Here is a 144,179-nt window from a genome sequence, read left to right as displayed (position 1 = left end):
CTTGATATATCTCGAGAACTACGCATCTGATCAAAAAATATCATAGAACATAGAAAGTAGGAAACTTAATTCTCTACAAAAAAGGTCTCTTAACATTTTCCCATAGCTGGCATCGTTTCCGAGATATTTGCAGATTTAGCTCAAGGGAAGGGGCCTGACGGACATATTCCGAGATATTTCTTCTCCTTGTTGTTCCTCTTCTGCACAGCTAAGCTGGAAGTGGCATTTGCAGGTCGCAATAGTGCAGAGTTATCTCAAAGAAAGGGGCCACGGTGTTTCTGTATCTCTATTATGTTGGTGCGGCTTCGGAACTTTTAAATATCTCGATATATCTCGAAAACTACGCTTCTGATCGAAAAATATCATAGAACATAAAAAGTAGGAAACTTAATTCTCTACAAAAAAGGTCTCTTAACATTTTGCCATAGCTCGCTTGGTTTCCGAGATATTTACAGATTTATCTCAAGGGAAGGGGCCTGACGGACATATTTCGAGATATTTCTTCTTCTTGTTGTTCTTCTTCTGCACAGCTAAGCTGGAAGTGGCATTTGCAGCTCGCAATAGTGCAGAGTTATCGCAAAGAAAGGGGCCACGTTGTTTCTGTATCTCTATTATGTTGGTGCGGCTTCGGAACTTTTAAATATCTTGATATATCTCGAGAACTACGCATCTGATCAAAAAATATCATAGAACATAAAAAGTAGGAAACTTAATTCTCTACAAAAAAGGTCTCTTAACATTTTGCCATAGCTCGCTTCGTTTCCGAGATATTTGCAGATTTATCTCAAGGGAAGGGGCCTGACGGACATATTTCGAGATATTTCTTCTTCTTGTTGTTCTTCTTCTGCACAGCTAAGCTGGATGTGGCATTTGCAGCGCGCAATAGTGCAGAGTTATCTCAAAGAAAGGGGCCACGGTGTTTCTGTATCTCTATTATGTTGGTGCGGCTTCGGAACTTTTAAATATCTTGATATATCTCGAAAACTACGCTTCTGATCAAAAAATATCAGAGAACGTAAATTGTAGGAAACATAATTCTCTACAAAAAAGGTCTCTTAACATTTTGCCATAGCTCGCTTCGTTTCCGAGATATTTGCAGATTTATCTCAAGGGAAGGGGCCTGACGGACATATTTCGAGATATTTCTTCTTCTTGTTGTTCTTCTTCTGCACAGCTAAGCTGGAAGTGGCATTTGCAGCTCGCAATAGTGCAGAGTTATCTCAAAGAAAGGGGCCACGGTGTTTCTGTATCTCTATTATGTTGGTGCGGCTTCGGAACTTTTAAATATCTTGATATATCTCGAGAACTACGCATCTGATCAAAAAATATCGTAGAACATAAAAAGTAGGAAACTTAATTCTCTACAAATAAGGTCTCTTAACATTTTGCCATAGCTCGCTTGGTTTCCGAGATATTTGCAGATTTATCTCAAGGGAAGGGGCCTGAGGGACATATTTCGAGATATTTCTTCTTCTTGTTGTTCTTCTTCTGCACAGCTAAGCTGGAAGTGGCATTTGCAGCTCGCAATAGTGCAGAGTTACCTCGAAGAAAGGGGCCACGGTGTTTCTGTATCTCTATTATGTTGGTGCCGCTTCGGAACTTTTAAATATCTGGATATATCTCGAGAACTACGCATCTGATCAAAAAATATCATAGAACATAAAAAGTAGGAAACTTAATTCTCTACAAAAAAGGTCTCTTAACATTTTGCCATAGCTCGCTTCGTTTCCGAGATATTTGCAGATTTATCTCAAGGGAAGGGGCCTGACGGACATATTTCGAGATATTTCTTCTTCTTGTTGTTCTTCTTCTGCACAGCTAAGCTGGAAGTGGCATTTGCAGCTCGCAGTAGTGCAGAGTTATCTCAAAGAAAGGGGCCACGGTGTTTCTGTATCTCTATTATGTTGGTGCGGCTTCGGAACTTTTAAATATCTTGATATATCACGAGAACTACGCATCTGATCAAAAAATATCGTAGAACATAAAAAGTAGGAAACTTAATTCTCTACAAATAAGGTCTCTTAACATTTTGCCATAGCTCGCTTGGTTTCCGAGATAGTTGCAGATTTATCTCAAGGGAAGGGGCCTGACGGACATATTTCCAGATATTTCTTCTTCTTGTTGTTCTTCTTCTGCACAGCTAAGCTGGAAGTGGCATTTGCAGCTCGCAATAGTGCAGAGTTATCTCAAAGAAAGGGGCCACGGTGTTTCTGTATCTCTATTATGTTGGTGCGGCTTCGGAACTTTTAAGTATCTTGATATATCTCGAGAACTACGCATCTGATCAAAAAATATCATAGAACATAAAAAGTAGGAAACCTAATTTTCTACAAAAAAGATCGCTTAACATTTTGCCGTAGCTCGCTTCGTTTCCGAGATATTTGCAGATTTATCTCAAGGGAAGGGGCCTGACGGACATATTTCGAGATATTTCTTCTTCTTGTTGTTCTTCTTCTGCACAGCTAAGCTGGAAGTGGCATTTGCAGCTCGCAATAGTGCAGAGTTATCTCAAAGAAAGGGGCCACGGTGTTTCTGTATCTCTATTATGTTGGTGCGGCTTCGGAACTTTTAAATATCTTGATATATCTCGAGAACTACGCATCTGATCAAAAAACATCATAGAACATGAAAAGTAGGAAACTTAATTCTCTACAAAAAACGTCTCTTAACATTTTGCCATAGCTCGCTTCGTTTCCGAGATATTTGCAGATTTATCTCAAGGGAAGGGGCCTAACGGACATATTTCGAGATATTTCTTCTTCTTGTTGTTCTTCTTCTGCACAGCTAAACTGGAAGTGGCATTTCCAGCTCGCAATAGTGCAGACTCATCTCAAAGAAAGGGGCCACGGTGTTTCTGTATCTCTATTATGTTGGTGCGGCTTCGGAACTTTTAAATATCTCGATATATCTCGAAAACTACGCTTCTGATCAAAAAATATCATAGAACATAAATTGTAGGAAACATAATTCTCTACAAAAAAGGTCTCTTAACATTTTGCCATAGCTCGCTTCGTTTCCGCGATATTTGCAGATATATCTCAAGGGAAGGGGCCTGACGGACATATTTCGAGATATTTCTTCTTGTTGTTGTTCTTCTTCTGCACAGCTAAGCTGGAAGTGGCATTTGCAGCTCGCAATAGTGCAGAGTTATCCCAAAGAAAGGGGCCACGGTGTTTCTGTATCTCTATTATGTTGGTGCGGCTTCGGAACTTTTACATATCTCGATATATCTCGAAAACTACGCTTCTGATCAAAAAATATCATAGAACATAAATTGTAGGAAACATAATTCTCTACAAAAAAGGTCTCTCAACATTTTGCCATAGCTCGCTTCGTTTCCGAGATATTTGCAGATTTATCTCAAGGGAAGGGGCCTCACGGACATATTTCGAGATATTTCTTCTTCTTGTTGTTCTTCTTCTGCACAGCTAAGCTGGAAGTGGCATTTGCAGCTCGCAATAGTGCAGAGATATCTCAAAGAAAGGGGCCACGGTGTTTCTGTATCTCTATTATGTTGGTGCGGCTTCGGAACTTTTAAATATCTTGATATATCTCGAGAACTACGCGTCTGATCAAAAAATATCATAGAACATAAAAAGTAGGAAACTTAATTCTCTACAAAAAAGGTCTCTTAACATTTTGCCATAGGTCGCTTCGTTTCCGAGATATTTGCAGATTTATCTCAAGGGAAGGGGCCTAACGGACATATTTCCAGATATTTCTTCTTCTTGTTGTTCTTCTTCTGCACAGCTAAGCTGGAAGTGGCATTTGCAGCTCGCAATAGTGCAGAGTTATCTCAAAGAAAGGGGCCACGGTGTTTCTGTATCTCTATTATGTTGGTGCGGCTTCGGAACTTTTAAGTATCTTGATATATCTCGAGAACTACGCATCTGATCAAAAAATATCATAGAACATAAAAAGTAGGAAACCTAATTTTCTACAAAAAAGATCGCTTAACATTTTGCCGTAGCTCGCTTCGTTTCCGAGATATTTGCAGATTTATCTCAAGGGAAGGGGCCTGACGGACATATTTCGAGATATTTCTTCTTCTTGTTGTTCTTCTTCTGCACAGCTAAGCTGGAAGTGGCATTTGCAGCTCGCAATAGTGCAGAGTTATCTCAAAGAAAGGGGCCACGGTGTTTCTATATCTCTATTATGTTGGTGCGGCTTCGGAACTTTTAAATATCTTGATATATCTCGAGAACTACGCATCTGATCAAAAAACATCATAGAACATGAAAAGTAGGAAACTTAATTCTCTACAAAAAACGTCTCTTAACATTTTGCCATAGCTCGCTTCGTTTCCGAGATATTTGCAGATTTATCTCAAGGGAAGGGGCCTAACGGACATATTTCGAGATATTTCTTCTTCTTGTTGTTCTTCTTCTGCACAGCTAAACTGGAAGTGGCATTTCCAGCTCGCAATAGTGCAGACTCATCTCAAAGAAAGGGGCCACGGTGTTTCTGTATCTCTATTATGTTGGTGCGGCTTCGGAACTTTTAAATATCTCGATATATCTCGAAAACTACGCTTCTGATCAAAAAATATCATAGAACATAAATTGTAGGAAACATAATTCTCTACAAAAAAGGTCTCTTAACATTTTGCCATAGCTCGCTTCGTTTCCGCGATATTTGCAGATATATCTCAAGGGAAGGGGCCTGACGGACATATTTCGAGATATTTCTTCTTGTTGTTGTTCTTCTTCTGCACAGCTAAGCTGGAAGTGGCATTTGCAGCTCGCAATAGTGCAGAGTTATCCCAAAGAAAGGGGCCACGGTGTTTCTGTATCTCTATTATGTTGGTGCGGCTTCGGAACTTTTACATATCTCGATATATCTCGAAAACTACGCTTCTGATCAAAAAATATCATAGAACATAAATTGTAGGAAACATAATTCTCTACAAAAAAGGTCTCTCAACATTTTGCCATAGCTCGCTTCGTTTCCGAGATATTTGCAGATTTATCTCAAGGGAAGGGGCCTCACGGACATATTTCGAGATATTTCTTCTTCTTGTTGTTCTTCTTCTGCACAGCTAAGCTGGAAGTGGCATTTGCAGCTCGCAATAGTGCAGAGATATCTCAAAGAAAGGGGCCACGGTGTTTCTGTATCTCTATTATGTTGGTGCGGCTTCGGAACTTTTAAATATCTTGATATATCTCGAGAACTACGCGTCTGATCAAAAAATATCATAGAACATAAAAAGTGGGAAACATAATTCTGTACAAAAAAGGTCTCCTAACATTTTGCCATAGCTCGCTTCGTTTCCGAGATATTTGCAGATTTATCTCAAGGGAAGGGGCCTGACGGACATATTTCGAGATATTTCTTCTTCTTGTTGTTCTTCTTCTGCACAGCTAAGCTGGAAGTGGCATTTGCGGCTCGCACTAGTGCACAGTTATCTCAAAGAAAGGGGCCACGGTGTTTCTGTATCTCTATTATGTTGGTGCGGCTTCGGAACTTTTAAGTATCTCGATATATCTCGAAAACTACGCTTCTGATCAAAAAATATCATAGAACATAAATTGTAGGAAACATAATTCTCTACAAAAAAGGTCTCCCAACATTTTGCCATAGCTCGCTTCGTTTCCGAGATATTTGCAGATATATCTCAAGGGCAGGGGCCTGACGGACATATTTCGAGATATTTCTTCTTCTTGTTGTTCTTCTTCTGCACAGCTAAACTGGAAGTGGCATTTCCAGCTCGCAATAGTGCAGAGTTATCTCAAAGAAAGGAGCCACGGTGTTTCTGTATCTCTATTATGTTGGTGCGGCTTCGGAACTTTTAAATATCTTGATATATCTCGAGAACTACGCATCTGATCAAAAAATATCATAGAACATAAAATGTAGGAAACTTAATTCTCTACAAAAAAGGTCTCTTAACATTTTGCCATAGCTCGCTTCGTTTCCGAGATATTTGCAGATTTATCTCAAGGGAAGGGGCCTGACGGACATATTTCGAGATATTTCTTCTTCTCGTTGTTCTTCTTCTGCACAGCTAAGCTGTAAGTGGCATTTGCGGATCGCACTAGTGCAGAGTTATCTCAAAGAAAGGGGCCACGGTGTTTCTGTATCTCTATTATGTTGGTGCGGCTTCGGAACCTTTAAATATCTCGATATATCTCGAGAACTACGCATCTGATCAAAAAATATCATAGAACATAAAAAGTAGGAAACTTAATTCTCTACAAAAAAGGTCTCTTAACATTTTCCCATAGCTGGCATCGTTTCCGAGATATTTGCAGATTTAGCTCAAGGGAAGGGGCCTGACGGACATATTCCGAGATATTTCTTCTCCTTGTTGTTCCTCTTCTGCACAGCTAAGCTGGAAGTGGCATTTGCAGCTCGCAATAGTGCAGAGTTATCGCAAAGAAAGGGGCCACGGTGTTTCTGTATCTCTATTATGTTGGTGCGGCTTCGGAACTTTTAAATATCTTGATATATCTCGAGAACTACGCATCTGATCAAAAAATATCGTAGAACATAAAAAGTAGGAAACTTAATTCTCTACAAATAAGGTCTCTTAACATTTTGCCATAGCTCGCTTGGTTTCCGAGATAGTTGCAGATTTATCTCAAGGGAAGGGGCCTGACGGACATATTTCCAGATATTTCTTCTTCTTGTTGTTCTTCTTCTGCACAGCTAAGCTGGAAGTGGCATTTGCAGCTCGCAATAGTGCAGAGTTATCTCAAAGAAAGGGGCCACGGTGTTTCTGTATCTCTATTATGTTGGTGCGGCTTCGGAACTTTTAAATATCTTGATATATCTCGAGAACTACGCATCTGATCAAAAAATATCATAGAACATAAAAAGTAGGAAACCTAATTTTCTACAAAAAAGGTCGCTCAACATTTTGCCGTAGCTCGCTTCGTTTCCGAGATATTTGCAGATTTATCTCAAGGGAAGGGGCCTGACGGACATATTTCGAGATATTTCTTCTTCTTGTTGTTCTTCTTCTGCACAGCTAAGCTGGAAGTGGCATTTGCAGCTCGCAATAGTGCAGAGTTATCTCAAAGAAAGGGGCCACGGTGTTTCTGTATCTCTATTATGTTGGTGCGGCTTCGGAACTTTTAAATATCTTGATATATCTCGAGAACTACGCATCTGATCAAAAAACATCATAGAACATGAAAAGTAGGAAACTTAATTCTCTACAAAAAACGTCTCTTAACATTTTGCCATAGCTCGCTTCGTTTCCGAGATATTTGCAGATTTATCTCAAGGGAAGGGGCCTAACGGACATATTTCGAGATATTTCTTCTTCTTGTTGTTCTTCTTCTGCACAGCTAAACTGGAAGTGGCATTTCCAGCTCGCAATAGTGCAGACTCATCTCAAAGAAAGGGGCCACGGTGTTTCTGTATCTCTATTATGTTGGTGCGGCTTCGGAACTTTTAAATATCTCGATATATCTCGAAAACTACGCTTCTGATCAAAAAATATCATAGAACATAAATTGTAGGAAACATAATTCTCTACAAAAAAGGTCTCTTAACATTTTGCCATAGCTCGCTTCGTTTCCGCGATATTTGCAGATATATCTCAAGGGAAGGGGCCTGACGGACATATTTCGAGATATTTCTTCTTGTTGTTGTTCTTCTTCTGCACAGCTAAGCTGGAAGTGGCATTTGCAGCTCGCAATAGTGCAGAGTTATCCCAAAGAAAGGGGCCACGGTGTTTCTGTATCTCTATTATGTTGGTGCGGCTTCGGAACTTTTACATATCTCGATATATCTCGAAAACTACGCTTCTGATCAAAAAATATCATAGAACATAAATTGTAGGAAACATAATTCTCTACAAAAAAGGTCTCTCAACATTTTGCCATAGCTCGCTTCGTTTCCGAGATATTTGCAGATTTATCTCAAGGGAAGGGGCCTCACGGACATATTTCGAGATATTTCTTCTTCTTGTTGTTCTTCTTCTGCACAGCTAAGCTGGAAGTGGCATTTGCAGCTCGCAATAGTGCAGAGATATCTCAAAGAAAGGGGCCACGGTGTTTCTGTATCTCTATTATGTTGGTGCGGCTTCGGAACTTTTAAATATCTTGATATATCTCGAGAACTACGCGTCTGATCAAAAAATATCATAGAACATAAAAAGTGGGAAACATAATTCTGTACAAAAAAGGTCTCCTAACATTTTGCCATAGCTCGCTTCGTTTCCGAGATATTTGCAGATTTATCTCAAGGGAAGGGGCCTGACGGACATATTTCGAGATATTTCTTCTTCTTGTTGTTCTTCTTCTGCACAGCTAAGCTGGAAGTGGCATTTGCGGCTCGCACTAGTGCACAGTTATCTCAAAGAAAGGGGCCACGGTGTTTCTGTATCTCTATTATGTTGGTGCGGCTTCGGAACTTTTAAGTATCTCGATATATCTCGAAAACTACGCTTCTGATCAAAAAATATCATAGAACATAAATTGTAGGAAACATAATTCTCTACAAAAAAGGTCTCTCAACATTTTGCCATAGCTCGCTTCGTTTCCGAGATATTTGCAGATATATCTCAAGGGCAGGGGCCTGACGGACATATTTCGAGATATTTCTTCTTCTTGTTGTTCTTCTTCTGCACAGCTAAACTGGAAGTGGCATTTCCAGCTCGCAATAGTGCAGAGTTATCTCAAAGAAAGGAGCCACGGTGTTTCTGTATCTCTATTATGTTGGTGCGGCTTCGGAACTTTTAAATATCTTGATATATCTCGAGAACTACGCATCTGATCAAAAAATATCATAGAACATAAAATGTAGGAAACTTAATTCTCTACAAAAAAGGTCTCTTAACATTTTGCCATAGCTCGCTTCGTTTCCGAGATATTTGAAGATTTATCTCAAGGGAAGGGGCCTGACGGACATATTTCGAGATATTTCTTCTTCTCGTTGTTCTTCTTCTGCACAGCTAAGCTGTAAGTGGCATTTGCGGATCGCACTAGTGCAGAGTTATCTCAAAGAAAGGGGCCACGGTGTTTCTGTATCTCTATTATGTTGGTGCGGCTTCGGAACCTTTAAATATCTCGATATATCTCGAGAACTACGCATCTGATCAAAAAATATCATAGAACATAAAAAGTAGGAAACTTAATTCTCTACAAAAAAGGTCTCTTAACATTTTCCCATAGCTGGCATCGTTTCCGAGATATTTGCAGATTTAGCTCAAGGGAAGGGGCCTGACGGACATATTCCGAGATATTTCTTCTCCTTGTTGTTCCTCTTCTGCACAGCTAAGCTGGAAGTGGCATTTGCAGCTCGCAATAGTGCAGAGTTATCGCAAAGAAAGGGGCCACGGTGTTTCTGTATCTCTATTATGTTGGTGCGGCTTCGGAACTTTTAAATATCTTGATATATCTCGAGAACTACGCATCTGATCAAAAAATATCGTAGAACATAAAAAGTAGGAAACTTAATTCTCTACAAATAAGGTCTCTTAACATTTTGCCATAGCTCGCTTGGTTTCCGAGATAGTTGCAGATTTATCTCAAGGGAAGGGGCCTGACGGACATATTTCCAGATATTTCTTCTTCTTGTTGTTCTTCTTCTGCACAGCTAAGCTGGAAGTGGCATTTGCAGCTCGCAATAGTGCAGAGTTATCTCAAAGAAAGGGGCCACGGTGTTTCTGTATCTCTATTATGTTGGTGCGGCTTCGGAACTTTTAAATATCTTGATATATCTCGAGAACTACGCATCTGATCAAAAAATATCATAGAACATAAAAAGTAGGAAACCTAATTTTCTACAAAAAAGGTCGCTCAACATTTTGCCGTAGCTCGCTTCGTTTCCGAGATATTTGCAGATTTATCTCAAGGGAAGGGGCCTGACGGACATATTTCGAAATATTTCTTATTCTTGTTGTTCTTCTTCTGCACAGCTAAGCTGGAAGTGGCATTTGCAGCTCGCAATAGTGCAGAGTTATCTCAAAGAAAGGGGCCACGGTGTTTCTGTACCTCTATTATGTTGGTGCAGCTTCGGAGCTTTTAAATATCTTGATATATCTCGAGAACTACGCATCTGATCAAAAAATATCATAGAACATAAAAAGTAGGAAACTTAATTCTCTACAAAAAAGGTCTCTTAACATTTTGCCATAGCTCGCTTCGTTTCCGAGATATTTGCAGATTTATCTCAACGGAAGGGGCCTGACGGACATATTTCGAGATATTTCTTCTTCTTGTTGTTCTTCTTCTGCACAGCTAAACTGGAAGTGGCATTTCCAGCTCGCAATCGTGCAGAGTTATCTCAAAGAGAGGGGCCACGGTGTTTCTGTATCTCTATTATGTTGGTGCGGCTCCGGAACTTTTAAATATCTTGATATATCTCGAGAACTACGCCTCTGATCGAAAAATATCATAGAACAGAGAAAGTAGGAAACTTAATTCTCTACAAAAAAGGTCTCTTAACATTTTGCCATAGCTCGCTTCGTTTCCGAGATATTTACAGATTTATCTCAAGGGAAGGGGCCTGACGGACATATTTCGAGATATTTCTTCTTCTTGTTGTTCTTCTTCTGCACAGCTAAGCTGGAAGTGGCATTTGCAGCGCGCAATAGTGCAGAGTTATCTCAAAGAAAGGGGCCACGGTGTTTCTGTATCTCTATTATGTTGGTGCGGCTTCGGAACTTTTAAATATCTTGATATATCTCGAGAACTACGCATCTGATCAAAAAATATCATAGAACATAAAAAGTAGGAAACTTAATTCTCTACAAAAAAGGTCTCTTAACATTTTCCCATAGCTGGTATCGTTTCCGAGATATTTGCAGATTTAGCTCAAGGGAAGAGGCCTGACGGACATATTCCGAGATATTTCTTCTTCTTGTTGTTCCTCTTCTGCACAGCTAAGCTGGAAGTGGCATTTGCAGGTCGCAATAGTGCAGAGTTATCTCAAAGAAAGGGGCCACGGTGTTTCTGTATCTCTATTATGTTGGTGCGGCTTCGGAACTTTTAAATATCTCGATATATCTCGAAAACTACGCTTCTGATCAAAAAATATCAGAGAACGTAAATTGTAGGAAACATAATTCTCTACAAAAAAGGTCTCTTAACATTTTGCCATAGCTCGCTTCGTTTCCGAGATATTTGCAGATTTATCTCAAGGGAAGGGGCCTGACGGACATATTTCGAGATATTTCTTCTTCTTGTTGTTCTTCTTCTTCACAGCTAAGCTGGAAGTGGCATTTGCAGCTCGCAATAGTGCAGAGTTATCTCAAAGAAAGGGGCCACGGTGTTTCTGTATCTCTATTATGTTGGTGCGGCTTCGGAACTTTTAAATATCTTGATATATCTCGAGAACTACGCATCTGATCAAAAAATACCATAGAACATAAAAAGTAGGAAACTTAATTCTCTACAAAAAAGGTCTCTGAACATTTTGCCATAGCTCGCTTCGTTTCCGAGATATTTGCAGATTTATCTCAAGGGAAGCTGCCTGACGGACATATTTCGAGATATTTCTTCTTCTTGTTGTTCTTCTTCTGCACAGCTAAGCTGGAAGTGGCATTTGCAGCTCGCAATAGTGCAGAGTTATCTCAAAGAAAGGGGCCACGGTGTTTCTGTATCTCTATTATGTTGGTGCGGCTTCGGAACTTTTAAATATCTCGATATATCTCGAAAACTACGCTTCTGATCAAAAAATATCAGAGAACGTAAATTGTAGGAAACATAATTCTCTACAAAAAAGGTCTCTTAACATTTTGCCATAGCTCGCTTCGTTTCCGAGATATTTGCAGATTTATCTCAAGGGAAGGGGCCTGACGGACATATTTCGAGATATTTCTTCTTCTTGTTGTTCTTCTTCTTCACAGCTAAGCTGGAAGTGGCATTTGCAGCTCGCAATAGTGCAGAGTTATCTCAAAGAAAGGAGCCACGGTGTTTCTGTATCTCTATTATGTTGGTGCGGCTTCGGAACTTTTAAATATCTTGATATATCTCGAGAACTACGCATCTGATCAAAAAATACCATAGAACATAAAAAGTAGGAAACTTAATTCTCTACAAAAAAGGTCTCTTAACATTTTGCCATAGCTCGCTTCGTTTCCGAGATATTTGCAGATTTATCTCAAGGGAAGGGGCCTAACGGACATATTTCGAGATATTTCTTCTTCTTGTTGTTCTTCTTCTGCACAGCTAAACTGGAAGTGGCATTTCCAGCTCGCAATAGTGCAGACTCATCTCAAAGAAAGGGGCCACGGTGTTTCTGTATCTCTATTATGTTGGTGCGGCTTCGGAACTTTTAAATATCTCGATATATCTCGAAAACTACGCTTCTGATCAAAAAATATCATAGAACATAAATTGTAGGAAACATAATTCTCTACAAAAAAGGTCTCTTAACATTTTGCCATAGCTCGCTTCGTTTCCGCGATATTTGCAGATATATCTCAAGGGAAGGGGCCTGACGGACATATTTCGAGATATTTCTTCTTGTTGTTGTTCTTCTTCTGCACAGCTAAGCTGGAAGTGGCATTTGCAGCTCGCAATAGTGCAGAGTTATCCCAAAGAAAGGGGCCACGGTGTTTCTGTATCTCTATTATGTTGGTGCGGCTTCGGAACTTTTACATATCTCGATATATCTCGAAAACTACGCTTCTGATCAAAAAATATCATAGAACATAAATTGTAGGAAACATAATTCTCTACAAAAAAGGTCTCTCAACATTTTGCCATAGCTCGCTTCGTTTCCGAGATATTTGCAGATTTATCTCAAGGGAAGGGGCCTCACGGACATATTTCGAGATATTTCTTCTTCTTGTTGTTCTTCTTCTGCACAGCTAAGCTGGAAGTGGCATTTGCAGCTCGCAATAGTGCAGAGATATCTCAAAGAAAGGGGCCACGGTGTTTCTGTATCTCTATTATGTTGGTGCGGCTTCGGAACTTTTAAATATCTTGATATATCTCGAGAACTACGCGTCTGATCAAAAAATATCATAGAACATAAAAAGTGGGAAACATAATTCTGTACAAAAAAGGTCTCCTAACATTTTGCCATAGCTCGCTTCGTTTCCGAGATATTTGCAGATTTATCTCAAGGGAAGGGGCCTGACGGACATATTTCGAGATATTTCTTCTTCTTGTTGTTCTTCTTCTGCACAGCTAAGCTGGAAGTGGCATTTGCGGCTCGCACTAGTGCACAGTTATCTCAAAGAAAGGGGCCACGGTGTTTCTGTATCTCTATTATGTTGGTGCGGCTTCGGAACTTTTAAGTATCTCGATATATCTCGAAAACTACGCTTCTGATCAAAAAATATCATAGAACATAAATTGTAGGAAACATAATTCTCTACAAAAAAGGTCTCTCAACATTTTGCCATAGCTCGCTTCGTTTCCGAGATATTTGCAGATATATCTCAAGGGCAGGGGCCTGACGGACATATTTCGAGATATTTCTTCTTCTTGTTGTTCTTCTTCTGCACAGCTAAACTGGAAGTGGCATTTCCAGCTCGCAATAGTGCAGAGTTATCTCAAAGAAAGGAGCCACGGTGTTTCTGTATCTCTATTATGTTGGTGCGGCTTCGGAACTTTTAAATATCTTGATATATCTCGAGAACTACGCATCTGATCAAAAAATATCATAGAACATAAAATGTAGGAAACTTAATTCTCTACAAAAAAGGTCTCTTATCATTTTGCCATAGCTCGCTTCGTTTCCGAGATATTTGAAGATTTATCTCAAGGGAAGGGGCCTGACGGACATATTTCGAGATATTTCTTCTTCTCGTTGTTCTTCTTCTGCACAGCTAAGCTGTAAGTGGCATTTGCGGATCGCACTAGTGCAGAGTTATCTCAAAGAAAGGGGCCACGGTGTTTCTGTATCTCTATTATGTTGGTGCGGCTTCGGAACCTTTAAATATCTCGATATATCTCGAGAACTACGCATCTGATCAAAAAATATCATAGAACATAAAAAGTAGGAAACTTAATTCTCTACAAAAAAGGTCTCTTAACATTTTCCCATAGCTGGCATCGTTTCCGAGATATTTGCAGATTTAGCTCAAGGGAAGGGGCCTGACGGACATATTCCGAGATATTTCTTCTCCTTGTTGTTCCTCTTCTGCACAGCTAAGCTGGAAGTGGCATTTGCAGCTCGCAATAGTGCAGAGTTATCGCAAAGAAAGGGGCCACGGTGTTTCTGTATCTCTATTATGTTGGTGCGGCTTCGGAACTTTTAAATATCTTGATATATCTCGAGAACTACGCATCTGATCAAAAAATATCGTAGAACATAAAAAGTAGGAAACTTAATTCTCTACAAATAAGGTCTCTTAACATTTTGCCATAGCTCGCTTGGTTTCCGAGATAGTTGCAGATTTATCTCAAGGGAAGGGGCCTGACGGACATATTTCCAGATATTTCTTCTTCTTGTTGTTCTTCTTCTGCACAGCTAAGCTGGAAGTGGCATTTGCAGCTCGCAATAGTGCAGAGTTATCTCAAAGAAAGGGGCCACGGTGTTTCTGTATCTCTATTATGTTGGTGCGGCTTCGGAACTTTTAAATATCTTGATATATCTCGAGAACTACGCATCTGATCAAAAAATATCATAGAACATAAAAAGTAGGAAACCTAATTTTCTACAAAAAAGGTCGCTCAACATTTTGCCGTAGCTCGCTTCGTTTCCGAGATATTTGCAGATTTATCTCAAGGGAAGGGGCCTGACGGACATATTTCGAAATATTTCTTATTCTTGTTGTTCTTCTTCTGCACAGCTAAGCTGGAAGTGGCATTTGCAGCTCGCAATAGTGCAGAGTTATCTCAAAGAAAGGGGCCACGGTGTTTCTGTACCTCTATTATGTTGGTGCAGCTTCGGAGCTTTTAAATATCTTGATATATCTCGAGAACTACGCATCTGATCAAAAAATATCATAGAACATAAAAAGTAGGAAACTTAATTCTCTACAAAAAAGGTCTCTTAACATTTTGCCATAGCTCGCTTCGTTTCCGAGATATTTGCAGATTTATCTCAACGGAAGGGGCCTGACGGACATATTTCGAGATATTTCTTCTTCTTGTTGTTCTTCTTCTGCACAGCTAAACTGGAAGTGGCATTTCCAGCTCGCAATCGTGCAGAGTTATCTCAAAGAGAGGGGCCACGGTGTTTCTGTATCTCTATTATGTTGGTGCGGCTCCGGAACTTTTAAATATCTTGATATATCTCGAGAACTACGCCTCTGATCGAAAAATATCATAGAACAGAGAAAGTAGGAAACTTAATTCTCTACAAAAAAGGTCTCTTAACATTTTGCCATAGCTCGCTTCGTTTCCGAGATATTTACAGATTTATCTCAAGGGAAGGGGCCTGACGGACATATTTCGAGATATTTCTTCTTCTTGTTGTTCTTCTTCTGCACAGCTAAGCTGGAAGTGGCATTTGCAGCGCGCAATAGTGCAGAGTTATCTCAAAGAAAGGGGCCACGGTGTTTCTGTATCTCTATTATGTTGGTGCGGCTTCGGAACTTTTAAATATCTTGATATATCTCGAGAACTACGCATCTGATCAAAAAATATCATAGAACATAAAAAGTAGGAAACTTAATTCTCTACAAAAAAGGTCTCTTAACATTTTCCCATAGCTGGTATCGTTTCCGAGATATTTGCAGATTTAGCTCAAGGGAAGAGGCCTGACGGACATATTCCGAGATATTTCTTCTTCTTGTTGTTCCTCTTCTGCACAGCTAAGCTGGAAGTGGCATTTGCAGGTCGCAATAGTGCAGAGTTATCTCAAAGAAAGGGGCCACGGTGTTTCTGTATCTCTATTATGTTGGTGCGGCTTCGGAACTTTTAAATATCTCGATATATCTCGAAAACTACGCTTCTGATCAAAAAATATCAGAGAACGTAAATTGTAGGAAACATAATTCTCTACAAAAAAGGTCTCTTAACATTTTGCCATAGCTCGCTTCGTTTCCGAGATATTTGCAGATTTATCTCAAGGGAAGGGGCCTGACGGACATATTTCGAGATATTTCTTCTTCTTGTTGTTCTTCTTCTTCACAGCTAAGCTGGAAGTGGCATTTGCAGCTCGCAATAGTGCAGAGTTATCTCAAAGAAAGGGGCCACGGTGTTTCTGTATCTCTATTATGTTGGTGCGGCTTCGGAACTTTTAAATATCTTGATATATCTCGAGAACTACGCATCTGATCAAAAAATACCATAGAACATAAAAAGTAGGAAACTTAATTCTCTACAAAAAAGGTCTCTGAACATTTTGCCATAGCTCGCTTCGTTTCCGAGATATTTGCAGATTTATCTCAAGGGAAGCTGCCTGACGGACATATTTCGAGATATTTCTTCTTCTTGTTGTTCTTCTTCTGCACAGCTAAGCTGGAAGTGGCATTTGCAGCTCGCAATAGTGCAGAGTTATCTCAAAGAAAGGGGCCACGGTGTTTCTGTATCTCTATTATGTTGGTGCGGCTTCGGAACTTTTAAATATCTCGATATATCTCGAAAACTACGCTTCTGATCAAAAAATATCAGAGAACGTAAATTGTAGGAAACATAATTCTCTACAAAAAAGGTCTCTTAACATTTTGCCATAGCTCGCTTCGTTTCCGAGATATTTGCAGATTTATCTCAAGGGAAGGGGCCTGACGGACATATTTCGAGATATTTCTTCTTCTTGTTGTTCTTCTTCTTCACAGCTAAGCTGGAAGTGGCATTTGCAGCTCGCAATAGTGCAGAGTTATCTCAAAGAAAGGAGCCACGGTGTTTCTGTATCTCTATTATGTTGGTGCGGCTTCGGAACTTTTAAATATCTTGATATATCTCGAGAACTACGCATCTGATCAAAAAATACCATAGAACATAAAAAGTAGGAAACTTAATTCTCTACAAAAAAGGTCTCTTAACATTTTGCCATAGCTCGCTTCGTTTCCGAGATATTTGCAGATTTATCTCAAGGGAAGCGGCCTGACGGACATATTTCGAGATATTTCTTCTTCTTGTTGTTGTTCTTCTGCACAGCTAAGCTGGAAGTGGCATTTGCAGCTCGCAATAGTGCAGAGTTATCCCAAAGAAAGGGGCCACGGTGTTTCTGTATCTCTATTATGTTGGTGCGGCTTCGGAACTTTTACATATCTCGATATATCTCGAAAACTACGCTTCTGATCAAAAAATATCATAGAACATAAATTGTAGGAAACATAATTCTCTACAAAAAAGGTCTCTCAACATTTTGCCATAGCTCGCTTCGTTTCCGAGATATTTGCAGATTTATCTCAAGGGAAGGGGCCTCACGGACATATTTCGAGATATTTCTTCTTCTTGTTGTTCTTCTTCTGCACAGCTAAGCTGGAAGTGGCATTTGCAGCTCGCAATAGTGCAGAGATATCTCAAAGAAAGGGGCCACGGTGTTTCTGTATCTCTATTATGTTGGTGCGGCTTCGGAACTTTTAAATATCTTGATATATCTCGAGAACTACGCGTCTGATCAAAAAATATCATAGAACATAAAAAGTGGGAAACATAATTCTGTACAAAAAAGGTCTCCTAACATTTTGCCATAGCTCGCTTCGTTTCCGAGATATTTGCAGATTTATCTCAAGGGAAGGGGCCTGACGGACATATTTCGAGATATTTCTTCTTCTTGTTGTTCTTCTTCTGCACAGCAAAGCTGGAAGTGGCATTTGCAGCGCGCAATAGTGCAGAGTTATCTCAAAGAAAGGGGCCACGGTGTTTCTGTATCTCTATTATGTTGGTGCGGCTTCGGAACTTTTAAATATCTTGATATATCTCGAGAACTACGCATCTGATCAAAAAATATCATAGAACATAAAAAGTAGGAAACTTAATTCTCTACAAAAAAGGTCTCTTAACATTTTCCCATAGCTGGTATCGTTTCCGAGATATTTGCAGATTTAGCTCAAGGGAAGGGGCCTGACGGACATATTCCGAGATATTTCTTCTTCTTGTTGTTCCTCTTCTGCACAGCTAAGCTGGAAGTGGCATTTGTAGGTCGCAATAGTGCAGAGTTATCTCAAAGAAAGGGGCCACGGTGTTTCTGTATCTCTATTATGTTGGTGCGGCTTCGGAACTTTTAAATATCTCGATATATCACGAAAACTACGCTTCTGATCAAAAAATATCAGAGAAGGTAAATTGTAGGAAACATAATTCTCTACAAAAAAGGTCTCTTAACATTTTGCCATAGCTCGCTTCGTTTCCGAGATATTTGCAGATTTATCTCAAGGGAAGGGGCCTGACGGACATATTTCGAGATATTTCTTCTTCTTGTTGTTCTTCTTCTGCACAGCTAAGCTGGAAGTGGCATTTGCAGCTCGCAATAGTGCAGAGTTATCTCAAAGAAAGGGGCAACGGTGTTTCTGTATCTCTATTATGTTGGTGCGGCTTCGGAACTTTTAAATATCTTGATATATCTCGAGAACGACGCATCTGATCAAAAAATATCATAGAACATAAAAAGTAGGAAACTTAATTCTCTACAAAAAAGGTCTCTTAACATTTTGCCATAGCTCGCTTCGTTTCCGAGATATTTGCAGATTTATCTCAAGGGAAGGGGCCTGACGGACATATTTCGAGATATTTCTTCTTCTTGTTGTTCTTCTTCTGCACAGCTGAGCTGGAAGTGGCATTTGCAGGTCGCAATAGTGCAGAGATATCTCAAAGAAAGGGGCCACGGTGTTTCTGTATCTCTATTATGTTGGTGCGGCTTCGGAACTTTTAAATATCTTGATATATCTCGAGAACTACGCGTCTGATCAAAAAATATCATAGAACATAAAAAGTGGGAAACATAATTCTGTACAAAAAAGGTCTCCTAACATTTTGCCATAGCTCGCTTCGTTTCCGAGATATTTGCAGATTTATCTCAAGGGAAGGGGCCTGACGGACATATTTCGAGATATTTCTTCTTCTTGTTGTTCTTCTTCTGCACAGCTAAGCTGGAAGTGGCATTTGCGGCTCGCACTAGTGCACAGTTATCTCAAAGAAAGGGGCCACGGTGTTTCTGTATCTCTATTATGTTGGTGCGGCTTCGGAACTTTTAAGTATCTCGATATATCTCGAAAACTACGCTTCTGATCAAAAAATATCATAGAACATAAATTGTAGGAAACATAATTCTCTACAAAAAAGGTCTGTCAACATTTTGCCATAGCTCGCTTCGTTTCCGAGATATTTGCAGATATATCTCAAGGGCAGGGGCCTGACGGACATATTTCGAGATATTTCTTCTTCTTGTTGTTCTTCTTCTGCACAGCTAAACTGGAAGTGGCATTTCCAGCTCGCAATAGTGCAGAGTTATCTCAAAGAAAGGAGCCACGGTGTTTCTGTATCTCTATTATGTTGGTGCGGCTTCGGAACTTTTAAATATCTTGATATATCTCGAGAACTACGCATCTGATCAAAAAATATCATAGAACATAAAATGTAGGAAACTTAATTCTCTACAAAAAAGATCTCTTAACATTTTGCCATAGCTCGCTTCGTTTCCGAGATATTTGCAGATTTATCTCAAGGGAAGGGGCCTGACGGACATATTTCGAGATATTTCTTCTTCTCGTTGTTCTTCTTCTGCACAGCTAAGCTGTAAGTGGCATTTGCGGCTCGCACTAGTGCAGAGTTATCTCAAAGAAAGGGGCCACGGTGTTTCTGTATCTCTATTATGTTGGTGCGGCTTCGGAACCTTTAAATATCTCGATATATCTCGAAAACTACGCTTCTGATCAAAAAATATCATAGAACATAAATTGTAGGAAACATAATTCTCTACAAAAAAGGTCTCTCAACATTTTGCCATAGCTCGCTTCGTTTCCGAGATATTTGCAGATATATCTCAAGGGCAGGGGCCTGACGGACTTATTTCGAGATATTTCTTCTTCTTGTTGTTCTTCTTCTGCACAGCTAAGCTGGAAGTGGCATTTACAGCTCGCAATAGTGCAGAGTTATCTCAAAGAAAGGGGCCACGGTGTTTCTGTATCTCTATTATGTTGGTGCGGCTTCGGAACTTTTAAATATCTTGATATATCTCGAGAACTACGCATCTGATCAAAAAATATCATAGAACATAAAAAGTAGGAAACTTAATTCTCTACAAAAAGGGTCTCTTAACATTTTGCCACAGCTCTCTTCGTTTCCGAGATATTTGCAGATTTATCTCAAGGGAAGGGGCCTGACGGACATATTTCGAGATACTTCTTCTTCTTGTTGTTCTTCTTCTGCACAGCTAAGCTGGAAGTGGCATTTGCAGCTCGCAATAGTGCAGAGTTATCTCAAAGAAAGGGGCCACGGTGTTTCTGTATCTCTATTATGTTGGTGCGGCTTCGGAACTTTTAAATATCTTAATATATCTCGAGAACTACGCATCTGATCAAAAAATATCATAGAACATAAAAAGTAGGAAACTTAATTCTCTACAAAAAAGGTCTCTTAACATTTTGCCATAGCTCGCTTCGTTTCCGAGATATTTGCAGATTTATCTCAAGGGAAGGGGCCTAACGGACATATTTCGAGATATTTCTTCTTCTTGTTGTTCTTCTTCTGCACAGCTAAGCTGGAAGCGGCATTTGCGGCTCGCACTAGTGCAGAGTTATCTCAAAGACAGGGGCCACTTTGTTTCTGTATCCCTATTATGTTGGTGCGGCTTCGGAACTTTTAAATATCTCGATATATCTCGAAAACTACGCTTCTGATCAAAAAATATCATAGAACATAAATTGTAGGAAACAATTCTCTACAAAAAACGTCTCTTAACATTTTGCCATAGCTCGCTTCGTTTCCGAGATATTTGCAGATTCAGCTCAAAGGAACTGGCCTGACGGACATATTTCGAGATATTTCTTCTTCTTGTTGTTCTTCTTCTGCACAGCTAAACTGGAAGTGGCATTTCCAGCTCGCAATCGTGCAGAGTTATCCCAAAGAAAGGGGCCACGGTGTTTCTGTATCTCTATTATGTTGGTGCGGCTTCGGAACTTTTAAATATCTTGATATATCTCGAGAACTACGCATCTGATCAAAAAATATCATAGAACATAAAATGTAGGAAACTTAATTCTCTACAAAAAAGGTCTCGTAACATTTTGCCATAGCTGGCTTCGTTTCCGAGATATTTGCAGATTTATCTCAAGGGAAGGGGCCTGACGGACATATTTCGAGATATTTCTTCTTCTCGTTGTTCTTCTTCTGCACAGCTAAGCTGTAAGTGGCATTTGCGGCTCGCACTAGTGCAGAGTTATCTCAAAGAAAGGGGCCACGGTGTTTCTGTATCTCTATTATGTTGGTGCGGCTTCGGAACCTTTAAATATCTCGATATATCTCGAAAACTACGCTTCTGATCAAAAAATATCATAGAACATAAATTGTAGGAAACATAATTCTCTACAAAAAAGGTCTCTTAACATTTTGCCATAGCTCGCTTCGTTTCCGAGATATTTGCAGATATATCTCAAGGGCAGGGGCCTGACGGACTTATTTCGAGATATTTCTTCTTCTTGTTGTTCTTCTTCTGCACAGCTAAGCTGGAAGTGGCATTTACAGCTCGCAATAGTGCAGAGTTATCTCAAAGAAAGGGGCCACGGTGTTTCTGTATCTCTATTATGTTGGTGCGGCTTCGGAACTTTTAAATATCTTGATATATCTCGAGAACTACGCATCTGATCAAAAAATATCATAGAACATAAAAAGTAGGAAACTTAATTCTCTACAAAAAGGGTCTCTTAACATTTTGCCACAGCTCTCTTCGATTCCGAGATATTTGCAGATTTATCTCAAGGGAAGGGGCCTGACGGACATATTTCGAGATACTTCTTCTTCTTGTTGTTCTTCTTCTGCACAGCTAAGCTGGAAGTGGCATTTGCAGCTCGCAATAGTGCAGAGTTATCTCAAAGAAAGGGGCCACGGTGTTTCTGTATCTCTATTATGTTGGTGCGGCTTCGGAACTTTTAAATATCTTAATATATCTCGAGAACTACGCATCTGATCAAAAAATCCCATAGAACATAAAAAGTAGGAAACTTAATTCTCTACAAAAAAGGTCTCTTAACATTTTGCCATAGCTCGCTTCGTTTCCGAGATATTTGCAGATTTATCTCAAGGGAAGGGGCCTAACGGACATATTTCGAGATATTTCTTCTTCTTGTTGTTCTTCTTCTGCACAGCTAAGCTGGAAGCGGCATTTGCGGCTCGCACTACTGCAGAGTTATCTCAAAGAAAGGGGCCACGGTGTTTCTGTATCCCTATTATGTTGGTGCGGCTTCGGAACTTCTAAATATCTCGATATATCTCGAAAACTACGCTTCTGATCAAAAAATATCATAGAACATAAATTGTAGGAAACAATTCTCTACAAAAAACGTCTCTTAACATTTTGCCATAGCTCGCTTCGTTTCCGAGATATTTGCAGATTCAGCTCAAAGGAACTGGCCTGACGGACATATTTCGAGATATTTCTTCTTCTTGTTGTTCTTCTTCTGCACAGCTAAACTGGAAGTGGCATTTCCAGCTCGCAATCGTGCAGAGTTATCCCAAAGAAAGGGGCCACGGTGTTTCTGTATCTCTATTATGTTGGTGCGGCTTCGGAACTTTTAAATATCTTGATATATCTCGAAAACTACGCTTCTGATCAAAAAATACCATAGAACATAAATTGGAGGAAACATAATTCTCTACAAAAAAGGTCTCTTAACATTTTGCCATAGCTCGCTTCGTTTCCGAGATATTTGCAGATTTATCTCAAGGGAAGGGTCCTGATGGACATATTTCGAGATATTTCTTCTTCTTGTTGTTCTTCTTCTGCACAGCTAAACTGGAAGTGGCATTTCCAGCTCGCAATCGTGCAGAGTTATCTCAAAGAAAGGGGCCACGGTGTTTCTGTATCTCTATTATGTTGGTGCGGCTTCGGAACTTTTAAATATCTCGATATATCTCGAAAACTACGCTTCTGATCAAAAAATATCATAGAACATAAATTGTAGGAAACATAATTCTCTACAAAAAAGGTCTCTTAACATTTTGCCATAGCTCGCTTCGTTTCCGAGATATTTGCAGATATATCTCAAGGGAAGGGGCCTGACGGACATATTTCGAGATATTTCTTCTTCTTGTTGTTCTTCTTCTGCACAGCTAAGCTGGAAGTGGCATTTACAGCTCGCAATAGTGCAGAGTTATCTCAAAGAAAGGGGCCACGGTGTTTCTGTATCTCTATTATGTTGGTGCGGCTTCGGAACTTTTAAATATCTTGATATATCTCGAGAACTACGCATCTGATCAAAAAATATCATAGAACATAAAAAGTAGGAAACCTAATTTTCTACAAAAAAGGTCTCTTAACATTTTGCCATAGCTCGCTTCGTTTCCGAGATATTTGCAGATTTATCTCAAGGGTAGGCGCCTGACGGACATATTTCGAGATATTTCTTCTTCTTGTTGTTCTTCTTCTGCACAGCTAAGCTGGAAGTGGCATTTGCGGCTCGCACTAGTGCAGAGTTATCTCAAAGAAAGGGGCCACGGTGTTTCTGTATCCCTATTATGTTGGTGCGGCTTCGGAACTTTTAAATATCTCGATATATCTCGAAAACTACGCTTCTGATCAAAAAATATCATAGAACATAAATTGTAGGAAACATAATTCTCTACAAAAAACGTCTCTTAACATTTTGCCATAGCTCGCTTCGTTTCCGAGATATTTGCAGATTCAGCTCAAAGGAACTGGCCTGACGGACATATTTCGAGATATTTCTTCTTCTTGTTGTTCTTCTTCTGCACAGCTCAACTGGAAGTGGCATTTCCAGCTCGCAATCGTGCAGAGTTATCTCAAAGAAAGGGGCCACGGTGTTTCTGTATCTCTATTATGTTGGTGCGGCTTCGGAACTTTTAAATATCTTGATATATCTCGAGAACTACGCATCTGATCAAAAAATATCATAGAACATAAAAAGTAGGAAACTTAATTCTCTACAAAAAAGGTCTCTTAACATTTTGCCATAGCTCGCTTCGTTCCCGAGATATTTGCAGATTTATCTCAAGGGAAGGGGCCTGACGGACATATTTCGAGATATTTCTTCTTCTTGTTGTTCTTCTTCTGCACAGCTAACCTGGAAGTGGCATTTGCGGCTCGCACTAGTGCAGAGTTATCTCAAAGAAAGGGGCCACGGTGTTTCTATATCTCTATTATGTTGGTGCGGCTTCGGAACTTTTAAATATCTCGATATATCTCGAAAACTACGCTTCTGATCAAAAAATATCATAGAACCTACATTGTAGGAAACATAATTCTCTACAAAAAAGGTCTCTTAACATTTTGCCATAGCTCGCTTCGTTTCCGAGATATTTGCAGATATATCTCAAGGGAAGGGGCCTGACGGACATATTTCGAGATATTTCTTCTTCTTGTTGTTCTTCTTCTGCACAGCTAAGCTGGAAGTGGCATTTGCATCTCGCAATAGTGCAGAGTTATCTCAAAGAAAGGGGCCACGGTGTTTCTGTATCTCTATTATGGTGGTGCGGCTTCGGAACTTTTAAATATCTTGATATATCTAGAGAACTACGCATCTGATCAAAAAATATCATAGAACATAAAAAGTAGGAAACTTAATTCTCTACAAAAACGATCTCTTAACATTTTGCCATAGCTCGCTTCGTTTCCGAGATATTTGCAGATTTATCTCAAGGGAAGGGGCCTGACGGACATATTTCGAGATATTTCTTCTTCTTGTTGTTCTTCTTCTGCACAGCTGAGCTGGAAGTGGCATTTGCAGGTCGCAATAGTGCAGAGTTATCTCAAAGAAAGGGGCCACGGTGTTTCTGTATCTCTATTATGTTGGTGCGGCTTCGGAACTTTTAAATATCTTGATATATCTCGAAAACTACGCTTCTGATAAAAAAATATCAGAGAACGTAAATTGTAGGAAACATTATTCTCTACAAAAAAGGTCTCTTAACATTTTGCCATAGCTCGCTTCGTTTCCGAGATATTTGCAGATTTATCTCAAAGGAAGGGTCCTGATGGACATATTTCGAGATATTTCTTCTTCTTGTTGTTCTTCTTCTGCACAGCTAAACGGGAAGTGGCATTTCCAGCCCGCAATCGTGCAGAGTTATCTCAAAGAAAGGGGCCACGGTGTTTCTGTATCTCTATTATGTTGGTGCGGCTTCGGAACTTTTAAATATCTTGATATATCTCGAGAACTACGCCTCTGATCGAAAAATATCATAGAACATAAAAAGTAGGAAACTTAATTTTCTACAAAAAAGGTCTCTTAACATTTTGCCATAGCTCGCTTCGTTTCCGAGATATTTGCAGATTTATCTCAAGGGAAGGGGCCTGACGGACATATTTCGAGATATTTCTTCTTCTTGTTGTTCTTCTTCTGCACAGCTAAGCTGGAAGTGGCATTTGCAGCGCGCAATAGTGCAGAGTTATCTCAAAGAAAGGGGCCACGGTGTTTCTGTATCTCTATTATGTTGGTGCGGCTTCGGAACTTTTAAATATCTCGATATATCTCGAAAACTACGCTTCTGATCAAAAAATATCATAGAACATAAATTGTAGGAAACATAATTCTCTACAAAAAACGTCTCTTAACATTTTGCCATAGCTCGCTTCGTTTCCGAGATATTTGCAGATTCAGCTCAAAGGAACTGGCCTGACGGACATATTTCGAGATACTTCTTCTTCTTGTTGTTCCTCCTCTGCACAGCTAAGCTGGAAGTGGCATTTGCAGCTCGCAATCGTGCAGAGTTATCTCAAAGAACGGGGCCACGGTGTTTCTGTATCTCTATTATGTTGGTGCGGCTTCGGAACTTTTAAATATCTTGATATATCTCGAGAACTACGCCTCTGATCAAAAAATATCATAGAACGTAAATTGTAGGAAACATTATTCTCTACAAAAAAGGTCTCTTAACATTTTGCCATAGCTCGCTTCGTTTCCGAGATATTTGCAGATTTATCTCAAGGGAAGGGTCCTGATGGACATATTTCGAGATATTTCTTCTTCTTGTTGTTCTTCTTCTGCACAGCTAAACTGGAAGTGGCATTTCCAGCTCGCAATCGTGCAGAGTTATCTCAAAGAACGGGACCACGGTGTTTCTGTATCTCTATTATGTTGGTGCGGCTTCGGAACTTTTAAATATCTTGATATATCTCGAGAACTACGCCTCTGATCGAAAAATATCATAGAACGTAAAAAGTAGGAAACTTAATTCTCTACAAAAAAGGTCTCTTAACATTTTGCCATAGCTCGCTTCGTTTCCGAGATATTTGCAGATTTATCTCAAGGGAAGGGGCCTGACGGACATATTTCGAGATATTTCTTCTTCTTGTTGTTCTTCTTCTGCACAGCTAAGCTGGAAGTGGCATTTGCAGCGCGCAAGAGTGCAGAGTTATCTCAAAGAAAGGGGCCACGGTGTTTCTGTATCTCTATTATGTTGGTGCGGCTTCGGAACTTTTAAATATCTTGATACATCTCGAGAACTACGCATCTGATCAAAAAATATGATAGAAGATAAAAAGTAGGAAACTTAATTCTCTACAAAAAAGGTCTCTTAACATTTCGCCATAGCTCGCTTCGTTTCCGAGATATTTGCAGGTTTATCTCAAGGGAAGGGGCCTGTCGGACATATTTCGAGATATTTCTTCTTCTTGTTGTTCTTCTTCTGCACAGCTAAGCTGGAAGTGGCATTTGCGGCTCGCACTAGTGCAGAGTTATCTCAAAGAAAGGGGCCACGGTGTTTCTGTATCTCTATTATGTTGGTGCGGCTTCGGAACTTTTAAATATCTCGATATATCTCGAAAACTACGCTTCTGATCAAAAAATATCATAGAACATAAATTGTAGGAAACATAATTCACTACAAAAAACGTCTCTTAACATTTTGCCATAGCTCGCTTCGTTTCCGAGATATTTGCAGATTTATCTCAAGGGAAGGGTCCTGATGGACATATTTCGAGATATTTCTTCTTCTTGTTGTTCTTCTTCTGCACAGCTAAACTGGAAGTGGCATTTCCAGCTCGCAATCGTGCAGAGTTATCTCAAAGAAAGGGGCCACGGTGTTTCTGTATCTCTATTATGTTGGTGCGGCTTCGGAACTTTTAAATATCTTGATACATCTCGAGAACTACGCATCTGATCAAAAAATATGATAGAAGATAAAAAGTAGGAAACTTAATTCTCTACAAAAAAGGTCTCTTAACATTTTGCCATAGCTCGCTTCGTTTCCGAGATATTTGCAGATTTATCTCAAGGGAAGGGGCCTGACGGACATATTTCGAGATATTTCATCTTCTTGTTGTTCTTCTTCTGCACAGCTGAGCTGGAAGTGGCATTTGCAGGTCGCAATAGTGCAGAGTTATCTCCAAGAAAGGGGCCACGGTGTTTCTGTATCTCTATTATGTTGGTGCGGCTTCGGAACTTTTAAATATCTCGATATATCTCGAAAACTACGCTTCTGATCAAAAAATATCATAGAACATAAATTGTAGGAAACATAATTCTCTACAAAAAAGTTCTCTTAACATTTTGCCATAGCTCGCTTCGTTTCCGAGATATTTGCAGATTTATCTCAAGGGAAGGGGCCTGACGGACATATTTCGAGATATTTCTTCTTCTTGTTGTTCTTCTTCTGCACAGCTAAGCTGGAAGTGGCATTTGCGGCTCGCACTAGTGCAGAGTTATCTCAAAGAAAGGAGCCACGGTGTTTCTGTATCTCTATTATGTTGGTGCGGCTTCGGAACTTTTAAATATCTCGATATATCTCGAAAACTACGCTTCTGATCAAAAAATATCATAGAACATAAATTGTAGGAAACATAATTCACTACAAAAAACGTCTCTTAACATTTTGCCATAGCTCGCTTCGTTTCCGAGATATTTGCAGATTTATCTCAAGGGAAGGGGCCTGACGGACATATTTCGAGATATTTCTTCTTCTTGTTGTTCTTCTTCTGCACAGCTGAGCTGGAAGTGGCATTTGCAGGTCGCAATAGTGCAGAATTATCTCAAAGAAAGGGGCCACGGTGTTTCTGTATCTCTATTATGTTGGTGCGGCTTCGGAACTTTTAAATATCTCGATATATCTCGAAAACTACGCTTCTGATCAAAAAATATCATAGAACGTAAATTGTAGGAAACATTATTCTCTACAAAAAAGGTCTCTTAACATTTTGCCATAGCTCGCTTCGTTTCCGAGATATTTGCAGATTTATCTCAAGGGAAGGGTCCTGATGGACATATTTCGAGATATTTCTTCTTCTTGTTGTTCTTCTTCTGCACAGCTAAACTGGAAGTGGCATTTCCAGCTCGCAATCGTGCAGAGTTATCTCAAAGAAAGGGGCCACGGTGTTTCTGTATCTCTATTATGTTGGTGCGGCTTCGGAACTTTTAAATATCTTGATATATCTCGAGAACTACGCCTCTGATCGAAAAATATCATAGAACATAAAAAGTAGGAAACTTAATTCTCTACAAAAAAGGTCTCTTAACATCTTGCCATAGCTCGCTTCGTTTCCGAGATATTTGCAGATTTATCTCAAGGGAAGGGGCCTGACGGACATATTTCGAGATATTTCTTCTTCTTGTTGTTCTTCTTCTGCACAGCTAAGCTGGAAGTGGCATTTGCAGCGCGCAATAGTGCAGAGTTATCTCAAAGAAAGGGGCCACGGTGTTTCTGTATCTCTATTATGTTGGTGCGGCTTCGGAACTTTTAAATATCTTGATATATCTCGAGAACTACGCATCTGATCAAAAAATATCATAGAACATAAAAAGTAGGAAACCTAATTTTCTACAAAAAAGGTCTCTTAACATTTTGCCATAGCTCGCTTCGTTTCCGAGATATTTGCAGATTTATCTCAAGGGAAGGCGCCTGACGGACATATTTCGAGATATTTCTTCTTCTTGTTGTTCTTCTTCTGCACAGCTAAGCTGGAAGTGGCATTTGCGGCTCGCACTAGTGCAGAGTTATCTCAAAGAAAGGGGCCACGGTGTTTCTGTATCCCTATTATGTTGGTGCGGCTTCGGAACTTTTAAATATCTCGATATATCTCGAAAACTACGCTTCTGATCAAAAAATATCATAGAACATAAATTGTAGGAAACATAATTCTCTACAAAAAACGTCTCTTAACATTTTGCCATAGCTCGCTTCGTTTCCGAGATATTTGCAGATTCAGCTCAAAGGAACTGGCCTGACGGACATATTTCGAGATATTTGTTCTTCTTGTTGTTCTTCTTCTGCACAGCTCAACTGGAAGTGGCATTTCCAGCTCGCAATCGTGCAGAGTTATCTCAAAGAAAGGGGCCACGGTGTTTCTGTATCTCTATTATGTTGGTGCGGCTTCGGAACTTTTAAATATCTTGATATATCTCGAGAACTACGCATCTGATCAAAAAATATCATAGAACATAAAAAGTAGGAAACTTAATTCTCTACAAAAAAGGTCTCTTAACATTTTGCCATAGCTCGCTTCGTTCCCGAGATATTTGCAGATTTATCTCAAGGGAAGGGGCCTGACGGACATATTTCGAGATATTTCTTCTTCTTGTTGTTCTTCTTCTGCACAGCTAAGCTGGAAGTGGCATTTGCGGCTCGCACTAGTGCAGAGTTATCTCAAAGAAAGGGGCCACGGTGTTTCTGTATCTCTATTATGTTGGTGCGGCTTCGGAACTTTTAAATATCTCGATATATCTCGAAAACTACGCTTCTGATCAAAAAATATCATAGAACCTACATTGTAGGAAACATAATTCTCTACAAAAAAGGTCTCTTAACATTTTGCCATAGCTCGCTTCGTTTCCGAGATATTTGCAGATATATCTCAAGGGAAGGGGCCTGACGGACATATTTCGAGATATTTCTTCTTCTTGTTGTTCTTCTTCTGCACAGCTAAGCTGGAAGTGGCATTTGCATCTCGCAATAGTGCAGAGTTATCTCAAAGAACGGGGCCACGGTGTTTCTGTATCTCTATTATGTTGGTGCGGCTTCGGAACTTTTAAATATCTTGATATATCTCGAGAACTACGCCTCTGATCAAAAAATATCATAGAACGTAAATTGTAGGAAACATTATTCTCTACAAAAAAGGTCTCTTAACATTTTGCCATAGCTCGCTTCGTTTCCGAGATATTTGCAGATTTATCTCAAGGGAAGGGTCCTGATGGACATATTTCGAGATATTTCTTCTTCTTGTTGTTCTTCTTCTGCACAGCTAAACTGGAAGTGGCATTTCCAGCTCGCAATCGTGCAGAGTTATCTCAAAGAACGGGACCACGGTGTTTCTGTATCTCTATTATGTTGGTGCGGTTTCGGAACTTTTAAATATCTTGATACATCTCGAGAACTACGCATCTGATCAAACAATATGATAGAAGATAAAAAGTAGGAAACTTAATTCTCTACAAAAAAGGTCTCTTAACATTTCGCCATAGCTCGCTTCGTGTCCGAGATATTTGCAGGTTTATCTCAAGGGAAGGGGCCTGTCGGACATATTTCGAGATATTTCTTCTTCTTGTTGTTCTTCTTCTGCACAGCTAAGCTGGAAGTGGCATTTGCGGCTCGCACTAGTGCAGAGTTATCTCAAAGAAAGGGGCCACGGTGTTTCTGTATCTCTATTATGTTGGTGCGGCTTCGGAACTTTTAAATATCTCGATATATCTCGAAAACTACGCTTCTGATCAAAAAATATCATAGAACATAAATTGTAGGAAACATAATTCTCTACAAAAAAGTTCTCTTAACATTTTGCCATAGCTCGCTTCGTTTCCGAGATATTTGCAGATTTATCTCAAGGGAAGGGGCCTGACGGACATATTTCGAGATATTTCTTCTTCTTGTTGTTCTTCTTCTGCACAGCTAAGCTGGAAGTGGCATTTGCGGCTCGCACTAGTGCAGAGTTATCTCAAAGAAAGGAGCCACGGTGTTTCTGTATCTCTATTATGTTGGTGCGGCTTCGGAACTTTCAAATATCTCGATATATCTCGAAAACTACGCTTCTGATCAAAAAATATCATAGAACATAAATTGTAGGAAACATAATTCACTACAAAAAACGTCTCTTAACATTTTGCCATAGCTCGCTTCGTTTCCGAGATATTTGCAGATTTATCTCAAGGGAAGGGGCCTGACGGACATATTTCGAGATATTTCTTCTTCTTGTTGTTCTTCTTCTGCACAGCTGAGCTGGAAGTGGCATTTGCAGGTCGCAATAGTGCAGAGTTATCTCAAAGAAAGGGGCCACGGTGTTTCTGTATCTCTATTATGTTGGTGCGGCTTCGGAACTTTTAAATATCTCGATATATCTCGAAAACTACGCTTCTGATCAAAAAATATCATAGAACGTAAATTGTAGGAAACATTATTCTCTACAAAAAAGGTCTCTTAACATTTTGCCATAGCTCGCTTCGTTTCCGAGATATTTGCAGATTTATCTCAAGGGAAGGGTCCTGATGGACATATTTCGAGATATTTCTTCTTCTTGTTGTTCTTCTTCTGCACAGCTAAACTGGAAGTGGCATTTCCAGCTCGCAATCGTGCAGAGTTATCTCAAAGAAAGGGGCCACGGTGTTTCTGTATCTCTATTATGTTGGTGCGGCTTCGGAACTTTTAAATATCTTGATATATCTCGAGAACTACGCCTCTGATCGAGAAATATCATAGAACATAAAAAGTAGGAAACTTGATTCTCTACAAAAAAGGTCTCTTAACATCTTGCCATAGCTCGCTTCGTTTCCGAGATATTTGCAGATTTATCTCAAGGGAAGGGGCCTGACGGACATATTTCGAGATATTTCTTCTTCTTGTTGTTCTTCTTCTGCACAGCTAAGCTGGAAGTGGCATTTGCAGCGCGCAATAGTGCAGAGTTATCTCAAAGAAAGGGGCCACGGTGTTTCTGTATCTCTATTATGTTGGTGCGGCTTCGGAACTTTTAAATATCTTGATATATCTCGAGAACTACGCATCTGATCAAAAAATATCATAGAACATAAAAAGTAGGAAACCTAATTTTCTACAAAAAAGGTCTCTTAACATTTTGCCATAGCTCGCTTCGTTTCCGAGATATTTGCAGATTTATCTCAAGGGAAGGCGCCTGACGGACATATTTCGAGATATTTCTTCTTCTTGTTGTTCTTCTTCTGCACAGCTAAGCTGGAAGTGGCATTTGCGGCTCGCACTAGTGCAGAGTTATCTCAAAGAAAGGGGCCACGGTGTTTCTGTATCCCTATTATGTTGGTGCGGCTTCGGAACTTTTAAATATCTCGATATATCTCGAAAACTACGCTTCTGATCAAAAAATATCATAGAACATAAATTGTAGGAAACATAATTCTCTACAAAAAACGTCTCTTAACATTTTGCCATAGCTCGCTTCGTTTCCGAGATATTTGCAGATTCAGCTCAAAGGAACTGGCCTGACGGACATATTTCGAGATATTTCTTCTTCTTGTTGTTCTTCTTCTGCACAGCTCAACTGGAAGTGGCATTTCCAGCTCGCAATCGTGCAGAGTTATCTCAAAGAAAGGGGCCACGGTGTTTCTGTATCTCTATTATGTTGGTGCGGCTTCGGAACTTTTAAATATCTTGATATATCTCGAGAACTACGCATCTGATCAAAAAATATCATAGAACATAAAAAGTAGGAAACTTAATTCTCTACAAAAAAGGTCTCTTAACATTTTGCCATAGCTCGCTTCGTTCCCGAGATATTTGCAGATTTATCTCAAGGGAAGGGGCCTGACGGACATATTTCGAGATATTTCTTCTTCTTGTTGTTCTTCTTCTGCACAGCTAAGCTGGAAGTGGCATTTGCGGCTCGCACTAGTGCAGAGTTATCTCAAAGAAAGGGGCCACGGTGTTTCTGTATCTCTATTATGTTGGTGCGGCTTCGGAACTTTTAAATATCTCGATATATCTCGAAAACTACGCTTCTGATCAAAAAATATCATAGAACAGAAATTGTAGGAAACATAATTCTCTACAAAAAATGTCTCTTAACATTTTGCCATAGCTCGCTTCGTTTCCGAGATATTTGCAGATATATCTCAAGGGAAGGGGCCTGACGGACATATTTCGAGATATTTCTTCTTCTTGTTGTTCTTCTTCTGCACAGCTAAGCTGGAAGTGGCATTTGCAGCTCGCAATAGTGCAGAGTTATCTCTAAGAAAGCGGCCACGGTGTATCTGTATCTCTATTATGTTGGTGCGGCTTCGGAACTTTTAAATATCTTGATATATCTCGAGAACCACGCATCTGATCAAAAAATATCATAGAACATAAAAAGTAGGAAACTTAATTCTCTACAAAAACGGTCTCTTAACATTTTGCCATAGCTCGCTTCGTTTCCGAGATATTTGCAGATTTATCTCAAGGGAAGGGGCCTGACGGACATATTTCGAGATATTTCTTCTTCTTGTTGTTCTTCTTCTGCACAGCTGAGCTGGAAGTCGCATTTGCAGCTCGCAATAGTGCAGAGTTATCTCAAAGAAAGAAGCCACGGTGTTTCTGTATCTCTATTATGTTGGTGCGGCTTCGGAACTTTTAAATATCTTGATATATCTCGAGAACTACGCCTCTGATCAAAAAATATCATAGAACGTAAATTGTAGGAAACATTATTCTCTACAAAAAAGGTCTCTTAACATTTTGCCATAGCTCGCTTCGTTTCCGAGATATTTGCAGATTTATCTCAAGGGAAGGGGCCTGACGGACATATTTCGAGATATTTCTTCTTCTTGTTGTTCTTCTTCTGCACAGCTAAACTGGAAGTGGCATTTCCAGCTCGCAATCGTGCAGAGTTATCTCAAAGAAAGGGGCCACGGTGTTTCTGTATCTCTATTATGTTGGTGCGGCTTCGGAACTTTTAAATATCTTGATATATCTCGAGAACTACGCCTCTGATCGAAAAATATCATAGAACATAAAAAGTAGGAAACTTAATTCTCTACAAAAAAGGTCTCTTAACATTTTGCCATGGCTCGCTTCGTTTCCGAGATATTTGCAGATTTATCTCAAGGGAAGGGGCCTGACGGACATATTTCGAGATATTTCTTCTTCTTGTTGTTCTTCTTCTGCACAGCTAAGCTGGAAGTGGCATTTGCAGCGCGCAATAGTGCAGAGTTATCTCAAAGAAAGGGGCCACGGTGTTTCTGTATCTCTATTATGTTGGTGCGGCTTCGGAACTTTTAAATATCTTGATATATCTCGAGAACTACGCATCTGATCAAAAAATATCATAGAACATAAAAAGTAGGAAACCTAATTTTCTACAAAAAAGGTCTCTTAACATTTTGCCATAGCTCGCTTCGTTTCCGAGATATTTGCAGATTTATCTCAAGGGAAGGCGCCTGACGGACATATTTCGAGATATTTCTTCTTCTTGTTGTTCTTCTTCTGCACAGCTAAGCTGGAAGTGGCATTTGCGGCTCGCACTAGTGCAGAGTTATCTCAAAGAAAGGGGCCACGGTGTTTCTGTATCCCTATTATGTTGGTGCGGCTTCGGAACTTTTAAATATCTCGATATATCTCGAAAACTACGCTTCTGATCAAAAAATATCATAGAACATAAATTGTAGGAAACATAATTCTCTACAAAAAACGTCTCTTAACATTTTGCCATAGCTCGCTTCGTTTCCGAGATATTTGCAGATTCAGCTCAAAGGAACTGGCCTGACGGACATATTTCGAGATATTTCTTCTTCTTGTTGTTCTTCTTCTGCACAGCTCAACTGGAAGTGGCATTTCCAGCTCGCAATCGTGCAGAGTTATCTCAAAGAAAGGGGCCACGGTGTTTCTGTATCTCTATTATGTTGGTGCGGCTTCGGAACTTTTAAATATCTTGATATATCTCGAGAACTACGCATCTGATCAAAAAATATCATAGAACATAAAAAGTAGGAAACTTAATTCTCTACAAAAAAGGTCTCTTAACATTTTGCCATAGCTCGCTTCGTTCCCGAGATATTTGCAGATTTATCTCTAGGGAAGGGGCCTGACGGACATATTTCGAGATATTTCTTCTTCTTGTTGTTCTTCTTCTGCACAGCTAAGCTGGAAGTGGCATTTGCGGCTCGCACTAGTGCAGAGTTATCTCAAAGAAAGGGGCCACGGTGTTTCTGTATCTCTATTATGTTGGTGCGGCTTCGGAACTTTTAAATATCTCGATATATCTCGAAAACTACGCTTCTGATCAAAAAATATCATAGAACCTACATTGTAGGAAACATAATTCTCTACAAAAAAGGTCTCTTAACATTTTGCCATAGCTCGCTTCGTTTCCGAGATATTTGCAGATTCAGCTCAAAGGAACGGGCCTGACGGACATATTTCGAGATACTTCTTCTTCTTGTTGTTCTTCCTCTGCACAGCTAAGCTGGAAGTGGCATTTGCAGCTCGCAATAGTGCAGAGTTATCTCAAAGAAAGGGGCAACGGTGTTTCTGTATCTCTATTATGTTGGTGCGGCTTCGGAACTTTTAAATATCTTGATATATCTCGAGAACGACGCATCTGATCAAAAAATATCATAGAACATAAAAAGTAGGAAACTTAATTCTCTACAAAAAAGGTCTCTTAACATTTTGCCATAGCTCGCTTCGTTTCCGAGATATTTGCAGATTTATCTCAAGGGAAGGGGCCTGACGGACATATTTCGAGATATTTCTTCTTCTTGTTGTTCCTCTTCTGCACAGCTGAGCTGGAAGTGGCATTTGCAGGTCGCAATAGTGCAGAGTTATCTCAAAGAAAGGGGCCACGGTGTTTCTGTATCTCTATTATGTTGGTGCGGCTTCGGAACTTTTAAATATCTCGATATATCTCGAAAACTACGCTTCTGATCAAAAAGTATCATAGAACATAAATTGTAGGAAACATAATTCTCTACAAAAAAGATCTCTTAACATTTTGCCATAGCTCGCTTCGTTTCCGAGATATTTGCAGATTTATCTCAAGGGAAGGGGCCTGACGGACATATTTCGAGATATTTCTTCTTCTTGTTGTTCTTCTTCTGCACAGCTAAGCTGGAAGTGGCATTTGCGGCTCGCACTAGTGCAGAGTTATCTCAAAGAAAGGAGCCACGGTGTTTCTGTATCTCTATTATGTTGGTGCGGCTTCGGAACTTTTAAATATCTCGATATATCTCGAAAACTACGCTTCTGATCAAAAAATATCATAGAACATAAATTGTAGGAAACATAATTCACTACAAAAAACGTCTCTTAACATTTTGCCATAGCTCGCTTCGTTTCCGAGATATTTGCAGATTTATCTCAAGGGAAGGGTCCTGATGGACATATTTCGAGATATTTCTTCTTCTTGTTGTTCTTCTTCTGCACAGCTAAACTGGAAGTGGCATTTCCAGCTCGCAATCGTGCAGAGTTATCTCAAAGAAAGGGGCCACGGTGTTTCTGTATCTCTATTATGTTGGTGCGGCTTCGGAACTTTTAAATATCTTGATACATCTCGAGAACTACGCATCTGATCAAAAAATATGATAGAAGATAAAAAGTAGGAAACTTAATTCTCTACAAAAAAGGTCTCTTAACATTTTGCCATAGCTCGCTTCGTTTCCGAGATATTTGCAGATTTATCTCAAGGGAAGGGGCCTGACGGACATATTTCGAGATATTTCTTCTTCTTGTTGTTCTTCTTCTGCACAGCTGAGCTGGAAGTGGCATTTGCAGGTCGCAATAGTGCAGAGTTATCTCAAAGAAAGGGGCCACGGTGTTTCTGTATCTCTATTATGTTGGTGCGGCTTCGGAACTTTTAAATATCTCGATATATCTCGAAAACTACGCTTCTGATCAAAAAATATCATAGAACATAAATTGTAGGAAACATAATTCTCTACAAAAAACGTCTCTTAACATTTTGCCATAGCTCGCTTTGTTTCCGAGATATTTGCAGATTCAGCTCAAAGGAACTGGCCTGACGGACATATTTCGAGATATTTCTTCTTCTTGTTGTTCTTCCTCTGCACAGCTAAGCTGGAAGTGGCATTTGCAGCTCGCAATAGTGCAGAGTTATCTCAAAGAAAGGGGCCACGGTGTTTCTGTATCTCTATTATGTTGGTGCGGCTTCGGAACTTTTAAATATCTTGATATATCTCGAGAACTACGCATCTGATCAAAAAATATCATACAACATAAAAAGTAGGAAACTTAATTCTCTACAAAAAAGGTCTCTTAACATTTTGCCCATAGCTCGCTTCGTTTCCGAGATATTTGCAGATTTATCTCAAGGGAAGGGGCCTGACGGACATATTTCGAGATATTTCTTCTTCTTGTTGTTCTTCTTCTGCACAGCTAAGCTGGAACTGGCATTTGCGGCTCGCACTAGTGCAGAGTTATCTCAAAGAAAGGGGCCACGGTGTTTCTGTATCTCTATTATGTTGGTGCGGCTTCGGAACTTTTAAATATCTCGATGTATCTCGAAAACTACGCTTCTGATCAAAAAATATCATGGAACATAAATTGTAGGAAACTTAATTCTCTACAAAAAAGGTCTCTTAACATTTAGCCATAACTCGCTTCGTTTCCGAGATATTTGCAGATTCAGCTCAAAGGAACTGGCCTGACGGACATATTTCGAGATATTTCTTCTTCTTGTTGTTCTTCCTCTGCACAGCTAAGCTGGAAGTGGCATTTGCAGCTCGCAATAGTGCAGAGTTATCTCAAAGAAAGGGGCCACGGTGTTTCTGTATCTCTATTATGTTGGTGCGGCTTCGGAACTTTTAAATATCTTGATATATCTCGAGAACTACGCATCTGATCAAAAAATATCATACAACATAAAAAGTAGGAAACTTAATTCTCTACAGAAAAGGTCTCTTAACATTTTGCCATAGCTCGCTTCGTTTCCGAGATATTTGCAGATTTATCTCAAGGGAAGGGGCCTGACGGACATATTTCGAGATATTTCTTCTTCTTGTTGTTCTTCTTCTGCACAGCTAAGCTGGAACTGGCATTTGCGGCTCGCACTAGTGCAGAGTTATCTCAAAGAAAGGGGCCACGGTGTTTCTGTATCTCTATTATGTTGGTGCGATTTCGGAACTTTTAAATATCTTGATATATCTCGAGAACTACGCATCTGATCAAAAAATATCATAGAACATGAAAAGTAGGAAACTTAATTCTCTACAAAAAAGGTCTCTTAACATCTCGCCATAGCTCGCTTCGTTTCCGAGATATTTGCAGATTCAGCTCAAAGGAACTGGCCTGACGGACATATTTCGAGATATTTCTCCTTCTTGTTGTTCTTCCTCTGCACAGCTAAGCTGGAAGTGGCATTTGCAGCTCGCAATAGTGCAGAGTTATCTCAAAGAAAGGGGCCACGGTGTTTCTGTATCTCTATTATGTTGGTGCGGCTTCGGAACTTTTAAATATCTTGATATATCTCGAGAACTACGCATCTGATCAAAAAATATCATACAACATAAAAAGTAGGAAACTTAATTCTCTACAAAAAAGGTCTCTTAACATTTTGCCATAGCTCGCTTCGTTTCCGAGATATTTGCAGATTTATCTCAAGGGAAGGGGCCTGACGGACATATTTCGAGATATTTCTTCTTCTTGTTGTTCTTCTTCTGCACAGCTAAGCTGGAACTGGCATTTGCGGCTCGCACTAGTGCAGAGTTATCTCAAAGAAAGGGGCCACGGTGTTTCTGTATCTCTATTATGTTGGTGCGGCTTCGGAACTTTTAAATATCTTGATATATCTCGAAAACTACGCTTCTGATCAAAAAATATCATGGAACATAAATTGTAGGAAACTTAATTCTCTACAAAAAAGGTCTCTTAACATTTAGCCATAACTCGCTTCGTTTCCGAGATATTTGCAGATTCAGCTCAAAGGAACTGGCCTGACGGACATATTTCGAGATATTTCTTCTTCTTGTTGTTCTTCCTCTGCACAGCTAAGCTGGAAGTGGCATCTGCAGCTCGCAATAGTGCAGAGTTATCTGAAAGAAAGGGGCCACGGTGTTTCTGTATCTCTATTATGTTGGTGCGGCTTCGGAACTTTTAAATATCTTGATATATCTCGAGAACTACGCATCTGATCAAAAAATATCATACAACATAAAAAGTAGGAAACTTAATTCTCTACAGAAAAGGTCTCTTAACATTTTGCCATAGCTCGCTTCGTTTCCGAGATATTTGCAGATTTATCTCAAGGGAAGGGGCCTGACGGACATATTTCGAGATATTTCTTCTTCTTGTTGTTCTTCTTCTGCACAGCTAAGCTGGAACTGGCATTTGCGGCTCGCACTAGTGCAGAGTTATCTCAAAGAAAGGGGCCACGGTGTTTCTGTATCTCTATTATGTTCGTGCGGCTTCGGAACTTTTAAATATCTTGATATATCTCGAGAACTACGCATCTGATCAAAAAATATCATAGAACATAAAAAGTAGGAAACTTAATTCTCTACAAAAAAGGTCTCTTAACATTTTGCCATAGCTCGCTTCGTTTCCGAGATATTTGCAGATTTATCTCAAGGGAAGGGGCCTGACGGACATATTTCGAGATATTTCTTCTTCTTGTTGTTCTTCTTCTGCACAGCTAAGCTGGAAGTGGCATTTGCGGCTCGCACTAGTGCAGAGTTATCTCAAAGAAAGGGGCCACGGTGTTTCTGTATCCCTATTATGTTGGTGCGGCTTCGGAACTTTTAAATATCTCGATATATCTCGAAAACTACGCTTCTGATCAAAAAATATCATAGAACATAAATTGTAGGAAACATAATTCTCTACAAAAAATGTCTCTTAACATTTTGCCATAGCTCGCTTCGTTTCCGAGATATTTGCAGATTCAGCTCAAAGGAACTGGCCTGACGGACATATTTCGAGATATTTCTTCTTCTTGGTGTTCTTCCTCTGCACAGCTAAGCTGTAAGTGGCATTTGCGGCTCGCACTAGTGCAGAGTTATCTCAAAGAAAGGGGCCACGGTGTTTCTGTATCTCTATTATGTTGGTGCGGCTTCGGAACTTTTAAATATCTCGATGTATCTCGAAAAACTACGCTTCTGATCAAAAAATATCATAGAACATAAATTGTAGGAAGCATAATTCTCTACAAAAAAGGTCTCTTAACATTTTGCCATAGCTCGCTTCGTTTCCGAGATATTTGCAGATTTATCTCAAGGGAAGGGGCCTGACGGACATATTTCGAGATATTTCTTCTTCTTGTTGTCCTTCTTCTGCACAGCTAAGCTGGAAGTGGCATTTACAGCTCGCAATCGTGCAGAGTTATCTCAAAGAAAGGGGCCACGGTGTTTCTGTATCTCTATTATGTTGGTGCGGCTTCGGAACTTTTAAATATCTTGATATATCTCGAGAACTACGCATCTGATCAAAAAATATCATAGAACATGAAAAGTAGGAAACTTAATTCTCTACAAAAAAGGTCTCTTAACATCTCGCCATAGCTCGCTTCGTTTCCGAGATATTTGCAGATTCAGCTCAAAGGAACTGGCCTGACGGACATATTTCGAGATATTTCTTCTTCTTGTTGTTCTTCCTCTGCACAGCTAAGCTGGAAGTGGCATTTGCAGCTCGCAATAGTGCAGAGTTATCTCAAAGAAAGGGGCCACGGTGTTTCTGTATCTCTATTATGTTGGTGCGGCTTCGGAACTTTTAAATATCTTGATATATCTCGAGAACTACGCATCTGATCAAAAAATATCATACAACATAAAAAGTAGGAAACTTAATTCTCTACAGAAAAGGTCTCTTAACATTTTGCCATAGCTCGCTTCGTTTCCGAGATATTTGCAGATTTATCTCAAGGGAAGGGGCCTGACGGACATATTTCGAGATATTTCTTCTTCTTGTTGTTCTTCTTCTGCACAGCTAAGCTGGAACTGGCATTTGCGGCTCGCACTAGTGCAGAGTTATCTCAAAGAAAGGGGCCACGGTGTTTCTGTATCTCTATTATGTTGGTGCGGCTTCGGAACTTTTAAATATCTTGATATATCTCGAGAACTACGCATCTGATCAAAAAATATCATAGAACATGAAAAGTAGGAAACTTAATTCTCTACAAAAAAGGTCTCTTAACATCTCGCCATAGCTCGCTTCGTTTCCGAGATATTTGCAGATTCAGCTCAAAGGAACTGGCCTGACGGACATATTTCGAGATATTTCTTCTTCTTGTTGTTCTTCCTCTGCACAGCTAAGCTGGAAGTGGCATTTGCAGCTCGCAATAGTGCAGAGTTATCTCAAAGAAAGGGGCCACGGTGTTTCTGTATCTCTATTATGTTGGTGCGGCTTCGGAACTTTTAAATATCTTGATATATCTCGAGAACTACGCATCTGATCAAAAAATATCATACAACATAAAAAGTAGGAAACTTAATTCTCTACAAAAAAGGTCTCTTAACATTTTGCCATAGCTCGCTTCGTTTCCGAGATATTTGCAGATTTATCTCAAGGGAAGGGGCCTGACGGACATATTTCGAGATATTTCTTCTTCTTGTTGTTCTTCTTCTGCACAGCTAAGCTGGAACTGGCATTTGCGGCTCGCACTAGTGCAGAGTTATCTCAAAGAAAGGGGCCACGGTGTTTCTGTATCTCTATTATGTTGGTGCGGCTTCGGAACTTTTAAATATCTTGATATATCTCGAAAACTACGCTTCTGATCAAAAAATATCATGGAACATAAATTGTAGGAAACTTAATTCTCTACAAAAAAGGTCTCTTAACATTTAGCCATAACTCGCTTCGTTTCCGAGATATTTGCAGATTCAGCTCAAAGGAACTGGCCTGACGGACATATTTCGAGATATTTCTTCTTCTTGTTGTTCTTCCTCCGCACAGCTAAGCTGGAAGTGGCATCTGCAGCTCGCAATAGTGCAGAGTTATCTGAAAGAAAGGGGCCACGGTGTTTCTGTATCTCTATTATGTTGGTGCGGCTTCGGAACTTTTAAATATCTTGATATATCTCGAGAACTACGCATCTGATCAAAAAATATCATACAACATAAAAAGTAGGAAACTTAATTCTCTACAGAAAAGGTCTCTTAACATTTTGCCATAGCTCGCTTCGTTTCCGAGATATTTGCAGATTTATCTCAAGGGAAGGGGCCTGACGGACATATTTCGAGATATTTCTTCTTCTTGTTGTTCTTCTTCTGCACAGCTAAGCTGGAACTGGCATTTGCGGCTCGCACTAGTGCAGAGTTATCTCAAAGAAAGGGGCCACGGTGTTTCTGTATCTCTATTATGTTCGTGCGGCTTCGGAACTTTTAAATATCTTGATATATCTCGAGAACTACGCATCTGATCAAAAAATATCATAGAACATAAAAAGTAGGAAACTTAATTCTCTACAAAAAAGGTCTCTTAACATTTTGCCATAGCTCGCTTCGTTTCCGAGATATTTGCAGATTTATCTCAAGGGAAGGGGCCTGACGGACATATTTCGAGATATTTCTTCTTCTTGTTGTTCTTCTTCTGCACAGCTAAGCTGGAAGTGGCATTTGCGGCTCGCACTAGTGCAGAGTTATCTCAAAGAAAGGGGCCACGGTGTTTCTGTATCCCTATTATGTTGGTGCGGCTTCGGAACTTTTAAATATCTCGATATATCTCGAAAACTACGCTTCTGATCAAAAAATATCATAGAACATAAATTGTAGGAAACATAATTCTCTACAAAAAATGTCTCTTAACATTTTGCCATAGCTCGCTTCGTTTCCGAGATATTTGCAGATTCAGCTCAAAGGAACTGGCCTGACGGACATATTTCGAGATATTTCTTCTTCTTGTTGTTCTTCCTCTGCACAGCTAAGCTGTAAGTGGCATTTGCGGCTCGCACTAGTGCAGAGTTATCTCAAAGAAAGGGGCCACGGTGTTTCTGTATCTCTGTTATGTTGGTGCGGCTTCGGAACTTTTAAATATCTCGATGTATCTCGAAAAACTACGCTTCTGATCAAAAAATATCATAGAACATAAATTGTAGGAAGCATAATTCTCTACAAAAAAGGTCTCTTAACATTTTGCCATAGCTCGCTTCGTTTCCGAGATATTTGCAGATTTATCTCAAGGGAAGGGGCCTGACGGACATATTTCGAGATATTTCTTCTTCTTGTTGTCCTTCTTCTGCACAGCTAAGCTGGAAGTGGCATTTACAGCTCGCAATCGTGCAGAGTTATCTCAAAGAAAGGGGCCACGGTGTTTCTGTATCTCTATTATGTTGGTGCGGCTTCGGAACTTTTAAATATCTTGATATATCTCGAGAACTACGCATCTGATCAAAAAATATCATAGAACATGAAAAGTAGGAAACTTAATTCTCTACAAAAAAGGTCTCTTAACATCTCGCCATAGCTCGCTTCGTTTCCGAGATATTTGCAGATTCAGCTCAAAGGAACTGGCCTGACGGACATATTTCGAGATATTTCTTCTTCTTGTTGTTCTTCCTCTGCACAGCTAAGCTGGAAGTGGCATTTGCAGCTCGCAATAGTGCAGAGTTATCTCAAAGAAAGGGGCCACGGTGTTTCTGTATCTCTATTATGTTGGTGCGGCTTCGGAACTTTTAAATATCTTGATATATCTCGAGAACTACGCATCTGATCAAAAAATATCATACAACATAAAAAGTAGGAAACTTAATTCTCTACAAAAAAGGTCTCTTAACATTTTGCCATAGCTCGCTTCGTTTCCGAGATATTTGCAGATTTATCTCAAGGGAAGGGGCCTGACGGACATATTTCGAGATATTTCTTCTTCTTGTTGTTCTTCTTCTGCACAGCTAAGCTGGAACTGGCATTTGCGGCTCGCACTAGTGCAGAGTTATCTCAAAGAAAGGGGCCACGGTGTTTCTGTATCCCTATTATGTTGGTGCGGCTTCGGAACTTTTAAATATCTCGATATATCTCGAAAACTACGCTTCTGATCAAAAAATATCATAGAACATAAATTGTAGGAAACATAATTCTCTATAAAAAATGTCTCTTAACATTTTGCCATAGCTCGCTTCGTTTCCGAGATATTTGCAGATTCAGCTCAAAGGAACTGGCCTGACGGACATATTTCGAGATATTTCTTCTTCTTGTTGTTCTTCCTCAGCACAGCTATGCTGGAAGTGGCATTTGCAGCTCGCAATAGTGCAGAGTTATCTCAAAAAAAGGGGCCACGGTGTTTCTGTATCTCTATTATGTTGGTGCGGCTTCGGAACTTTTAAATATCTTGATATATCTCGAGAACTACGCCTCTGATCAAAAAATATCATAGAACATAAATTGTAGGAAACATAATTCTCTACAAAAAAGGTCTCTTAACATTTTGCCATAGCTCGCTTCGTTTCCGAGATATTTGCAGATTTATCTCAAGGGAAGGGGCCTGACGGACATATTTCGAGATATTTCTTCTTCTTGTTGTTCTTCTTCTGCACAGCTAAGCTGGAAGTGGCATTTGCGGCTCGCAATAGTGCAGAGTTATCTCAAAGAAAGGGGCCACGGTGTTTCTGTATCTCTATTATGTTGGTGCGGCTTCGGAACTTTTAAATATCTCGATATATCTCGAAAACTACGCTTCTGATCAAAAAATATCATACAACATAAATTGTAGGAAACATAATTCTCTACAAAAAAGGTCTCTTAACATTTTGCCATAGCTCGCTTCGTTTCCGAGATATTTGCAGATTTATCTCAAGGGAAGGGGCCTGACGGACATATTTCGAGATATTTCTTCTTCTTGTTGTTCTTCTTCTGCACAGCTAAGCTGGAACTGGCATTTGCGGCTCGCACTAGTGCAGAGTTATCTCAAAGAAAGGGGCCACGGTGTTTCTGTATCCCTATTATGTTGGTGCGGCTTCGGAACTTTTAAATATCTCGATATATCTCGAAAACTACGCTTCTGATCAAAAAATATCATAGAACATAAATTGTAGGAAACATAATTCTCTATAAAAAATGTCTCTTAACATTTTGCCATAGCTCGCTTCGTTTCCGAGATATTTGCAGATTCAGCTCAAAGGAACTGGCCTGACGGACATATTTCGAGATATTTCTTCTTCTTGTTGTTCTTCCTCAGCACAGCTATGCTGGAAGTGGCATTTGCAGCTCGCAATAGTGCAGAGTTATCTCAAAAAAAGGGGCCACGGTGTTTCTGTATCTCTATTATGTTGGTGCGGCTTCGGAACTTTTAAATATCTTGATATATCTCGAGAACTACGCCTCTGATCAAAAAATATCATAGAACATAAATTGTAGGAAACATAATTCTCTACAAAAAAGGTCTCTTAACATTTTGCCATAGCTCGCTTCGTTTCCGAGATATTTGCAGATTTATCTCAAGGGAAGGGGCCTGACGGACATATTTCGAGATATTTCTTCTTCTTGTTGTTCTTCTTCTGCACAGCTAAGCTGGAAGTGGCATTTGCGGCTCGCAATAGTGCAGAGTTATCTCAAAGAAAGGGGCCACGGTGTTTCTGTATCTCTATTATGTTGGTGCGGCTTCGGAACTTTTAAATATCTCGATATATCTCGAAAACTACGCTTCTGATCAAAAAATATCATACAACATAAATTGTAGGAAACATAATTCTCTACAAAAAAGGTCTCTTAACATTTTGCCATAGCTCGCTTCGTTTCCGAGATATTTGCAGATATATCTCAAGGGAAGGGGCTTGACGGACATATTTCGAGATATGTCTTCTTCTTGTTGTTCTTCTTCTGCACAGCTAAGCTGGAAGTGGCATTTACAGCTCGCAATAGTGCAGAGTTATCTCAAAGAAAGGGGCCACGGTGTTTCTGTATCTCTATTATGTTGGTGCGGCTTCGGAACTTTTAAATATCTTGATATATCTCGAGAACTACGCATCAGATCAAAAAATATCATAGAACATAAAAAGTAGGAAACTTAATTCTCTACAAAAAAGGTCTCTTAACATTTTGCCATAGCTCTCTTCGTTTCCGAGATATTTGCAGATTTATCTCAAGGGAAGGGGCCTGACGGACATATTTCGAGATATTTCTTCTTCTTGATGTTCTTCTTCTGCACAGCTAAGCTGGAAGTGGCATTTGCAGCTCGCAATAGTGCAGAGTTATCTCAAAGAAAGGGGCCACGGTGTTTCTGTATCTCTATTATGTTGGTGCGGCTTCGGAACTTTTAAATATCTTGATATATCTCGAGAACTACGCATCAGATCAAAAAATATGATAGAACATAAAAAGTAGGAAACTTAATTCTCTACAAAAAAGGTCTCTTAACATTTTGCCATAGCTCGCTTCGTTTCCGAGATATTTGCAGATTTATCTCAAGGGAAGGGGCCTGACGGACATATTTCGAGATATTTCTTCTTCTTGTTGTTCTTCTTCTGCACAGCTAAGCTGGAAGTGGCATTTGCGGCTCGCAATAGTGCAGAGTTATCTCAAAGAAAGGGGCCACGGTGTTTCTGTATCCCTATTATGTTGGTGCGGCTTCGGAACTTTTAAATATCTCGATATATCTCGAAAACTACGCTTCTGATCAAAAAATATCATAGAACATAAATTGTAGGAAACATAATTCTCTACAAAAAACGTCTCTTAACATTTTGCCATAGCTCGCTTCGTTTCCGAGATATTTGCAGATTTATCTCAAGGGAAGGGGCCTGACGGACATATTTCGAGATATTTCTTCTTCTTGTTGTTCTTCATCTGCACAGCTAAGCTGGAAGTGGCATTTGCGGCTCGCAATAGTGCAGAGTTATCTCAAAGAAAGGGGCCACGGTGTTTCTGTATCTCTATTATGTTGGTGCGGCTTCGGAACTTTTAAATATCTCGATATATCTCGTAAACTACGCTTCTGATCAAAAAATATCATAGAACATAAATTGTAGGAAACATAATTCTCTACAAAAAAGGTCTCTTAACATTTTGCCATAGCTCGCTTCGTTTCCGAGATATTTGCAGATATATCTCAAGGGAAGGGGCCTGACGGACATATTTCGAGATATGTCTTCTTCTTGTTGTTCTTCTTCTGCACAGCTAAGCTGGAAGTGGCATTTACAGCTCGCAATAGTGCAGAGTTATCTCAAAGAAAGGGGCCACGGTGTTTCTGTATCTCTATTATGTTGGTGCGGCTTCGGAACTTTTAAATATCTCGATATATCTCGAAAACTACGCTTCTGATCAAAAAATATCATAGAACATAAATTGTAGGAAACATAATTCTCTACAAAAAAGGTCTCTTAACATTTTGCCATAGCTCGCTTCGTTTCCGAGATATTTGCAGATATATCTCAAGGGAAGGGGCCTGACGGACATATTTCGAGATATGTCTTCTTCTTGTTGTTCTTCTTCTGCACAGCTAAGCTGGAAGTGGCATTTACAGCTCGCAATAGTGCAGAGTTATCTCAAAGAAAGGGGCCACGGTGTTTCTGTATCTCTATTATGTTGGTGCGGCTTCGGAACTTTTAAATATCTTGATATATCTCGAGAACTACGCATCAGATCAAAAAATATCATAGAACAGAAAAAGTAGGAAACTTAATTCTCTACAAAAAAGGTCTCTTAACATTTTGCCATAGCTCTCTTCGTTTCCGAGATATTTGCAGATTTATCTCAAGGGAAGGGGCCTGACGGACATATTTCGAGATATTTCGAGATATTTCTTCTTCTTGTTGTTCTTCTTCTGCACAGCTAAGCTGGAAGTGGCATTTACAGCTCGCAATACTGCAGAGTTATCTCAAAGAAAGGGGCCACGGTGTTTCTGTATCCCTATTATGTTGGTGCGGCTTCGGAACTTTTAAATATCTCGATATATCTCGAAAACTACGCTTCTGATCAAAAAATATCATAGAACATAAATTGTAGGAAACATAATTCTCTACAAAAAACGTCTCTTAACATTTTGCCATAGCTCGCTTCGTTTCCGAGATATTTGCAGATTCAGCTCAAAGGAACTGGCCTGACGGACATATTTCGAGATATTTCTTCTTCTTGTTGTTCTTCCTCTGCACAGCTAAGCTGGAAGTGGCATTTGCAGCTCGCAATAGTGCAGAGTTATCTCAAAGAAAGGGGCCACGGTGTTTCTGTATCTCTATTATGTTGGTGCGGCTTTGGAACTTTTAAATATCTCGATATATCTCGAAAACTACGCTTCTGATCAAAAAATATCATAGAACATAAATTGTAGGAAACATAATTCTCTACAAAAAAGGTCTCTTAACATTTTGCCATAGCTCGCTTCGTTTCCGAGATATTTGCAGATATATCTCAAGGGAAGGGGCCTGACGGACATATTTCGAGATATGTCTTCTTCTTGTTGTTCTTCTTCTGCACAGCTAAGCTGGAAGTGGCATTTACAGCTCGCAATAGTGCAGAGTTATCTCAAAGAAAGGGGCCACGGTGTTTCTGTATCTCTATTATGTTGGTGCGGCTTCGGAACTTTTAAATATCTTGATATATCTCGAGAACTACGCATCAGATCAAAAAATATCATAGAACATAAAAAGTAGGAAACTTAATTCTCTACAAAAAAGGTCTCTTAACATTTTGCCATAGCTCTCTTCGTTTCCGAGATATTTGCAGATTTATCTCAAGGGAAGGGGCCTGACGGACATATTTCGAGATATTTCTTCTTCTTGATGTTCTTCTTCTGCACAGCTAAGCTGGAAGTGGCATTTGCAGCTCGCAATAGTGCAGAGTTATCTCAAAGAAAGGGGCCACGGTGTTTCTGTATCTCTATTATGTTGGTGCGGCTTCGGAACTTTTAAATATCTTGATATATCTCGAGAACTACGCATCAGATCAAAAAATATGATAGAACATAAAAAGTAGGAAACTTAATTCTCTACAAAAAAGGTCTCTTAACATTTTGCCATAGCTCACTTCGTTTCCGAGATATTTGCAGATTTATCTCAAGGGAAGGGGCCTGACGGACATATTTCGAGATATTTCTTCTTCTTGTTGTTCTTCTTCTGCACAGCTAAGCTGGAAGTGGCATTTGCGGCTCGCAATAGTGCAGAGTTATCTCAAAGAAAGGGGCCACGGTGTTTCTGTATCCCTATTATGTTGGTGCGGCTTCGGAACTTTTAAATATCTCGATATATCTCGAAAACTACGCTTCTGATCAAAAAATATCATAGAACATAAATTGTAGGAAACATAATTCTCTACAAAAAACGTCTCTTAACATTTTGCCATAGCTCGCTTCGTTTCCGAGATATTTGCAGATTTATCTCAAGGGAAGGGGCCTGACGGACATATTTCGAGATATTTCTTCTTCTTGTTGTTCTTCTTCTGCACAGCTAAGCTGGAAGTGGCATTTGCGGCTCGCAATAGTGCAGAGTTATCTCAAAGAAAGGGGCCACGGTGTTTCTGTATCTCTATTATGTTGGTGCGGCTTCGGAACTTTTAAATATCTCGATATATCTCGTAAACTACGCTTCTGATCAAAAAATATCATAGAACATAAATTGTAGGAAACATAATTCTCTACAAAAAAGGTCTCTTAACATTTTGCCATAGCTCGCTTCGTTTCCGAGATATTTGCAGATATATCTCAAGGGAAGGGGCCTGACGGACATATTTCGAGATATGTCTTCTTCTTGTTGTTCTTCTTCTGCACAGCTAAGCTGGAAGTGGCATTTACAGCTCGCAATAGTGCAGAGTTATCTCAAAGAAAGGGGCCACGGTGTTTCTGTATCTCTATTATGTTGGTGCGGCTTCGGAACTTTTAAATATCTCGATATATCTCGAAAACTACGCTTCTGATCAAAAAATATCATAGAACATAAATTGTAGGAAACATAATTCTCTACAAAAAAGGTCTCTTAACATTTTGCCATAGCTCGCTTCGTTTCCGAGATATTTGCAGATATATCTCAAGGGAAGGGGCCTGACGGACATATTTCGAGATATGTCTTCTTCTTGTTGTTCTTCTTCTGCACAGCTAAGCTGGAAGTGGCATTTACAGCTCGCAATAGTGCAGAGTTATCTCAAAGAAAGGGGCCACGGTGTTTCTGTATCTCTATTATGTTGGTGCGGCTTCGGAACTTTTAAATATCTTGATATATCTCGAGAACTACGCATCAGATCAAAAAATATCATAGAACATAAAAAGTAGGAAACTTAATTCTCTACAAAAAAGGTCTCTTATCATTTTGCCATAGCTCTCTTCGTTTCCGAGATATTTGCAGATTTATCTCAAGGGAAGGGGCCTGACGGACATATTTCGAGATATTTCGAGATATTTCTTCTTCTTGTTGTTCTTCTTCTGCACAGCTAAGCTGGAAGTGGCATTTACAGCTCGCAATACTGCAGAGTTATCTCAAAGAAAGGGGCCACGGTGTTTCTGTATCCCTATTATGTTGGTGCGGCTTCGGAACTTTTAAATATCTCGATATATCTCGAAAACTACGCTTCTGATCAAAAAATATCATAGAACATAAATTGTAGGAAACATAATTCTCTACAAAAAACGTCTCTTAACATTTTGCCATAGCTCGCTTCGTTTCCGAGATATTTGCAGATTCAGCTCAAAGGAACTGGCCTGACGGACATATTTCGAGATATTTCTTCTTCTTGTTGTTCTTCCTCTGCACAGCTAAGCTGGAAGTGGCATTTGCAGCTCGCAATAGTGCAGAGTTATCTCAAAGAAAGGGGCCACGGTGTTTCTGTATCTCTATTATGTTGGTGCGGCTTTGGAACTTTTAAATATCTCGATATATCTCGAAAACTACGCTTCTGATCAAAAAATATCATAGAACATAAATTGTAGGAAACATAATTCTCTACAAAAAAGGTCTCTTAACATTTTGCCATAGCTCGCTTCGTTTCCGAGATATTTGCAGATATATCTCAAGGGAAGGGGCCTGACGGACATATTTCGAGATATGTCTTCTTCTTGTTGTTCTTCTTCTGCACAGCTAAGCTGGAAGTGGCATTTACAGCTCGCAATAGTGCAGAGTTATCTCAAAGAGAGGGGCCACGGTGTTTCTGTATCTCTATTATGTTGGTGCGGCTTCGGAAGTTTTAAATATCTTGATATATCTCGAGAACTACGCATCTGATCAAAAAATATCATAGAACATAAAAAGTAGGAAACTTAATTCTCTACAAAAAAGGTCTCTTAATAATTGGCCATAGCTCGCTTCGTTTCCGAGATATTTGCAGATTTATCTCAATGGAAGGGGCCTGACGGACATATTTCGAGATATTTCTTCTTCTTGTTGTTCTTCTTCTGCACAGCTAAGGTGGAAGTGGCATTTGCGGCTCGCACTAGTGCAGAGTTATCTCAAATAAAGGGGCCACGGTGTTTCTGTATCCCTATTATGTTGGTGCGGCTTCGGAACTTTTAAATATCTCGATATATCTCGAAAACTACGCTTCTGATCAAAAAATATCATAGAACATAAATTGTAGGAAACATAATTCTCTACAAAAAACGTCTCTTAACATTTTGCCATAGCTCGCTTCGTTTCCGAGATATTTGCAGATTTATCTCAAGGGAAGGGGCCTGACGGACATATTTCGAGATATTTCTTCTTCTTGTTGTTCTTCTTCTGCACAGCTAAGCTGGAAGTGGCATTTGCGGCTCGCACTAGTGCAGAGTTATCTCAACGAAAGGGGCCACGGTGTTTCTGTATCTCTATTATGTTGGTGCGGCTTCGGAACTTTTAAATATCTCGATATATCTCGAAAACTACGCTTCTGATCAAAAAATATCATAGAACATAAATTGTAGGAAACATAATTCTCTACAAAAAAGGTCTGTTAACATTTTGCCATAGCTCGCTTCGTTTCCGAGATATTTGCAGATATATCTCAAGGGAAGGGGCCTGACGGACATATTTCGAGATATTTCTTCTTCTTGTTGTTCTTCTTCTGCACAGCTAAGCTGGAAGTGGCATTTACAGCTCGCAATAGTGCAGAGTTATCTCAAAGAAAGGGGCCACGGTGTTTCTGTATCTCTATTATGTTGGTGCGGCTTCGGAACTTTTAAATATCTTGATATATCTCGAGAACTACGCATCAGATCAAAAAATATGATACAACATAAAAAGTAGGAAACTTAATTCTCTACAAAAAAGGTCTCTTAACATTTTGCCATAGCTCTCTTCGTTTCCGAGATATTTGCAGATTTATCTCAAGGGAAGGGGCCTGACGGACATATTTCGAGATATTTCTTCTTCTTGTTGTTCTTCTTCTGCACAGCTAAGCTGGAAGTGGCATTTACAGCTCGCAATACTGCAGAGTTATCTCAAAGAAAGGGGCCACGGTGTTTCTGTATCCCTATTATGTTGGTGCGGCTTCGGAACTTTTAAATATCTCGATATATCTCGACAACTACGCTTCTGCTCAAAAAATATCATAGAACATAAATTGTAGGAAACATAATTCTCTACAAAAAAGGTCTCTAAACATTTTGCCATAGCTCGCTTCGTTTCCGAGATATTTGCAGATATATCTCAAGGGAAGGGGCCTGACGGACATATTTCGAGATATTTCTTCTTCTTGTTGTTCTTCCTCTGCACAGCTAAGCTGGAAGTGGCATTTGCAGTTCGCAATAGTGCAGAGTTATCTCAAAGAAAGGGGCCACGGTGTTTCTGTATCTCTATTATGTTGGTGCGGCTTTGGAACTTTTAAATATCTCGATATATCTCGAAAACTACGCTTCTGATCAAAAAATATCATAGAACATAAATTGTAGGAAACATAATTCTCTACAAAAAAGGTCTCTTAACATTTTGCCATAGCTCGCTTCGTTTCCGAGATATTTGCAGATATATCTCAAGGGAAGGGGCCTGACGGACATATTTCGAGATATTTCTTCTTCTTGTTGTTCTTCTTCTGCACAGCTAAGCTGGAAGTGGCATTTACAGCTCGCAATACTGCAGAGTTATCTCAAAGAAAGGGGCCACGGTGTTTCTGTATCCCTATTATGTTGGTGCGGCTTCGGAACTTTTAAATATCTCGATATATCTCGAAAACTACGCTTCTGCTCAAAAAATATCATAGAACATAAATTGTAGGAAACATAATTCTCTACAAACAGGTCTCTTAACATTTTGCCATAGCTCGCTTCGTTTCCGAGATATTTGCAGATATATCTCAAGGGAAGGGGCCTGACGGACATATTTCGAGATATTTCTTCTTCTTGTTGTTCTTCCTCTGCACAGCTAAGCTGGAAGTGGCATTTGCAGTTCGCAATAGTGCAGAGTTATCTCAAAGAAAGGGGCCACGGTGTTTCTGTATCTCTATTATGTTGGTGCGGCTTTGGAACTTTTAAATATCTCGATATATCTCGAAAACTACGCTTCTGATCAAAAAATATCATAGAACATAAATTGTAGGAAACATAATTCTCTACAAAAAAGGTCTCTTAACATTTTGCCATAGCTCGCTTCGTTTCCGAGATATTTGCAGATATATCTCAAGGGAAGGGGCCTGACGGACATATTTCGAGATATGTCTTCTTCTTGTTGTTCTTCTTCTGCACAGCTAAGCTGGAAGTGGCATTTACAGCTCCCAATAGTGCAGAGTTATCTCAAAGAAAGGGGCCACGGTGTTTCTGTATCCCTATTATGTTGGTGCGGCTTCGGAACTTTTAAATATCTTGATATATCTCGAGAACTACGCATCTGATCAAAAAATATCATAAAACATAAAAAGTAGGAAACTTAATTCTCTACAAAAAAGGTCTCTTAACAATTGGCCATAGCTCGCTTCGTTTCCGAGATATTTGCAGATTTATCTCAAGGGAAGGGGCCTGGCGGACATATTTCGAGATATTTCTTCTTCTTGTTGTTCTTCTTCTGCACAGCTAAGCTGGAAGTGGCATTTGCGGCTCGCACTAGTGCAGAGTTATCTCAAAGAAAGGGGCCACGGTGTTTCTGTATCCCTATTATGTTGGTGCGGCTTCGGAACTTTTAAATATCTCGATATATCTCGAAAACTACGCTTCTGATCAAAAAATATCATAGAACATAAATTGTAGGAAACATAATTCTCTACAAAAAAGGTCTCTTAACATTTTGCCATAGCTCGCTTCGTTTCCGAGATATTTGCAGATTTATCTCAAGGGAAGGGGCCTGACGGACATATTTCGAGATATTTCTTCTTCTTGTTGTTCTTCTTCTGCACAGCTAAGCTGGAAGTGGCATTTACAGCTCGCAATAGTGCAGAGTTATCTCAAAGAGAGGGGCCACGGTGTTTCTGTATCTCTATTATGTTGGTGCGGCTTCGGAACTTTTAAATATCTTGATATATCTCGAGAACTACGCATCTGATCAAAAAATATCATAGAACATAAAAAGTAGGAAACTTAATTCTCTACAAAAAAGATCTCTCAACATTTTGCCATAGCTCGCTTCGTTTCCGAGATATTTGCAGATTTATCTCAAGGGAAGGGGCCTGACGGACATATTTCGAGATATTTCTTCTTCTTGTTGTTCTTCTTCTGCACAGCTAAGCTGGAAGTGGCATTTGCGGCTCGCACTAGTGCAGAGTTATCTCAAAGAAAGGGGCCACGGTGTTTCTGTATCCCTATTATGTTGGTGCGGCTTCGGAACTTTTAAATATCTCGATATATCTCGAAAACTACGCTTCTGATCAAAAAATATCATAGAACATAAATTGTAGGAAACATAATTCTCTACAAAAAACGTCTCTTAACATTTTGCCATAGCTCGCTTCGTTTCCGAGATATTTGCAGATTTATCTCAAGGGAAGGGGCCTGACGGACATATTTCGAGATATTTCTTCTTCTTGTTGTTCTTCTTCTGCACAGCTAAGCTGGAAGTGGCATTTGCGGCTCGCACTAGTGCAGAGTTATCTCAACGAAAGGGGCCACGGTGTTTCTGTATCTCTATTATGTTGGTGCGGCTTCGGAACTTTTAAATATCTCGATATATCTCGAAAACTACGCTTCTGATCAAAACATATCATAGAACATAAATTGTAGGAAACATAATTCTCTACAAAAAAGGTCTCCTAACATTTTGCCATAGCTCGCTTCGTTTCCGAGATATTTGCAGATATATCTCAAGGGAAGGGGCCTGACGGACATATTTCGAGATATTTCTTCTTCTTGTTGTTCTTCTTCTGCACAGCTAAACTGGAAGTGGCATTTCCAGCTCGCAATAGTGCAGAGTTATCTCAAAGAGAGGGGCCACGGTGTTTCTGTATCTCTATTATGTTGGTGCGGCTTCGGAACTTTTAAATATCTTGATATATCTCGAGAACTACGCATCTGATCAAAAAATATCATAGAACATAAAAAGTAGGAAACTTAAGTCTCTACAAAAAAGGTCTCTCAACATTTTGCCATAGCTCGCTTCGTTTCCGAGATATTTGCAGATTTATCTCAAGGGAAGGGGCCTGACGGACATATTTCGAGATATTCCTTCTTCTTGTTGTTCTTCTTCTGCACAGCTAAGGTGGAAGTGGCATTTGCGGCTCGCACTAGTGCAGAGTTATCTCAAAGAAAGGGGCCACGGTGTTTCTGTATCCCTATTATGTTGGTGCGGCTTCGGAACTTTTAAATATCTCGATATATCTCGAAAACTACGCTTCTGATCAAAAAATATCATAGAACATAAATTGTAGGAAACATAATTCTCTACAAAAAAGGTCTCTTAACATTTTGCCATAGCTCGCTTCGTTTCCGAGATATTTGCAGATTTATCTCAAGGGAGGGGGCCTGACGGACATATTCCGAGATATTTCTTCTTCTTGTTGTTCTTCTTCTGCACAGCTAAACTGGAAGTGGCATTTCCAGCTCGCAATAGTGCAGAGTTATCTCAAAGAGAGGGGCCACGGTGTTTCTGTATCTCTATTATGTTGGTGCGGCTTCGGAACTTTTAAATATCTTGATATATCTCGAGAACTACGCATCTGATCAAAAAATATCATAGAACATAAAAAGTAGGAAACCTAATTCTCTACAAAAAAGGTCTCTTAACATTTTGCCATAGCTCGCTTCGTTTCCGAGATATTTGCATATTTATCTCAAGGGAAGGGGCCTGACGGACATATTTCGAGATATTTCTTCTTCTTGTTGTTCTTCTTCTGCACAGCTAAGCTGGAAGTGGCATTTACAGCTCGCAATAGTGCAGAGTTATCTCAATGAAAGGGGCCACGGTGTTTCTGTATCTCTATTATGTTGGTGCAGCTTCGGAACTTTTAAATATCTTGATATATCTCGAGAACTACGCATCTGATCAAAAAATATCGTAGAAGATAAAAAGTAGGAAACTTAATTCTCTACAAAAAAGGTCTGTTAACATTTTGCCATAGCTCGCTTCGTTTCCGAGATATTTGCAGATATATCTCAAGGGAAGGGGCCTGACGGACATATTTCGAGATATTTCTTCTTCTTGTTGTTCTTCTTCTGCACAGCTAAGCTGGAAGTGGCATTTACAGCTCGCAATAGTGCAGAGTTATCTCAAAGAAAGGGGCCACGGTGTTTCTGTATCTCTATTATGTTGGTGCGGCTTCGGAACTTTTAAATATCTTGATATATCTCGAGAACTACGCATCTGATCAAAAGATATCATAGAACATAAAAAGTAGGAAACTTAATTCTCTACAAAAAAGGTCTCTTAACATTTTGCCATAGCTCGCTTGGTTTCCGAGATATTTGCAGATTTATCTCAAGGGAAGGGGCCTGACGGACATATTTCGAGATATTTCTTCTTCTTGTTGTTCTTCTTCTGCACAGCTAAGCTGGAAGTGGCATTTGCGGCTCGCACTAGTGCAGAGTTATCTCAAAGAAAGGGGCCACGGTGTTTCTGTATCTCTATTATGTTGGTGCGGCTTCGGAACTTTTAAATATCTCGATATATCTCGAAAACTACGCTTCTGATCAAAAAATATCATAGAACATAAATTGTAGGAAAGATAATTCTCTACAAAAAACGTCTCTTTACATTTTGCCATCGCTCGCTTCGTGTCCGAGATATTTGCAGATTCAGCTCAAAGGAACGGACCTGACGGACATATTTCGAGATACTTCTTCTTCTTGTTGTTCTTCCTCTGCACAGCTAAGCTGGAAGTGGCATTTGCAGCTCGCAATAGTGCAGAGTTATCTCAAAGAAAGGGGCCACGGTGTTTCTGTATCTCTATTATGTTGGTGCGGCTTCGGAACTTTTAAATATCTTGATATATCTCGAGAAATACGCATCTGATCAAAAAATATCATACAACATAAAAAGTAGGAAACTTTATTCTCTACAAAAAAGGTCTCTTAACATTTTGCCATAGCTCGCTTCGTTTCCGAGATATTTGCAGATTTATCTCAAGGGAAGGGGCCTGACGGACATATTTCGAGATATTTCTTCTTCTTGTTGTTCTTCTTCTGCACAGCTAAGCTGGAAGTGGCATTTGCGGCTCGCACTAGTGCAGAGTTATCTCAAAGAAAGGGGCCACGGTGTTTCTGTATCCCTATTATGTTGGTGCGGCTTCGGAACTTTTAAATATCTCGATATATCTCGAAAACTACGCATCTGATCAAAAAATATCATAGAACATAAAAAGTAGGAAACATAATTCTCTACAAAAAACGTCTCTTAACATTTTGCCATAGCTCGCTTCGTTTCCGAGATATGTGCAGATTTATCTCAAGGGAAGGGGCCTGACGGACATATTTCGAGATATTTCTTCTTCTTGTTGTTCTTCTTCTGCACAGCTAAGCTGGAAGTGGCATTTGCGGCTCGCACTAGTGCAGAGTTATCTCAAAGAAAGGGGCCACGGTGTTTCTGTATCCCTATTATGTTGGTGCGGCTTCGGAACTTTTAAATATCTCGATATATCTCGAAAACTACGCTTCGGATCAAAAAATATCATAGAACATAAATAGTAGGAAACATAATTCTCTACAAAAAACGTCTCTTAACATTTTGCCATAGCTCGCTTCGTTTCCGAGATATTTGCAGATTTATCTCAAGGGAAGGGGCCTGACGGACATATTTCGAGATATTTCTTCTTCTTGTTGTTCTTCTTCTGCACAGCTAAGCTGGAAGTGGCATTTACAGCTCGCAATAGTGCAGAGTTATCTCAAAGAAAGGGGCCACGGTGTTTCTGTATCTCTATTATGTTGGTGCGGCTTCGGAACTTTTAAATATCTTGATATATCTCGAGAACTACGCATCAGATCAAAAAATATGATACAACATAAAAAGTAGGAAACTTAATTCTCTACAAAAAAGGTCTCTTAACATTTTGCCATAGCTCTCTTCGTTTCCGAGATATTTGCAGATTTATCTCAAGGGAAGGGGCCTGACGGACATATTTCGAGATATTTCTTCTTCTTGTTGTTCTTCCTCTGCACAGCTAAGCTGGAAGTGGCATTTGCAGCTCGCAATAGTGCAGAGTTATCTCAAAGAAAGGGGCCACGGTGTTTCTGTATCTCTATTATGTTGGTGCGGCTTTGGAACTTTTAAATATCTCGATATATCTCGAAAACTACGCTTCTGATCAAAAAATATCATAGAACATAAATTGTAGGAAACATAATTCTCTACAAAAAAGGTCTCTTAACATTTTGCCATAGCTCGCTTCGTTTCCGAGATATTTGCAGATATATCTCAAGGGAAGGGGCCTGACGGACATATTTCGAGATATGTCTTCTTCTTGTTGTTCTTCTTCTGCACAGCTAAGCTGGAAGTGGCATTTACAGCTCGCAATAGTGCAGAGTTATCTCAAAGAGAGGGGCCACGGTGTTTCTGTATCTCTATTATGTTGGTGCGGCTTCGGAAGTTTTAAATATCTTGATATATCTCGAGAACTACGCATCTGATCAAAAAATATCATAGAACATAAAAAGTAGGAAACTTAATTCTCTACAAAAAAGGTCTCTTAATAATTGGCCATAGCTCGCTTCGTTTCCGAGATATTTGCAGATTTATCTCAATGGAAGGGGCCTGACGGACATATTTCGAGATATTTCTTCTTCTTGTTGTTCTTCTTCTGCACAGCTAAGGTGGAAGTGGCATTTGCGGCTCGCACTAGTGCAGAGTTATCTCAAATAAAGGGGCCACGGTGTTTCTGTATCCCTATTATGTTGGTGCGGCTTCGGAACTTTTAAATATCTCGATATATCTCGAAAACTACGCTTCTGATCAAAAAATATCATAGAACATAAATTGTAGGAAACATAATTCTCTACAAAAAACGTCTCTTAACATTTTGCCATAGCTCGCTTCGTTTCCGAGATATTTGCAGATTTATCTCAAGGGAAGGGGCCTGACGGACATATTTCGAGATATTTCTTCTTCTTGTTGTTCTTCTTCTGCACAGCTAAGCTGGAAGTGGCATTTGCGGCTCGCACTAGTGCAGAGTTATCTCAACGAAAGGGGCCACGGTGTTTCTGTATCTCTATTATGTTGGTGCGGCTTCGGAACTTTTAAATATCTCGATATATCTCGAAAACTACGCTTCTGATCAAAAAATATCATAGAACATAAATTGTAGGAAACATAATTCTCTACAAAAAAGGTCTGTTAACATTTTGCCATAGCTCGCTTCGTTTCCGAGATATTTGCAGATATATCTCAAGGGAAGGGGCCTGACGGACATATTTCGAGATATTTCTTCTTCTTGTTGTTCTTCTTCTGCACAGCTAAGCTGGAAGTGGCATTTACAGCTCGCAATAGTGCAGAGTTATCTCAAAGAAAGGGGCCACGGTGTTTCTGTATCTCTATTATGTTGGTGCGGCTTCGGAACTTTTAAATATCTTGATATATCTCGAGAACTACGCATCAGATCAAAAAATATGATACAACATAAAAAGTAGGAAACTTAATTCTCTACAAAAAAGGTCTCTTAACATTTTGCCATAGCTCTCTTCGTTTCCGAGATATTTGCAGATTTATCTCAAGGGAAGGGGCCTGACGGACATATTTCGAGATATTTCTTCTTCTTGTTGTTCTTCTTCTGCACAGCTAAGCTGGAAGTGGCATTTACAGCTCGCAATACTGCAGAGTTATCTCAAAGAAAGGGGCCACGGTGTTTCTGTATCCCTATTATGTTGGTGCGGCTTCGGAACTTTTAAATATCTCGATATATCTCGACAACTACGCTTCTGCTCAAAAAATATCATAGAACATAAATTGTAGGAAACATAATTCTCTACAAAAAAGGTCTCTAAACATTTTGCCATAGCTCGCTTCGTTTCCGAGATATTTGCAGATATATCTCAAGGGAAGGGGCCTGACGGACATATTTCGAGATATTTCTTCTTCTTGTTGTTCTTCCTCTGCACAGCTAAGCTGGAAGTGGCATTTGCAGTTCGCAATAGTGCAGAGTTATCTCAAAGAAAGGGGCCACGGTGTTTCTGTATCTCTATTATGTTGGTGCGGCTTTGGAACTTTTAAATATCTCGATATATCTCGAAAACTACGCTTCTGATCAAAAAATATCATAGAACATAAATTGTAGGAAACATAATTCTCTACAAAAAAGGTCTCTTAACATTTTGCCATAGCTCGCTTCGTTTCCGAGATATTTGCAGATATATCTCAAGGGAAGGGGCCTGACGGACATATTTCGAGATATTTCTTCTTCTTGTTGTTCTTCTTCTGCACAGCTAAGCTGGAAGTGGCATTTACAGCTCGCAATACTGCAGAGTTATCTCAAAGAAAGGGGCCACGGTGTTTCTGTATCCCTATTATGTTGGTGCGGCTTCGGAACTTTTAAATATCTCGATATATCTCGAAAACTACGCTTCTGCTCAAAAAATATCATAGAACATAAATTGTAGGAAACATAATTCTCTACAAACAGGTCTCTTAACATTTTGCCATAGCTCGCTTCGTTTCCGAGATATTTGCAGATATATCTCAAGGGAAGGGGCCTGACGGACATATTTCGAGATATTTCTTCTTCTTGTTGTTCTTCCTCTGCACAGCTAAGCTGGAAGTGGCATTTGCAGTTCGCAATAGTGCAGAGTTATCTCAAAGAAAGGGGCCACGGTGTTTCTGTATCTCTATTATGTTGGTGCGGCTTTGGAACTTTTAAATATCTCGATATATCTCGAAAACTACGCTTCTGATCAAAAAATATCATAGAACATAAATTGTAGGAAACATAATTCTCTACAAAAAAGGTCTCTTAACATTTTGCCATAGCTCGCTTCGTTTCCGAGATATTTGCAGATATATCTCAAGGGAAGGGGCCTGACGGACATATTTCGAGATATGTCTTCTTCTTGTTGTTCTTCTTCTGCACAGCTAAGCTGGAAGTGGCATTTACAGCTCCCAATAGTGCAGAGTTATCTCAAAGAAAGGGGCCACGGTGTTTCTGTATCCCTATTATGTTGGTGCGGCTTCGGAACTTTTAAATATCTTGATATATCTCGAGAACTACGCATCTGATCAAAAAATATCATAAAACATAAAAAGTAGGAAACTTAATTCTCTACAAAAAAGGTCTCTTAACAATTGGCCATAGCTCGCTTCGTTTCCGAGATATTTGCAGATTTATCTCAAGGGAAGGGGCCTGGCGGACATATTTCGAGATATTTCTTCTTCTTGTTGTTCTTCTTCTGCACAGCTAAGCTGGAAGTGGCATTTGCGGCTCGCACTAGTGCAGAGTTATCTCAAAGAAAGGGGCCACGGTGTTTCTGTATCCCTATTATGTTGGTGCGGCTTCGGAACTTTTAAATATCTCGATATATCTCGAAAACTACGCTTCTGATCAAAAAATATCATAGAACATAAATTGTAGGAAACATAATTCTCTACAAAAAAGGTCTCTTAACATTTTGCCATAGCTCGCTTCGTTTCCGAGATATTTGCAGATTTATCTCAAGGGAAGGGGCCTGACGGACATATTTCGAGATATTTCTTCTTCTTGTTGTTCTTCTTCTGCACAGCTAAGCTGGAAGTGGCATTTACAGCTCGCAATAGTGCAGAGTTATCTCAAAGAGAGGGGCCACGGTGTTTCTGTATCTCTATTATGTTGGTGCGGCTTCGGAACTTTTAAATATCTTGATATATCTCGAGAACTACGCATCTGATCAAAAAATATCATAGAACATAAAAAGTAGGAAACTTAATTCTCTACAAAAAAGATCTCTCAACATTTTGCCATAGCTCGCTTCGTTTCCGAGATATTTGCAGATTTATCTCAAGGGAAGGGGCCTGACGGACATATTTCGAGATATTTCTTCTTCTTGTTGTTCTTCTTCTGCACAGCTAAGCTGGAAGTGGCATTTGCGGCTCGCACTAGTGCAGAGTTATCTCAAAGAAAGGGGCCACGGTGTTTCTGTATCCCTATTATGTTGGTGCGGCTTCGGAACTTTTAAATATCTCGATATATCTCGAAAACTACGCTTCTGATCAAAAAATATCATAGAACATAAATTGTAGGAAACATAATTCTCTACAAAAAACGTCTCTTAACATTTTGCCATAGCTCGCTTCGTTTCCGAGATATTTGCAGATTTATCTCAAGGGAAGGGGCCTGACGGACATATTTCGAGATATTTCTTCTTCTTGTTGTTCTTCTTCTGCACAGCTAAGCTGGAAGTGGCATTTGCGGCTCGCACTAGTGCAGAGTTATCTCAACGAAAGGGGCCACGGTGTTTCTGTATCTCTATTATGTTGGTGCGGCTTCGGAACTTTTAAATATCTCGATATATCTCGAAAACTACGCTTCTGATCAAAACATATCATAGAACATAAATTGTAGGAAACATAATTCTCTACAAAAAAGGTCTCCTAACATTTTGCCATAGCTCGCTTCGTTTCCGAGATATTTGCAGATATATCTCAAGGGAAGGGGCCTGACGGACATATTTCGAGATATTTCTTCTTCTTGTTGTTCTTCTTCTGCACAGCTAAACTGGAAGTGGCATTTCCAGCTCGCAATAGTGCAGAGTTATCTCAAAGAGAGGGGCCACGGTGTTTCTGTATCTCTATTATGTTGGTGCGGCTTCGGAACTTTTAAATATCTTGATATATCTCGAGAACTACGCATCTGATCAAAAAATATCATAGAACATAAAAAGTAGGAAACTTAAGTCTCTACAAAAAAGGTCTCTCAACATTTTGCCATAGCTCGCTTCGTTTCCGAGATATTTGCAGATTTATCTCAAGGGAAGGGGCCTGACGGACATATTTCGAGATATTCCTTCTTCTTGTTGTTCTTCTTCTGCACAGCTAAGGTGGAAGTGGCATTTGCGGCTCGCACTAGTGCAGAGTTATCTCAAAGAAAGGGGCCACGGTGTTTCTGTATCCCTATTATGTTGGTGCGGCTTCGGAACTTTTAAATATCTCGATATATCTCGAAAACTACGCTTCTGATCAAAAAATATCATAGAACATAAATTGTAGGAAACATAATTCTCTACAAAAAAGGTCTCTTAACATTTTGCCATAGCTCGCTTCGTTTCCGAGATATTTGCAGATTTATCTCAAGGGAGGGGGCCTGACGGACATATTCCGAGATATTTCTTCTTCTTGTTGTTCTTCTTCTGCACAGCTAAACTGGAAGTGGCATTTCCAGCTCGCAATAGTGCAGAGTTATCTCAAAGAGAGGGGCCACGGTGTTTCTGTATCTCTATTATGTTGGTGCGGCTTCGGAACTTTTAAATATCTTGATATATCTCGAGAACTACGCATCTGATCAAAAAATATCATAGAACATAAAAAGTAGGAAACCTAATTCTCTACAAAAAAGGTCTCTTAACATTTTGCCATAGCTCGCTTCGTTTCCGAGATATTTGCATATTTATCTCAAGGGAAGGGGCCTGACGGACATATTTCGAGATATTTCTTCTTCTTGTTGTTCTTCTTCTGCACAGCTAAGCTGGAAGTGGCATTTACAGCTCGCAATAGTGCAGAGTTATCTCAATGAAAGGGGCCACGGTGTTTCTGTATCTCTATTATGTTGGTGCAGCTTCGGAACTTTTAAATATCTTGATATATCTCGAGAACTACGCATCTGATCAAAAAATATCGTAGAAGATAAAAAGTAGGAAACTTAATTCTCTACAAAAAAGGTCTGTTAACATTTTGCCATAGCTCGCTTCGTTTCCGAGATATTTGCAGATATATCTCAAGGGAAGGGGCCTGACGGACATATTTCGAGATATTTCTTCTTCTTGTTGTTCTTCTTCTGCACAGCTAAGCTGGAAGTGGCATTTACAGCTCGCAATAGTGCAGAGTTATCTCAAAGAAAGGGGCCACGGTGTTTCTGTATCTCTATTATGTTGGTGCGGCTTCGGAACTTTTAAATATCTTGATATATCTCGAGAACTACGCATCTGATCAAAAGATATCATAGAACATAAAAAGTAGGAAACTTAATTCTCTACAAAAAAGGTCTCTTAACATTTTGCCATAGCTCGCTTGGTTTCCGAGATATTTGCAGATTTATCTCAAGGGAAGGGGCCTGACGGACATATTTCGAGATATTTCTTCTTCTTGTTGTTCTTCTTCTGCACAGCTAAGCTGGAAGTGGCATTTGCGGCTCGCACTAGTGCAGAGTTATCTCAAAGAAAGGGGCCACGGTGTTTCTGTATCTCTATTATGTTGGTGCGGCTTCGGAACTTTTAAATATCTCGATATATCTCGAAAACTACGCTTCTGATCAAAAAATATCATAGAACATAAATTGTAGGAAAGATAATTCTCTACAAAAAACGTCTCTTTACATTTTGCCATCGCTCGCTTCGTGTCCGAGATATTTGCAGATTCAGCTCAAAGGAACGGACCTGACGGACATATTTCGAGATACTTCTTCTTCTTGTTGTTCTTCCTCTGCACAGCTAAGCTGGAAGTGGCATTTGCAGCTCGCAATAGTGCAGAGTTATCTCAAAGAAAGGGGCCACGGTGTTTCTGTATCTCTATTATGTTGGTGCGGCTTCGGAACTTTTAAATATCTTGATATATCTCGAGAAATACGCATCTGATCAAAAAATATCATACAACATAAAAAGTAGGAAACTTTATTCTCTACAAAAAAGGTCTCTTAACATTTTGCCATAGCTCGCTTCGTTTCCGAGATATTTGCAGATTTATCTCAAGGGAAGGGGCCTGACGGACATATTTCGAGATATTTCTTCTTCTTGTTGTTCTTCTTCTGCACAGCTAAGCTGGAAGTGGCATTTGCGGCTCGCACTAGTGCAGAGTTATCTCAAAGAAAGGGGCCACGGTGTTTCTGTATCCCTATTATGTTGGTGCGGCTTCGGAACTTTTAAATATCTCGATATATCTCGAAAACTACGCATCTGATCAAAAAATATCATAGAACATAAAAAGTAGGAAACATAATTCTCTACAAAAAACGTCTCTTAACATTTTGCCATAGCTCGCTTCGTTTCCGAGATATGTGCAGATTTATCTCAAGGGAAGGGGCCTGACGGACATATTTCGAGATATTTCTTCTTCTTGTTGTTCTTCTTCTGCACAGCTAAGCTGGAAGTGGCATTTGCGGCTCGCACTAGTGCAGAGTTATCTCAAAGAAAGGGGCCACGGTGTTTCTGTATCCCTATTATGTTGGTGCGGCTTCGGAACTTTTAAATATCTCGATATATCTCGAAAACTACGCTTCGGATCAAAAAATATCATAGAACATAAATAGTAGGAAACATAATTCTCTACAAAAAACGTCTCTTAACATTTTGCCATAGCTCGCTTCGTTTCCGAGATATTTGCAGATTTATCTCAAGGGAAGGGGCCTGACGGACATATTTCGAGATATTTCTTCTTCTTGTTGTTCTTCTTCTGCACAGCTAAGCTGGAAGTGGCATTTACAGCTCGCAATAGTGCAGAGTTATCTCAAAGAAAGGGGCCACGGTGTTTCTGTATCTCTATTATGTTGGTGCGGCTTCGGAACTTTTAAATATCTTGATATATCTCGAGAACTACGCATCAGATCAAAAAATATGATACAACATAAAAAGTAGGAAACTTAATTCTCTACAAAAAAGGTCTCTTAACATTTTGCCATAGCTCTCTTCGTTTCCGAGATATTTGCAGATTTATCTCAAGGGAAGGGGCCTGACGGACATATTTCGAGATATTTCTTCTTCTTGTTGTTCTTCTTCTGCACAGCTAAGCTGGAAGTGGCATTTACAGCTCGCAATACTGCAGAGTTATCTCAAAGAAAGGGGCCACGGTGTTTCTGTATCCCTATTATGTTGGTGCGGCTTCGGAACTTTTAAATATCTCGATATATCTCGACAACTACGCTTCTGCTCAAAAAATATCATAGAACATAAATTGTAGGAAACATAATTCTCTACAAAAAAGGTCTCTAAACATTTTGCCATAGCTCGCTTCGTTTCCGAGATATTTGCAGATATATCTCAAGGGAAGGGGCCTGACGGACATATTTCGAGATATTTCTTCTTCTTGTTGTTCTTCCTCTGCACAGCTAAGCTGGAAGTGGCATTTGCAGTTCGCAATAGTGCAGAGTTATCTCAAAGAAAGGGGCCACGGTGTTTCTGTATCTCTATTATGTTGGTGCGGCTTTGGAACTTTTAAATATCTCGATATATCTCGAAAACTACGCTTCTGATCAAAAAATATCATAGAACATAAATTGTAGGAAACATAATTCTCTACAAAAAAGGTCTCTTAACATTTTGCCATAGCTCGCTTCGTTTCCGAGATATTTGCAGATATATCTCAAGGGAAGGGGCCTGACGGACATATTTCGAGATATTTCTTCTTCTTGTTGTTCTTCTTCTGCACAGCTAAGCTGGAAGTGGCATTTACAGCTCGCAATACTGCAGAGTTATCTCAAAGAAAGGGGCCACGGTGTTTCTGTATCCCTATTATGTTGGTGCGGCTTCGGAACTTTTAAATATCTCGATATATCTCGAAAACTACGCTTCTGCTCAAAAAATATCATAGAACATAAATTGTAGGAAACATAATTCTCTACAAACAGGTCTCTTAACATTTTGCCATAGCTCGCTTCGTTTCCGAGATATTTGCAGATATATCTCAAGGGAAGGGGCCTGACGGACATATTTCGAGATATTTCTTCTTCTTGTTGTTCTTCCTCTGCACAGCTAAGCTGGAAGTGGCATTTGCAGTTCGCAATAGTGCAGAGTTATCTCAAAGAAAGGGGCCACGGTGTTTCTGTATCTCTATTATGTTGGTGCGGCTTTGGAACTTTTAAATATCTCGATATATCTCGAAAACTACGCTTCTGATCAAAAAATATCATAGAACATAAATTGTAGGAAACATAATTCTCTACAAAAAAGGTGTCTTAACATTTTGCCATAGCTCGCTTCGTTTCCGAGATATTTGCAGATATATCTCAAGGGAAGGGGCCTGACGGACATATTTCGAGATATGTCTTCTTCTTGTTGTTCTTCTTCTGCACAGCTAAGCTGGAAGTGGCATTTACAGCTCCCAATAGTGCAGAGTTATCTCAAAGAAAGGGGCCACGGTGTTTCTGTATCCCTATTATGTTGGTGCGGCTTCGGAACTTTTAAATATCTTGATATATCTCGAGAACTACGCATCTGATCAAAAAATATCATAAAACATAAAAAGTAGGAAACTTAATTCTCTACAAAAAAGGTCTCTTAACAATTGGCCATAGCTCGCTTCGTTTCCGAGATATTTGCAGATTTATCTCAAGGGAAGGGGCCTGGCGGACATATTTCGAGATATTTCTTCTTCTTGTTGTTCTTCTTCTGCACAGCTAAGCTGGAAGTGGCATTTGCGGCTCGCACTAGTGCAGAGTTATCTCAAAGAAAGGGGCCACGGTGTTTCTGTATCCCTATTATGTTGGTGCGGCTTCGGAACTTTTAAATATCTCGATATATCTCGAAAACTACGCTTCTGATCAAAAAATATCATAGAACATAAATTGTAGGAAACATAATTCTCTACAAAAAAGGTCTCTTAACATTTTGCCATAGCTCGCTTCGTTTCCGAGATATTTGCAGATTTATCTCAAGGGAAGGGGCCTGACGGACATATTTCGAGATATTTCTTCTTCTTGTTGTTCTTCTTCTGCACAGCTAAGCTGGAAGTGGCATTTACAGCTCGCAATAGTGCAGAGTTATCTCAAAGAGAGGGGCCACGGTGTTTCTGTATCTCTATTATGTTGGTGCGGCTTCGGAACTTTTAAATATCTTGATATATCTCGAGAACTACGCATCTGATCAAAAAATATCATAGAACATAAAAAGTAGGAAACTTAATTCTCTACAAAAAAGATCTCTCAACATTTTGCCATAGCTCGCTTCGTTTCCGAGATATTTGCAGATTTATCTCAAGGGAAGGGGCCTGACGGACATATTTCGAGATATTTCTTCTTCTTGTTGTTCTTCTTCTGCACAGCTAAGCTGGAAGTGGCATTTGCGGCTCGCACTAGTGCAGAGTTATCTCAAAGAAAGGGGCCACGGTGTTTCTGTATCCCTATTATGTTGGTGCGGCTTCGGAACTTTTAAATATCTCGATATATCTCGAAAACTACGCTTCTGATCAAAAAATATCATAGAACATAAATTGTAGGAAACATAATTCTCTACAAAAAACGTCTCTTAACATTTTGCCATAGCTCGCTTCGTTTCCGAGATATTTGCAGATTTATCTCAAGGGAAGGGGCCTGACGGACATATTTCGAGATATTTCTTCTTCTTGTTGTTCTTCTTCTGCACAGCTAAGCTGGAAGTGGCATTTGCGGCTCGCACTAGTGCAGAGTTATCTCAACGAAAGGGGCCACGGTGTTTCTGTATCTCTATTATGTTGGTGCGGCTTCGGAACTTTTAAATATCTCGATATATCTCGAAAACTACGCTTCTGATCAAAACATATCATAGAACATAAATTGTAGGAAACATAATTCTCTACAAAAAAGGTCTCCTAACATTTTGCCATAGCTCGCTTCGTTTCCGAGATATTTGCAGATATATCTCAAGGGAAGGGGCCTGACGGACATATTTCGAGATATTTCTTCTTCTTGTTGTTCTTCTTCTGCACAGCTAAACTGGAAGTGGCATTTCCAGCTCGCAATAGTGCAGAGTTATCTCAAAGAGAGGGGCCACGGTGTTTCTGTATCTCTATTATGTTGGTGCGGCTTCGGAACTTTTAAATATCTTGATATATCTCGAGAACTACGCATCTGATCAAAAAATATCATAGAACATAAAAAGTAGGAAACTTAAGTCTCTACAAAAAAGGTCTCTCAACATTTTGCCATAGCTCGCTTCGTTTCCGAGATATTTGCAGATTTATCTCAAGGGAAGGGGCCTGACGGACATATTTCGAGATATTCCTTCTTCTTGTTGTTCTTCTTCTGCACAGCTAAGGTGGAAGTGGCATTTGCGGCTCGCACTAGTGCAGAGTTATCTCAAAGAAAGGGGCCACGGTGTTTCTGTATCCCTATTATGTTGGTGCGGCTTCGGAACTTTTAAATATCTCGATATATCTCGAAAACTACGCTTCTGATCAAAAAATATCATAGAACATAAATTGTAGGAAACATAATTCTCTACAAAAAAGGTCTCTTAACATTTTGCCATAGCTCGCTTCGTTTCCGAGATATTTGCAGATTTATCTCAAGGGAGGGGGCCTGACGGACATATTCCGAGATATTTCTTCTTCTTGTTGTTCTTCTTCTGCACAGCTAAACTGGAAGTGGCATTTCCAGCTCGCAATAGTGCAGAGTTATCTCAAAGAGTGGGGCCACGGTGTTTCTGTATCTCTATTATGTTGGTGCGGCTTCGGAACTTTTAAATATCTTGATATATCTCGAGAACTACGCATCTGATCAAAAAATATCATAGAACATAAAAAGTAGGAAACCTAATTCTCTACAAAAAAGGTCTCTTAACATTTTGCCATAGCTCGCTTCGTTTCCGAGATATTTGCATATTTATCTCAAGGGAAGGGGCCTGACGGACATATTTCGAGATATTTCTTCTTCTTGTTGTTCTTCTTCTGCACAGCTAAGCTGGAAGTGGCATTTACAGCTCGCAATAGTGCAGAGTTATCTCAATGAAAGGGGCCACGGTGTTTCTGTATCTCTATTATGTTGGTGCGGCTTCGGAACTTTTAAATATCTTGATATATCTCGAGAACTACGCATCTGATCAAAAAATATCGTAGAAGATAAAAAGTAGGAAACTTAATTCTCTACAAAAAAGGTCTGTTAACATTTTGCCATAGCTCGCTTCGTTTCCGAGATATTTGCAGATATATCTCAAGGGAAGGGGCCTGACGGACATATTTCGAGATATTTCTTCTTCTTGTTGTTCTTCTTCTGCACAGCTAAGCTGGAAGTGGCATTTACAGCTCGCAATAGTGCAGAGTTATCTCAAAGAAAGGGGCCACGGTGTTTCTGTATCTCTATTATGTTGGTGCGGCTTCGGAACTTTTAAATATCTTGATATATCTCGAGAACTACGCATCTGATCAAAAGATATCATAGAACATAAAAAGTAGGAAACTTAATTCTCTACAAAAAAGGTCTCTTAACATTTTGCCATAGCTCGCTTGGTTTCCGAGATATTTGCAGATTTATCTCAAGGGAAGGGGCCTGACGGACATATTTCGAGATATTTCTTCTTCTTGTTGTTCTTCTTCTGCACAGCTAAGCTGGAAGTGGCATTTGCGGCTCGCACTAGTGCAGAGTTATCTCAAAGAAAGGGGCCACGGTGTTTCTGTATCTCTATTATGTTGGTGCGGCTTCGGAACTTTTAAATATCTCGATATATCTCGAAAACTACGCTTCTGATCAAAAAATATCATAGAACATAAATTGTAGGAAAGATAATTCTCTACAAAAAACGTCTCTTTACATTTTGCCATCGCTCGCTTCGTGTCCGAGATATTTGCAGATTCAGCTCAAAGGAACGGACCTGACGGACATATTTCGAGATACTTCTTCTTCTTGTTGTTCTTCCTCTGCACAGCTAAGCTGGAAGTGGCATTTGCAGCTCGCAATAGTGCAGAGTTATCTCAAAGAAAGGGGCCACGGTGTTTCTGTATCTCTATTATGTTGGTGCGGCTTCGGAACTTTTAAATATCTTGATATATCTCGAGAAATACGCATCTGATCAAAAAATATCATACAACATAAAAAGTAGGAAACTTTATTCTCTACAAAAAAGGTCTCTTAACATTTTGCCATAGCTCGCTTCGTTTCCGAGATATTTGCAGATTTATCTCAAGGGAAGGGGCCTGACGGACATATTTCGAGATATTTCTTCTTCTTGTTGTTCTTCTTCTGCACAGCTAAGCTGGAAGTGGCATTTGCGGCTCGCACTAGTGCAGAGTTATCTCAAAGAAAGGGGCCACGGTGTTTCTGTATCCCTATTATGTTGGTGCGGCTTCGGAACTTTTAAATATCTCGATATATCTCGAAAACTACGCATCTGATCAAAAAATATCATAGAACATAAAAAGTAGGAAACATAATTCTCTACAAAAAACGTCTCTTAACATTTTGCCATAGCTCGCTTCGTTTCCGAGATATGTGCAGATTTATCTCAAGGGAAGGGGCCTGACGGACATATTTCGAGATATTTCTTCTTCTTGTTGTTCTTCTTCTGCACAGCTAAGCTGGAAGTGGCATTTGCGGCTCGCACTAGTGCAGAGTTATCTCAAAGAAAGGGGCCACGGTGTTTCTGTATCCCTATTATGTTGGTGCGGCTTCGGAACTTTTAAATATCTCGATATATCTCGAAAACTACGCTTCGGATCAAAAAATATCATAGAACATAAATAGTAGGAAACATAATTCTCTACAAAAAACGTCTCTTAACATTTTGCCATAGCTCGCTTCGTTTCCGAGATATGTGCAGATTTATCTCAAGGGAAGGGGCCTGACGGACATATTTCGAGATATTTCTTCTTCTTGTTGTTCTTCTTCTGCACAGCTAAGCTGGAAGTGGCATTTGCGGCTCGCACTAGTGCAGAGTTATCTCAAAGAAAGGGGCCACGGTGTTTCTGTATCCCTATTATGTTGGTGCGGCTTCGGAACTTTTAAATATCTCGATATATCTCGAAAACTACGCATCTGATCAAAAAATATCATAGAACATAAAAAGTAGGAAACTTAATTCTCTACAAAAAACGTCTCTTAACATTTTGCCATAGCTCGCTTCGTTTCCGAGATATTTGCAGATTCAGCTCAAAGGAACGGGCCTGACGGACATATTTCGAGATACTTCTTCTTCTTGTTGTTCTTCCTCTGCACAGCTAAGCTGGAAGTGGCATTTGCAGCTCGCAATAGTGCAGAGTTATCTCAAAGAAAGGGGCCACGGTGTTTCTGTATCTCTATTATGTTGGTGCGGCTTCGGAACTTTTAAATATCTTGATATATCTCGAGAACTACGCATCTGATCAAAAAATATCATAGAACATAAAAAGTAGGAAACTTAATTCTCTACAAAAAAGGTCTCTTAACATTTTGCCATAGGTCGCTTCGTTTCCGAGATATTTGCAGATTTATCTCAAGGGAAGGGGCCTAACGGACATATTTCGAGATATTTCTTCTTCTTGTTGTCCTTCTTCTGCACAGCTAAACTGGAAGTGGCATTTCCAGCTCGCAATAGTGCAGAGTTACCTCAAAGAAAGGGGCCACGGTGTTTCTGTATCTCTATTATGTTGGTGCGGCTTCGGAACTTTTAAATATCTTGATATATCTCGAGAACTACGCATCTGATCAAAAAATATCATAGAACATAAATAGTAGGAAACTTAATTCTCTACAAAAAAGGTCTCTCAACATTTTGCCATAGCTCGCTTCGTTTCCGAGATATTTGCAGATTTATCTCAAGGGAAGGGGCCTAACGGACATATTTCGAGATATTTCTTCTTCTTGTTGTTCTTCCTCTGCACAGCTAAGCTGGAAGTGGCATTTACAGCTCGCAATAGTGCAGAGTTATCTCAAAGAAAGGGGCCACGGTGTTTCTGTATCTCAATTATGTTGGTGCGTCTTCGGAACTTTTAAATATCTCGATATATCTCGAAAACTACGCTTCTGATCAAAAAATATCATAGAACATAAATTGTAGGGAACATAATTCTCTACAAAAAACGTCTCTTAACATTTTGCCATAGCTCGCTTCGTTTCCGAGATATTTGCAGATTCAGCTCAAAGGAACTGGCCTGACGGACATATTTCGAGATATTTCTTCTTCTTGTTGTTCTTCCTCTGCACATCTAAGCTGGAAGTGGCATTTGCGGCTCGCACTATTGCAGAGTTATCTCAAAGAAAGGGGCCACGGTGTTTCTGTATCTCTATTATGTTGGTGCGGCTTCGGAACTTTTAAATATCTTGATATATCTCGAGAACTACGCGTCTGATCAAAAAATATCATAGAACATAAAAAGTAGGAAACTTAATTCTCTACAAAAAAGGTCTCTTAACATTTTGCCATAGCTCGCTTCGTTTCCGAGATATTTGCAGATTTATCTCAAGGGAAGGGGCCTAACGGACATATTTCGAGATATTTCTTCTTCTTGTTGTTCTTCTTCTGCACAGCTAAACTGGAAGTGGCATTTCCAGCTCGCAATAGCGCAGAGTTATCTGAAAGAAAGGGGCCACGGTGTTTCTGTATCTCTATTATGTTGGTGCGGCTTCGGAACTTTTAAATATCTTGATATATCTCGAGAACTACGCATCTGATCAAAAAATATCATAGAACATTATAAGTAGGAAACTTAATTCTCTACAAAAAAGGTCTCTTAACATTTTGCCATAGCTCGCGTCGTTTCCGAGATATTTGCAGATTTATCTCAAGGGAAGGGGCCTAACGGACATATTTCGAGATATCTCTTCTTCTTGTTGTTCTTCTTCTGCACAGCTAAACTGGAAGTGGCATTTTCAGCTCGCAATAGTGCAGAGTAATCTCAAAGAAAGGAGCCACGGTGTTTCTGTATCTCTATTATGTTGGTGCGGCTTCGGAACTTTTAAATATCTTGATATATCTCGAGAACTACGCATCTGATCAAAAAATATCGTAGAACATAAAAAGTAGGAAACTTACTTCTCTACAAAAAAGGTCTCTTAACATTTTGCCATAGCTCGCTTCGTTTCCGAGATACTTGCAGATTTATCTCAAGGGAAGGGGCCTAACGGACATATTTCGAGATATTTCTTCTTCTTGTTGTTCTTCTTCTGCACAGCTAAACTGGAAGTGGCATTTCCAGCTCGCAATAGTGCAGAGTTATCTCAAAGAAAGGAGCCACGGTGTTTCTGTATCTCTATTATGTTGGTGCGGCTTCGGAACTTTTAAATATCTTGATATATCTCGAGAACTACGCATCTGATCAAAAAATATCATAGAACATAAATAGTAGGAAACTTAATTCTCTACAAAAAACGTCTGTTAACATTTTGCCATAGCTCGCTTCGTTTCCGAGATATTTGCAGATTTATCTCAAGGGAAGGGGCCTGACGGACATATTTCGAGATATTTCTTCTTCTTGTTGTTCTTCTTCTGCACAGCTATGCTGGAAGAGGCATTTGCAGCTCGCAATAGTGCAGAGTTATCTCAAAGAAAGGGGCCACGGTGTTTCTGTATCTCTATTATGTTGGTGCGGCTTCGGAACTTTTAAATATCTTGATATATCTCGAGAACTACGCATCTGATCAAAAGATATCATAGAACATAAATAGTAGGAAACTTAATTCTTTACAAAAAAGGTCTCTCAACATTTTGCCATAGCTCGCTTCGTTTCCGAGATATTTGCACATTTATCTCAAGGGAAGGGGCCTAACGGACATATTTCGAGATATTTCTTCTTCTTGTTGTTCTTCTTCTGCACAGCTAAGCTGGAAGTGGCCCTTGCGGCTCGCACTAGTGCAGAGTTATCTCAACGAAAGGGGCCACGGTGTTTCTGTATCTCTATTATGTTGGTGCAGCTTCGGAACTTTTAAATATCTTCATATATCTCGAGAACTACGCATCTGATCAAAAAATATCATGGCACACAAAAAGTGGAAACCCTAATTCTCTACAAAAAAGGTCTCTTAACATTTTGCCATAGCTCGCTTCGTTTCCGAGATATTTGCAGATCTATCTCAAGGGAAGGGGCCTGACGGACATATTTCGAAATATTTCTTATTCTTGTTGTTCTTCTTCTGCACAGCTAAGCTGGAAGTGGCATTTGCAGCTCGCAATAGTGCAGAGTTATCTCAAAGAAAGGGGCCGCGGTGTTTCTGAATCTCTATTATGTTGGTGCGGCTTCGGAACTTTTAAATATCTTGATATATCTCGAGAACTACGCATCTGATCAAAAAATATCATACAACATAAAAAGTAGGAAACTTAATTCTCTACAAAAAAGGTCTCTTAACATTTTGCCATAGCTCGCTTCGTTTCCGAGATATTTGCACATTTATCTCAAGGGAAGGGGCCTGACGGACATGTTTCGAGATATTTCTTCTTCTTGTTGTTCTTCTTCTGCACAGCTAAACTGGAAGTGGCATTTCCAGCTCGCAATAGTGCAGAGTTATCTCAAAGAAAGGGGCCACGGTGTTTCTGAATCTCTATTATGTTGGTGCGGCTTCGGAACTTTTAAATATCTCGATATATCTCGAAAACTACGCATCTGATCAAAAAATATCATGGAACACAAAAAGTGGAAACCCTAATTCTCTACAAAAAAGGTCTCTTAACATTTTGCCATAGCTCGCTTCGTTTCCGAGATATTTGCAGATCTATCTCAAGGGAAGGGGCCTGACGGACATATTTCGAAATATTTCTTATTCTTGTTGTTCTTCTTCTGCACAGCTAAGCTGGAAGTGGCATTTGCAGCTCGCAATAGTGCAGAGTTATCTCAAAGAAAGGGGCCGCGGTGTTTCTGAATCTCTATTATGTTGGTGCGGCTTCGGAACTTTTAAATATCTTGATATATCTCGAGAACTACGCATCTGATCAAAAAATATCATACAACATAAAAAGTAGGAAACTTAATTCTCTACAAAAAAGGTCTCTTAACATTTTGCCATAGCTCGCTTCGTTTCCGAGATATTTGCAGATTTATCTCAAGGGAAGGGGCCTGACGGACATATTTCGAGATATTTCTTCTTCTTGTTGTTCTTCTTCTGCACAGCTAAGCTGGAAGTGGCACTTGCAGCTCGCAATAGTGCAGAGTTATCTCAAAGAAAGGGGCCACGGTGTTTCTGTATCTCTATTATGTTGGTGCGGCTTCGGAACTTTTAAATATCTTGATATATCTCGAGAACTACGCATCTGATCAAAAAATATCATGGAACATAAAAAGTAGAAAACTTAATTCTCTACAAAAAAGGTCTCTTAACATTTTGCCATAGCTCGCTTCGTTCCCGAGATATTTGCAGATTTATCTCAAGGGAAGGGGCCTGACGGACATATTTCGAGATATTTCTTCTTCTTGTTGTTCTTCTTCTGCACAGCTAAGCTGGAAGTGGCATTTGCGGCTCGCACTAGTGCAGAGTTATCTCAAAGAAAGGGGCCACGGTGTTTCTGTATCTCTATTATGTTGGTGCGGCTTCGGAACTTTTAAATATCTTGATATATCTCGAGATCTACGCAACTGATCAAAAAATATCATACTACATAAAAAGTAGGAAACTTAATTCTCTACAAGAAAGGTCTCTAAACATTTTGCCATAGCTCGCTTCGTTTCCGAGATATTTGCAGATTTATCTCAAGGGAAGGGGCCTGACGGACACATTTCGAGATATTTCTTCTTCTTGTTGTTCTTCTTCTGCACAGCTAAGCTGGACGTGGCATTTGCGGCTCGCAATAGTGCAGAGTTATCTCAAAGAGAGGGGCCACGGTGTTTCTGTATCTCTATTATGTTGGTGCGGCTTCGGAACTTTTAAATATCTTGATATATCTCGAGAACTACGCATCTGATCAAAAAATATCATGGAACACAAAAAGTGGAAACCCTAATTCTTCTACAAAAAAGGTCTCTTAACATTTTGCCATAGCTCGCTTCGTTTCCGAGATATTTGCAGATCTATCTCAAGGGAAGGGGCCTGACGGACATATTTCGAAATATTTCTTATTCTTGTTGTTCTTCTTCTGCACAGCTAAGCTGGAAGTGGCATTTGCAGCTCGCAATAGTGCAGAGTTATCTCAAAGAAAGGGGCCGCGGTGTTTCTGAATCTCTATTATGTTGGTGCGGCATCGGAACTTTTAAATATCTTGATATATCTCGAGAACTACGCATCTGATCAAAAAATATCATACAACATAAAAAGTAGGAAACTTAATTCTCTACAAAAAAGGTCTCTTAACATTTTGCCATAGCTCGCTTCGTTTTCGAGATATTTGCAGATTTATCTCAAGGGAAGGGGCCTGACGGACATATTTCGAGATATTTCTTCTTCTTGTTGTTCTTCTTCTGCACAGCTAAGCTGGAAGTGGCATTTGCGGCTCGCAATAGTGCAGAGTTATCTCAAAGAGAGGGGCCACGGTGTTTCTGTATCTCTATTATGTTGGTGCGGCTTCGGAACTTTTAAATATCTTGATATATCTCGAGAACTACGCATCTGATAAAAAAATATAATACTACATAAAAAGTAGGAAACTTAATTCTCTACAAGAAAGGTCTCTAAACATTTTGCCATAGCTCGCTTCGTTTCCGAGATATTTGCAGATTTATCTCAAGGGGAGGGGCCTGACGGACATATTTCTAGATATTTCTTCTTCTTGTTGTTCTTCCTCTGCACAGCTAAGCTGGAAGTGACATTTGCAGCTCGCGATAGTGCAGAGTTATCTCAAAGAGAGGGGCCACGGTGTTTCTGTATCTCTATTATGTTGGTGCGGCTTCGGAACTTTTAAATATCTTGATATATCTCGAGAACTACGCATCTGATCAAAAAATATCATAGAACATAAAAAGTAGGAAACTTAATTCTCTACAAAAAAGGTCTCTTAACATTTTGCCATAGCTCGCTTCGTTTCCGAGATATTTGCAGATTTATCTCAAGGGAAGGGGCCTAACGGACATATTTCGAGATATTTCTTCTTCTTGTTGTTCTTCTTCTGCACAGCTAAACTGGAAGTGGCATTTGCAGCTCGCAATAGTGCAGAGTTATCTCAAAGAAAGGGGCCACGGTGTTTCTGTATCCCTATTATGTTGGTGCGGCTTCGGAACTTTTGAATACCTTAATATATCTCGAGAACTACGCATCTGATCAGAAAATATCATAGAACATAAATAGTAGGAAACTTAATTCTCTACAAAAAAGGTGTCTTAACGTTTTGCCATAGCTCGCATCGTATGCGAGATATTTGCAGATTTAGCTCAAGGGGAGGGGCCTGACGGACATATTCCGAGATATTTCTTGTTCTTGTTGTGCTTCTTCTGCACAGCTAAGCTGGAACTGGCATTTGCTGCTCGCAATAGTGCAGAGTTATCTCACAGAAAGGGGCCACGGTGTTTCTGTATCTCTATTATGTTGGTGCGGCTTCGGAACTTTTACATATCTTGATATATCTCGAGAACTACGGATCTGATCAAAAAATATCATAGAACATAAAAAGTAGGAAACTTAATTCTCTACAAAAAAGGTCTCTTAACATTTTCCCATAGCTGGCATCGTTTCCGAGATATTTGCAGATTTAGCTCAAGGGAAGGGGCCTGGCGAACATATTCCGAGATATTTCTTCTTCTTGTTGTTCCTCTTCTGCACAGCTAAGCTGGAAGTGGCATTTGCAGCTCGCAAAAGTGCAGAGTTATCTCAAAGAAAGAGGCCACGGTGTTTCTGTACCTCAATTATGTTGGTGCAGCTTCGGAACTTTTAAATATCTTGATATATCTCGAGAACTACGCATCTGATCAAAAAATATCATAGAACATAAAAAGTAGGAAACCTAATTTTCTACAAAAGAGGTCTCTTAACATTTTGCCGTAGCTCGCTTCGTTTCCGAGATATTTGCACATTTATCTCAAGGGAAGGGGCCTGACGGACATATTTCGAAATATTTCTTCTTCTTGTTGTTCTTCTTCTGCACAGCTAAGCTGGAAGTGGCATTTGCAGCTCGCAATAGTGCAGAGTTATCTCAGAGAAAGAGGCCACGGTGTTTCTGTATCTCTATTATGTTGGTGCGGCTTCGGAACTTTTAAATATCTCGATATATCTCGAGAACTACGCATCTGATCAAAAAATATCATAGAACATAAAAAGTAGGAAAGTTAATTCTCTACAAAAAAGGTCTCTTAACATTTTGCCATAGCTCGCTTCGTTTCCGAGATATTTGCATATTTATCTCAAGGGAAGGGGCCTGACGGACATATTTCGAGATATTTCTTCTTCTTGTTGTTCTTCTTCTGCACAGCTAAGCTGGAAGTGGCATTTGCCGCTCGCACTAGTGCAGAGTTATCTCAAAGAAAGGGGCCACGGTGTTTCTGTATCTCTATTATGTTCGTGCGGCTTCGGAACTTTTAAATATCTTGATATATCTCGAGAACTACGCATCTGATCAAAAAATATCGTAGAACATAAATACTAGGAAACTTAATTTCCTACAAAAATGGTCTCTTAACATTTTGCCTTAGCTCGCTTCGTTTCCGAGATATTTGCAGATTTATCTCAAGGGAAGGTGCCTGAGGGACAAATTTCGAGATATTTCTTCTTCTTGTTGTTCTTCTTCTGCACAGCTAAGCTGGAAGTGGCATTTGCAGCTCGCAATAGTGCAGAGTTATGTCAGAGAAAGAGGCCACGGTGTTTCTGTATCTCTATTATGTTGGTGCGGCTTCGGAACTTTTAAATATCTCGATATATCTCGAAAACTACGCTTCTGATCAAAAAATATCATAGAACATAAAGTGTAGGAAACATAATTCTCTACAAAAAAGGTCTCTTAACATTTTGCCATAGCTCGTTTCGTTTCCGAGATATTTGCAGATATATCTCAAGGGAAGGGGCCTGACGGACATATTTCGAGATATTTCTTCTTCTTGTTGTTCTTCTTCTGCACAGCTAAACTGGAAGTGGCATTTCCAGCTCGCAATAGCGCAGAGTTATCTCAAAGAAAGGGGCCACGGTGTTTCTGTATCTCTATTATGTTGGTGCGGCTTCGGAACTTTCAAATATCTTGATACATCTCGAGAACTACGCATCTGATCAAAAAATATCATAGAACATAAAAAGTAGGAAACTTAATTCTCTACAAAAAAGGTCTCTTAAGATTTTGCCATAGCTCGTTTGGTTTCCGAGATATTTGCAGATATATCTCAAGGGATGGGTCCTGACGGACATATTTCGAGATATTTCTTCTTGTTGTTCTTCTTCTGCACAGCTAAGCTGGAAGTGGCATTTGCGGCTCGCACTAGTGCAGAGTTATGTCAAAGAAAGGGGCCACGGTGTTTCTGTATCTCTATTATGTTGGTGCGGCTTCGGAACTTTTAAATATCTCGATATATCTCGAAAACTACGCTTCTGATCAAAAAATATCATAGAACATAAATTGTAGGAAACATAATTCTCTACAAAAAACGTCTCTTAACATTTTGCCATAGCTCGCTTCGTTTCCGAGATATTTGCAGATTTATCTCAAGGAAAGGGGCCTGACGGACATATTTCGAGATATTTCTTCTTCTTGTTGTTCTTCTTCTGCACAGCTAAGCTGGAAGTCGCATTTGCAGCTCGCAATAGTGCAGAGTTATCTCAAAGAAAGGGGCCACGGTGTTTCTGTATCTCAATTATGTTGGTGCGTCTTCGGAACTTTTAAATATCTCGATATATCTCGAAAACTACGCTTCTGATCAAAAAATATCATAGAACATAAATTGTAGGGAACATAATTCTCTACAAAAAACGTCTCTTAACATTTTGCCATAGCTCGCTTCGTTTCCGAGATATTTGCAGATTCAGCTCAAAGGAACTGGCCTGACGGACATATTTCGAGATATTTCTTCTTCTTGTTGTTCTTCCTCTGCACATCTAAGCTGGAAGTGGCATTTGCGGCTCGCACTATTGCAGAGTTATCTCAAAGAAAGGGGCCACGGTGTTTCTGTATCTCTATTATGTTGGTGCGGCTTCGGAACTTTTAAATATCTTGATATATCTCGAGAACTACGCGTCTGATCAAAAAATATCATAGAACATGAAAAGTAGGAAACTTAATTCTCTACAAAAAAGGTCTCTTAACATTTTGCCATAGCTCGCTTCGTTTCCGAGATATTTGCAGATTTATCTCAAGGGAAGGGGCCTAACGGACATATTTCGAGATATTTCTTCTTCTTGTTGTTCTTCTTCTGCACAGCTAAACTGGAAGTGGCATTTCCAGCTCGCAATAGCGCAGAGTTATCTGAAAGAAAGGGGCCACGGTGTTTCTGTATCTCTATTATGTTGGTGCGGCTTCGGAACTTTTAAATATCTTGATATATCTCGAGAACTACGCATCTGATCAAAAAATATCATAGAACATTATAAGTAGGAAACTTAATTCTCTACAAAAAAGGTCTCTTAACATTTTGCCATAGCTCGCGTCGTTTCCGAGATATTTGCAGATTTATCTCAAGGGAAGGGGCCTAACGGACATATTTCGAGATATCTCTTCTTCTTGTTGTTCTTCTTCTGCACAGCTAAACTGGAAGTGGCATTTTCAGCTCGCAATAGTGCAGAGTAATCTCAAAGAAAGGAGCCACGGTGTTTCTGTATCTCTATTATGTTGGTGCGGCTTCGGAACTTTTAAATATCTTGATATATCTCGAGAACTACGCATCTGATCAAAAAATATCGTAGAACATAAAAAGTAGGAAACTTACTTCTCTACAAAAAAGGTCTCTTAACATTTTGCCATAGCTCGCTTCGTTTCCGAGATACTTGCAGATTTATCTCAAGGGAAGGGGCCTAACGGACATATTTCGAGATATTTCTTCTTCTTGTTGTTCTTCTTCTGCACAGCTAAACTGGAAGTGGCATTTCCAGCTCGCAATAGTGCAGAGTTATCTCAAAGAAAGGAGCCACGGTGTTTCTGTATCTCTATTATGTTGGTGCGGCTTCGGAACTTTTAAATATCTTGATATATCTCGAGAACTACGCATCTGATCAAAAAATATCATAGAACATAAATAGTAGGAAACTTAATTCTCTACAAAAAACGTCTGTTAACATTTTGCCATAGCTCGCTTCGTTTCCGAGATATTTGCAGATTTATCTCAAGGGAAGGGGCCTGACGGACATATTTCGAGATATTTCTTCTTCTTGTTGTTCTTCTTCTGCACAGCTATGCTGGAAGAGGCATTTGCAGCTCGCAATAGTGCAGAGTTATCTCAAAGAAAGGGGCCACGGTGTTTCTGTATCTCTATTATGTTGGTGCGGCTTCGGAACTTTTAAATATCTTGATATATCTCGAGAACTACGCATCTGATCAAAAGATATCATAGAACATAAATAGTAGGAAACTTAATTCTTTACAAAAAAGGTCTCTCAACATTTTGCCATAGCTCGCTTCGTTTCCGAGATATTTGCACATTTATCTCAAGGGAAGGGGCCTAACGGACATATTTCGAGATATTTCTTCTTCTTGTTGTTCTTCTTCTGCACAGCTAAGCTGGAAGTGGCCCTTGCGGCTCGCACTAGTGCAGAGTTATCTCAACGAAAGGGGCCACGGTGTTTCTGTATCTCTATTATGTTGGTGCAGCTTCGGAACTTTTAAATATCTTCATATATCTCGAGAACTACGCATCTGATCAAAAAATATCATGGCACACAAAAAGTGGAAACCCTAATTCTCTACAAAAAAGGTCTCTTAACATTTTGCCATAGCTCGCTTCGTTTCCGAGATATTTGCAGATCTATCTCAAGGGAAGGGGCCTGACGGACATATTTCGAAATATTTCTTATTCTTGTTGTTCTTCTTCTGCACAGCTAAGCTGGAAGTGGCATTTGCAGCTCGCAATAGTGCAGAGTTATCTCAAAGAAAGGGGCCGCGGTGTTTCTGAATCTCTATTATGTTGGTGCGGCTTCGGAACTTTTAAATATCTTGATATATCTCGAGAACTACGCATCTGATCAAAAAATATCATACAACATAAAAAGTAGGAAACTTAATTCTCTACAAAAAAGGTCTTTTAACATTTTGCCATAGCTCGCTTCGTTTCCGAGATATTTGCACATTTATCTCAAGGGAAGGGGCCTGACGGACATGTTTCGAGATATTTCTTCTTCTTGTTGTTCTTCTTCTGCACAGCTAAACTGGAAGTGGCATTTCCAGCTCGCAATAGTGCAGAGTTATCTCAAAGAAAGGGGCCACGGTGTTTCTGAATCTCTATTATGTTGGTGCGGCTTCGGAACTTTTAAATATCTCGATATATCTCGAAAACTACGCATCTGATCAAAAAATATCATGGAACACAAAAAGTGGAAACCCTAATTCTCTACAAAAAAGGTCTCTTAACATTTTGCCATAGCTCGCTTCGTTTCCGAGATATTTGCAGATCTATCTCAAGGGAAGGGGCCTGACGGACATATTTCGAAATATTTCTTATTCTTGTTGTTCTTCTTCTGCACAGCTAAGCTGGAAGTGGCATTTGCAGCTCGCAATAGTGCAGAGTTATCTCAAAGAAAGGGGCCGCGGTGTTTCTGAATCTCTATTATGTTGGTGCGGCTTCGGAACTTTTAAATCTCTTGATATATCTCGAGAACTACGCATCTGATCAAAAAATATCATACAACATAAAAAGTAGGAAACTTAATTCTCTACAAAAAAGGTCTCTTAACATTTTGCCATAGCTCGCTTCGTTTCCGAGATATTTGCAGATTTATCTCAAGGGAAGGGGCCTGACGGACATATTTCGAGATATTTCTTCTTCTTGTTGTTCTTCTTCTGCACAGCTAAGCTGGAAGTGGCACTTGCAGCTCGCAATAGTGCAGAGTTATCTCAAAGAAAGGGGCCACGGTGTTTCTGTATCTCTATTATGTTGGTGCGGCTTCGGAACTTTTAAATATCTTGATATATCTCGAGAACTACGCATCTGATCAAAAAATATCATGGAACATAAAAAGTAGAAAACTTAATTCTCTACAAAAAAGGTCTCTTAACATTTTGCCATAGCTCGCTTCGTTCCCGAGATATTTGCAGATTTATCTCAAGGGAAGGGGCCTGACGGACATATTTCGAGATATTTCTTCTTCTTGTTGTTCTTCTTCTGCACAGCTAAGCTGGAAGTGGCATTTGCGGCTCGCACTAGTGCAGAGTTATCTCAAAGAAAGGGGCCACGGTGTTTCTGTATCTCTATTATGTTGGTGCGGCTTCGGAACTTTTAAATATCTTGATATATCTCGAGATCTACGCAACTGATCAAAAAATATCATACTACATAAAAAGTAGGAAACTTAATTCTCTACAAGAAAGGTCTCTAAACATTTTGCCATAGCTCGCTTCGTTTCCGAGATATTTGCAGATTTATCTCAAGGGAAGGGGCCTGACGGACACATTTCGAGATATTTCTTCTTCTTGTTGTTCTTCTTCTGCACAGCTAAGCTGGACGTGGCATTTGCGGCTCGCAATAGTGCAGAGTTATCTCAAAGAGAGGGGCCACGGTGTTTCTGTATCTCTATTATGTTGGTGCGGCTTCGGAACTTTTAAATATCTTGATATATCTCGAGAACTACGCATCTGATCAAAAAATATCATGGAACACAAAAAGTGGAAACCCTAATTCTTCTACAAAAAAGGTCTCTTAACATTTTGCCATAGCTCGCTTCGTTTCCGAGATATTTGCAGATCTATCTCAAGGGAAGGGGCCTGACGGACATATTTCGAAATATTTCTTATTCTTGTTGTTCTTCTTCTGCACAGCTAAGCTGGAAGTGGCATTTGCAGCTCGCAATAGTGCAGAGTTATCTCAAAGAAAGGGGCCGCGGTGTTTCTGAATCTCTATTATGTTGGTGCGGCATCGGAACTTTTAAATATCTTGATATATCTCGAGAACTACGCATCTGATCAAAAAATATCATACAACATAAAAAGTAGGAAACTTAATTCTCTACAAAAAAGGTCTCTTAACATTTTGCCATAGCTCGCTTCGTTTTCGAGATATTTGCAGATTTATCTCAAGGGAAGGGGCCTGACGGACATATTTCGAGATATTTCTTCTTCTTGTTGTTCTTCTTCTGCACAGCTAAGCTGGAAGTGGCATTTGCGGCTCGCAATAGTGCAGAGTTATCTCAAAGAGAGGGGCCACGGTGTTTCTGTATCTCTATTATGTTGGTGCGGCTTCGGAACTTTTAAATATCTTGATATATCTCGAGAACTACGCATCTGATAAAAAAATATAATACTACATAAAAAGTAGGAAACTTAATTCTCTACAAGAAAGGTCTCTAAACATTTTGCCATAGCTCGCTTCGTTTCCGAGATATTTGCAGATTTATCTCAAGGGGAGGGGCCTGACGGACATATTTCTAGATATTTCTTCTTCTTGTTGTTCTTCCTCTGCACAGCTAAGCTGGAAGTGACATTTGCAGCTCGCGATAGTGCAGAGTTATCTCAAAGAGAGGGGCCACGGTGTTTCTGTATCTCTATTATGTTGGTGCGGCTTCGGAACTTTTAAATATCTTGATATATCTCGAGAACTACGCATCTGATCAAAAAATATCATAGAACATAAATTGTAGGAAACATAATTCTCTACAAAAAACGTCTCTTAACATTTTGCCATAGCTCGCTTCGTTTCCGAGATATTTGCAGATTTATCTCAAGGAAAGGGGCCTGACGGACATATTTCGAGATATTTCTTCTTCTTGTTGTTCTTCTTCTGCACAGCTAAGCTGGAAGTCGCATTTGCAGCTCGCAATAGTGCAGAGTTATCTCAAAGAAAGGGGCCACGGTGTTTCTGTATCTCTATTATGTTGGTGCGGCTTCGGAACTTTTAAATATCTTGATATATCTCGAGAACTACGCATCTGATCAAAAATTATCATAGAACATAAAAAGTAGGAAACTTAATCCTCTACAAAAAAGGTCTCTTAACATTTTGCCATAGCTCGCTTCGTTTCCGAGATATTTGCAGATTTATCTCAAGGGAAGGGGCCTGACGGACATATTTCGAGATATTTCTTCTTCTTGTTGTTCTCCTTCTGCACAGCTAAGCTGGAAGTGGCATTTGCAGCTCGCTATAGTGCAGAGTTATCTCAAAGAAAGGGGCCACGGTGTTTCTGTATCTCTATTATGTTGGTGCGGCTTCGGACCTTTTAAATATCTTGATATATCTCGAAAACTACGCATCTGATCAAAAAATATCATACAACATAAAAAGTAGGAAACATAATTCTCTACACAAAAGGTCTCTTAACATTTTGCCATAGCTCGTTTCGTTTCCGAGATATTTGCAGATATATCTCAAGGGAAGGGGCCTGACGGACATATTTCGAGATATTTCTTCTTCTTGTTGTTCTTCTTCTGCACAGCTAAACTGGAAGTAGCATTTCCAGCTCGCAATAGCGCAGAGTTATCTCAAAGAAAGGGGCCACGGTGTTTCTGTATCTCTATTATGTTGGTGCGGCTTCGGAATTTTTAAATATCTCGATATATCTCGAAAACTACGCTTCTGATCAAAAAATATCATAGAACATAAATTGTAGGAAACATAATTCTCTACAAAAAAGGTCTCTTAACATTTTGCCATAGCTCGCTTCGTTTCCGAGATATTTGCAGATATATCTCAAGGGAAGGGGTCTGACGGACATATTTCGAGATATTTCTTCTTCTTGTTGTTCTTCTTCTGCACAGCTAAGCTGGAAGTGGCATTTGCGGCTCGCAATAGTGCAGAGTTATCTCAAAGAGAGGGGCCACGGTGTTTCTGTATCTCTATTATGTTGGTGCGGCTTCGGAACTTTTAAATATCTTGATATATCTCGAGAACTACGCATCTGATCAGAAAATATCATAGAACATAAATAGTAGGAAACTTAATTCTCTACAAAAAAGGTGTCTTAACGTTTTGCCATAGCTCGCATCGTATGCGAGATATTTGCAGATTTAGCTCAAGGGGAGGGGCCTGACGGACATATTCCGAGATATTTCTTGTTCTTGTTGTGCTTCTTCTGCACAGCTAAGCTGGAACTGGCATTTGCTGCTCGCAATAGTGCAGAGTTATCTCACAGAAAGGGGCCACGGTGTTTCTGTATCTCTATTATGTTGGTGCGGCTTCGGAACTTTTACATATCTTGATATATCTCGAGAACTACGGATCTGATCAAAAAATATCATAGAACATAAAAAGTAGGAAACTTAATTCTCTACAAAAAAGGTCTCTTAACATTTTCCCATAGCTGGCATCGTTTCCGAGATATTTGCAGATTTAGCTCAAGGGAAGGGGCCTGGCGAACATATTCCGAGATATTTCTTCTTCTTGTTGTTCCTCTTCTGCACAGCTAAGCTGGAAGTGGCATTTGCAGCTCGCAAAAGTGCAGAGTTATCTCAAAGAAAGAGGCCACGGTGTTTCTGTACCTCAATTATGTTGGTGCAGCTTCGGAACTTTTAAATATCTTGATATATCTCGAGAACTACGCATCTGATCAAAAAATATCATAGAACATAAAAAGTAGGAAACCTAATTTTCTACAAAAGAGGTCTCTTAACATTTTGCCGTAGCTCGCTTCGTTTCCGAGATATTTGCACATTTATCTCAAGGGAAGGGGCCTGACGGACATATTTCGAAATATTTCTTCTTCTTGTTGTTCTTCTTCTGCACAGCTAAGCTGGAAGTGGCATTTGCAGCTCGCAATAGTGCAGAGTTATCTCAGAGAAAGAGGCCACGGTGTTTCTGTATCTCTATTATGTTGGTGCGGCTTCGGAACTTTTAAATATCTCGATATATCTCGAGAACTACGCATCTGATCAAAAAATATCATAGAACATAAAAAGTAGGAAAGTTAATTCTCTACAAAAAAGGTCTCTTAACATTTTGCCATAGCTCGCTTCGTTTCCGAGATATTTGCATATTTATCTCAAGGGAAGGGGCCTGACGGACATATTTCGAGATATTTCTTCTTCTTGTTGTTCTTCTTCTGCACAGCTAAGCTGGAAGTGGCATTTGCCGCTCGCACTAGTGCAGAGTTATCTCAAAGAAAGGGGCCACGGTGTTTCTGTATCTCTATTATGTTCGTGCGGCTTCGGAACTTTTAAATATCTTGATATATCTCGAGAACTACGCATCTGATCAAAAAATATCGTAGAACATAAATACTAGGAAACTTAATTTCCTACAAAAATGGTCTCTTAACATTTTGCCTTAGCTCGCTTCGTTTCCGAGATATTTGCAGATTTATCTCAAGGGAAGGTGCCTGAGGGACAAATTTCGAGATATTTCTTCTTCTTGTTGTTCTTCTTCTGCACAGCTAAGCTGGAAGTGGCATTTGCAGCTCGCAATAGTGCAGAGTTATGTCAGAGAAAGAGGCCACGGTGTTTCTGTATCTCTATTATGTTGGTGCGGCTTCGGAACTTTTAAATATCTCGATATATCTCGAAAACTACGCTTCTGATCAAAAAATATCATAGAACATAAAGTGTAGGAAACATAATTCTCTACAAAAAAGGTCTCTTAACATTTTGCCATAGCTCGTTTCGTTTCCGAGATATTTGCAGATATATCTCAAGGGAAGGGGCCTGACGGACATATTTCGAGATATTTCTTCTTCTTGTTGTTCTTCTTCTGCACAGCTAAACTGGAAGTGGCATTTCCAGCTCGCAATAGCGCAGAGTTATCTCAAAGAAAGGGGCCACGGTGTTTCTGTATCTCTATTATGTTGGTGCGGCTTCGGAACTTTCAAATATCTTGATACATCTCGAGAACTACGCATCTGATCAAAAAATATCATAGAACATAAAAAGTAGGAAACTTAATTCTCTACAAAAAAGGTCTCTTAAGATTTTGCCATAGCTCGTTTGGTTTCCGAGATATTTGCAGATATATCTCAAGGGATGGGTCCTGACGGACATATTTCGAGATATTTCTTCTTGTTGTTCTTCTTCTGCACAGCTAAGCTGGAAGTGGCATTTGCGGCTCGCACTAGGGCAGAGTTATGTCAAAGAAAGGGGCCACGGTGTTTCTGTATCTCTATTATGTTGGTGCGGCTTCGGAACTTTTAAATATCTCGATATATCTCGAAAACTACGCTTCTGATCAAAAAATATCATAGAACATAAATTGTAGGAAACATAATTCTCTACAAAAAACGTCTCTTAACATTTTGCCATAGCTCGCTTCGTTTCCGAGATATTTGCAGATTTATCTCAAGGAAAGGGGCCTGACGGACATATTTCGAGATATTTCTTCTTCTTGTTGTTCTTCTTCTGCACAGCTAAGCTGGAAGTCGCATTTGCAGCTCGCAATAGTGCAGAGTTATCTCAAAGAAAGGGGCCACGGTGTTTCTGTATCTCTATTATGTTGGTGCGGCTTCGGAACTTTTAAATATCTTGATATATCTCGAGAACTACGCATCTGATCAAAAATTATCATAGAACATAAAAAGTAGGAAACTTAATCCTCTACAAAAAAGGTCTCTTAACATTTTGCCATAGCTCGCTTCGTTTCCGAGATATTTGCAGATTTATCTCAAGGGAAGGGGCCTGACGGACATATTTCGAGATATTTCTTCTTCTTGTTGTTCTCCTTCTGCACAGCTAAGCTGGAAGTGGCATTTGCAGCTCGCTATAGTGCAGAGTTATCTCAAAGAAAGGGGCCACGGTGTTTCTGTATCTCTATTATGTTGGTGCGGCTTCGGACCTTTTAAATATCTTGATATATCTCGAGAACTACGCATCTGATCAAAAAATATCATACAACATAAAAAGTAGGAAACATAATTCTCTACACAAAAGGTCTCTTAACATTTTGCCATAGCTCGTTTCGTTTCCGAGATATTTGCAGATATATCTCAAGGGAAGGGGCCTGACGGACATATTTCGAGATATTTCTTCTTCTTGTTGTTCTTCTTCTGCACAGCTAAACTGGAAGTAGCATTTCCAGCTCGCAATAGCGCAGAGTTATCTCAAAGAAAGGGGCCACGGTGTTTCTGTATCTCTATTATGTTGGTGCGGCTTCGGAATTTTTAAATATCTCGATATATCTCGAAAACTACGCTTCTGATCAAAAAATATCATAGAACATAAATTGTAGGAAACATAATTCTCTACAAAAAAGGTCTCTTAACATTTTGCCATAGCTCGCTTCGTTTCCGAGATATTTGCAGATATATCTCAAGGGAAGGGGTCTGACGGACATATTTCGAGATATTTCTTCTTCTTGTTGTTCTTCTTCTGCACAGCTAAGCTGGAAGTGGCATTTGCAGCTCGCAATAGTGCAGAGTTATCTCAAAGAAAGGGGCCACGGTGTCTCTGTATCTCTATTATGTTCGTGCGGCTTCGGAACTTTTAAATATCTTGATATATCTCGAGAACTACGCATCTGATCAAAAAATATCATAGAACATAAATACTAGGAAACTTAATTGCCTACAAAAATGGTCTCTTAACATTTTGCCTTAGCTCGCTTCGTTTCCGAGATATTTGCAGATTTATCTCAAGGGAAGGTGCCTGAGGGACAAATTTCGAGATATTTCTTCTTCTTGTTGTTCTTCTTCTGCACAGCTAAGCTGGAAGTGGCATTTGCACCTAGCAATAGTGCAGAGATATCTCAAAGAAAGGGGCCACGGTGTTTCTGTATCTCTATTATGTTGGTGCGGCTTCGGAACTTTTAAATATCTTGATATATCTCGAGAACTACGCGTCTGATCAAAAAATATCATAGAACATAAAAAGTAGGAAACTTAATTCTCTACAAAAACGGTCTCTTAACATTTTGCCATAGCTCGCTTCGTTTCCGAGATATTTGCAGATTTATCTCAAGGGAAGGGGCCTGACGGACATATTTCGAGATATTTCTTCTTCTTGTTGTTCTTCTTCTGCACAGCTAAGCTGGAAGTGGCATTTGCGGCTCGCACTAGTGCACAGTTATCTCAAAGAAAGGGGCCACGGTGTTTCTGTATCTCTATTATGTTGGTAAGGCTTCGGAACTTTTAAATATCTCGATATATCTCGAAAACTACGCTTCTGATCAAAAAATATCATAGAACATAAATTGTAGGAAACATAATTCTCTACAAAAAACGTCTCTTAACATTTTGCCATAGCTCGCTTCGTTTCCGAGATATTTGCAGATTCAGCTCAAAGGAACTGGCCTGACGGACATATTTCGAGATATTTCTTCTTCTTGTTGTTCTTCCTCTGCACAGCTAAGCTGGAAGTGGCATTTGCAGCTCGCAATAGTGCAGAGTTATCTCAAAGAAAGGGGCCACGGTGTTTCTGTATCTCTATTATGTTGGTGCGGCTTCGGAACTTTTAAATATCTTGATATATCTCGAGAACTACGCATCTGATCAAAAAATATCATAGAACATAAAAAGTAGGAAACTTAATTCTCTACAAAAAAGGTCTCTTAACATTTTGCCATAGCTCGCTTCGTTTCCGAGATATTTGCATATTTATCTCAAGGGAAGGGGCCTGACGGACATATTTCGACATATTTCTTCTTCTTGTTGTTCTTCTTCTGCACAGCTAAGCTAGAAGTGGCATTTGCGGCTCGCACTAGTGCAGAGTTATCTCAAAGAAAGGGGCCACGGTGTTTCTGTATCTCTATTATGTTGGTGCGGCTTCGGAACTTTTAAATATCTCGATATATCTCGAAAACTACGCTTCTGATCAAAAAATATCGTAGAACATAAATTGTAGGAAACATAATTCTCTACAAAAAAGGTCTCTTAACATTTGGCCATAGCTCTCTTTGTTTCCGAGATATTTCCAGATTTATCTCAAGGGAAGGGGCCTGACGGACATATTTCGAGATATTTCTTCTTCTTGTTGTTCTTCTTCTGCACAGCTAAGCTGGAAGTGGCATTTGCAGCTCGCAATAGTGCAGAGTTATCTCAAAGAAAGGGGCCACGGTGTTTCTGTATCTCTATTATGTTGGTGCGGCTTCGGAACTTTTAAATATCTTGATATATCTCGAGAACTACGTGTCTGATCAAAAAATATCATAGAACATAAAAAGTAGGAAACTTAATTCTCTACAGAAAAGGTCTCTTAACATTTTGCCATAGCTCGCTTCGTTTCCGAGATATTTGCAGATATATCTCAAGGGAAGGGGCCTGACGGACATATTTCGAGATATTTCTTCTTCTTGTTGTTCTTCTTCTGCACAGCTAAGCTGGAAGTGGCATTAGCGGCTCGCACTAGTGCACAGTTATCTCAAAGAAAGGGGCCACGGTGTTTCTGTATCTCTATTATGTTGGTGCGTCTTCGGAACTTTTAAATATCTCGATATATCTCGAAAACTACGCTTCTGATCAAAAAATATCATAGAACATAAATTGTAGGAAACATAATTGTCTACAAAAAACGTCTCATAACATTTTGCCATAGCTCGCTTCGTTTCCGAGATATTTGCAGATATATCTCAAGGGAAGGGGCCTCACGGACATATTTCGAGATATTTCTTCTTCTTGTTGTTCTTCTTCTGCACAGCTAAGCTGGAAGTGGCATTTGCAGCTCGCAATAGTGCAGAGATATCTCAAAGAACGTGGCCACGGTGTTTCTGTATCTCTATTATGTTGGTGCGGCTTCGGAACTTTTAAATATCTTGATATATCTCGAGAACTACTCGTCTGATCAAAAAATATCATAGAACATAAAAAGTAGGAAACTTAATTCTCTACAAAAACTGTCTCTTAACATTTTGCCATAGCTCGCTTCGTTTCCGAGATATTTGCAGATATATCTCAAGGGAAGGGGTCTGACGGACATATTTCGAGATATTTCTTCTTCTTGTTGTTCTTCTTCTGCACAGCTAAGCTGGAAGTGGCATTAGCGGCTCGCACTAGTGCACAGTTATCTCAAAGAAAGGGGCCACGGTGTTTCTGTATCTCTATTATGTTGGTGCGTCTTCGGAACTTTTAAATATCTCGATATATCTCGAAAACTACGCTTCTGATCAAAAAATATCATAGAACATAAATTGTAGGAAACATAATTGTCTACAAAAAACGTCTCTTAACATTTTGCCATAGCTCGCTTCGTTTCCGAGATATTTGCAGATTCAGCTCAAAGGAACTGGCCTGACGGACATATTTCGAGATATTTCTTCTTCTTGTTGTTCTTCCTCTGCACAGCTAAGCTGGAAGTGGCATTTGCAGCTCGCAATAGTGCAGAGTTATCTCAAAGAAAGGGGCCACGGTGTTTCTGTATCTCTATTATGTTGGTGCGGCTTCGGAACTTTTAAATATCTTGATATATCTCGAGAACTACGCATCTGATCAAAAAATATCATAGAACATAAAAAGTAGGAAAGTTAATTCTCTACAAAAAAGGTCTCTTAACATTTTGCCATAGCTCGCTTCGTTTCCGAGATATTTGCATATTTATCTCAAGGGAAGGGGCCTGACGGACATATTTCGAGATATTTCTTCTTCTTGTTGTTCTTCTTCTGCACAGCTAAGCTGGAAGTGGCATTTGCGGCTCGCACTAGTGCAGAGTTATCTCAAAGAAAGGGGCCACGGTGTTTCTGTATCTCTATTATGTTGGTGCGGCTTCGGAACTTTTAAATATCTCGATATATCTCGAGAACTACTCGTCTGATCAAAAAATATCATAGAACATAAAAAGTAGGAAACTTAATTCTCTACAAAAGCTGTCTCTTAACATTTTGCCATAGCTCGCTTCGTTTCCGAGATATTTGCAGATACATCTCAAGGGAAGGGGCCTGACGGACATATTTCGAGATATTTCTTCTTCTTGTTGTTCTTCTTCTGCACAGCTAAGCTGGAAGTGGCATTTGCGGCTCGCACTAGTGCACAGTTATCTCAAAGAAAGGGGCCACGGTGTTTCTGTATCTCTATTATGTTGGTGCGTCTTCGGAACTTTTAAATATCTCGATATATCTCGAAAACTACGCTTCTGATCAAAAAATATCATAGAACATAAATTGTAGGAAACATAATCTCTACAAAAAGCGTCTCTTAACATTTTGCCATAGCTCGCTTCGTTTCCGAGATATTTGCAGATTCAGCTCAAAGGAACTGGCCTGACGGACATATTTCGAGATATTTCTTCTTCTTGTTGTTCTTCCTCTGCACAGCTAAGCTGGAAGTGGCATTTGCAGCTCGCAATAGTGCAGAGTTATCTCAAAGAAAGGGGCCACGGTGTTTCTGTATCTCTATTATGTTGGTGCGGCTTCGGAACTTTTAAATATCTTGATATATCTCGAGAACTACGCGTCTGATCAAAAAATATCATAGAACATAAAAAGTAGGAAACTTAATTCTCTACAAAAAAGGTCTCTTAACATTTTGCCATAGCTCGCTTCGTTTCCGAGATATTTGCAGATTTATCTCAAGGGAAGGGGCCTAACGGACATATTTCGAGATATTTCTTCTTCTTGTTGTTCTTCTTCTGCACAGCTAAACTGGAAGTGGCATTTCCAGCTCGCAATAGTGCAGAGTTATCTCAAAGAAAGGGGCCACGGTGTTTCTGTATCTCTATTATGTTGGTGCGGCTTCGGAACTTTTAAATATCTTGATATATCTCGAGAACTGCGCATCTGATCAAAAAATATCATAGAACACAAAAAGTAGGAAACTTAATTCTCTACAAAAAAGGTCTCTTAATATTTTGCCATAGCTCGCTTCGTTTCCGAGATATTTGCAGATTTATCTCAAGGGAAGGGGCCTAACGGACATATTTCGAGATATTTCTTCTTCTTGATGTTCTTCTTCTGCACAGCTAAACTGGAAGTGGCATTTCCAGCTCGCAATAGTGCAGAGTTATCTCAAAGAAAGGGGCCACGGTGTTTCTGTATCTCTATTATGTTGGTGCGGCTTCGGAACTTTTAAATATCTCGATATATCTCGAGAACTACTCGTCTGATCAAAAAATATCATAGAACATAAAAAGTAGGAAACTTAATTCTCTACAAAAACCGTCTCTTAACATTTTGCCATAGCTCGCTTCGTTTCCGAGATATTTGCAGATATATCTCAAGGGAAGGGGTCTGACGGACATATTTCGAGATATTTCTTCTTCTTGTTGTTCTTCTTCTGCACAGCTAAGCTGGAAGTGGCATTAGCGGCTCGCACTAGTGCACAGTTATCTCAAAGAAAGGGGCCACGGTGTTTCTGTATCTCTATTATGTTGGTGCGTCTTCGGAACTTTTAAATATCTCGATATATCTCGAAAACTACGCTTCTGATCAAAAAATATCATAGAACATAAATTGTAGGAAACATAATTGTCTACAAAAAACGTCTCTTAACATTTTGCCATAGCTCGCTTCGTTTCCGAGATATTTGCAGATTCAGCTCAAAGGAACTGGCCTGACGGACATATTTCGAGATATTTCTTCTTCTTGTTGTTCTTCCTCTGCACAGCTAAGCTGGAAGTGGCATTTGCAGCTCGCAATAGTGCAGAGTTATCTCAAAGAAAGGGGCCACGGTGTTTCTGTATCTCTATTATGTTGGTGCGGCTTCGGAACTTTTAAATATCTTGATATATCTCGAGAACTACGCATCTGATCAAAAAATATCATAGAACATAAAAAGTAGGAAACTTAATTCTCTACAAAAAAGGTCTCTTAACATTTTGCCATAGCTCGCTTCGTTTCCGAGATATTTGCATATTTATCTCAAGGGAAGGGGCCTGACGGACATATTTCGAGATATTTCTTCTTCTTGTTGTTCTTCTTCTGCACAGCTAAGCTGGAAGTGGCATTTGCGGCTCGCACTAGTGCAGAGTTATCTCAAAGAAAGGGGCCACGGTGTTTCTGTATCTCTATTATGTTGGTGCGGCTTCGGAACTTTTAAATATCTCGATATATCTCGAGAACTACTCGTCTGATCAAAAAATATCATAGAACATAAAAAGTAGGAAACTTAATTCTCTACAAAAGCTGTCTCTTAACATTTTGCCATAGCTCGCTTCGTTTCCGAGATATTTGCAGATATATCTCAAGGGAAGGGGCCTGACGGACATATTTCGAGATATTTCTTCTTCTTGTTGTTCTTCTTCTGCACAGCTAAGCTGGAAGTGGCATTTGCGGCTCGCACTAGTGCACAGTTATCTCAAAGAAAGGGGCCACGGTGTTTCTGTATCTCTATTATGTTGGTGCGGCTTCGGAACTTTTAAATATCTTGATATATCTCGAGAACTACGCATCTGATCAAAAATTATCATAGAACATAAAAAGTAGGAAACTTAATCCTCTACAAAAAAGGTCTCTTAACATTTTGCCATAGCTCGCTTCGTTTCCGAGATATTTGCAGATTTATCTCAAGGGAAGGGGCCTGACGGACATATTTCGAGATATTTCTTCTTCTTGTTGTTCTCCTTCTGCACAGCTAAGCTGGAAGTGGCATTTGCAGCTCGCTATAGTGCAGAGTTATCTCAAAGAAAGGGGCCACGGTGTTTCTGTATCTCTATTATGTTGGTGCGGCTTCGGACCTTTTAAATATCTTGATATATCTCGAGAACTACGCATCTGATCAAAAAATATCATACAACATAAAAAGTAGGAAACATAATTCTCTACACAAAAGGTCTCTTAACATTTTGCCATAGCTCGTTTCGTTTCCGAGATATTTGCAGATATATCTCAAGGGAAGGGGCCTGACGGACATATTTCGAGATATTTCTTCTTCTTGTTGTTCTTCTTCTGCACAGCTAAACTGGAAGTAGCATTTCCAGCTCGCAATAGCGCAGAGTTATCTCAAAGAAAGGGGCCACGGTGTTTCTGTATCTCTATTATGTTGGTGCGGCTTCGGAATTTTTAAATATCTCGATATATCTCGAAAACTACGCTTCTGATCAAAAAATATCATAGAACATAAATTGTAGGAAACATAATTCTCTACAAAAAAGGTCTCTTAACATTTTGCCATAGCTCGCTTCGTTTCCGAGATATTTGCAGATATATCTCAAGGGAAGGGGTCTGACGGACATATTTCGAGATATTTCTTCTTCTTGTTGTTCTTCTTCTGCACAGCTAAGCTGGAAGTGGCATTTGCAGCTCGCAATAGTGCAGAGTTATCTCAAAGAAAGGGGCCACGGTGTCTCTGTATCTCTATTATGTTCGTGCGGCTTCGGAACTTTTAAATATCTTGATATATCTCGAGAACTACGCATCTGATCAAAAAATATCATAGAACATAAATACTAGGAAACTTAATTGCCTACAAAAATGGTCTCTTAACATTTTGCCTTAGCTCGCTTCGTTTCCGAGATATTTGCAGATTTATCTCAAGGGAAGGTGCCTGAGGGACAAATTTCGAGATATTTCTTCTTCTTGTTGTTCTTCTTCTGCACAGCTAAGCTGGAAGTGGCATTTGCACCTAGCAATAGTGCAGAGATATCTCAAAGAAAGGGGCCACGGTGTTTCTGTATCTCTATTATGTTGGTGCGGCTTCGGAACTTTTAAATATCTTGATATATCTCGAGAACTACGCGTCTGATCAAAAAATATCATAGAACATAAAAAGTAGGAAACTTAATTCTCTACAAAAACGGTCTCTTAACATTTTGCCATAGCTCGCTTCGTTTCCGAGATATTTGCAGATTTATCTCAAGGGAAGGGGCCTGACGGACATATTTCGAGATATTTCTTCTTCTTGTTGTTCTTCTTCTGCACAGCTAAGCTGGAAGTGGCATTTGCGGCTCGCACTAGTGCACAGTTATCTCAAAGAAAGGGGCCACGGTGTTTCTGTATCTCTATTATGTTGGTAAGGCTTCGGAACTTTTAAATATCTCGATATATCTCGAAAACTACGCTTCTGATCAAAAAATATCATAGAACATAAATTGTAGGAAACATAATTCTCTACAAAAAACGTCTCTTAACATTTTGCCATAGCTCGCTTCGTTTCCGAGATATTTGCAGATTCAGCTCAAAGGAACTGGCCTGACGGACATATTTCGAGATATTTCTTCTTCTTGTTGTTCTTCCTCTGCACAGCTAAGCTGGAAGTGGCATTTGCAGCTCGCAATAGTGCAGAGTTATCTCAAAGAAAGGGGCCACGGTGTTTCTGTATCTCTATTATGTTGGTGCGGCTTCGGAACTTTTAAATATCTTGATATATCTCGAGAACTACGCATCTGATCAAAAAATATCATAGAACATAAAAAGTAGGAAACTTAATTCTCTACAAAAAAGGTCTCTTAACATTTTGCCATAGCTCGCTTCGTTTCCGAGATATTTGCATATTTATCTCAAGGGAAGGGGCCTGACGGACATATTTCGACATATTTCTTCTTCTTGTTGTTCTTCTTCTGCACAGCTAAGCTGGAAGTGGCATTTACAGCTCGCAATAGTGCAGAGTTATCTCAAAGAAAGGGGCCACGGTGTTTCTGTATCTCTATTATGTTGGTGCGGCTTCGGAACTTTTAAATATCTTGATATATCTCGAGAACTACGCATCTGATCAAAAAATGTCATAGAACATAAAAAGTAGCAAACTTAATTCTCTACAAAAAAGGTCTCTTAACATTTTGCCATAGGTCGCTTCGTTTCCGAGATATTTGCAGATTTATCTCAAGGGAAGGGGCCTGACGGACATATTTCGAGATATTTCTTCTTCTTGTTGTTCTTCTTCTGCACAGCTAAGCTAGAAGTGGCATTTGCGGCTCGCACTAGTGCAGAGTTATCTCAAAGAAAGGGGCCACGGTGTTTCTGTATCTCTATTATGTTGGTGCGGCTTCGGAACTTTTAAATATCTCGATATATCTCGAAAACTACGCTTCTGATCAAAAAATATCGTAGAACATAAATTGTAGGAAACATAATTCTCTACAAAAAAGGTCTCTTAACATTTGGCCATAGCTCTCTTTGTTTCCGAGATATTTCCAGATTTATCTCAAGGGAAGGGGCCTGACGGACATATTTCGAGATATTTCTTCTTCTTGTTGTTCTTCTTCTGCACAGCTAAGCTGGAAGTGGCATTTGCAGCTCGCAATAGTGCAGAGTTATCTCAAAGAAAGGGGCCACGGTGTTTCTGTATCTCTATTATGTTGGTGCGGCTTCGGAACTTTTAAATATCTTGATATATCTCGAGAACTACGTGTCTGATCAAAAAATATCATAGAACATAAAAAGTAGGAAACTTAATTCTCTACAGAAAAGGTCTCTTAACATTTTGCCATAGCTCGCTTCGTTTCCGAGATATTTGCAGATATATCTCAAGGGAAGGGGCCTGACGGACATATTTCGAGATATTTCTTCTTCTTGTTGTTCTTCTTCTGCACAGCTAAGCTGGAAGTGGCATTAGCGGCTCGCACTAGTGCACAGTTATCTCAAAGAAAGGGGCCACGGTGTTTCTGTATCTCTATTATGTTGGTGCGTCTTCGGAACTTTTAAATATCTCGATATATCTCGAAAACTACGCTTCTGATCAAAAAATATCATAGAACATAAATTGTAGGAAACATAATTGTCTACAAAAAACGTCTCATAACATTTTGCCATAGCTCGCTTCGTTTCCGAGATATTTGCAGATATATCTCAAGGGAAGGGGCCTCACGGACATATTTCGAGATATTTCTTCTTCTTGTTGTTCTTCTTCTGCACAGCTAAGCTGGAAGTGGCATTTGCAGCTCGCAATAGTGCAGAGATATCTCAAAGAACGTGGCCACGGTGTTTCTGTATCTCTATTATGTTGGTGCGGCTTCGGAACTTTTAAATATCTTGATATATCTCGAGAACTACTCGTCTGATCAAAAAATATCATAGAACATAAAAAGTAGGAAACTTAATTCTCTACAAAAACTGTCTCTTAACATTTTGCCATAGCTCGCTTCGTTTCCGAGATATTTGCAGATATATCTCAAGGGAAGGGGTCTGACGGACATATTTCGAGATATTTCTTCTTCTTGTTGTTCTTCTTCTGCACAGCTAAGCTGGAAGTGGCATTAGCGGCTCGCACTAGTGCACAGTTATCTCAAAGAAAGGGGCCACGGTGTTTCTGTATCTCTATTATGTTGGTGCGTCTTCGGAACTTTTAAATATCTCGATATATCTCGAAAACTACGCTTCTGATCAAAAAATATCATAGAACATAAATTGTAGGAAACATAATTGTCTACAAAAAACGTCTCTTAACATTTTGCCATAGCTCGCTTCGTTTCCGAGATATTTGCAGATTCAGCTCAAAGGAACTGGCCTGACGGACATATTTCGAGATATTTCTTCTTCTTGTTGTTCTTCCTCTGCACAGCTAAGCTGGAAGTGGCATTTGCAGCTCGCAATAGTGCAGAGTTATCTCAAAGAAAGGGGCCACGGTGTTTCTGTATCTCTATTATGTTGGTGCGGCTTCGGAACTTTTAAATATCTTGATATATCTCGAGAACTACGCATCTGATCAAAAAATATCATAGAACATAAAAAGTAGGAAAGTTAATTCTCTACAAAAAAGGTCTCTTAACATTTTGCCATAGCTCGCTTCGTTTCCGAGATATTTGCATATTTATCTCAAGGGAAGGGGCCTGACGGACATATTTCGAGATATTTCTTCTTCTTGTTGTTCTTCTTCTGCACAGCTAAGCTGGAAGTGGCATTTGCGGCTCGCACTAGTGCAGAGTTATCTCAAAGAAAGGGGCCACGGTGTTTCTGTATCTCTATTATGTTGGTGCGGCTTCGGAACTTTTAAATATCTCGATATATCTCGAGAACTACTCGTCTGATCAAAAAATATCATAGAACATAAAAAGTAGGAAACTTAATTCTCTACAAAAGCTGTCTCTTAACATTTTGCCATAGCTCGCTTCGTTTCCGAGATATTTGCAGATACATCTCAAGGGAAGGGGCCTGACGGACATATTTCGAGATATTTCTTCTTCTTGTTGTTCTTCTTCTGCACAGCTAAGCTGGAAGTGGCATTTGCGGCTCGCACTAGTGCACAGTTATCTCAAAGAAAGGGGCCACGGTGTTTCTGTATCTCTATTATGTTGGTGCGTCTTCGGAACTTTTAAATATCTCGATATATCTCGAAAACTACGCTTCTGATCAAAAAATATCATAGAACATAAATTGTAGGAAACATAATCTCTACAAAAAGCGTCTCTTAACATTTTGCCATAGCTCGCTTCGTTTCCGAGATATTTGCAGATTCAGCTCAAAGGAACTGGCCTGACGGACATATTTCGAGATATTTCTTCTTCTTGTTGTTCTTCCTCTGCACAGCTAAGCTGGAAGTGGCATTTGCAGCTCGCAATAGTGCAGAGTTATCTCAAAGAAAGGGGCCACGGTGTTTCTGTATCTCTATTATGTTGGTGCGGCTTCGGAACTTTTAAATATCTTGATATATCTCGAGAACTACGCGTCTGATCAAAAAATATCATAGAACATAAAAAGTAGGAAACTTAATTCTCTACAAAAAAGGTCTCTTAACATTTTGCCATAGCTCGCTTCGTTTCCGAGATATTTGCAGATTTATCTCAAGGGAAGGGGCCTAACGGACATATTTCGAGATATTTCTTCTTCTTGTTGTTCTTCTTCTGCACAGCTAAACTGGAAGTGGCATTTCCAGCTCGCAATAGTGCAGAGTTATCTCAAAGAAAGGGGCCACGGTGTTTCTGTATCTCTATTATGTTGGTGCGGCTTCGGAACTTTTAAATATCTTGATATATCTCGAGAACTGCGCATCTGATCAAAAAATATCATAGAACACAAAAAGTAGGAAACTTAATTCTCTACAAAAAAGGTCTCTTAATATTTTGCCATAGCTCGCTTCGTTTCCGAGATATTTGCAGATTTATCTCAAGGGAAGGGGCCTAACGGACATATTTCGAGATATTTCTTCTTCTTGATGTTCTTCTTCTGCACAGCTAAACTGGAAGTGGCATTTCCAGCTCGCAATAGTGCAGAGTTATCTCAAAGAAAGGGGCCACGGTGTTTCTGTATCTCTATTATGTTGGTGCGGCTTCGGAACTTTTAAATATCTCGATATATCTCGAGAACTACTCGTCTGATCAAAAAATATCATAGAACATAAAAAGTAGGAAACTTAATTCTCTACAAAAACCGTCTCTTAACATTTTGCCATAGCTCGCTTCGTTTCCGAGATATTTGCAGATATATCTCAAGGGAAGGGGTCTGACGGACATATTTCGAGATATTTCTTCTTCTTGTTGTTCTTCTTCTGCACAGCTAAGCTGGAAGTGGCATTAGCGGCTCGCACTAGTGCACAGTTATCTCAAAGAAAGGGGCCACGGTGTTTCTGTATCTCTATTATGTTGGTGCGTCTTCGGAACTTTTAAATATCTCGATATATCTCGAAAACTACGCTTCTGATCAAAAAATATCATAGAACATAAATTGTAGGAAACATAATTGTCTACAAAAAACGTCTCTTAACATTTTGCCATAGCTCGCTTCGTTTCCGAGATATTTGCAGATTCAGCTCAAAGGAACTGGCCTGACGGACATATTTCGAGATATTTCTTCTTCTTGTTGTTCTTCCTCTGCACAGCTAAGCTGGAAGTGGCATTTGCAGCTCGCAATAGTGCAGAGTTATCTCAAAGAAAGGGGCCACGGTGTTTCTGTATCTCTATTATGTTGGTGCGGCTTCGGAACTTTTAAATATCTTGATATATCTCGAGAACTACGCATCTGATCAAAAAATATCATAGAACATAAAAAGTAGGAAACTTAATTCTCTACAAAAAAGGTCTCTTAACATTTTGCCATAGCTCGCTTCGTTTCCGAGATATTTGCATATTTATCTCAAGGGAAGGGGCCTGACGGACATATTTCGAGATATTTCTTCTTCTTGTTGTTCTTCTTCTGCACAGCTAAGCTGGAAGTGGCATTTGCGGCTCGCACTAGTGCAGAGTTATCTCAAAGAAAGGGGCCACGGTGTTTCTGTATCTCTATTATGTTGGTGCGGCTTCGGAACTTTTAAATATCTCGATATATCTCGAGAACTACTCGTCTGATCAAAAAATATCATAGAACATAAAAAGTAGGAAACTTAATTCTCTACAAAAGCTGTCTCTTAACATTTTGCCATAGCTCGCTTCGTTTCCGAGATATTTGCAGATATATCTCAAGGGAAGGGGCCTGACGGACATATTTCGAGATATTTCTTCTTCTTGTTGTTCTTCTTCTGCACAGCTAAGCTGGAAGTGGCATTTGCGGCTCGCACTAGTGCACAGTTATCTCAAAGAAAGGGGCCACGGTGTTTCTGTATCTCTATTATGTTGGTGCGTCTTCGGAACTTTTAAATATCTCGATATATCTCGAAAACTACGCTTCTGATCAAAAAATATCATAGAACATAAATTGTAGGAAACATAATCTCTACAAAAAGCGTCTCTTAACATTTTGCCATAGCTCGCTTCGTTTCCGAGATATTTGCAGATTCAGCTCAAAGGAACTGGCCTGACGGACATATTTCGAGATATTTCTTCTTCTTGTTGTTCTTCCTCTGCACAGCTAAGCTGGAAGTGGCATTTGCAGCTCGCAATAGTGCAGAGTTATCTCAAAGAAAGGGGCCACGGTGTTTCTGTATCTCTATTATGTTGGTGCGGCTTCGGAACTTTTAAATATCTTGATATATCTCGAGAACTACGCGTCTGATCAAAAAATATCATAGAACATAAAAAGTAGGAAACTTAATTCTCTACAAAAAAGGTCTCTTAACATTTTGCCATAGCTCGCTTCGTTTCCGAGATATTTGCAGATTTATCTCAAGGGAAGGGGCCTAACGGACATATTTCGAGATATTTCTTCTTCTTGTTGTTCTTCTTCTGCACAGCTAAACTGGAAGTGGCATTTCCAGCTCGCAATAGTGCAGAGTTATCTCAAAGAAAGGGGCCACGGTGTTTCTGTATCTCTACTATGTTGGTGCGGCTTCGGAACTTTTAAATATCTTGATATATCTCGAGAACTGCGCATCTGATCAAAAAATATCATAGAACACAAAAAGTAGGAAACTTAATTCTCTACAAAAAACGTCTCTTAACATTTTGCCATAGCTCGCTTCGTTTCCGAGATATTTGCAGATTCAGCTCAAAGGAACTGGCCTGACGGACATATTTCGAGATATTTCTTCTTCTTGTTGTTCTTCTTCTGCACAGCTAAGCTGGAAGTGGCATTTGCAGCTCGCAATAGTGCAGAGTTATCTCAAAGAAAGGGGCCACGGTGTTTCTGTATCTCTATTATGTTGGTGCGGCTTCGGAACTTTTAAATATCTTGATATATCTCGAGAACTACGCGTCTGATCAAAAAATATCATAGAACATAAAAAGTAGGAAACTTAATTCTCTACAAAAAAGGTCTCTTAACATTTTGCCATAGCTCGCTTCGTTTCCGAGATATTTGCAGATTTATCTCAAGGGAAGCGGCCTAACGGACATATTTCGAGATATTTCTTCTTCTTGTTGTTCTTCTTCTGCACAGCTAAACTGGAAGTGGCATTTCCAGCTCGCAATAGTGCAGAGTTATCTCAAAGAAAGGGGCCACGGTGTTTCTGTATCTCTATTATGTTGGTGCGGCTTCGGAACTTTTAAATATCTTGATATATCTCGAGAACTGCGCATCTGATCAAAAAATATCATAGAACATAAAAAGTAGGAAACTTAATTCTCTACAAAAAAGGTCTCTTAATATTTTGCCATAGCTCGCTTCGTTTCCGAGATATTTGCAGATTTATCTCAAGGGAAGGGGCCTAACGGACATATTTCGAGATATTTCTTCTTCTTGTTGTTCTTCTTCTGCACAGCTAAGCTGGAAGTGGCATTTGCAGCTCGCAATAGTGCAGAGATATCTCAAAGAAAGGGGCCACGGTGTTTCTGTATCTCTATTATGTTGGTGCGTCTTCGGAACTTTTAAATATCTCGATATATCTCGAAAACTACGCTTCTGATCAAAAAATATCATAGAACATAAATTGTAGGAAACATAATTCTCTACAAAAAACGTCTCTTAACATTTTGCCATAGCTCGCTTCGTTTCCGAGATATTTGCAGATTCAGCTCAAAGGAACTGGCCTGACGGACATATTTCGAGATATTTCTTCTTCTTGTTGTTCTTCCTCTGCACAGCTAAGCTGGAAGTGGCATTTGCAGCTCGCAATAGTGCAGAGTTATCTCAAAGAAAGGGGCCACGGTGTTTCTGTATCTCTATTATGTTGGTGCGGCTTCGGAACTTTTAAATATCTTGATATATCTCGAGAACTACGCGTCTGATCAAAAAATATCATAGAACATAAAAAGTAGGAAACTTAATTCTCTACAAAAAAGGTCTCTTAACATTTTGCCATAGCTCGCTTCGTTTCCGAGATATTTGCAGATTTATCTCAAGGGAAGCGGCCTAACGGACATATTTCGAGATATTTCTTCTTCTTGTTGTTCTTCTTCTGCACAGCTAAACTGGAAGTGGCATTTCCAGCTCGCAATAGTGCAGAGTTATCTCAAAGAAAGGGGCCACGGTGTTTCTGTATCTCTATTATGTTGGTGCGGCTTCGGAACTTTTAAATATCTTGATATATCTCGAGAACTGCGCATCTGATCAAAAAATATCATAGAACATAAAAAGTAGGAAACTTAATTCTCTACAAAAAAGGTCTCTTAATATTTTGCCATAGCTCGCTTCGTTTCCGAGATATTTGCAGATTTATCTCAAGGGAAGGGGCCTAACGGACATATTTCGAGATATTTCTTCTTCTTGTTGTTCTTCTTCTGCACAGCTAAGCTGGAAGTGGCATTTGCAGCTCGCAATAGTGCAGAGATATCTCAAAGAAAGGGGCCACGGTGTTTCTGTATCTCTATTATGTTGGTGCGTCTTCGGAACTTTTAAATATCTCGATATATCTCGAAAACTACGCTTCTGATCAAAAAATATCATAGAACATAAATTGTAGGAAACATAATTCTCTACAAAAAACGTCTCTTAACATTTTGCCATAGCTCGCTTCGTTTCCGAGATATTTGCAGATTCAGCTCAAAGGAACTGGCCAGACGGACATATTTCGAGATATTTCTTCTTCTTGTTGTTCTTCCTCTGCACAGCTAAGCTGGAAGTGGCATTTGCAGCTCGCAATAGTGCAGAGTTATCTCAAAGAAAGGGGCCACGGTGTTTCTGTATCTCTATTATGTTGGTGCGGCTTCGGAACTTTTAAATATCTTGATATATCTCGAGAACTACGCATCTGATCAAAAAATATCATAGAACATAAAAAGTAGGAAACTTAATTCTCTACAAAAAAGGTCTCTTAATATTTTGCCATAGCTCGCTTCGTTTCCGAGATATTTGCAGATTTATCTCAAGGGAAGGGGCCTAACGGACATATTTCGAGATATTTCTTCTTCTTGTTGTTCTTCTTCTGCACAGCTAAGCTGGAAGTGGCATTTGCAGCTCGCAATAGTGCAGAGATATCTCAAAGAAAGGGGCCACGGTGTTTCTGTATCTCTATTATGTTGGTGCGTCTTCGGAACTTTTAAATATCTCGATATATCTCGAAAACTACGCTTCTGATCAAAAAATATCATAGAACATAAATTGTAGGAAACATAATTCTCTACAAAAAACGTCTCTTAACATTTTGCCATAGCTCGCTTCGTTTCCGAGATATTTGCAGATTCAGCTCAAAGGAACTGGCCAGACGGACATATTTCGAGATATTTCTTCTTCTTGTTGTTCTTCCTCTGCACAGCTAAGCTGGAAGTGGCATTTGCAGCTCGCAATAGTGCAGAGTTATCTCAGAGAAAGGGGCCACGGTGTTTCTGTATCTCTATTATGTTGGTGCGGCTTCGGAACTTTTAAATATCTTGATATATCTCGAGAACTACGCATCTGATCAAAAAATATCATAGAACATAAAAAGTAGGAAACTTAATTCTCTACAAAAAAGGTCTCTTAACATTTTGCCATAGCTCGCTTCGTTTCCGAGATATTTGCATATTTATCTCAAGGGAAGGGGCCTGACGGACATATTTCGAGATATTTCTTCTTCTTGTTGTTCTTCTTCTGCACAGCTAAGCTGGAAGTGGCATTTGCGGCTCGCACTAGTGCAGAGTTATCTCAAAGAAAGGGGCCACGGTGTTTCTGTATCTCTATTATGTTGGTGCGGCTTCGGAACTTTTAAATATCTCGATATATCTCGAAAACTACGCTTCTGATCAAAAAATATCATAGAACATAAATTGTAGGAAACATAATTCTCTACAAAAAAGGTCTCTTAACATTTTGCCATAGCTCGCTTCGTTTCCGAGATATTTGCAGATATATCTCAAGGGAAGGGGCCTGACGGACATATTTCGAGATATTTCTTCTTCTTGTTGTTCTTCTTCTGCACAGCTAAGCTGGAAGTGGCATTTACAGCTCGCAATAGTGCAGAGTTATCTCAAAGAAAGGGGCCACGGTGTTTCTGTATCTCTATTATGTTGGTGCGGCTTCGGAACTTTTAAATATCTGGATATATCTCGAGAATTACGCATCTGATCAAAAAATATCATAGAACATGAAAAGTAGGAAACTTAATTCTCTACAAAAAAGGTCTCTTAACATTTTGCCATAGCTCTCTTCGTTTCCGAGATATTTGCAGATTTATCTCAAGGGAAGGGGCCTGACGGACATATTTCGAGATATTTCTTCTTCTTGTTGTTCTTCTTCTGCACAGCTAAGCTGGAAGTGGCATTTGCAGCTCGCAATAGTGCAGAGTTATCTCAAAGAAAGGGGCCACGGTGTTTCTGTATCTCTATTATGTTGGTGCGGCTTCGGAACTTTTAAACATCTTGATATATCTCGAGAACTACGCGTCTGATCAAAAAATATCATAGAACATAAAAAGTAGGAAACTTAATTCTCTACAAAAAAGGTCTCTTAACATTTTGCCATAGCTCGCTTCGTTTCCGAGATATTTGCCGATTCAGCTCAAAGGAACTGGCCTGACGGACATATTTCGAGATATTTCTTCTTCTTGTTGTTCTTCTTCTGCACAGCTGAGCTGGAAGTGGCATTTGCAGGTCGCAATAGTGCAGAGTTATCTCAATGAAAGGGGCCACGGTGTTTCTGTATCTCTATTATGTTGGTGCGGCTTCGCAACTTTTAAATATCTCGATATATCTCGAAAACTACGCTTCTGATCAAAAAATATCATAGAACGTAAATTGTAGGAAACATTATTCTCTACAAAAAGGGTCTCTTAACATTTTGCCATAGCTCGCTTCGTTTCCGAGATATTTGCATATTTATCTCAAGGGAAGGGGCCTGACGGACATATTTCGACATATTTCTTCTTCTTGTTGTTCTTCTTCTGCACAGCTAAGCTGGAAGTGGCATTTACAGCTCGCAATAGTGCAGAGTTATCTCAAAGAAAGGGGCCACGGTGTTTCTGTATCTCTATTATGTTGGTGCGGCTTCGGAACTTTTAAATATCTTGATATATCTCGAGAACTACGCATCTGATCAAAAAATGTCATAGAACATAAAAAGTAGCAAACTTAATTCTCTACAAAAAAGGTCTCTTAACATTTTGCCATAGGTCGCTTCGTTTCCGAGATATTTGCAGATTTATCTCAAGGGAAGGGGCCTGACGGACATATTTCGAGATATTTCTTCTTCTTGTTGTTCTTCTTCTGCACAGCTAAGCTAGAAGTGGCATTTGCGGCTCGCACTAGTGCAGAGTTATCTCAAAGAAAGGGGCCACGGTGTTTCTGTATCTCTATTATGTTGGTGCGGCTTCGGAACTTTTAAATATCTCGATATATCTCGAAAACTACGCTTCTGATCAAAAAATATCGTAGAACATAAATTGTAGGAAACATAATTCTCTACAAAAAAGGTCTCTTAACATTTGGCCATAGCTCTCTTTGTTTCCGAGATATTTCCAGATTTATCTCAAGGGAAGGGGCCTGACGGACATATTTCGAGATATTTCTTCTTCTTGTTGTTCTTCTTCTGCACAGCTGAGCTGGAAGTGGCATTTGCAGCTCGCAATAGTGCAGAGTTATCTCAAAGAAAGGGGCCACGGTGTTTCTGTATCTCTATTATGTTGGTGCGGCTTCGGAACTTTTAAATATCTCGATATATCTCGAAAACTACGCTTCTGATCAAAAAATATCATAGAACATAAATTGTAGGAAACATAATTCTCGACAAAAAAGGTCTCTTAAGATTTTGCCATAGCTCGCTTCGTTTCCGAGATATTTGCAGATATATCTCAAGGGAAGGGGCCTGACGGACATATTTCGAGATATTTCTTCTTCTTGTTGTTCTTCTTCTGCACAGCTAAGCTGGAAGTGGCATTTGCAGCTCGCAATAGTGCAGAGTTATCTCAAAGAAAGGGGCCACGGTGTTTCTGTATCTCTATTATGTTGGTGCGGCTTCGGAACTTTTAAATATCTTGATATATCTCGAGAACTACGTGTCTGATCAAAAAATATCATAGAACATAAAAAGTAGGAAACTTAATTCTCTACAGAAAAGGTCTCTTAACATTTTGCCATAGCTCGCTTCGTTTCCGAGATATTTGCAGATATATCTCAAGGGAAGGGGCCTGACGGACATATTTCGAGATATTTCTTCTTCTTGTTGTTCTTCTTCTGCACAGCTAAGCTGGAAGTGGCATTAGCGGCTCGCACTAGTGCACAGTTATCTCAAAGAAAGGGGCCACGGTGTTTCTGTATCTCTATTATGTTGGTGCGTCTTCGGAACTTTTAAATATCTCGATATATCTCGAAAACTACGCTTCTGATCAAAAAATATCATAGAACATAAATTGTAGGAAACATAATTGTCTACAAAAAACGTCTCATAACATTTTGCCATAGCTCGCTTCGTTTCCGAGATATTTGCACATATATCTCAAGGAAAGGGGCCTCACGGACATATTTCGAGATATTTCTTCTTCTTGTTGTTCTTCTTCTGCACAGCTAAGCTGGAAGTGGCATTTGCAGCTCGCAATAGTGCAGAGATATCTCAAAGAACGTGGCCACGGTGTTTCTGTATCTCTATTATGTTGGTGCGGCTTCGGAACTTTTAAATATCTTGATATATCTCGAGAACTACTCGTCTGATCAAAAAATATCATAGAACATAAAAAGTAGGAAACTTAATTCTCTACAAAAACTGTCTCTTAACATTTTGCCATAGCTCGCTTCGTTTCCGAGATATTTGCAGATATATCTCAAGGGAAGGGGTCTGACGGACATATTTCGAGATATTTCTTCTTCTTGTTGTTCTTCTTCTGCACAGCTAAGCTGGAAGTGGCATTAGCGGCTCGCACTAGTGCACAGTTATCTCAAAGAAAGGGGCCACGGTGTTTCTGTATCTCTATTATGTTGGTGCGTCTTCGGAACTTTTAAATATCTCGATATATCTCGAAAACTACGCTTCTGATCAAAAAATATCATAGAACATAAATTGTAGGAAACATAATTGTCTACAAAAAACGTCTCTTAACATTTTGCCATAGCTCGCTTCGTTTCCGAGATATTTGCAGATTCAGCTCAAAGGAACTGGCCTGACGGACATATTTCGAGATATTTCTTCTTCTTGTTGTTCTTCCTCTGCACAGCTAAGCTGGAAGTGGCATTTGCAGCTCGCAATAGTGCAGAGTTATCTCAAAGAAAGGGGCCACGGTGTTTCTGTATCTCTATTATGTTGGTGCGGCTTCGGAACTTTTAAATATCTTGATATATCTCGAGAACTACGCATCTGATCAAAAAATATCATAGAACATAAAAAGTAGGAAAGTTAATTCTCTACAAAAAAGGTCTCTTAACATTTTGCCATAGCTCGCTTCGTTTCCGAGATATTTGCATATTTATCTCAAGGGAAGGGGCCTGACGGACATATTTCGAGATATTTCTTCTTCTTGTTGTTCTTCTTCTGCACAGCTAAGCTGGAAGTGGCATTTGCGGCTCGCACTAGTGCAGAGTTATCTCAAAGAAAGGGGCCACGGTGTTTCTGTATCTCTATTATGTTGGTGCGGCTTCGGAACTTTTAAATATCTCGATATATCTCGAGAACTACTCGTCTGATCAAAAAATATCATAGAACATAAAAAGTAGGAAACTTAATTCTCTACAAAAGCTGTCTCTTAACATTTTGCCATAGCTCGCTTCGTTTCCGAGATATTTGCAGATACATCTCAAGGGAAAGGGCCTGACGGACATATTTCGAGATATTTCTTCTTCTTGTTGTTCTTCTTCTGCACAGCTAAGCTGGAAGTGGCATTTGCGGCTCGCACTAGTGCACAGTTATCTCAAAGAAAGGGGCCACGGTGTTTCTGTATCTCTATTATGTTGGTGCGTCTTCGGAACTTTTAAATATCTCGATATATCTCGAAAACTACGCTTCTGATCAAAAAATATCATAGAACATAAATTGTAGGAAACATAATCTCTACAAAAAGCGTCTCTTAACATTTTGCCATAGCTCGCTTCGTTTCCGAGATATTTGCAGATTCAGCTCAAAGGAACTGGCCTGACGGACATATTTCGAGATATTTCTTCTTCTTGTTGTTCTTCCTCTGCACAGCTAAGCTGGAAGTGGCATTTGCAGCTCGCAATAGTGCAGAGTTATCTCAAAGAAAGGGGCCACGGTGTTTCTGTATCTCTATTATGTTGGTGCGGCTTCGGAACTTTTAAATATCTTGATATATCTCGAGAACTACGCGTCTGATCAAAAAATATCATAGAACATAAAAAGTAGGAAACTTAATTCTCTACAAAAAAGGTCTCTTAACATTTTGCCATAGCTCGCTTCGTTTCCGAGATATTTGCAGATTTATCTCAAGGGAAGGGGCCTAACGGACATATTTCGAGATATTTCTTCTTCTTGTTGTTCTTCTTCTGCACAGCTAAACTGGAAGTGGCATTTCCAGCTCGCAATAGTGCAGAGTTATCTCAAAGAAAGGGGCCACGGTGTTTCTGTATCTCTATTATGTTGGTGCGGCTTCGGAACTTTTAAATATCTTGATATATCTCGAGAACTGCGCATCTGATCAAAAAATATCATAGAACACAAAAAGTAGGAAACTTAATTCTCTACAAAAAAGGTCTCTTAATATTTTGCCATAGCTCGCTTCGTTTCCGAGATATTTGCAGATTTATCTCAAGGGAAGGGGCCTAACGGACATATTTCGAGATATTTCTTCTTCTTGATGTTCTTCTTCTGCACAGCTAAACTGGAAGTGGCATTTCCAGCTCGCAATAGTGCAGAGTTATCTCAAAGAAAGGGGCCACGGTGTTTCTGTATCTCTATTATGTTGGTGCGGCTTCGGAACTTTTAAATATCTTGATATATCTCGAGAACTACTCGTCTGATCAAAAAATATCATAGAACATAAAAAGTAGGAAACTTAATTCTCTACAAAAACTGTCTCTTAACATTTTGCCATAGCTCGCTTCGTTTCCGAGATATTTGCAGATATATCTCAAGGGAAGGGGTCTGACGGACATATTTCGAGATATTTCTTCTTCTTGTTGTTCTTCTTCTGCACAGCTAAGCTGGAAGTGGCATTAGCGGCTCGCACTAGTGCACAGTTATCTCAAAGAAAGGGGCCACGGTGTTTCTGTATCTCTATTATGTTGGTGCGTCTTCGGAACTTTTAAATATCTCGATATATCTCGAAAACTACGCTTCTGATCAAAAAATATCATAGAACATAAATTGTAGGAAACATAATTGTCTACAAAAAACGTCTCTTAACATTTTGCCATAGCTCGCTTCGTTTCCGAGATATTTGCAGATTCAGCTCAAAGGAACTGGCCTGACGGACATATTTCGAGATATTTCTTCTTCTTGTTGTTCTTCCTCTGCACAGCTAAGCTGGAAGTGGCATTTGCAGCTCGCAATAGTGCAGAGTTATCTCAAAGAAAGGGGCCACGGTGTTTCTGTATCTCTATTATGTTGGTGCGGCTTCGGAACTTTTAAATATCTTGATATATCTCGAGAACTACGCATCTGATCAAAAAATATCATAGAACATAAAAAGTAGGAAAGTTAATTCTCTACAAAAAAGGTCTCTTAACATTTTGCCATAGCTCGCTTCGTTTCCGAGATATTTGCATATTTATCTCAAGGGAAGGGGCCTGACGGACATATTTCGAGATATTTCTTCTTCTTGTTGTTCTTCTTCTGCACAGCTAAGCTGGAAGTGGCATTTGCGGCTCGCACTAGTGCAGAGTTATCTCAAAGAAAGGGGCCACGGTGTTTCTGTATCTCTATTATGTTGGTGCGGCTTCGGAACTTTTAAATATCTCGATATATCTCGAGAACTACTCGTCTGATCAAAAAATATCATAGAACATAAAAAGTAGGAAACTTAATTCTCTACAAAAGCTGTCTCTTAACATTTTGCCATAGCTCGCTTCGTTTCCGAGATATTTGCAGATACATCTCAAGGGAAGGGGCCTGACGGACATATTTCGAGATATTTCTTCTTCTTGTTGTTCTTCTTCTGCACAGCTAAGCTGGAAGTGGCATTTGCGGCTCGCACTAGTGCACAGTTATCTCAAAGAAAGGGGCCACGGTGTTTCTGTATCTCTATTATGTTGGTGCGTCTTCGGAACTTTTAAATATCTCGATATATCTCGAAAACTACGCTTCTGATCAAAAAATATCATAGAACATAAATTGTAGGAAACATAATCTCTACAAAAAGCGTCTCTTAACATTTTGCCATAGCTCGCTTCGTTTCCGAGATATTTGCAGATTCAGCTCAAAGGAACTGGCCTGACGGACATATTTCGAGATATTTCTTCTTCTTGTTGTTCTTCCTCTGCACAGCTAAGCTGGAAGTGGCATTTGCAGCTCGCAATAGTGCAGAGTTATCTCAAAGAAAGGGGCCACGGTGTTTCTGTATCTCTATTATGTTGGTGCGGCTTCGGAACTTTTAAATATCTTGATATATCTCGAGAACTACGCGTCTGATCAAAAAATATCATAGAACATAAAAAGTAGGAAACTTAATTCTCTACAAAAAAGGTCTCTTAACATTTTGCCATAGCTCGCTTCGTTTCCGAGATATTTGCAGATTTATCTCAAGGGAAGGGGCCTAACGGACATATTTCGAGATATTTCTTCTTCTTGTTGTTCTTCTTCTGCACAGCTAAACTGGAAGTGGCATTTCCAGCTCGCAATAGTGCAGAGTTATCTCAAAGAAAGGGGCCACGGTGTTTCTGTATCTCTATTATGTTGGTGCGGCTTCGGAACTTTTAAATATCTTGATATATCTCGAGAACTGCGCATCTGATCAAAAAATATCATAGAACACAAAAAGTAGGAAACTTAATTCTCTACAAAAAAGGTCTCTTAATATTTTGCCATAGCTCGCTTCGTTTCCGAGATATTTGCAGATTTATCTCAAGGGAAGGGGCCTAACGGACATATTTCGAGATATTTCTTCTTCTTGATGTTCTTCTTCTGCACAGCTAAACTGGAAGTGGCATTTCCAGCTCGCAATAGTGCAGAGTTATCTCAAAGAAAGGGGCCACGGTGTTTCTGTATCTCTATTATGTTGGTGCGGCTTCGGAACTTTTAAATATCTCGATATATCTCGAGAACTACTCGTCTGATCAAAAAATATCATAGAACATAAAAAGTAGGAAACTTAATTCTCTACAAAAACTGTCTCTTAACATTTTGCCATAGCTCGCTTCGTTTCCGAGATATTTGCAGATATATCTCAAGGGAAGGGGTCTGACGGACATATTTCGAGATATTTCTTCTTCTTGTTGTTCTTCTTCTGCACAGCTAAGCTGGAAGTGGCATTAGCGGCTCGCACTAGTGCACAGTTATCTCAAAGAAAGGGGCCACGGTGTTTCTGTATCTCTATTATGTTGGTGCGTCTTCGGAACTTTTAAATATCTCGATATATCTCGAAAACTACGCTTCTGATCAAAAAATATCATAGAACATAAATTGTAGGAAACATAATTGTCTACAAAAAACGTCTCTTAACATTTTGCCATAGCTCGCTTCGTTTCCGAGATATTTGCAGATTCAGCTCAAAGGAACTGGCCTGACAGACATATTTCGAGATATTTCTTCTTCTTGTTGTTCTTCCTCTGCACAGCTAAGCTGGAAGTGGCATTTGCAGCTCGCAATAGTGCAGAGTTATCTCAAAGAAAGGGGCCACGGTGTTTCTGTATCTCTATTATGTTGGTGCGGCTTCGGAACTTTTAAATATCTTGATATATCTCGAGAACTACGCATCTGATCAAAAAATATCATAGAACATAAAAAGTAGGAAAGTTAATTCTCTACAAAAAAGGTCTCTTAACATTTTGCCATAGCTCGCTTCGTTTCCGAGATATTTGCATATTTATCTCAAGGGAAGGGGCCTGACGGACATATTTCGAGATATTTCTTCTTCTTGTTGTTCTTCTTCTGCACAGCTAAGCTGGAAGTGGCATTTGCGGCTCGCACTAGTGCAGAGTTATCTCAAAGAAAGGGGCCACGGTGTTTCTGTATCTCTATTATGTTGGTGCGGCTTCGGAACTTTTAAATATCTCGATATATCTCGAGAACTACTCGTCTGATCAAAAAATATCATAGAACATAAAAAGTAGGAAACTTAATTTTCTACAAAAGCTGTCTCTTAACATTTTGCCATAGCTCGCTTCGTTTCCGAGATATTTGCAGATATATCTCAAGGGAAGGGGCCTGACGGACATATTTCGAGATATTTCTTCTTCTTGTTGTTCTTCTTCTGCACAGCTAAGCTGGAAGTGGCATTTGCGGCTCGCACTAGTGCACAGTTATCTCAAAGAAAGGGGCCACGGTGTTTCTGTATCTCTATTATGTTGGTGCGTCTTCGGAACTTTTAAATATCTCGATATATCTCGAAAACTACGCTTCTGATCAAAAAATATCATAGAACATAAATTGTAGGAAACATAATCTCTACAAAAAGCGTCTCTTAACATTTTGCCATAGCTCGCTTCGTTTCCGAGATATTTGCAGATTCAGCTCAAAGGAACTGGCCTGACGGACATATTTCGAGATATTTCTTCTTCTTGTTGTTCTTCCTCTGCACAGCTAAGCTGGAAGTGGCATTTGCAGCTCGCAATAGTGCAGAGTTATCTCAAAGAAAGGGGCCACGGTGTTTCTGTATCTCTATTATGTTGGTGCGGCTTCGGAACTTTTAAATATCTTGATATATCTCGAGAACTACGCGTCTGATCAAAAAATATCATAGAACATAAAAAGTAGGAAACTTAATTCTCTACAAAAAAGGTCTCTTAACATTTTGCCATAGCTCGCTTCGTTTCCGAGATATTTGCAGATTTATCTCAAGGGAAGGGGCCTAACGGACATATTTCGAGATATTTCTTCTTCTTGTTGTTCTTCTTCTGCACAGCTAAACTGGAAGTGGCATTTCCAGCTCGCAATAGTGCAGAGTTATCTCAAAGAAAGGGGCCACGGTGTTTCTGTATCTCTACTATGTTGGTGCGGCTTCGAAACTTTTAAATATCTTGATATATCTCGAGAACTGCGCATCTGATCAAAAAATATCATAGAACACAAAAAGTAGGAAACTTAATTCTCTACAAAAAACGTCTCTTAACATTTTGCCATAGCTCGCTTCGTTTCCGAGATATTTGCAGATTCAGCTCAAAGGAACTGGCCTGACGGACATATTTCGAGATATTTCTTCTTCTTGTTGTTCTTCCTCTGCACAGCTAAGCTGGAAGTGGCATTTGCAGCTCGCAATAGTGCAGAGTTATCTCAAAGAAAGGGGCCACGGTGTTTCTGTATCTCTATTATGTTGGTGCGGCTTCGGAACTTTTAAATATCTTGATATATCTCGAGAACTGCGCATCTGATCAAAAAATATCATAGAACATAAAAAGTAGGAAACTTAATTCTCTACAAAAAAGGTCTCTTAATATTTTGCCATAGCTCGCTTCGTTTCCGAGATATTTGCAGATTTATCTCAAGGGAAGGGGCCTAACGGACATATTTCGAGATATTTCTTCTTCTTGTTGTTCTTCTTCTGCACAGCTAAGCTGGAAGTGGCATTTGCAGCTCGCAATAGTGCAGAGATATCTCAAAGAAAGGGGCCACGGTGTTTCTGTATCTCTATTATGTTGGTGCGTCTTCGGAACTTTTAAATATCTCGATATATCTCGAAAACTACGCTTCTGATCAAAAAATATCATAGAACATAAATTGTAGGAAACATAATTCTCTACAAAAAACGTCTCTTAACATTTTGCCAAAGCTCGCTTCGTTTCCGAGATATTTGCAGATTCAGCTCAAAGGAACTGGCCAGACGGACATATTTCGAGATATTTCTTCTTCTTGTTGTTCTTCCTCTGCACAGCTAAGCTGGAAGTGGCATTTGCAGCTCGCAATAGTGCAGAGTTATCTCAAAGAAAGGGGCCACGGTGTTTCTGTATCTCTATTATGTTGGTGCGGCTTCGGAACTTTTAAATATCTTGATATATCTCGAGAACTACGCATCTGATCAAAAAATATCATAGAACATAAAAAGTAGGAAACTTAATTCTCTACAAAAAAGGTCTCTTAATATTTTGCCATAGCTCGCTTCGTTTCCGAGATATTTGCAGATTTATCTCAAGGGAAGGGGCCTAACGGACATATTTCGAGATATTTCTTCTTCTTGTTGTTCTTCTTCTGCACAGCTAAGCTGGAAGTGGCATTTGCAGCTCGCAATAGTGCAGAGATATCTCAAAGAAAGGGGCCACGGTGTTTCTGTATCTCTATTATGTTGGTGCGTCTTCGGAACTTTTAAATATCTCGATATATCTCGAAAACTACGCTTCTGATCAAAAAATATCATAGAACATAAATTGTAGGAAACATAATTCTCTACAAAAAACGTCTCTTAACATTTTGCCATAGCTCGCTTCGTTTCCGAGATATTTGCAGATTCAGCTCAAAGGAACTGGCCAGACGGACATATTTCGAGATATTTCTTCTTCTTGTTGTTCTTCCTCTGCACAGCTAAGCTGGAAGTGGCATTTGCAGCTCGCAATAGTGCAGAGTTATCTCAGAGAAAGGGGCCACGGTGTTTCTGTATCTCTATTATGTTGGTGCGGCTTCGGAACTTTTAAATATCTTGATATATCTCGAGAACTACGCATCTGATCAAAAAATATCATAGAACATAAAAAGTAGGAAACTTAATTCTCTACAAAAAAGGTCTCTTAACATTTTGCCATAGCTCGCTTCGTTTCCGAGATATTTGCATATTTATCTCAAGGGAAGGGGCCTGACGGACATATTTCGAGATATTTCTTCTTCTTGTTGTTCTTCTTCTGCACAGCTAAGCTGGAAGTGGCATTTGCGGCTCGCACTAGTGCAGAGTTATCTCAAAGAAAGGGGCCACGGTGTTTCTGTATCTCTATTATGTTGGTGCGGCTTCGGAACTTTTAAATATCTCGATATATCTCGAAAACTACGCTTCTGATCAAAAAATATCATAGAACATAAATTGTAGGAAACATAATTCTCTACAAAAAAGGTCTCTTAACATTTTGCCATAGCTCGCTTCGTTTCCGAGATATTTGCAGATATATCTCAAGGGAAGGGGCCTGACGGACATATTTCGAGATATTTCTTCTTCTTGTTGTTCTTCTTCTGCACAGCTAAGCTGGAAGTGGCATTTACAGCTCGCAATAGTGCAGAGTTATCTCAAAGAAAGGGGCCACGGTGTTTCTGTATCTCTATTATGTTGGTGCGGCTTCGGAACTTTTAAATATCTGGATATATCTCGAGAATTACGCATCTGATCAAAAAATATCATAGAACATGAAAAGTAGGAAACTTAATTCTCTACAAAAAAGGTCTCTTAACATTTTGCCATAGCTCTCTTCGTTTCCGAGATATTTGCAGATTTATCTCAAGGGAAGGGGCCTGACGGACATATTTCGAGATATTTCTTCTTCTTGTTGTTCTTCTTCTGCACAGCTAAGCTGGAAGTGGCATTTGCAGCTCGCAATAGTGCAGAGTTATCTCAAAGAAAGGGGCCACGGTGTTTCTGTATCTCTATTATGTTGGTGCGGCTTCGGAACTTTTAAACATCTTGATATATCTCGAGAACTACGCGTCTGATCAAAAAATATCATAGAACATAAAAAGTAGGAAACTTAATTCTCTACAAAAAAGGTCTCTTAACATTTTGCCATAGCTCGCTTCGTTTCCGAGATATTTGCCGATTCAGCTCAAAGGAACTGGCCTGACGGACATATTTCGAGATATTTCTTCTTCTTGTTGTTCTTCTTCTGCACAGCTGAGCTGGAAGTGGCATTTGCAGGTCGCAATAGTGCAGAGTTATCTCAATGAAAGGGGCCACGGTGTTTCTGTATCTCTATTATGTTGGTGCGGCTTCGCAACTTTTAAATATCTCGATATATCTCGAAAACTACGCTTCTGATCAAAAAATATCATAGAACGTAAATTGTAGGAAACATTATTCTCTACAAAAAGGGTCTCTTAACATTTTGCCATAGCTCGCTTCGTTTCCGAGATATTTGCAGATTCATCTCAAGGGAAGGGGTCTGACGGACATATTTCGAGATATTTCTTCTTCTTGTTGTTCTTCTTCTGCACATCTAAGCTCGAAGTGGCATTTGCAGCTCGCAATAGTGCAGAGTTATCTCAAAGAAAGGGGCCATGGTGTTTCTGTATCTCTATTATGTTGGTGCGGCTTCGGAACTTTTAAATATCTTGATATATCTCGAGAACTACGCATCTGATCAAAAAATATCATACTATATAAAAAGTAGGAAACTTAATTCTCTACAAGAAAGGTCTCTAAACATTTTGCCATAGCTCGCTTCGTTTCCGAGATATTTGCAGATTTATCTCAAGGGAAGGGGCGTGACGGAATTATATATCGAGATATTTCTTCTTCTTGTGGTTCTTCTTCTGCACAGCTAAGCTGGAAGTGGCATTTGCAGCTCGCAATAGTGCAGAGTTATCTCAAACAGAGGGGCCACGGTGTTTCTGTATCTCTATTATGTTGGTGCGGCTTCGGAACTTTTAAATATCTTGATATATCTCGAGAACTACGCATCTGATCAAAAAATATCATACTACATAAAAAGTAGGAAACTTAATTCTCTACAAGAACGGTCTCTAAACATTTTGCCATAGCTCGCTTCGTTTCCGAGATATTTGCAGATTTATCTCAAGGGAAGGGGCGTGACGGACATATATCGAGATATTTCTTCTTCTTGTTGTTCTTCTTCTGCACAGCTAAGCTGGAAGTGGCATTTGCAGCTCGCAATAGTGCAGAGTTATCTCAAACAGGGGGGCCACGGTGTTTCTGTATCTCTATTATGTTGGTGCGGCTTCGGAACTTTTAAATATCTTGATATATCTCGAGAACTACGCATCTGATCAAATAATATCATAGAAGATAAAAAGTAGGAAACTTAATTCTCTACAAAAAAGGTCTCTTAACATTTCGCCATAGCTCGCTTCGTTTCCGAGATATTTGCAGATATATCTCAAGGGAAGGGGCCTGACGGACATATTTCGAGATATTTCTTCTTCTTGTTGTTCTTCTTCTGCACAGCTAAGCTGGAAGTGGCATTTACAGCTCGCAATAGTGCAGAGTTATCTCAAAGAAAGGGGCCACGGTGTTTCTGTATCTCTATTATGTTGGTGCGGCTTCGGAACTTTTAAATATCTTGATACATCTCGAGAACTACGCATCTGATCAAAACATATCATAGAACATGAAAAGTAGGAAACTTAATTCTCTACAAAAAAGGTCTCTTAACATTTTGCCATAGCTCTCTTGGTTTCCGAGATATTTGCAGATTTATCTCAAGGGAAGGGGCCTGACGGACATATTTCGAGATATTTCTTCTTCTTGTTGTTCTTCTTCTGCACAGCTAAGTTGGAAGTGGCATTTGCGGCTCGCACTAGTGCAGAGTTATCTCAAAGAAAGGGGCCACGGTGTTTCTGTATCTCTATTATGTTGGTGCGGTTTCGGAACTTTTAAATATCTTGATATATCTCGAGAACTACGCATCTGATCAAAAAATATCATAGAACATAAAAAGTAGGAAACTTAATTCTCTACAAATAAGGTCTCTTAACATTTTGCCATAGCTCGCTTCGTTTCCGAGATATTTGCAGATATATCTCAAGGGAAGGGGCCTCACGGACATATTTCGAGATATTTCTTCTTCTTGTTGTTCTTCTTCTGCACAGCTAAGCTGGAAGTGGCATTTGCAGCTCGCAATAGTGCAGAGATATCTCAAAGAAAGGGGCCACGGTGTTTCTGTATCTCTATTATGTTGGTGCGTCTTCGGAACTTTTAAATATCTCGATATATCTCGAAAACTACGCTTCTGATCAAAAAATATCATAGAACATAAATTGTAGGAAACATAATTCTCTACAAAAAACGTCTCTTATCATTTTGCCATAGATCGCTTCGTTTCCGAGATATTTGCAGATTCAGCTCAAAGGAACTGGCCTGACGGACATATTTCGAGATATTTCTTCTTCTTGTTGTTCTTCCTCTGCACAGCTAAGCTGGAAGTGGCATTTGCAGCTCGCAATAGTGCAGAGTTATCTCAAAGAAAGGGGCCACGGTGTTTCTGTATCTCTATTATGTTGGTGCGGCTTCGGAACTTTTAAATATCTTGATATATCTCGAGAACTACGCATCTGATCAAAAAATATCATAGAACATAAAAAGTAGGAAACTTAATTCTCTACAAAAAAGGTCTCTTAACATTTTGCCATAGCTCGCTTCGTTTCCGAGATATTTGCATATTTATCTCAAGGGAAGGGGCCTGACGGACATATTTCGAGATATTTCTTCTTCTTGTTGTTCTTCTGCACAGCTAAGCTGGAAGTGGCATTTGCGGCTCGCACTAGTGCAGAGTTATCTCAAAGAAAGGGGCCACGGTGTTTCTGTATCTCTATTATGTTGGTGCGGCTTCGGAACTTTTAAATATCTCGATATATCTCGAAAACTACGCTTCTGATCAAAAAATATCATAGAACATAAATTGTAGGAAACATAATTCTCTACAAAAAAGGTCTCTTAACATTTTGCCATAGCTCGCTTCGTTTCCGAGATATTTGCAGATATATCTCAAGGGAAGGGGCCTGACGGACATATTTCGAGATATTTCTTCTTCTTGTTGTTCTTCTTCTGCACAGCTAAGCTGGAAGTGGCATTTACAGCTCGCAATAGTGCAGAGTTATCTCAAAGAAAGGGGCCACGGTGTTTCTGTATCTCTATTATGTTGGTGCGGCTTCGGAACTTTTAAATATCTGGATATATCTCGAGAACTACGCATCTGATCAAAAAATATCATAGAACATGAAAAGTAGGAAACTTAATTCTCTACAAAAAAGGTCTCTTAACATTTTGCCATAGCTCTCTTCGTTTCCGAGATATTTGCAGATTCAGCTCAAAGGAACTGGCCTGACGGACATATTTCGAGATATTTCTTCTTCTTGTTGTTCTTCCTCTGCACAGCTAAGCTGGAAGTGGCATTTGCAGCTCGCAATAGTGCAGAGTTATCTCAAAGAAAGGGGCCACGGTGTTTCTGTATCTCTATTATGTTGGTGCGGCTTCGGAACTTTTAAATATCTTGATATATCTCGAGAACTACGCATCTGATCAAAAAATATCATAGAACATAAAAAGTAGGAAACTTAATTCTCTACAAAAAAGGTCTCTTAACATTTTGCCATAGCTCGCTTCGTTTCCGAGATATTTGCATATTTATCTCAAGGGAAGGGGCCTGACGGACATATTTCGAGATATTTCTTCTTCTTGTTGTTCTTCTGCACAGCTAAGCTGGAAGTGGCATTTGCGGCTCGCACTAGTGCAGAGTTATCTCAAAGAAAGGGGCCACGGTGTTTCTGTATCTCTATTATGTTGGTGCGGCTTCGGAACTTTTAAATATCTCGATATATCTCGAAAACTACGCTTCTGATCAAAAAATATCATAGAACATAAATTGTAGGAAACATAATTCTCTACAAAAAAGGTCTCTTAACATTTTGCCATAGCTCGCTTCGTTTCCGAGATATTTGCAGATATATCTCAAGGGAAGGGGCCTGACGGACATATTTCGAGATATTTCTTCTTCTTGTTGTTCTTCTTCTGCACAGCTAAGCTGGAAGTGGCATTTACAGCTCGCAATAGTGCAGAGTTATCTCAAAGAAAGGGGCCACGGTGTTTCTGTATCTCTATTATGTTGGTGCGGCTTCGGAACTTTTAAATATCTGGATATATCTCGAGAACTACGCATCTGATCAAAAAATATCATAGAACATGAAAAGTAGGAAACTTAATTCTCTACAAAAAAGGTCTCTTAACATTTTGCCATAGCTCTCTTCGTTTCCGAGATATTTGCAGATTTATCTCAAGGGAAGGGGCCTGACGGACATATTTCGAGATATTTCTTCTTCTTGTTGTTCTTCTTCTGCACAGCTAAGCTGGAAGTGGCATTTGCAGCTCGCAATAGTGCAGAGTTATCTCAAAGAAAGGGGCCACGGTGTTTCTGTATCTCTATTATGTTGGTGCGGCTTCGGAACTTTTAAACATCTTGATATATCTCGAGAACTACGCGTCTGATCAAAAAATATCATAGAACATAAAAAGTAGGAAACTTAATTCTCTACAAAAAAGGTCTCTTAACATTTTGCCATAGCTCGCTTCGTTTCCGAGATATTTGCAGATATATCTCAAGGGAAGGGGCCTGACGGACATATTTCGAGATATTTCTTCTTCTTGTTGTTCTTCTTCTGCACAGCTAAGCTGGAAGTGGCATTTACAGCTCGCAATAGTGCAGAGTTATCTCAAAGAAAGGGGCCACGGTGTTTCTGTATCTCTATTATGTTGGTGCGGCTTCGGAACTTTTAAATATCTTGATACATCTCGAGAACTACGCATCTGATCAAAACATATCATAGAACATAAAAAGTAGGAAACTTAATTCTCTACAAATAAGGTCTCTTAACATTTTGCCATAGCTCGCTTCGTTTCCGAGATATTTGCAGATATATCTCAAGGGAAGGGGCCTCACGGACATATTTCGAGATATTTCTTCTTCTTGTTGTTCTTCTTCTGCACAGCTAAGCTGGAAGTGGCATTTGCAGCTCGCAATAGTGCAGAGATATCTCAAAGAAAGGGGCCACGGTGTTTCTGTATCTCTATTATGTTGGTGCGTCTTCGGAACTTTTAAATATCTCGATATATCTCGAAAACTACGCTTCTGATCAAAAAATATCATAGAACATAAATTGTAGGAAACATAATTCTCTACAAAAAACGTCTCTTATCATTTTGCCATAGATCGCTTCGTTTCCGAGATATTTGCAGATTCAGCTCAAAGGAACTGGCCTGACGGACATATTTCGAGATATTTCTTCTTCTTGTTGTTCTTCCTCTGCACAGCTAAGCTGGAAGTGGCATTTGCAGCTCGCAATAGTGCAGAGTTATCTCAAAGAAAGGGGCCACGGTGTTTCTGTATCTCTATTATGTTGGTGCGGCTTCGGAACTTTTAAATATCTTGATATATCTCGAGAACTACGCATCTGATCAAAAAATATCATAGAACATAAAAAGTAGGAAACTTAATTCTCTACAAAAAAGGTCTCTTAACATTTTGCCATAGCTCGCTTCGTTTCCGAGATATTTGCATATTTATCTCAAGGGAAGGGGCCTGACGGACATATTTCGAGATATTTCTTCTTCTTGTTGTTCTTCCTCTGCACAGCTAAGCTGGAAGTGGCATTTGCAGCTCGCAATAGTGCAGAGTTATCTCAAAGAAAGGGGCCACGGTGTTTCTGTATCTCTATTATGTTGGTGCGGCTTCGGAACTTTTAAATATCTTGATATATCTCGAGAACTACGCATCTGATCAAAAAATATCATAGAACATAAAAAGTAGGAAACTTAATTCTCTACAAAAAAGGTCTCTTAACATTTTGCCATAGCTCGCTTCGTTTCCGAGATATTTGCATATTTATCTCAAGGGAAGGGGCCTGACGGACATATTTCGAGATATTTCTTCTTCTTGTTGTTCTTCCTCTGCACAGCTAAGCTGGAAGTGGCATTTGCAGCTCGCAATAGTGCAGAGTTATCTCAAAGAAAGGGGCCACGGTGTTTCTGTATCTCTATTATGTTGGTGCGGCTTCGGAACTTTTAAATATCTTGATATATCTCGAGAACTACGCATCTGATCAAAAAATATCATAGAACATAAAAAGTAGGAAACTTAATTCTCTACAAAAAAGGTCTCTTAACATTTTGCCATAGCTCGCTTCGTTTCCGAGATATTTGCATATTTATCTCAAGGGAAGGGGCCTGACGGACATATTTCGAGATATTTCTTCTTCTTGTTGTTCTTCCTCTGCACAGCTAAGCTGGAAGTGGCATTTGCAGCTCGCTATAGTGCAGAGTTATCTCAAAGAAAGGGGCCACGGTGTTTCTGTATCTCTATTATGTTGGTGCGGCTTCGGAACTTTTAAATATCTGGATATATCTCGAGAACTACGCATCTGATCAAAAAATATCATAGAACATGAAAAGTAGGAAACTTAATTCTCTACAAAAAAGGTCTCTTAACATTTTGCCATAGCTCTCTTCGTTTCCGAGATATTTGCAGATTCAGCTCAAAGGAACTGGCCTGACGGACATATTTCGAGATATTTCTTCTTCTTGTTGTTCTTCCTCTGCACAGCTAAGCTGGAAGTGGCATTTGCAGCTCGCAATAGTGCAGAGTTATCTCAAAGAAAGGGGCCACGGTGTTTCTGTATCTCTATTATGTTGGTGCGGCTTCGGAACTTTTAAATATCTTGATATATCTCGAGAACTACGCATCTGATCAAAAAATATCATAGAACATAAAAAGTAGGAAACTTAATTCTCTACAAAAAAGGTCTCTTAACATTTTGCCATAGCTCGCTTCGTTTCCGAGATATTTGCATATTTATCTCAAGGGAAGGGGCCTGACGGACATATTTCGAGATATTTCTTCTTCTTGTTGTTCTTCTGCACAGCTAAGCTGGAAGTGGCATTTGCGGCTCGCACTAGTGCAGAGTTATCTCAAAGAAAGGGGCCACGGTGTTTCTGTATCTCTATTATGTTGGTGCGGCTTCGGAACTTTTAAATATCTCGATATATCTCGAAAACTACGCTTCTGATCAAAAAATATCATAGAACATAAATTGTAGGAAACATAATTCTCTACAAAAAAGGTCTCTTAACATTTTGCCATAGCTCGCTTTGTTTCCGAGATATTTGCAGATATATCTCAAGGGAAGGGGCCTGACGGACATATTTCGAGATATTTCTTCTTCTTGTTGTTCTTCTTCTGCACAGCTAAGCTGGAAGTGGCATTTACAGCTCGCAATAGTGCAGAGTTATCTCAAAGAAAGGGGCCACGGTGTTTCTGTATCTCTATTATGTTGGTGCGGCTTCGGAACTTTTAAATATCTGGATATATCTCGAGAACTACGCATCTGATCAAAAAATATCATAGAACATGAAAAGTAGGAAACTTAATTCTCTACAAAAAAGGTCTCTTAACATTTTGCCATAGCTCTCTTCGTTTCCGAGATATTTGCAGATTTATCTCAAGGGAAGGGGCCTGACGGACATATTTCGAGATATTTCTTCTTCTTGTTGTTCTTCTTCTGCACAGCTAAGCTGGAAGTGGCATTTGCAGCTCGCAATAGTGCAGAGTTATCTCAAAGAAAGGGGCCACGGTGTTTCTGTATCTCTATTATGTTGGTGCGGCTTCGGAACTTTTAAACATCTTGATATATCTCGAGAACTACGCGTCTGATCAAAAAATATCATAGAACATAAAAAGTAGGAAACTTAATTCTCTACAAAAAAGGTCTCTTAACATTTTGCCATAGCTCGCTTCGTTTCCGAGATATTTGCCGATTCAGCTCAAAGGAACTGGCCTGACGGACATATTTCGAGATATTTCTTCTTCTTGTTGTTCTTCTTCTGCACAGCTGAGCTGGAAGTGGCATTTTCAGGTCGCAATAGTGCAGAGTTATCTCAATGAAAGGGGCCACGGTGTTTCTGTATCTCTATTATGTTGGTGCGGCTTCGCAACTTTTAAATATCTCGATATATCTCGAAAACTACGCTTCTGATCAAAAAATATCATAGAACGTAAATTGTAGGAAACATTATTCTCTACAAAAAGGGTCTCTTAACATTTTGCCATAGCTCGCTTCGTTTCCGAGATATTTGCAGATTCATCTCAAGGGAAGGGGTCTGACGGACATATTTCGAGATATTTCTTCTTCTTGTTGTTCTTCTTCTGCACATCTAAGCTCGAAGTGGCATTTGCAGCTCGCAATAGTGCAGAGTTATCTCAAAGAAAGGGGCCACGGTGTTTCTGTATCTCTATTATGTTGGTGCGGCTTCGGAACTTTTAAATATCTTGATATATCTCGAGAACTACGCATCTGATCAAAAAATATCATACTACATAAAAAGTAGGAAACTTAATTCTCTACAAGAAAGGTCTCTAAACATTTTGCCATAGCTCGCTTCGTTTCCGAGATATTTGCAGATTTATCTCAAGGGAAGGGGCGTGACGGAATTATATATCGAGATATTTCTTCTTCTTGTGGTTCTTCTTCTGCACAGCTAAGCTGGAAGTGGCATTTGCAGCTCGCAATAGTGCAGAGTTATCTCAAAGAAAGGGGCCACGGTGTTTCTGTATCTCTATTATGTTGGTGCGGCTTCGGAACTTTTAAATATCTCGATATATCTCGAAAACTACGCTTGTGATCAGAAAATATCATAGAACATAAAAAGTAGGAAACATAATTCTCTACAAAAAAGGTCTCTTAACATTTTGCCATAGCTCGCTTCGTTTCCGAGATATTTGCAGATTCAGCTCAAAGGAACTGGCCTGACGGACATATTTCGAGATATTTCTTCTTCTTGTTGTTCTTCCTCTGCACAGCTAAGCTGGAAGTGGCATTTGCAGCTCGCAATAGTGCAGAGTTATCTCAAACAGGGGGGCCACGGTGTTTCTGTATCTCTATTATGTTGGTGCGGCTTCGGAACTTTTAAATATCTTGATATATCTCGAGAACTACGCATCTGATCAAAAAATATCATAGAAGATAAAAAGTAGGAAACTTAATTCTCTACAAAAAAGGTCTCTTAACATTTCGCCATAGCTCGCTTCGTTTCCGAGATATTTGCAGATATATCTCAAGGGAAGGGGCCTGACGGACATATTTCGAGATATTTCTTCTTCTTGTTGTTCTTCTTCTGCACAGCTAAGCTGGAAGTGGCATTTACAGCTCGCAATAGTGCAGAGTTATCTCAAAGAAAGGGGCCACGGTGTTTCTGTATCTCTATTATGTTGGTGCGGCTTCGGAACTTTTAAATATCTTGATACATCTCGAGAACTACGCATCTGATCAAAACATATCATAGAACATGAAAAGTAGGAAACTTAATTCTCTACAAAAAAGGTCTCTTAACATTTTGCCATAGCTCTCTTCGTTTCCGAGATATTTGCAGATTTATCTCAAGGGAAGGGGCCTGACGGACATATTTCGAGATACTTCTTCTTCTTGTTGTTCTTCCTCTGCACAGCTAAGCTGGAAGTGGCATTTGCAGCTCGCAATAGTGCAGAGTTATCTCAAAGAAAGGGGCCACGGTGTTTCTGTATCTCTATTATGTTGGTGCGGCTTCGGAACTTTTAAATATCTCGATATATCTCGAAAAGTACGCTTCTGATCAAAAAATATCATAGAACATAAATTGTAGGAAAGATAATTCTCTACAAAAAAGGTCTCTTAACATTTTGCCATAGCTCGCTTCGTTTCCGAGATATTTGCAGATATATCTCAAGGGAAGGGGTCTGACGGACATATTTCGAGATATTTCTTCTTCTTGTTGTTCTTCTTCTGCACAGCTAAGCTCGAAGCGGCATTTGCAGCTCGCAATAGTGCAGAGTTATCTCAAAGAAAGGGGCCACGGTGTTTCTGTATCTCTATTATGTTGGTGCGGCTTCGGAACTTTTAAATATCTCGATATATCTCGAAAAGTACGCTTCTGATCAAAAAATATCATAGAACATAAATTGTAGGAAAGATAATTCTCTACAAAAAAGGTCTCTTAACATTTTGCCATAGCTCGCTTCGTTTCCGAGATATTTGCAGATATATCTCAAGGGAAGGGGTCTGACGGACATATTTCGAGATATTTCTTCTTCTTGTTGTTCTTCTTCTGCACAGCTAAGCTCGAAGCGGCATTTGCAGCTCGCAATAGTGCAGAGTTATCTCAAAGAAAGAGGCCACGGTGTTTCTGTACCTCTATTATGTTGGTGCTGCTTCGGAACTTTTAAATATCTTGATATATCTCGAGAACTACGCATCTGATCAAAAAATATCATCGAACATAAAAAGTAGGAAACTTAATTCTCTACAAAAAAGGTCTCTTAACATTTTGCCATAGCTCGCTTCGTTTCCGAGATATTTGCAGATTTATCTCAAGGGAAGTGGCCTGACGGACATATTTCGAGATATTTCTTCTTCTTGTTGTTCTTCTTCTGCACAGCTAAGCTGGAAGTGGCATTTGCAGCTCGCAATAGTGCAGAGTTATCCCAAAGAAAGGGGCCACGGTGTTTCTGTATCTCTATTATGTTGGTGCGGCTTCGGAACTTTTAAATATCTTGATATATCTCGAGAACTACGCATCTGATCAAAAAATATCATACTACATAAAAAGTAGGAAACTTGATTCTCTACAAGAAAGGTCTCTAAACATTTTGCCATAGCTCGCTTCGTTTCCGAGATATTTGCAGATTTATCTCAAGGAAAGGGGCCTGACGGACATATTTCGAGATATTTCTTCTTCTTGTTGTTCTTCTTCTGCACAGCTAAGCTGGAAGTGGCATTTGCAGCTCGCAATAGTGCAGAGTTATCTCAAAGAGAGGGGCCACGGTGTTTCTGTATCTCTATTATGTTGGTGCGGCTTCGGAACTTTTAAATATCTTGATATATCTCGAGAACTACGCATCTGATCAAAAAATATCATAGAACATGAAAAGTAGGAAACTTAATTCTCTACAAAAAAGGTCTCTTAACATTTTGCCATAGCTCTCTTCGTTTCCGAGATATTTGCAGATTTATCTCAAGGGAAGGGGCCCGACGGACATATTTCGAGATATTTCTTCTTCTTGTTGTTCTTCTTCTGCACAGCTAAGCTGGAAGTGGCATTAGCGGCTCGCAATAGTGCAGAGTTATCTCAAAGAAAGGGGCCACGGTGTTTCTGTATCTCTATTATGTTGGTGCGGCTTCGGAACTTTTAAATATCTTGATATATCTCGAGAACTACGCGTCTGATCAAAAAATATCATAGAACATAAAAAGTAGGAAACTTAATTCTCTACAAAAACGGTCTCTTAACATTTTGCCATAGCTCGCTTCGTTTCCGAGATATTTGCAGATATATCTCAAGGGAAGGGGCCTGACGGACATATTTCGAGATATTTCTTCTTCTTGTTGTTCTTCTTCTGCACAGCTAAGCTGGAAGTGGCATTTGCGGCTCGCACTAGTGCACAGTTATCTCAAAGAAAGGGGCCACGGTGTTTCTGTATCTCTATTATGTTGGTGCGGCTTCGGAACTTTTAAATATCTCGATATATCTCGAAAAGTACGCTTCTGATCAAAAAATATCATAGAACATAAATTGTAGGAAAGATAATTCTCTACAAAAAAGGTCTCTTAACATTTTGCCATAGCTCGCTTCGTTTCCGAGATATTTGCAGATATATCTCAAGGGAAGGGGTCTGACGGACATATTTCGAGATATTTCTTCTTCTTGTTGTTCTTCTTCTGCACAGCTAAGCTCGAAGCGGCATTTGCAGCTCGCAATAGTGCAGAGTTATCTCAAAGAAAGAGGCCACGGTGTTTCTGTACCTCTATTATGTTGGTGCTGCTTCGGAACTTTTAAATATCTTGATATATCTCGAGAACTACGCATCTGATCAAAAAATATCATCGAACATAAAAAGTAGGAAACTTAATTCTCTACAAGAAAGGTCTCTTAACATTTTGCCATAGCTCGCTTCGTTTCCGAGATATTTGCAGATTTATCTCAAGGGAAGTGGCCTGACGGACATATTTCGAGATATTTCTTCTTCTTGTTGTTCTTCTTCTGCACAGCTAAGCTGGAAGTGGCATTTGCAGCTCGCAATAGTGCAGAGTTATCCCAAAGAAAGGGGCCACGGTGTTTCTGTATCTCTATTATGTTGGTGCGGCTTCGGAACTTTTAAATATCTTGATATATCTCGAGAACTACGCATCTGATCAAAAAATATCATACTACATAAAAAGTAGGAAACTTGATTCTCTACAAGAAAGGTCTCTAAACATTTTGCCATAGCTCGCTTCGTTTCCGAGATATTTGCAGATTTATCTCAAGGAAAGGGGCCTGACGGACATATTTAGAGATATTTCTTCTTCTTGTTGTTCTTCTTCTGCACAGCTAAGCTGGAAGTGGCATTTGCAGCTCGCAATAGTGCAGAGTTATCTCAAAGAGAGGGGCCACGGTGTTTCTGTATCTCTATTATGTTGGTGCGGCTTCGGAACTTTTAAATATCTTGATATATCTCGAGAACTACGCATCTGATCAAAAAATATCATAGAACATGAAAAGTAGGAAACTTAATTCTCTACAAAAAAGGTCTCTTAACATTTTGCCATAGCTCTCTTCGTTTCCGAGATATTTGCAGATTTATCTCAAGGGAAGGGGCCCGACGGACATATTTCGAGATATTTCTTCTTCTTGTTGTTCTTCTTCTGCACAGCTAAGCTGGAAGTGGCATTTGCAGCTCGCAATAGTGCAGAGTTATCCCAAAGAAAGGGGCCACGGTGTTTCTGTATCTCTATTATGTTGGTGCGGCTTCGGAACTTTTAAATATCTTGATATATCTCGAGAACTACGCGTCTGATCAAAAAATATCATAGAACATAAAAAGTAGGAAACTTAATTCTCTACAAAAACGGTCTCTTAACATTTTGCCATAGCTCGCTTCGTTTCCGAGATATTTGCAGATATATCTCAAGGGAAGGGGCCTGACGGACATATTTCGAGATATTTCTTCTTCTTGTTGTTCTTCTTCTGCACAGCTAAGCTGGAAGTGGCATTTGCGGCTCGCACTAGTGCACAGTTATCTCAAAGAAAGGGGCCACGGTGTTTCTGTATCTCTATTATGTTGGTGCGGCTTCGGAACTTTTAAATATCTCGATATATCTCGAAAACTACGCTTGTGATCAGAAAATATCATAGAACATAAAAAGTAGGGAACATAATTCTCTACAAAAAAGGTCTCTTAACATTTTGCCATAGCTCGCTTCGTTTCCGAGATATTTGCAGATTTATCTCAAGGGAAGGGGCCTGACGGACATATTTCGAGATATTTCTTCTTCTTGTTGTTCTTCTTCTGCACAGCTAAGCTGGAAGTGGCATTTACAGCTCGCAATAGTGCAGAGTTATCTCAAAGAAAGGGGCCACGGTGTTTCTGTATCTCTATTATGTTGGTGTGGCTTCGGAACTTTTAAATATCTTGATATATCTCGAGAACTACGCATCTGATCAAAAAACATCATAGAACATAAATTGTAGGAAACATAATTCTCTACAAAAAAGGTCTCTTAACATTTTGCCATAGCTCGCTTCGTTTCCGAGATATTTGCAGATTCAGCTCAAAGGAACTGGCCTGACGGACATATTTCGAGATATTTCTTCTTCTTGTTGTTCTTCCTCTGCACAGCTAAGCTGGAAGTGGCATTTGCAGCTCGCAATAGTGCAGAGTTATCTTAAAGAAAGGGGCCACGGTGTTTCTGTATCTCTATTATGTTGGTGCGGCTTCGGAACTTTTAAATATCTTGATATATCTCGAGAACTACGCATCTGATCAAAAAATGTCATAGAACATAAAAAGTAGGAAACTTAATTCTCTACAAAAAAGGTCTCTTAACATTTTGCCATAGCTCGCTTCGTTTCCGAGATATTTGCATATTTATCTCAAGGGAAGGGGCCTGACGGACATATTTCGAGATATTTCTTCTTCTTGTTGTTCTTCTTCTGCACAGCTAAGCTGGAAGTGGCATTTGCGGCTCGCACTAGTGCAGAGTTATCTCAAAGAAAGGGGCCACGGTGTTTCTGTATCTCTATTATGTTGGTGCGGCTTCGGAACTTTTAAATATCTCGATATATCTCGAAAACTACGCTTCTGATCAAAAAATATCATAGAACATAAATTGTAGGAAACATAATTCTCTACAAAAAACGTATCTTAACATTTTGCCATAGCTCGCTTCGTTTCCGAGATATTTGCAGATTCAGCTCAAAGGAACGGGCCTGACGGACATATTTCGAGATACGCCTTCCTCTTGTTGTTCTTCCTCTGCACAGCTAAGCTGGAAGTGGCATTTGCAGCTCGCAATAGTGCAGAGTTATCTCAAAGAAAGGGGCCACGGTGTTTCTGTATCTCTATTATGTTGGTGCGGCTTCGGAACTTTTAAATATCTCGATATATCTCGAAAACTACGCTTGTGATCAGAAAATATCATAGAACATAAAAAGTAGGAAACATAATTCTCTACAAAAAAGGTCTCTTAACATTTTGCCATAGCTCGCTTCGTTTCCGAGATATTTGCATATTTATCTCAAGGGAAGGGGCCTGACGGACATATTTCGAGATATTTCTTCTTCTTGTTGTTCTTCTTCTGCACAGCTAAGCTGGAAGTGGCATTTGCGGCTCGCACTAGTGCAGAGTTATCTCAAAGAAAGGGGCCACGGTGTTTCTGTATCTCTATTATGTTGGTGCGGCTTCGGAACTTTTAAATATCTCGATATATCTCGAAAACTACGCTTCTGATCAAAAAATATCATAGAACATAAAAAGTAGAAAACTTAATTCTCTACAAAAAAGGGCTCTTAACATTTTGCCATAGCTCGCTTCGTTTCCGAGATATTTGCAGATTTATCTCAAGGGAAGGGGCCTAACGGACATATTTCGAGATATTTCTTCTTCTTGTTGTTCTTCTTCTGCACAGCTAAACTGGAAGTGGCATTTCCAGCTCGCAATAGTGCAGAGTTATCTCAAAGAAAGGGGCCACGGTGTTTCTGTATCTCTATTATGTTGGTGCGGTTTCGGAACTTTTAAATATCTTGATATATCTCGAGAACTACGCATCTGATCAAAAAATATCATAGAACATAAAAAGTAGGAAACTTCATTCTCTACAAAAAAGGTCTCTTAACATTTTGCCATAGCTCGCTTCGTTTCCGAGATATTTGCAGATATATCTCAAGGGAAGGGGCCTGACGGACATATTTCGAGATATTTCTTCTTCTTGTTGTTCTTCTTCTGCACAGCTAAGCTGGAAGTGGCATTTGCGGCTCGCACTAGTGCACAGTTATCTCAAAGAAAGGGGCCACGGTGTTTCTGTATCTCTATTATGTTGGTGCGGCTTCGGAACTTTTAAATATCTCGATATATCTCGAAAACTACGCTTGTGATCAGAAAATATCATAGAACATAAAAAGTAGGGAACATAATTCTCTACAAAAAAGGTCTCTTAACATTTTGCCATAGCTCGCTTCGTTTCCGAGATATTTGCAGATTTATCTCAAGGGAAGGGGCCTGACGGACATATTTCGAGATATTTCTTCTTCTTGTTGTTCTTCTTCTGCACAGCTAAGCTGGAAGTGGCATTTACAGCTCGCAATAGTGCAGAGTTATCTCAAAGAAAGGGGCCACGGTGTTTCTGTATCTCTATTATGTCGGTGTGGCTTCGGAACTTTTAAATATCTTGATATATCTCGAGAACTACGCATCTGATCAAAAAACATCATAGAACATAAATTGTAGGAAACATAATTCTCTACAAAAAAGGTCTCTTAACATTTTGCCATAGCTCGCTTCGTTTCCGAGATATTTGCAGATTCAGCTCAAAGGAACTGGCCTGACGGACATATTTCGAGATATTTCTTCTTCTTGTTGTTCTTCCTCTGCACAGCTAAGCTGGAAGTGGCATTTGCAGCTCGCAATAGTGCAGAGTTATCTTAAAGAAAGGGGCCACGGTGTTTCTGTATCTCTATTATGTTGGTGCGGCTTCGGAACTTTTAAATATCTTGATATATCTCGAGAACTACGCATCTGATCAAAAAATGTCATAGAACATAAAAAGTAGGAAACTTAATTCTCTACAAAAAAGGTCTCTTAACATTTTGCCATAGCTCGCTTCGTTTCCGAGATATTTGCATATTTATCTCAAGGGAAGGGGCCTGACGGACATATTTCGAGATATTTCTTCTTCTTGTTGTTCTTCTTCTGCACAGCTAAGCTGGAAGTGGCATTTGCGGCTCGCACTAGTGCAGAGTTATCTCAAAGAAAGGGGCCACGGTGTTTCTGTATCTCTATTATGTTGGTGCGGCTTCGGAACTTTTAAATATCTCGATATATCTCGAAAACTACGCTTCTGATCAAAAAATATCATAGAACATAAATTGTAGGAAACATAATTCTCTACAAAAAACGTATCTTAACATTTTGCCATAGCTCGCTTCGTTTCCGAGATATTTGCAGATTCAGCTCAAAGGAACGGGCCTGACGGACATATTTCGAGATACGCCTTCCTCTTGTTGTTCTTCCTCTGCACAGCTAAGCTGGAAGTGGCATTTGCAGCTCGCAATAGTGCAGAGTTATCTCAAAGAAAGGGGCCACGGTGTTTCTGTATCTCTATTATGTTGGTGCGGCTTCGGAACTTTTAAATATCTCGATATATCTCGAAAACTACGCTTGTGATCAGAAAATATCATAGAACATAAAAAGTAGGAAACATAATTCTCTACAAAAAAGGTCTCTTAACATTTTGCCATAGCTCGCTTCGTTTCCGAGATATTTGCATATTTATCTCAAGGGAAGGGGCCTGACGGACATATTTCGAGATATTTCTTCTTCTTGTTGTTCTTCTTCTGCACAGCTAAGCTGGAAGTGGCATTTGCGGCTCGCACTAGTGCAGAGTTATCTCAAAGAAAGGGGCCACGGTGTTTCTGTATCTCTATTATGTTGGTGCGGCTTCGGAACTTTTAAATATCTCGATATATCTCGAAAACTACGCTTCTGATCAAAAAATATCATAGAACATAAAAAGTAGAAAACTTAATTCTCTACAAAAAAGGGCTCTTAACATTTTGCCATAGCTCGCTTCGTTTCCGAGATATTTGCAGATTTATCTCAAGGGAAGGGGCCTAACGGACATATTTCGAGATATTTCTTCTTCTTGTTGTTCTTCTTCTGCACAGCTAAACTGGAAGTGGCATTTCCAGCTCGCAATAGTGCAGAGTTATCTCAAAGAAAGGGGCCACGGTGTTTCTGTATCTCTATTATGTTGGTGCGGTTTCGGAACTTTTAAATATCTTGATATATCTCGAGAACTACGCATCTGATCAAAAAATATCATAGAACATAAAAAGTAGGAAACTTCATTCTCTACAAAAAAGGTCTCTTAACATTTTGCCATAGCTCGCTTCGTTTCCGAGATATTTGCAGATTTATCTCAAGGGAAGGGGCCTGACGGACATATTTCGAGATATTTCTTCTTCTTGTTGTTCTTCTTCTGCACAGCTGAGCTGGAAGTGGCATTTGCAGGTCGCAATAGTGCAGAGTTATCTCAAAGAAAGGGGCCACGGTGTTTCTGTATCTCTATTATGTTGGTGCGGCTTCGGAACTTTTAAATATCTCGATATATCTCGAAAACTACGCTTCTGATCAAAAAATATCATAGAACATAAAAAGTAGGAAACTTAATTCTCTACAAAAAAGGTCTCTTAACATTTTGCCATAGCTCGCTTCGTTTCCGAGATATTTGCAGATTTATCTCAAGGGAAGGGGCCTAACGGACATATTTCGAGATATTTCTTCTTCTTGTTGTTCTTCTTCTGCACAGCTAAACTGGAAGTGGCATTTCCAGCTCGCAATAGTGCAGAGTTATCTCAAAGAAAGGGGCCACGGTGTTTCTGTATCTCTATTATGTTGGTGCGGCTTCGGAACTTTTAAATATCTCGATATATCTCGAAAACTACGCTTGTGATCAGAAAATATCATAGAACATAAAAAGTAGGAAACATAATTCTCTACAAAAAAGGTCTCTTAACATTTTGCCATAGCTCGCTTCGTTTCCGAGATATTTGCAGATTTATCTCAAGGGAAGGGGCCTGACGGACATATTTCGAGATATTTCTTCTTCTTGTTGTTCTTCTTCTGCACAGCTAAGCTGGAAGTGGCATTTACAGCTCGCAATAGTGCAGAGTTATCTCAAAGAAAGGGGCCACGGTGTTTCTGTATCTCTATTATGTTGGTGTGGCTTCGGAACTTTTAAATATCTTGATATATCTCGAGAACTACGCATCTGATCAAAAAACATCATAGAACATAAATTGTAGGAAACATAACTCTCTACAAAAAAGGTCTCTTAACATTTTGCCATAGCTCGCTTCGTTTCCGAGATATTTGCAGATTTATCTCAATGGAAGGGGCCTGACGGACATATTTCGAGATATTTCTTCTTCTTGTTGTTCTTCTTCTGCACAGCTAAGCTCGAAGCGACATTTGCAGCTCGCAATAGTGCAGAGTTATCTCAAAGAAAGAGGCCACGGTGTTTCTGTACCTCTATTATGTTGGTGCAGCTTCGGAACTTTTAAATATCTTGATATATCTCGAGAACTACGCATCTGATCAAAAAATATCATCGAACATAAAAAGTAGGAAACTTAATTCTCTACAAAAAAGGTCTCTTAACATTTTGCCATAGCTCGCTTCGTTTCCGAGATATTTGCAGATTCAGCTCAAAGGAACTGGCCTGACGGACATATTTCGAGATATTTCTTCTTCTTGTTGTTCTTCCTCTGCACAGCTAAGCTGGAAGTGGCATTTGCAGCTCGCAATAGTGCAGAGTTATCTTAAAGAAAGGGGACACGGTGTTTCTGTATCTCTATTATGTTGGTGCGGCTTCGGAACTTTTAAATATCTTGATATATCTCGAGAACTACGCATCTGATCAAAAAATGTCATAGAACATAAAAAGTAGGAAACTTAATTCTCTACAAAAAAGGTCTCCTAACATTTTGCCATAGCTCGCTTCGTTTCCGAGATATTTGCAGATTTATCTCAAGGGAAGGGCCCTGACGGACATATTTCGAGATATTTCTTCTTCTTGTTGTTCTTCTGCTGCACAGCTAAGCTGGAAGTGGCATTTGCGGCTCGCACTAGTGCAGAGTTATCTCAAAGAAAGGGGCCACGGTGTTTCTGTATCTCTATTATGTTGGTGCGGCTTCGGAACTTTTAAATATCTCGATATATCTCGAAAACTACGCTTCTGATCAAAAAATATCATAGAACATAAAAAGTAGGAAACTTAATTCTCCACAAAAAAGGTCTCGTAACATTTTGCCATAGCTCGCTTCGTTTCCGAGATATTTGCAGATTTATCTCAAGGGAAGGGGCCTAACGGACATATTTCGAGATATTTCTTCTTCTCGTTGTTCTTCTTCTGCACAGCTAAACTGGAAGTGGCATTTCCAGCTCGCAATAGTGCAGAGTTATCTCAAAGAAAGGGGCCACGGTGTTTCTGTATCTCTATTATGTTGGTGCGGTTTCGGAACTTTTAAATATCTTGATATATCTCGAGAACTACGCATCTGATCAAAAAATATCATAGAACATAAAAAGTAGGAAACTTAATTCTCTACAAAAAAGGTCTCTTAACATTTTGCCATAGCTCGCTTCGTTTCCGAGATATTTGCATATTTATCTCAAGGGAAGGGGCCTGACGGACATATTTCGAGATATTTCTTCTTCTTGTTGTTCTTCTTCTGCACAGCTAAGCTGGAAGTGGCATTTGCGGCTCGCACTAGTGCAGAGTTATCTCAAAGAAAGGGGCCACGGTGTTTCTGTATCTCTATTATGTTGGTGCGGCTTCGGAACTTTTAAATATCTCGATATATCTCGAAAACTACGCTTCTGATCAAAAAATATCATAGAACATAAATTGTAGGAAACATAATTCTCTACAAAAAACGTATCTTAACATTTTGCCATAGCTCGCTTCGTTTCCGAGATATTTGCAGATTCAGCTCAAAGGAACGGGCCTGACGGACATATTTCGAGATACGCCTTCCTCTTGTTGTTCTTCCTCTGCACAGCTAAGCTGGAAGTGGCATTTGCAGCTCGCAATAGTGCAGAGTTATCTCAAAGAAAGGGGCCACGGTGTTTCTGTATCTCTATTATGTTGGTGCGGCTTCGGAACTTTTAAATATCTCGATATATCTCGAAAACTACGCTTGTGATCAGAAAATATCATAGAACATAAAAAGTAGGAAACATAATTCTCTACAAAAAAGGTCTCTTAACATTTTGCCATAGCTCGCTTCGTTTCCGAGATATTTGCATATTTATCTCAAGGGAAGGGGCCTGACGGACATATTTCGAGATATTTCTTCTTCTTGTTGTTCTTCTTCTGCACAGCTAAGCTGGAAGTGGCATTTGCGGCTCGCACTAGTGCAGAGTTATCTCAAAGAAAGGGGCCACGGTGTTTCTGTATCTCTATTATGTTGGTGCGGCTTCGGAACTTTTAAATATCTCGATATATCTCGAAAACTACGCTTCTGATCAAAAAATATCATAGAACATAAAAAGTAGAAAACTTAATTCTCTACAAAAAAGGGCTCTTAACATTTTGCCATAGCTCGCTTCGTTTCCGAGATATTTGCAGATTTATCTCAAGGGAAGGGGCCTAACGGACATATTTCGAGATATTTCTTCTTCTTGTTGTTCTTCTTCTGCACAGCTAAACTGGAAGTGGCATTTCCAGCTCGCAATAGTGCAGAGTTATCTCAAAGAAAGGGGCCACGGTGTTTCTGTATCTCTATTATGTTGGTGCGGTTTCGGAACTTTTAAATATCTTGATATATCTCGAGAACTACGCATCTGATCAAAAAATATCATAGAACATAAAAAGTAGGAAACTTCATTCTCTACAAAAAAGGTCTCTTAACATTTTGCCATAGCTCGCTTCGTTTCCGAGATATTTGCAGATTTATCTCAAGGGAAGGGGCCTGACGGACATATTTCGAGATATTTCTTCTTCTTGTTGTTCTTCTTCTGCACAGCTGAGCTGGAAGTGGCATTTGCAGGTCGCAATAGTGCAGAGTTATCTCAAAGAAAGGGGCCACGGTGTTTCTGTATCTCTATTATGTTGGTGCGGCTTCGGAACTTTTAAATATCTCGATATATCTCGAAAACTACGCTTCTGATCAAAAAATATCATAGAACGTAAATTGTAGGAAACGTTATTCTCTACAAAAAAGGTCTCTTAACATTTTGCCATAGCTCGCTTCGTTTCCGAGATATTTGCAGATTTATCTCAAGGGAAGGGGCCTGACGGACATATTTCGAGATATTTCTTCTTCTTGTTGTTCTTCATCTGCACAGCTAAGCTGGAAGTGGCATTTGCGGCTCTCACTAGTGCAGAGTTAGCTCAAAGAAAGGGGCCACGGTGTTTCTGTATCTCTATTATGTTGGTGCGGCTTCGGAACTTTTAAATATCTCGATATATCTCGAAAACTACGCTTCTGATCAAAAAATATCATAGAACATAAATTGTAGGAAACATAATTCTCTACAGAAAAGGTCTCTTAACATTTTGCCATAGCTCGCTTCGTTTCCGAGATATTTGCAGATTTATCTCAAGGGAAGGGGCCTGACGGACATATTTCGAGATATTTCTTCTTCTTGTTGTTCTTCTTCTGCACAGCTAAGCTGGAAGTGGCATTTGCAGCTCGCACTAGTGCAGAGTTATCTCAAAGAAAGGGGCCACGGTGTTTCTGTATCTCTATTATGTTGGTGCGGCTTCGGAACTTTTAAATATCTTGATATATCTCGAGAACTACGCATCTGATCAAAAAATATCATAGAAGATAATAAGTAGGAAACTTAATTCTCTACAAAAAAGGTCTCTTAACATTTCGCCATAGCTCGCTTCGTTTCCGAGATATTTGCAGATTCAGCTCAAAGGAACGGGCCTGACGGACATATTTCGAGATACTTCTTCTTCTTGTTGTTCTTCCTCTGCACAGCTAAGCTGGAAGTGGCATTTGCAGCTCGCAATAGTGCAGAGTTATCTCAAAGAAAGGGGCCACGGTGTTTCTGTATCTCTATTATGTTGGTGCGGCTTCGGAACTTTTAAATATCTCGATATATCTCGAAAAGTACGCTTCTGATCAAAAAATATCATAGAACATAAATTGTAGGAAAGATAATTCTCTACAAAAAAGGTCTCTTAACATTTTGCCATAGCTCGCTTCGTTTCCGAGATATTTGCAGATATATCTCAAGGGAAGGGGTCTGACGGACATATTTCGAGATATTTCTTCTTCTTGTTGTTCTTCTTCTGCACAGCTAAGCTCGAAGCGGCATTTGCAGCTCGCAATAGTGCAGAGTTATCTCAAAGAAAGAGGCCACGGTGTTTCTGTACCTCTGTTATGTTGGTGCTGCTTCGGAACTTTTAAATATCTTGATATATCTCGAGAACTACGCATCTGATCAAAAAATATCATCGAACATAAAAAGTAGGAAACCTAATTCTCTACAAAAAAGGTCTCTTAACATTTTGCCATAGCTCGCTTCGTTTCCGAGATATTTGCAGATTTATCTCAAGGGAAGTGGCCTGACGGACATATTTCGAGATATTTCTTCTTCTTGTTGTTCTTCTTCTGCACAGCTAAGCTGGAAGTGGCATTTGCAGCTCGCAATAGTGCAGAGTTATCCCAAAGAAAGGGGCCACGGTGTTTCTGTATCTCTATTATGTTGGTGCGGCTTCGGAACTTTTAAATATCTTGATATATCTCGAGAACTACGCATCTGATCAAAAAATATCATACTACATAAAAAGTAGGAAACTTGATTCTCTACAAGAAAGGTCTCTAAACATTTTGCCATAGCTCGCTTCGTTTCCGAGATATTTGCAGATTTATCTCAAGGGAAGGGGCCTGACGGACGTATTTCGAGATATTTCTTCTTCTTGTTGTTCTTCTTCTGCACAGCTAAGCTGGAAGTGGCATTTGCAGCTCGCAATAGTGCAGAGTTATCTCAAAGAGAGGGGCCACGGTGTTTCTGTATCTCTATTATGTTGGTGCGGCTTCGGAACTTTTAAATATCTTGATATATCTCGAGAACTACGCATCTGATCAAAAAATATCATAGAACATAAATTGTAGGAAACATAATTCTCTACAAAAAAGGTCTCTTAACATTTTGCCATAGCTCGCTTCGTTTCCGAGATATTTGCAGATTTATCTCAAGGGAAGGGGCCTAACGGACATATTTCGAGATATTTCTTCTTCTTGTTGTTCTTCTTCTGCACAGCTAAACTGGAAGTGGCATTTCCAGCTCGCAATAGTGCAGAGTTATCTCAAAGAAAGGGGCCACGGTGTTTCTGTATCTCTATTATGTTGGTGCGGCTTCGGAACTTTTAAATATCTCGATATATCTCGAAAACTACGCTTCTGATCAAAAAATATCATAGAACATAAATTGTAGGAAAGATAATTCTCTACAAAAAAGGTCTCTTAACATTTTGCCATAGCTCGCTTCGTTTCCGAGATATTTGCAGACATATCTCAAGGGAAGGGGCCTGACGGACATATTTCGAGATATTTCTTCTTCTTGTTCTTCTTCTTCTGCACAGCTAAGCTGGAAGTGGCATTTACAGCTCGCAATAGAGCAGAGTTATCTCAAAGATCGGGGCCACGGTGTTTCTGTATCTCTATTATGTTGGTGCGGCTTCGGAACTTTTAAATATCTTGATATATCTCGAGAACTACGCATCTGATCAAAAAATATCATAGAACATGAAAAGTAGGAAACTTAATTCTCTACAAAAAAGGTCTCTTAACATTTTGCCATAGCTCTCTTCGTTTCCGAGATATTTGCAGATTTATCTCAAGGGAAGGGGCCCGACGGACATATTTCGAGATATTTCTTCTTCTTGTTGTTCTTCTTCTGCACAGCTAAGCTGGAAGTGGCATTAGCGGCTCGCAATAGTGCAGAGTTATCTCAAAGAAAGGGGCCACGGTGTTTCTGTATCTCTATTATGTTGGTGCGGCTTCGGAACTTTTAAATATCTTGATATATCTCGAGAACTACGCGTCTGATCAAAAAATATCATAGAACATAAAAAGTAGGAAACTTAATTCTCTACAAAAACGGTCTCTTAACATTTTGCCATAGCTCGCTTCGTTTCCGAGATATTTGCAGATATATCTCAAGGGAAGGGGCCTGACGGACATATTTCGAGATATTTCTTCTTCTTGTTGTTCTTTTTCTGCACAGCTAAGCTGGAAGTGGCATTTGCGGCTCGCACTAGTGCACAGTTATCTCAAAGAAAGGGGCCACGGTGTTTCTGTATCTCTATTATGTTGGTGCGGCTTCGGAACTTTTAAATATCTCGATATATCTCGAAAACTACGCTTCTGATCAAAAAATATCATAGAGCGTAAATTGTAGGAAACATTATTCTCTACAAAAAAGGTCTCTTAACATTTTGCCATAGCTCGTTTCGTTTCCGAGATATTTGCAGATTCATCTCAAGGGAAGGGGTCTGACGGACATATTTCGAGATATTTCTTCTTCTTGTTGTTCTTCTTCTGCACAGCTAAGCTCGAAGCGGCATTTGCAGCTCGCAATAGTGCAGAGTTATCTCAAAGAAAGAGGCCACGGTGTTTCTGTACCTCTATTATGTTGGTGCTGCTTCGGAACTTTTAAATATCTTGATATATCTCGAGAACTACGCATCTGATCAAAAAATATCATCGAACATAAAAAGTAGGAAACTTAATTCTCTACAAAAAAGGTCTCTTAACATTTTGCCATAGCTCGCTTCGTTTCCGAGATATTTGCAGATTTATCTCAAGGGAAGTGGCCTGACGGACATATTTCGAGATATTTCTTCTTCTTGTTGTTCTTCTTCTGCACAGCTAAGCTGGAAGTGGCATTTGCAGCTCGCAATAGTGCAGAGTTATCCCAAAGAAAGGGGCCACGGTGTTTCTGTATCTCTATTATGTTGGTGCGGCTTCGGAACTTTTAAATATCTTGATATATCTCGAGAACTACGCATCTGATCAAAAAATATCATACTACATAAAAAGTAGGAAACTTGATTCTCTACAAGAAAGGTCTCTAAACATTTTGCCATAGCTCGCTTCGTTTCCGAGATATTTGCAGATTCATCTCAAGGGAAGGGGCCTGACGGACATATTTCGAGATATTTCTTCTTCTTGTTGTTCTTCTTCTGCACAGCTAAGCTGGAAGTGGCATTTACAGCTCGCAATAGTG

Source organism: Osmia lignaria, unplaced genomic scaffold (genome assembly GCF_051020975.1).
Source record: "Osmia lignaria lignaria isolate PbOS001 unplaced genomic scaffold, iyOsmLign1 scaffold0012, whole genome shotgun sequence".
Taxonomy (NCBI): Eukaryota; Metazoa; Arthropoda; class Insecta; order Hymenoptera; family Megachilidae; genus Osmia; species Osmia lignaria.
This window is presented reverse-complemented; position numbering follows the sequence as displayed.